At 44.3% G+C, this 114,824-nt stretch overlaps 2 protein-coding genes and 1 long non-coding RNA gene across 6 annotated transcripts; 2 read left to right on the forward strand and 1 right to left on the reverse strand.

The window, feature by feature from the left end:
* Positions 1–4,214: 4,214 nt before the first annotated feature.
* Positions 4,215–20,282, forward strand: RLBP1 (retinaldehyde binding protein 1). 2 transcript variants are annotated; one of them, XR_014213430.1, is made up of 9 exons: positions 4,215–4,511; positions 6,012–6,051; positions 7,844–7,972; positions 9,902–10,106; positions 12,879–13,057; positions 14,502–14,660; positions 17,754–17,864; positions 19,538–20,211; positions 20,242–20,282. XR_014213430.1 is itself a non-coding variant. In XM_082198796.1 (8 exons), exons 2-8 carry the CDS (start codon positions 6,040–6,042, stop codon positions 19,694–19,696), a joined length of 954 nt encoding a protein of 317 aa, XP_082054922.1. In that variant the 5' UTR covers positions 4,215–4,511; positions 6,012–6,039; the 3' UTR covers positions 19,697–20,282. The 2 variants fall into 2 exon arrangements, 1 of the variants encoding a protein (XP_082054922.1); XM_082198796.1 differs by having other exon boundaries at positions 19,538–20,282.
* A 4,252-nt stretch (positions 20,283–24,534) lies between these two features.
* Positions 24,535–29,246, forward strand: LOC309518554. Its single transcript, XR_014213486.1, has 2 exons — positions 24,535–27,285; positions 27,316–29,246. It is a non-coding gene; the product is annotated as an uncharacterized lncRNA (long non-coding RNA).
* Positions 29,247–30,242: 996 nt separating this feature from the next.
* ABHD2 (abhydrolase domain containing 2, acylglycerol lipase) lies at positions 30,243–66,435 on the reverse strand. Of its 3 annotated transcripts, none has more exons than XM_082198666.1 (11): positions 66,107–66,435; positions 55,870–55,951; positions 53,445–53,646; positions 44,302–44,477; positions 42,957–43,124; positions 40,325–40,508; positions 36,900–36,992; positions 35,065–35,175; positions 33,077–33,146; positions 31,309–31,393; positions 30,243–30,450 (listed from the first exon to the last, which is right to left on the reverse strand). In XM_082198666.1, exons 2-11 carry the CDS (start codon positions 55,916–55,918, stop codon positions 30,257–30,259), a joined length of 1,332 nt encoding a protein of 443 aa, XP_082054792.1. In that variant the 5' UTR covers positions 55,919–55,951; positions 66,107–66,435; the 3' UTR covers positions 30,243–30,256. The 3 variants fall into 3 exon arrangements, with proteins under 3 accessions (XP_082054792.1, XP_082054793.1, XP_082054794.1); XM_082198667.1 differs by lacking the exon at positions 66,107–66,435 and adding an exon at positions 57,861–57,923; XM_082198668.1 differs by lacking the exon at positions 55,870–55,951.
* Between the last annotated feature and the right edge of the window lie 48,389 nt (positions 66,436–114,824).

Below are 114,824 nucleotides of genomic sequence, written 5' to 3' on the forward strand. Positions count from 1 at the left end.
CTTTCACTGCACAGCGATCCCTCTTGTTGTTCTGGCTTCTGAGATTCAGAATATTTTTGTTGTTGTTTTCCTCCTCCAAAAACTAGGTGCATCTTGTGGTCTGGTGCATCTTATACAGCGAAAAATACGGTACTTCATACAAGTGCGTCCTATGGGGCGAAAAATACGGTAGATGAATAGGTACCATTCTGGTGGGAAGGTAAACAGTGTTTCCGTGCGCTGCTCTGGTTCACCAGAAGCGGCTTAGTCATGCTGGCCACATGACCCAGAAGCTGTACGCCGGCTCCCTCGGCCAATAAAGCGAGATGAGTGCTGCAACCCCAGAGTCGGTCACGACTAGACCTAGTAGTCAGGGGTCCCTTTACCTTTACTACTAAGGTAAGACGGGGAATATGCGGGAGAAATGGTTTTGAGGAAATATGGGAGGCATTTGTAGAATTTGTACTGTTAAAACAGAAAGGGGTTAAAGCATCGCAAGAGGTGTTGAAATTTTGGGAGGTTAGATAGTTACAATGGAATGGTCTCAGGGGTGGGGTGTTGATATTTATTTTTCTTTATTTATTATTATTACTTCGTTCAAATATGTGACTATATATAAAAATAAAAACCTCAACACAGTTACAAAACATGCCCTGCATAAGCTCCCCATAGCGTTGCACCATCTGTTTTGCCACTGTGCCCCCTGGGAAGCCCCCTTTGGTGTGAAGCTCTCTGGACTGAAAGAGGAAGGCAAAAGTAACCGTTGATAATCACTGCTGTCTTTACTGCCAGTGAAGATATACACTTTGTCCTATTCTCTTCCGTCAGAATTCAGCAGAGTCTTCTGTTCTGGTTACATAGAAAGAGACTCTGTACCAGTGGTGCTGCCAGAATAGGGCAGAAGTCCAGGGATGCATTCAACAAAATAAGCAGGAGCCCCCAGCCACCCACCCAAACACAGCAGAGATGGCTTACCACATTTTGAAGAAATCGTGCACAGTACTATTTATTTATAATATTTCTGTTTATTATGCCCCTTCTCCTTGAGGTCCCACAGCAATCTAAAATGGCAACATGAAATGCCCTTTAAAACAAATGACAATACAAAGAATAACAACAGCAAAGGGCACATATATAACAAAAGGAAAGGAAACACAGAATCAAGTTACGTTTGCATTTTTTTGCGGCTGTTGTTGTTAAACTATTTTTTTTTAAAAGCAAATAAAAAAATAACATCAAGCCAGGCTGCAGCCTATAGTGCATCCCCACAAGACCCTGTATGAGTAGGCTTGCCATATGTTAGGAAAATTCCTGACATGTCCTGGTTTTCAGGTGTAAAAATGGCATTGGGGAGGAATTTTGCAGAATCGGCAAAATGTAAGGGGAAACCCGGACATATGCAATGGAAAAAGCATGAGAAACAGCTCAAAAAGCTTAAAATCACTATTTCTGGGGTTGTCAGGAATTCTACTTATTGAAATATGGCAACCCTACATATGAGGGTTTGTCTTAAGCAGATCCTGCCTACCTGCACTGGCAGAGGAAGGGGTGTGCGGTGGGTGTGGTCTGTCCCAGGTGTCATCCCTGAGGGGGGTGACATCGCCGCCCCCCTGGGACACTCACCCCACCCCGCGGGTGGCTAGGCTCGACCCTGGGTGCAGCTAGCTCCGCCCCTGCCTGCCTGATTCCATTTTCCATCAGTTTTGACAAGAATATGTAATATTTAATACCTTTATTGTCAATGTACAACCTGTGTACAATGAAATTAACCAAGCCTCTGCCCCCCCCAATACACTCAATCTCATTGCACTCTGTGTGCTTGTCGCACAACGCACCAACCCCAAATGTCAGTTGCACTATATTATTTTCCATTCAGCAGCCTAACAGCCCACGGATAGAAACTATTTTTTTAGCCTGTTGCTACGACTGCTTATACTTCTATATAGTGGTGCCTCGCAAGACGAAAAGAATCCGTTTCGCGAGTCTCTTCGTCTTGCGGTTTTTTCGTCTTGCAAAGCAAGCCCATTAGCGGCTTAGCGGATTAGCACTATTAGCGGCTTAGCGGATCAGCTGATAAGCGGTTTAGCGGATCAGCTGATTAGCGGCTTAGCGGATCAGCTGTTAAGCGGCTTAGCGGCTTAGGATCAGCTGATAAGCGGCTTGGGAAAAAGAGGGGGAGAAAAAAACCCCGCAGGAACTCACAATACATTTTCGTCTTGCGAAGCAAGCCCATAGGAAATTCGTTTTGTGAAGCACCTCCAAAACGGAAAACCCTTTCGTCTAGCGGGTTTTCCGTCTTGCGAGGCATTCATCTTGCGGGGCACCAATGTATCTCCTTCCTGAGGGTAGAAGATTAAAGAGGTGCTGGCCAGGGTGTGAATCGTCCCTGAGAATTTTTCTCACTCTCCTAAGACAACGATCCCTTGCGATGTCATCTAGCGGGCTCAGGGGACAGCCCATGATATCATGTGCTGTATTCACCACCCTCTGTAAAGACTTTCTGTCCATGGCTGTCAAGCCAACGTACCACAATGTGATACAATATGAGAGGACACTTTCTATTGTGGACCGGTAGAAGGAGGTCATCAGTTGTTGTTTAACATTGTTCTTTCGCAAGACCCTGAGGAAATGGAGTCTCTGTTGGGCCTTCCTAACCACCTGAGTTATATTGTTTTTCCAAGTGAGGTCTTCACTAAGGTAAACTCCCAGGAATTTCAAGGAAGAGACTAACACCTAACGAGAAACATTTTGTCCTTGACTAAGGGAAAAGCGAAAACCTCCCAATTAAGAGACAAATTGCGGTTGGGATCAAAATTCCTTTCTGGACCAGAAACCAACCAAGTCCAAAGTAATGGGCAAACAACAAGGAAGGGTGGCTGGGATGATCCTACGGTAAAAAGGTGTATATTCTGGGTGGCCAACCGTGTCGCATCTTGCAACAACTCAGGAGCTCCTATAGGGTTTCACGAGAACTAGGGGTGAGCCAAGGCCGCCTCCACCATTGGGGTTCATCACACAAGGCGGTGAAGAACCTGATTTGCACAACCTGAATTTGTCAGTGCGTGACTGAATCCCACCCCAAAATAGCAGCAGCCTGGAAGCACCCTTGAAAGTGAACCTAGGGGCCAAAGTATGGTGACATTAAACGCCTGGTTTGGCATTGACCCATAGAAGAGGGAATTTCAGCATGGCCTGCTGCTACACTAGGGATGAATGAATCCATCAGTTCTGCTTCCTCACAGTAGGGCTGGCACTGGATGCAACCCTTTGTTTAAATGTACATCAGAGAACGGCTTTTTAACTTGCCATAGGACGTTGGGACGCGGGTGGCACTGTGGGTTAAACCACAGAGCCTAGGACTTGCCGATCAGAAGGTCAGCGGTTTGAATCCCCACAACAGGGTGAGTTCCCATTGCTCGGTCCCTGCTCCTGCCAACCTAGCAGTTAGAAAGCACGTCAAAGTGCAAGTAGATAAATAGGTACCGCTCCGGCGGGAAGGTAAACGGCATTTCCGTGCGCTGCTCTGGTTCACCAGAAGCGGCTTAGTCATGCTGGCCACATGACCCGGAAGCTGTACGCCGGCTCCCTCAGCCAATAAAGCGAGATGAGCGCCGCAACCCCAGAGTCGGCCATGACTGGACCTAATGGTCAGGGGTCCCTTTACCTTAAATAAGACCTCATCTGCACTGTACACTTAAAGCAGCGTCATACCAATTTAAAAAGACTCGTCTACCCATGTACTATCTGAAACCAAAGGGGCACATTGGTTGCCAGATGTGATTCCCCCCCCCCCCAGCTGTCCTACTCCACTATACAGCTCCCAGGCTGCTATGGGGGAAGCCATGACTATTTAAAGTGGCATGATCCTACTTTAAACATATTGTGTAGATGGGGCCTATATTTGTCCATCTAGGCTGGTGGACATCCTGGCAGACATTGGCTCTCCAAAGCAGAAGCCTTTCCCACTTTTGCTTAACTAGAGATGCCAGGGATTGAACCTGCGACCTTCTGCATGCAAAACATGTGCTCTGCTCCTGAGCTACAGCCCTTCCCCGCTGAAGTTATGGACCCTCTTCCCTCCTTCCCTCCTTCCCTCCCTCTGCAATGTCCCCCAAAGCCCTTCCTTCCACCCTGCATGTTACACTAATGAGTGTGGCCCAGTTATACAATAAGAAGCTTTTATACTTGGCTAATCGGCCCCAGAATGCTGCCAGCCTCCCTGCCATGAACTTCTGTGAGCCAAGACCACTTGCTCTCTCTCTCCCCCGCCCCCTCCTCGCCGGCCTTTTGTAATTTTTTAATGGGGTCCCTCGCCTGGTTTGTGCTGACCTAATTAGAGAGCTCTTGCGAGCGATGCCTTGTGATGGTCTAATCCCAGCCCGGTGACTCTACAAAGCTTTTGCCTGGGTTTCCTCTTGTTGCACTTCAGCCTTTTCTCAATTCTTTGCTGCCTGTTGCATGTTCAATTTATTCACTACGGTGATTCTGCCTGGATTGCACACTGACCTTCTTGGAACTGTTTCACCTCCCTGGTGAGTATTTCGAGATTCCTTTTTTCAGCTTAGATTCTGCCGCTGCAACCCTTCTTGTTACTGTTGGTTGGGAGAGTATGGGTACTGCAGGTTTAATACTGCTTCAAATCACAGCAAACGCAGCCCAGCCATTAAAAACAACTGGATGTGTTTCAGCAAGGACTAGATGTCTACATGTCAGGGATTCTCTGCTTGGAACCCTATATTGCAGATTCGGCATTGCATGGGGTTGGACTAGACAACCGCTATGTACCCGTTCGAACTCTGTGAGCTGTGTCCAGGGCTGCTGAGCTAGCAGATGGACGGGTTTCAGTGTTGCACAACGGAGGAATCAATACGATACGATACGATATCTTTATTGTCATTGTCCCATACAGAACAATGAAACTGAAAAACTACATAAAACGTTCAAAACCCCCTAAAAACTCTGAAACCCCATTTTAAAATACAATATACTATAGAGATTCCTTATGCTGTGTTTAGAACCAGAATAGCATTTGTGTAGAAACTGTTTCTCAGGCGGCTAGTCCTGGCCTTTATAACCCTATACCTTCTTCCAGAAGGCAGAAGTGAAAGAGATCATTTCCGGGGTGCGTACTATCCTGTCCTGTGCTATCTCTCCAGTGCAACAGTTGCACTAGCAGAAACTCGTGGTGCAAGAGATCACACAATCTTGTGCAACAAGTTACCGGCAGCCTGTTCATGTAGTCTCGTATGTAGCAAACCCATCTATGAACACAGGAACTTAAAAGCTGCATTATACCAGGGCATATCCTTTGTTCATCTGGCCCTTCACTGCCAAGTCTGACAGGCAGGTGCTCTCCAGGGCAGAAATTGATCTCTCCCATCCCTTGCTAACTGGAGATGTCAGGGAGTGGACCCAAGACGTTCTGCATATTGCGCTGGCACTGAAACAAGGCAAAAAAAGCCAGTTCCAATGCATGTTTACTGCCACCAAGTTTAATAGGACTTCCTGTATGTCCCATCATCCCTGACTACTGGTCCTGCTAGCTAGTCTTGTACTCGTATACTCATTATGGCCAAGGATAAACAAAGGCAATCAGGACATTAGCTGACGTGGTGATAGGATAGGGATATTGGCCCCACCCTTATCAGTAGATAAAGACTCAAACAAACAGAAGGAGTGGTAAAAGCCATATAATTGGGAAGTTCCACAACCAACAAAGGCTAGCAGCTGGAAGCCTTTAGCAACCTAAGAGAGAAAGTAAACTTTGGGGACTGTATAAGACATAATTAAAGGAGGCAGCCCAGCAATGTTCTCTGAAAATTAAGTTCCTGGTAATGAGAAGAGGCTGGGACTTCCTGCAGACAGCCTCACTAGGTCTCCTCTAGAACCCTCAAGGCGGGCTTGGGATTCTGAAGGATCCTCAGCTGCGGAAAGTTGCCAGCTCTCTCTGGACCAGAGAGTGAACTGCAACAGGTGTCAGTGTGTTGCCTCCTGGTGATGTTAGCCTGACAATCCTCATTCTCTCTTTTCAGTGGTTGCGTGGATTAGGAAAACGACAACATGACTTCAGTGGTGAGTACAGATCCTGTTTGTTCCATTCCATTTGTTCCCCTTTCCTGATTGTAACCGGGCTTAGATTAAGGAGATCTTGATTCATCTCTGCTCTCAGCAGGGCTAGCATCAGTCTTCTACACCCTCAGGCCGCTACCAATGCTGAGACCAGCGCTGATGACAATGTCACTTTGGCTTTGCCACATGGGACAAATAGTGGCTGCATCCAGGAATCTGCCTACCATGTGAAAATGTTGTTGAATATTTATATGCTGCAGTTTTGGGGGAAAGCCCTTCCAAAGCATCTTAGCCCATCCAAAGCAATGGAAAGATATTCCATGGATAGGGCAAATCTGGAATGGCATTTTTATGCTGATGCCATTGCGTGGGCACACTGCAAAAACCTTACATTTGTGAGCAGCGTTGAGCCCACAATAAACACCTGCTTCTGTCTTGCTTCAGCCCAGATGAAAGGAAAAGGTAGATGAACAGAAACAGGCAACTGGGGAGCTCTGTCTCTAAGATGCATAATGTCAGGAGCAGGTATCAGGAATAAATCACACAGAGTAAGTGATTCAGAAGAAATAAGACCTGCCCAGGAATGCCAGGCCTAATGAGGACAGCGACTCTTCTCAGTGGGTTTTGCCCCTATGAGGCAGTTGCCTAAATCTCCACCTTCCTCAGCTCTTTGCCAAGCAATCTGAGACTCCACCGATGTGCCTGTCTCTGCTCCTCCCTCTTCACACCTCTTCTAATCCTGGGAGACAAGGGGGCAGTGGAGCTTGTCACAGCAGGAGGAGAAGACACCCAGCCTGACTCATCTCTGCCTCTTGGCCTCCCTCCTCTCTGCATCCACCCCTGCTTCCAATTCTGTACTTCTATCTGCCACAGATTTCCCCTGCTCACTAAACCCTGTTACCTCTTCTACTTCTGACACCTCCTCCTCCCAGTCTTCTCCCTCTTCTTCCTCTGACCACTCATCGTCACCCTGCCACCAGTCCCTGGATTGTGCCCAAAACCTTCTAGATGCAAAGTACGCACTTTGCCACTGATCTACAGCCAGTAGTGTAGTGGCAAATTCAGTCACGCAGGGTCATGATAGTTAAACCCATCTCCCCTGTCAGTCACACCCCTTCAAACATTATGCAGCCTTCTAAGTTTATATAGTAATGTTACACAATAATAATAATAATTAAGGATGCATTGCAACGATCAATTCAAATCTCCATGAGTTGCCTTTCAGATAGATCGACAATTTTCTGTGCGGGTACATGGGCAAAAATGATTTGGAATGCTCCACTATCTTCTTTCTGAGTGTCTTACGCTGTGTCTTCCATGAAGTTCGATTGTACTTAACAGAACTTGGGCACCAAACTCTGGAAAGAGAAAACACTATGTTTTCAGTTCCTAAATGTTCTGCTTTGGGTGTACAGTGGTGAAAAAACTCTCCTTTCATGCTGATTGGGTCCACCTTTAGAAGACATCTGAAGGCAGCCCTGTATAGGGAAGTTTTTAACGTTTAATGTTTTGATATGTTTTTGTATATGCTGGAAGCTGGCCAGAATGGCTGGGGAAACCCAGTCAGATGGGCAGGGTACAAATATTTATTATTATTATTATTATTATTATTATGATACAGTACTGTAAGGACCCTGCTGCAAAAATATTCACAGGTCTTCTCCTTTTAGAGTCAATATTTTTTACATAGGGTGCCAAGTATTATGCAAGTTTTGTCAGTTCTTGCATGAGCAGTTGACATGATGGGGATGTTTTAAGTCAGGAGTTCATTTCCCCCTTGTGCTTTCACCCCTAGACTGGCACATTCAGGATCGTTTCTGAGGAGGAGCAAGCCTTGCGTTCCAAACTCGAGAGGCTGACCACCAAGGACCATGGCCGCGTCTTTGGGAAGTGTGAGAAAATCCCTGACTATACCTTGCAAAAGGTGAGCATCGCTGGGCAGGGTGGAGAGGGAAGGCCAAAGACTGAGAGCTGTTAATGATTCCAGAGGGTGGCCTGTTCATGGAGCTCAACGTGGCTAATTAACCTTTCAAAAACTAACTACTTACGTAGCTGTGTGTGAGAGAGAGAACAAGAGGTTTTAGTGATGTCAAGATGAGTGGTGGTCCATTGTGAGACTGTTGCCTTACCTGAGAAAACAGAAACTGAATTTTTATGCCTCGTCTCCCTGCCAACAGGGCTAGCTAAGAATCCTTCAAGGCCTGTATCAGGGACCCTTCTTTGAAGTTTGCCCATGTTTTGCATGGCTGTTCCACTGCAATTTAACCAGTACGCCTCTGTTCATGTCATGTAATATTCAGTGGAGACCAGAGGGTCATAGCAGGGGGGAAGACAAAGAGGAACACACACAGACACACATGCGTCCTGGGTCCACCAGGGCTTCTGCTAGGCTCTGAGCCACAGAGATGAACCACAGCCCCGGTCCATCACTGGCAGTCCCAACAGTTGTTACGGCGGTTACCTTGTTCTCCCTTGAAAAGCACAAAGAGCTAAGGGAGAAGGTTGGAAAAATGGCACTCCAGGTTTGATGCTGCCATTGATGTAGAGGCAGAGACAATGCTACAGGGAGGCCCAGTGTGGTGGCTGCTTTATGCAAGAATCATCAAAGGGCTGCAATGTGTCCATTGTTTAATTTCCTACATACAATTGTATCAAAGGCAGAAGTCGCTAATTAAGAGCATAAGTCCTGTTAGGTCAGACCAAAGCCATGTCTTTCTCAGGGTTTCCTACTGCTGTGCTGAAAATCCCACTCTTGCATTTTTACCATTCTCCATCAATTAATGAGAAAATAAATTGCGTTATGAAAATGATCAAAGGGGAGAGGAAGTGCTCAGGGCGCTCAGTGCATGGTTTTTTTGGTCACACTCACCTTACTTTTGAGGTTGCCAAGGGATTATTTGTGAATGCCAGGGACGTGGGTGGCGCTGTGGTCTAAACAACTGAACCTCTTGGGCTTGCTGATCAGAAAGCATTTTTGGAAGAAATTTTTCCAAGCTCACATTGCTGATTGGAAGGTATTTTTGGAAGATATTTTTCTAAGCTCACATTGATCGTTTGACAATAAATATAATGCACAGGGCCTGAAATGATTGGAATCTGTATACCAACATAATTTATATAGCCTTCACAGGAGTCCTGTAGGCATATCTAAGGGTCAATATACTTATTTGGTGGAAGTGCTATCAATCACATTATAGTCTCCTTCACTGGGGACGCGGGTGGCACTGTGGTCTAAACCACTGAGCCTCTTGCTATTTTACTGCTTGGTATGCCAAAATACATTGGGACAGTTGTCTGCAAAAGTATTTCCTTTGGTGGCTCCTCAGTGAGTTGCCTAGCAATATCAGACAAAAGCCATTTTAGTTCACTGCCACCAATTTTCTTCCAGAATAGTACAACCACAAGTGGAATGCTAGGTGTGTTCTATATATACTCTGGTTTCAGGGAGCAATGGTGATAGTCAACAGACCTGGCCGACACTCCATAGAAATATTAACAACATAGGCCAGAATCCTTTGCTGTGTTCTGGGCTTGTATGGCAGATGTTCTGGTGTTGCTTAGAAGACAAGTTGATATAGAATAGGGCTCAGCGATAGAAGGAATTTTGAAACCTACAGCATTAGGTTTAGGGCAAGAACAAATAACTGGTTGAGCACCGAGGGCCATGCCAGATACGGTATCATGAGACCAATGGCCACAGCTAGCGAACATGTTTCTGTTTAGGAGAACACTTCCATGAATATGAGCACACAAGTGCTATTTTGCGTGGGAGAGATGGGAAAACAGGTATTGTCCCATTCCTGTGACATCTTCTACCATTGAGACACTGTCCGGCTTCTCTTCTCCTCCACAGGCCAAGGACGAACTGAACGAGACCCTGGAGAAGCGCGAGCTGGCTGTGAAAGAGCTGCGGGAACTGGTGCAGGAGAAAGCCAAAGGAGGAGAGGACATCTGCAAGGTGGTGGCTGAGAAAGTGAAAGGAAAAGATGATGCTTTCTTCCTGCGTTTCATCCGAGCCCGTAAATTTGACATCAGCAGGTCTTATGACCTGATTAAAGGTGGGGATTTTTGGCATGCAAACAGACCCAGTCAAATCTTGTTGGTATGCTGTAGTCATCCTTCCTTAGGATAGCATAGGGAGTGGGCAGGTGATATTGGCTTATTTATCTAGCCTATTAAAAAGAAAAAAGGAGGAGTGCGGGGGCAACACCTTTAATTGCCAGCAAAACCCAAAGTTAGGTTGTAGGAAGAGGTTTTTCTCCGTTTGGGTGCTTCCGCTGTGTATTGTTACCTTATAGTGGTACCTCAGGTTACATACGCTTCAGGTTACATACGCTTCAGGTTACAGACTCCGCTAACCCAGAAATAGTGTTTCATGTTAAGAACTTTGCTTCAGGATAAGAACAGAAATCGGGCTCCGGCGGCATGGCAGCAGCAGGAGGTCCCATTAGCTAAAGTGGTGCTTCAGGTTAAGAACAGTTTCAGGTTAAGAATGGACCTCTGGAACGAATTAAGTACTTAACCTGAGGTACCACTGTATTGTGTGTCCCCCCCCCCCTTTCTCTCTCTGAGAGGGATTTTACTGGCAAACTGGAGAGATTATGCTGGAGAAGAAGAAAAATATTTGCTTGGCTCTATTTCAGAGCTCCCTTTGTTTATGCAACAGGGCAGTAATTAACAAAACAAGCGACGGAGATGAGGAACAAGGGGAGGATTTTTGCCCGTTTTTATTTAACCACCCCAAGCTAAGCGTCCCCATTTCACGCCTGATGGCTCTTAACAGGAAACAAGTGAAACAAGTTACTACCCCTGCTATTCCTGCCCCCTGCAGAATGGAAATCTGGGTTGATCATCCACTTGTTGGTAAACAAGCATGAGAAAAATAAGGAGGCAGAATGATTTAGTTTTTACTGAGAAGGAATGTAGATGGGCGGGTGGGGGATGAAAAAATAAATAAACCTAGTTAGGTTCCTGAGTCCTGAAGCAACAAGTTTTAAGTACTGTGGTAAAAGGTAAAGGTAAAGGGACCCCTGACCATTAGGTCCAGTCATGACCGACTCTGGGGTTGCAGTGCTCATCTCGCTTTATTGGCTGAGGGAGCCGGCGTACAGCTTCCGGGTCATGTGGCCAGCATGACTAAGCCGCTTCTGGTGAACCAGAGCAGCGCACGGAAACACCGTTTACCTTCCTGCCAGAGCGGTACCGATTTATATATTTGCACTCTGACGTGCTTTTGAACTGCTAGGTTGGCAGGAGCAGGGACCAAACAACAGGAGCTCACCCCATCATGGGGATTCGAACCACCAACCTTCTGATCAGCAAGCCCTAGGCTCTGTGGTTTAACCCACAGCACCACCCGCATCCCAAGTACTGTCCCAAGTACATTCCAGAGTTTGCACTTCATGGTATTATGGGGGGGGCAGTGGGAGTGGGCTTATCGGAAGCTGCCTTGTATTGAGTGATATGTTTGGTCCATCTAGCTCAGTACTGTCTGTACCAGGAATGGGGAACCTGTCCTCCCCATCCCTCAGTGTTGGATTACAGATCCCTTCATCACTGATCATTGGCCATGTTGGGTTGATGGGAGATGGAGTCCAACAACATCAGAAACGCACTGGTTACTGATGGGTTTTATTAGGTAGGTGAGGGGATGCATTAACTATCTTTGATCCCTCTGCAGGCCCATGTGTGTGGGTTGAGACAAAGAGAAAATGGGGCTACAAGCCTTTTTCCAAAATACAGGGCTTTTGCAGATATTCCCACGAGAGAAAGCCCTCTCAGTGGAGTTTATAACTCCCATCTGAGCAAGTATAATTGGAAGCACAGAAATTAGTCGTTAGGCTGATGTCTCCCTTTTGTTTCCCTGTTTATCAAAGAAACAGGCTCCAAACTGAAAAGCAAGTTTAAAATGTATAGTTTACTCACAGTCAAGCATTTATCCTTACCAGCAACAGAAGTAAAAACTAATGCAGGTAAAATACTTGTATTTACAGCCAAAACAACTTCAGGCATGTGCCTTATACAGGAACAAGTGGAGAGATGGTTGCTCCCATAGCTAGTTGAAGAGAGAGGGGGAGGGGAAAGGAACAGGAAATACTTATTTGCTCCCAGGAGAGGAGGGTTAATGACATCACACAGAGCATTCTCTACCAATTACATTTCTATGGTCTGAGTCTGCTTATCAGCAACACAGCTCTATGGTCTTAACCCCTTCATGTGCCAACTAGCAAAAATATGCATTGTTAGATTTGACTGCAAAACTTCCATAGTTTCCCTCACCCTAGTCTACCCTGACTGGCAGCAGCTCTCCAGGGTTCTTTCTCAGACCTACCAGGAGCTGTCGAGCATTGAACCTGTAACCTTCTGCAGGCAAAGCAGACACATTACCACCAAGCGACTGACCTTCCTTTGAGATCTTTGCCTGGTTTCATTACTTACCTCAATATGTGATGAGACATCACTGCTATGTTAGCTGACCCTCCTCCTTCTGCCAAGTGAGGTCCTGAGCTTCTGACCTGAAATTCTGCCCTGATAGCCCCACCATTTAAGCACACAGCCTCCTTGCAAGGATGGGGAACTAGTGGGCCTTCCATCATCCCTGACCATTGGCCATGCTAGCTGGGGATGATTTTTTATTATGTTTTATTATGTTTTTATATGAGCTGGAAGCCACCCAGAGTGGCTGGCAAAACCCAGCCAGATGGGTGGAGTATAAATAATAAAACATCATCATCAGGAGGGCCACAGCTTCACCCATTCCTAATCTAGCTCAGTGCTTCAGTCTCTCTTCCCACGCTCATCATTTCCATCTTTCTTCCCCCTCACACCAGGTTATGTCAACTTCCGCCAGCAGTATCCAGAGCTCTTTGAAAACCTGACTCCCGAGGCTGTGCGCAGCACCATTGAGGCTGGCTACCCAGGCATCTTGGCCAACAGGGACAAGTATGGACGGGTGGTGCTGCTGTTCAACATTGAGAACTGGGATTACGAGGAGATCACCTTTGATGAGGTGAGCATCTCTGAGCAGAGGTCCTACACTGCAAGCACCTGTGCTCCCCCCCCCACTATTAAACTACCAATGCTTACCACTGGGGGGGGGGTAACTTGTGGCCTCTGTATGTTACTGAGCTACAATAGCGAGTGGGGGACCTTTTCCACCACGAGGGGCACATTCCCTTCTAGCCAACCTTCCAAGGGCCAGTGGTGGGGTGGAAGTGGGGCCAGTGGTGGGTTAGTGATGGGTGTGGCCTTTGCAGAGTTCCATGGGCCAGGAAGAGAAACCCAGAGGGCCACAACTGGCCCCAGGTCTGAGGTTCTCCAGCCCTGGACTGCATCTCCCACCATCCCTGACCACTAGCCATGCTCGTTGGAGCTGATGTGAGTTGGGAGTTCAATGGCACCTGGAGAGTAAAGTGTGGAAGTTTGTACAAGCATACACAGCAACTAAATAAGACACCAGAATGTCTCATTCTTTTCTTGTATATTTGACCCACCTCCTGGTTTGGGATGCTTGGTAGTGAACAATAGCCTGATGTGATCGGTGCTTCATATCTGTGCAGGACTATTTTCTATTTGTGTTCGAATCCGACTCCTGGAGCAATGGAAGGTGGTGGTGGTGGAAGCCCTCTCGCAACTATTTCAGCCCTCTAGCAAGGGCAGTCTTGCCTCTGGTGACTGTCTAGACAAGGAGGGAGCACCTCTCGCTAGTGCAAGGGTGCTCCTGAAAGATTATCCCCAAGGGAAAACAACCATCGATACAAGAACATTTCCATTCCTGCTGCAAGCTACTGTTTCTCATCAAGGTGTTTCAGGGTCTTTAGGGACAGGCGTGGGGAACCTTTGGTCCTCTAGATGTTGCTGAATTCTCAATAGCACCACCAAGCATGGCCAACAGCTGGGGACAATGCAAGTGCTAAATTCAGCAACATCTGGAGGGCTAAAGGTTTCTCACACGTGGCTGGGGCTTGCAGGGGTTGCAAACTCCTAGTGTGATGCTTTTGCATCAGTTGTTGACTGTTTTTTAAGGTTACCGTAGATATCTCAACCACTCAGTCATATGGGCTAGAAACATACTTAGCTTTTTAAATGAAAGCTGAGAATCTCAGATAGCTGAACTCTGCCCCCAGCTGGAGGGGCAAAGTTTCTCCACATCTGCTCTGCATTTTGCAAGGTGGAGCACCATTTGGACTTTGGGGGGTGGGTATTGTTTTTGTTTGTTACTATGTTGTTATTGTTATTGTTAGTTTGTTTGTTTGTTTGTGTTTTTCTATTGTAAACTGCCCTGTGATCCTCGGGTGAAAGGAGGCATAGAAATTTAATTAACAAAATAAATACTGACTTCAGCAGCAACGTACAGAAAGGTGGCCTGTTTCCCAGGGCATGGGAGGAAGGAAATCCATCAACTTGGCCAGAGTTCTGGACATAAGCTCCTGTCTCCATGTGTTTTGATCCAGATTCTTCGCGCCTACTGTGTGATCCTAGAGAAGCTGCTAGAGAACGAGGAGACGCAAATCAATGGCTTCTGCATCATTGAGAACTTTAATGGGTTCACCATGCAGCAGGCCTCTGGCATTAAACCATCCGAACTGAAGAAAATGGTGGACATGCTGCAGGTGAGTCTGCCTCACTGCCCTCCCTAGAAAGCAGTGAAGACAACCTGGACCCCATAGATTACCAGTTATGCAAGAGGCATTCCTAGAACCAGGGGGCAAGCAGCATATCACATGACCATTGTGTGTCATCAATGATGTCAACCAACCCTGGACAGTTCCTTTGTAGAAACATAGGAAGCTGCCTTCTACTGATTTCGACTCTTGTCCAATCTACAGCCTTGCCCCTGTACAGTATATTCCCCCATGCAAAACTCATTCAGGTGGCAGCAATTTCCTTCTCACCAGCTTGCCACTGCAGCCAAAGTCCTTTCGCCTACGAAGTACCATATTTTTCACTCTATAGGACGCACCCAACCATAGGACGCTCCTAGTTCTAGAGGGGGAGAACAAAAAAATAAATAATTCTCTCCCTCTCTGCGCAGCGCTCCTTCAGCGAAGCGGCAGGAGAAATGGAGCCCCTTCCATTTCTCCTCCCGCTTCGCTGAAGGGGCGCTGCGCAGAGAGGGAAAGCTGCGCAGCACCTCTCCAGCAAAGCGAAGCCAGGAGAGCAAGAGGGATCAGTGCGCACCGACCCCTCTCGCTCTCCAGGCTTCAGCGAAAGCAACACAAAGCCTGGGGAGCACGGCGGGAGCGTTCCTGCTGTGCTTCGGAGGCTTCGCGTTGCTTTTGCTGAAGCCACGGAGCCTGCATTCGCTCCATAAGATGCACACACATTTCCACTTAATTTTTGGAGGGGGAAAAGTGTGTCTTATAGAACGAAAAATACGGTACTTTCTCTATGTAGGCATGTAGGCAACTGAGTGATGAAAGTCTGCTGCTTATTGGTGCTCGGAACGGGAACAAAAAGATGATGTAGCCACAACCAGAAACATTCACAGGAACATTTGAGGTGCTGGAGAGAAAGGGTTATGGTCCTTCACGGCCCCATGCAAGTCATCACTTATCAATCTGATGAGCGTGATGGTGAGATTTGGCCCTTTAGCTAAATTTCAGGCGGGAGAAGAGATCTGTAACAGGAAAGCACCCAGATCTGGCTAAAAGAATGAACTAAAAAGCCAGGAACGCGATAGTGAACAGTTCCTGTTAAGGAGAAGGTAGAGGCATCTAAAGCACGGTCAAAGGAACATATCTTCCTATGTCCTATACTTGGTGGTGGTGCTTTTTGAACCCATGCGCTGCATCCTATTATGGGAAACCTCCCAGGGACTGCATGCCAGTGGTAGACAAGGCCAGAGGCACGAGAGCACTAGGTGCCCGGTGCTCCCCAGGTGCCAATACCTGGTTGGAGCCTCACCTGGCCAGTGTCTCTCTGAGCGGCTTGGGGAAGGGCACGATCCTGTGGATGGGCGCCAAGCAGGGAGTTGCAGCTGTGCCGCGTGGCTGCTTCTTGAGCAAAGGAGGGTCAGATAAGGCGAGGCAAGTCATCGCGGAAAGAAGTAAATGATCATCCCACACATGCATTGGTGTTACTCAAGGAGAGGAATCAGGGCTTCAGGCAGAGTTTTGGGAGTGGATGGAGAGGGCAAGGGGAGGCAGATGCCCCTCCTTACCGCCGGATGAACTGTCCTCCCCGCATTTTAACAAAAAGGAAAAGAACATGGACTGGTTTTGTACCTAAACCATAGGTAGGCAAACTAAGGCCTGGGGGCCGGATCCGGCCCAATCGCCCTCCAAATCTGGCCTGCGGACAGTCCGGGAATCAGCATGTTTTTACATGAGTAGATTGTGTCCTTTTATTTAAAATGCATCTCTGGGTTATTTGTGGGGCATAGGAATTCATTCACCCCCCCACACACAAAAAATATAGTCCAGCTCCCCACAAGGTCTGAGGGACAGTGGACCGGCCCCCTGCTGAAAAAGTTTGCTGACCCCTGAACACTTTTGCCCTTTAGCTCAAAAATGTGTGAAGTATTTCCTCTGGTCTTCCAGATTGCTGTTTCTCTCATGGATGCTTTAGCTGAGATTCCTGCATTGCAGGGGGTTGAATTATATGACTCTTGGGGCCTCTTCCAATTCTACAATTCTATGATGGATGAAAACTCTAACTTTTTGCACATTCCAGCCACCCAACAGTTGACACCCTTCCCATTTCCACCCTACATCCCATCAAGCAAGAGATGTTGTGTGTACAGACCAGAGATTAGAAGTACAGTGGTACCTCAGGTTACAGACGCTTCAGGTTACAGACACTTCAGGTTACAGTCTCTGCTAACCCAGAAATAGTACCTTGGGTTAAGAACTTTGCTTCAGGGTGAGAACAGAAATCACACGCCGGCGGCGCAGCAGCAGCAGGAAGCCCCATTAGCTAAAGTGGTACCTTAGGTTAAGAAGAGTTTCGGGTTAAGAACGGATCTCCAGAATGAATTAAGTTCTTAACCTGAGGTACCACTGTACGCCGTCCCCAAGAATCCTGGGAGCTGTAGTTTTACCCCTCACAGAGCTACAGTTGCCGGGATCCATAGCAAAACTAGTTCCCAGGATTTCTTGGCGGGAAAATGTGCTTTAAATTCATGGTGTCTACACAGCCATTATCACAGTTCAGAGACACATTCAAGCCAGGGGAAAAAGTGCTTGAGTGAGGGGTATGACTGTCCAAAGAGTCCAAAACGCTGGATGGAATATTTGGCCCCTGGACACAAAGTGCTTCATCCCTGCCCTTTACATCCATACAAAGAACACAGCCCTTAGTGGTGGTTTACTGGAACTGCTTCGCTTCCTCCACCCATCCAAAAAGGGGAAATCAGGCTTTTGAAGCAATAAAAGTCCCCTCTGCCTAGCTGCTCTGTCTCACCTTTGCACTACAGTCATACCTCATGTTATGTTTGCTTCAGGTTGCGTGTTTTCAGGTTGCGTCCTGCAGTGACCCAGAAGTGCCAGAAAGGGTTACTTCCGGGTTTCGCTGCTCGCGCATGCGCAGACGTGCAAAATGATGTCATGCACATTCGCAGAAGCAGCAAATCGCGGCACATGCAGACACAGGTTGTGTTCTGCTCATGTTGCGAATGGATCCCGTTTGCAACCAGAGGTACCACTGTATTATTCTTTTTTTGCGGCTGGTTGCCTTAACCATGTGCTCTTTTTTGAAATCCCTAGGATTCTTTCCCAGCTCGTTTCAAGGCCGTCCACTTCATCCACCAGCCGTGGTACTTCACCACAACCTACAACGTGGTGAAACCGTTCCTGAAAAACAAACTGCTGGAAAGGGTGAGTTATGCCACAGAAGGGTAAGGAGCAATGAGAAGACGAATACAGCATTGTCAGTCAAGGAATGCAAGCATGCCAGGGCAGAAATAAGATGTTACTGGGATTGGGCATCTTCTGCCAGGAACTGCAGGCGTGGAGACCTTTTGGCCCTGCAGTTGCTGCTGATCTATTATTGATAAAACAATAACTTTCGTATCTCACATGTTTCTCCACAAGCAAAAGGTGGTGTACATGGTTCTTCCCCTCCTCATTTAATCCCCACAACCACCCTGTTATGTAAGGTAGGCCGAGAGGCAGGGACTGATCCAGGTCACCCCTACCCAGGGAGCATCATGGCCCAGTGGGGATTTGAACCCTGGTCTCCCACATTCTAGCCTGACACGCTAACTGCTACGCCACACTGCCTGCAACTCCTATCAGCCCCAGCTAGCACGGTCAATGGTCAGGGATGATGGGAGCTGTAGTACAGCAACATCTGGAGGGCCAAAGGTTTCCCCACACATAGCTGCTGCTTGCAAGGGTAGCAAACGCCTGGTGTTACGATTTTGCATCACTTGTAGATATTATAACCAGCCACTCAGTCATATGGGCTAGAAACATGTTTCGCTTTTGAAATGATAGCTGAGAATCTCTTTTTTATACATACATACATACATACATACATACTTTATTTGGTTTTTCAGATTAAAATTTTAGTCATATATCGAACATAGAACATAAAAGCAAGATTCCAAGGAACCTCCTGGACTTCCCTCCTCCCCTTTGTGGGTCCTATTGTTAATCATTTCCTCCTGCATCTTTTATGATGATCCAAACCTTTACCCCTCTCCATTGTGTCCAAAATTCACCATTAAGCTACAAGTGGTATTCCAATCCTGCTAACGATTTTAGCTGTTTACAATGGTCCTTAAGATAAGTTATGAATTTCCCCCATTCCTTATTAAATTTTTGGTCTTCCTGATTTTTCCGATCATTTTAGCCAATTTGGCATAGTCCATCAACTTCATCTGCCATTCTTCTCTGGTAGAAGACTTTATCTTCTTTCCATCTCTGGGCCAATAACACCTGCTCAGCTGTGGTCGCTTACATAGTCTTTTCTGCTCCCTTGGGATTTCAGCACCTATAATTCCTAAAAGGAAAGCTTCAGGTTGTTGTTTTTAGCCAAGGTTATTTTAAACATATATTTCAAATCATACATATATTATCATACATATATTATCATAAGTAAAGTAAAGGGACCCCTGACCATTAGGTCTAGTTGTGGCCGACTCTGGGGTTGCGGCGCTCATCTCGCTTTATTGGCCGAGGGAGCCGGCGTACAGCTTCCGGGTCATGTGGCCAGCATGACTAAGCCGCTTCTGGCAAACCAGAGCAGTGCACAGAAATGCCATTTACTTTCCTGCTGGAGTGGTACCTATTTATCTACTTGCCCTTTGAGGTGCATTCGAACTGCTATGTTGGCAGGAGCAGGGACCAAGCAATGGGAGCTCACCCAATTGCGGGGATTCGAACTGCCGACCTTCTGATCGGCAAGTCCTAGGCTCTGTGGTATAACCCACAGCGCCACCCGCGTCCCCTGTTATATATCACATAATAGCTCAAATAGCTGAGCTCTGCCCCCAGTTACACAGCATCTCTCAGCTCAACCTTTCTGCCTTCCTTTTCACACTCAGGTGTTTGTGCATGGCGACGAACTCGACACCTTCTACCGAGAGATCGATGCCGATATCCTGCCAGCAGATTTTGGGGGCAATCTGCCCAAATACGATGGCAAAGTCACTGCGGAGCTGCTTTTTGGGACCCGACCTGATGCTGAAGACACAGCTCTTTAAATAGCATAGAAGATAGGGCGCAGAGTTGTCCCCCAGCCATCCTGTTAAACATAGCATTGGTTGAAAGATCTGTCGTGGCCATAAAATCTGGGTGTACATTGCTTTGCCACTCTCTCTCATTCTTTGTCACCAGATGGCAGTAGAGCAATGAAAAGTCCCCTGCCATTTCTCTCAAGAATAGTCCTTTTTCCTTTTATTACCTCACCCCCACCCAGGAAAAACAAGCAAGCGGAATGAAAGAGAGGGGGAAGGAAGGAGAAAGAGAGATGGTCTGTGGTGGGGACATTCTAGATGAGGCAGTACAAGCTTTGTTGACCAAGCACCCAGGTAGTCAAGTAGTTGAGATGTGCCTTCATAGATTTACTGGCTTGCCCTAATATGGTGGGGAGAAAGTGTGCACCCATATATAGCTATGTATTTTAGAGCCCAGGTGTCACTGGATTTGGGGACAAGTGGCTAAGGAAAGAGGAAACAGACAAAGCTGTCACAAAGGCAGTGCAAATGGCACAGCCACAGTCCATTACTGCAGCAGCACACAAGCCAAGGACTGTTTTCAATACAGAATAATAATAATAAAATAACAGCAGCAAGGGTGTTTTTCTTCATTTGTGAGTCACAAAAAGCAACATTCGCAAGTTTCTCTGTGCTTTGGAGAAACCAAAATTCTCTGAGAAGCCCAGTTGTGCGGCCCATGAGAATTACTTACGGTTGAATTTTTTGCAGAATATTTTCAGTAAATTTGTACTATTTTATATGCTTTGTGTTCCCAGCAACCATGCCATGACCTATAGATGGCATTAAGGCCCCATACTCCAACCACTAGAAATCCTAATGTGCAATTCCTCCGGCTTCAAAGATTTCAGAAGGAATTGATCAAAATGTTCAAGTGTATGCTCCTAAAAAGCTGTTGTTGTTTAACAACAGCTTAAATTCTTAGGAAGCTGGATTCTGTGGGTGATCCCACATTCCGACAGTTTTCTGCACTTCCTCGAATCACAGCACGCGCACACACACACACACAGAGAGAGAGATCCCTCTCTATCACTCCTGGGCAAAAGGTGAAAGAGGGGAAATGGCAGCCACTGGGAGAGGAGACATGCCTTCAACATATGTCTTCAACGTTTTGAATGCAACTTCAGCAAAAGACTGAGAAATAGCTAATTGGAATTTGTATCAATCAATGTGCTTTGAGGTTTGTGGAGACAATGAAGTGGCTTCACCATCAGAAAAAGCTCCAGGTTTTGTGGATTCCTAGAAAAGACATCCACAAAGATACCCCCCCCCCCGCAATCACAAGTTTGATTTACTTTAGAGATGGAGGTCCAGAGGCTTGAGGGCCAAAATACAACCTTTCAGGCCTCTGTATCTGGCTCTTAAGACTCTCACCAGCCACAGACCTCAACAGCCCTGCTTTGCATCTTCCCTGAGGGTTTTTGCCTGGCTGGAACATATCCTTGAACTCTGAAAATGCTTCTTGCTTGCCTGGATGCGGCCAAAGCTGAATGTGTTTAGAAACTAGTCTATGGTATAAAAGACATTCATTCATTGCTTTGCCCATTTTTGCCTCTGGGCCTGACCACCAATGGCATGTGGGCCCCAGAAGGTTGCCCAGAAGAAAATGTAATCCTCAGGTTGGAAAAAAGTTCCCCCATCTTGTTTTACTTCTTCATTTCCATAGTCTTTGTTGGTCCTCCATGCTGGTTTCCAAGGCCCCAAGCTGTCTTGCACCCAAGTTGGGGGGGGGGGGGTTGGCGCACATCGTACGCATGTCACAAGCGCCCAGCAACAAATCTGTGGCAAGGTTTACTGTTGCCTCAGCCAGATTTTTCATTTTTACTGCACACTGACCCGCTGTATTCTCTGAATACTAAATCTCAGATGAGGGTATGTAGTGATATGATCAGTTGACCAATTTCATTCATTCTTGCTTCATACATACTCCCCTTTTTGCTCATTAAGGCAAGAGGCACCAGCAGTGCTGGAAAGCAGACATGCTTACCCAAAGAGAAGTAGGTTCTCTTCCTTGTTCTATGAAATTAGATCTACAGCATTCCCCACCTCTCTCCTCTTCCTCTTCCTAGAGATAAATACCAGGACTGTTTGATTTGTAAAGCAAACCAGCAGGGGTCCCTCTGAAACAGAAAAAGCTCCGAAGAAGCCTACAAGAGGTGCATTCATTAGACCACTGGCTCCCACTCAAGCCAAACAGGATATCTACTCTGATGCTGCAGAGAAGACAGGGGTCTTTCAGAGTGGAGGGTGGGGTGGAAGCTGGTTGAGCTACCGACTTCAGCATCACAATCTCACCCTACCCAGAGGCATTAATATGACTTAGAATCATAGAATAGAATCATAGAGTTGGAAGAGACCACAAGGGCCATCAAGTCAAAACCCCTGCCAAGCAGGAAACACCATCAGAGCACTCCTGACATATGGTTGTCAAGCCTCTGCTTAAAGACCTCCAAAGAAGGAGACTCCACCACACTCCTTGGCAGCAAATTCCACTGTCGAACAGCTCTTACTGTCAGGAAGTTCTTCCTAATGTTTAGGTGGAATCTTCTTTCTTGTAGTTTGGATCCATTGCTCCGTGTCCGCTTCTCTGGAGCAGCAGAAAACAACCTTTCTCCCTCCTCTATGTGACATCCTTTTATATATTTGAACATGGCTATCATATCACCCCTTAACCTCCTCTTCTCCAGGCTAAACATGCCCAGCTCTCTTAGCCGTTCCTCATAAGGCATCATTTCCAGGCCTTTGACCATTTTGGTTGCCCTCCTCTGGACACGTTCCAGTTTGTCAGTGTCCTTCTTGAATTGTGCTGCCCAGAACTGGACACAGTACTCCAGGTGAGGTCTGACCAGAGCAGAATACAGTGGCACTATTACTTCCCTTGATCTAGATGCTATACTCCTATTGATGCAGCCCAGAATTGCATTGGCCAGGTGTCACCCATCTTGTATTTGTGCCTCTCATTTTTTTTGCCCAAGTGCAATACTTTACATTTCTCCCTGTTAAAATTCATCTTGTTTGTTTTGGCCCAGTTCTCTAATCTGTCAAGGTCGTTTTGAAGTGTGATCCTGTCCTCTGGGGTGTTAGCCACCCCTCCCAGTTTGGTGTCATCTGCAAATTTGATCAGGATGCCCTTGAGTCCATCATCCAAGTCGTTGATAAAGATGTTGAATAAGACCGGGCCCAAGACAGAACCCTGTGGCACCCCACTAGTCACTGTTCTCCAGGATGAAGAGGAACCATTGATGAGCACCCTTTGGGTTCAGTCAGGTGGAGCAAGGGATGTGGATGGAATCAAGTGTCCCTTTGCCACTCTTTCTGAAGAATTCACCCAGGTTAAGGTTTAGGTTAAGGTTTCCCAAAGAAATAAAAGCAGCACCCATCACTCCACCACCCATATAACTAGTATACGGAATAAGCATTTCCCCCTGGATCACAAAAATCAGCAAGTTATAGACAGGAGTTCCAGCTGCACCACTACCTTTGACTTGATGTTTTCCCAAATGCGGGGAATTTAGAGTAAGCAATGCAGACCTGCAGTCTGATGTGACAGAGCCCAGCAAGAGCAGCACATGATTTTGTGGGTCATATACAGCTTGGTTCCTAGAATTTCTGGGGGTTTTAGGTTGCAGTACAAAAAGCCAGTTTGTTGTGTGTTGTTGACTAGAAGCCATCAGCTCCAAATCTGGATGGTTATTTCAGATCAATTTGTGAACTGCATCATTGTCCATCTCTGCAATGCTGGTACTTCCTCCCCCCAGGTCTCTTTCTCTAGGCCTCTTTTCTCTTAAATAACTAGGTTAATATTAAATGTGTATATAAGCATGTTAGCAGTACAGTTGACTCAGTTCAAAGATTAACTGTAGGGGCAGCGATGCTTCCACTAGATACATTGCAAGTTAAGAGGCTTTTCCATGTAAATGAAGAATCAATGTGATTATTTCTCAAAATATGTATACTTAAATATCTGCTGTGCCATGCACAGACATTTTCATTTTTGTTAGATGGAAACAAACTGTTCTTAGTCTGCCCAGTGACTCCCAGATTTTTCTCTTTTGCTGTGCTTTGGCCAGTTCAATCCTCACAAAAACCAAGTGGCAAATGAAAGGAAAATGCTAATCACAGACACATAGCAGTCATTTTTGTTTGCTGCTGGTTCTGCAAGGGTTGGGCTAGCCAAGGCATAGAAAAACAGAAATGAGCAAGTGTGGAAAGAAGACTTGTCCAGTGCACAGGTTCCTAAATTCTCACACCCAACCTCACAGATGTTATGGAAGCTGCTTGTAGAAAGAGCTTGTATGGGATTTTCATTGCTATCTATTTAAGGAAAGCATGCACAATGTACAGTGGTACCTTGGTTTACAAACTTAATCCGTTTTGCAAGTCCGTTCTTAAACCAAAGCGTTCTTAAACCAAGGTGATCTTTCCCATAGCAGCGGGGGACTCAATTTACAAATGGAACACACTCAACAGGAAGTGAAATATGTTCTTAGTCCAAGGCAAAGTTCACAAACCAAAACACCAACTTCCTGGTTTGCAGCATTCTTAATCCAAGTTGTTCATAAACTAAGGTGTTCTTAAACCACTGTATACTGTGTGACAAAGAGCTTCAAGGCCTGGGTATAGGAATGAAACTAATACTCTACTTTGCTGTAAACTAAACTTGGTTTAGTAGTCAGATTTCCTTGCAGATCAGTTTCCCCGCCCCCTTGCTGGTTTAAAATTATGATTTAAAATCAATCCACCCTGAATAGTTGTCATAATATCACTTCCATTTTGTACCTCCTATGCTAGTTGAAACCAATGACAGACAAAACAACGTGTTCTGAACTCAAATAAGTTCTTTATTTTTTTAAGCAAAGAAATTCCATTGAATCAAATATAACAAAATTACTCTGTTCCGCATGACTCTGTTTATCACACACAGAACAAAAAAAAATTAAGAAAAAAAGATCAAGGACACACTTTTAATAACTTGAAACGTTAGCAGAGTTAGAAAAATTGCATTGCTAGTTGCAAATTTTCATCTCAGCAGCAACTGGTTCCTAAGAGACAAGAAAGGAACCAGCAACCATGAGAGTCACTTACACACATGAAACCTGTTCAGGGCAGCATTTTTGTTTCCAAAGGAATTAGGAATGTGAAAGTGATGTTTTCCAAAATGTCTGTCTGGAAGCAAAAATTACCAAAAATGAAAAAAACGAAAAAAACTGAGGTTCAAGAGACATTTTCTTTAAAAAACCAAAAACCCCTAAAAAACCAAACACTCAACTCACTCCGATAAGGCAGCTGCAGTGACAGAAATCAAAGAGCGCACAGGTACAGGTCTAGCTTCCTGAGGTGTTCGGATATTCCTCTGTGTGTTCAGGAGAAAAATGGGGTATTTATCTTTTAAAGTTGTGCTTTCTTAAATAAGGTGAAAGGCTGTCAGAACAAATCTATGAATTAACTATCAAATGCAATCGAAATAGCTGCGATGAAATAACTTGAACGGACAGACTCACAGATTCTAACACACTACACTGATGAATCTCAATGGCAGATTAAGTTCTTGAGGTTCCCAGTACAAAACAGCCACACAAATTAAGCCGTGATGGCTGCATAGGCTTTTATCAGCCACTGATCTGGAACTGAACCTACTTCAATTCTGGAAAAGGCTGTTTGGTACAAGCAGAGATTCTGCTGCATATAGCAAAATAATAACTCCTGCAAGTTGCAAAAAAAAAAAAAAAAAAAAAAAGCTGAAAAACAGTGAATCCCCATCTCAGGAATTTTGAAACAATGGCTTACTCTACAAGAATTTGAACCAGCAAAAGTGCTGGAAGGTTGGTGGTCCCAGAAACTGAGGAAATGTCTTGCATGGAGGAAATAGGGATGGTTGCTCTGGTTGCAAAATGGAAAAAAGCGGGGGGGGGGGGGAATACCAGTTCTCAGTTCCAGCTTTATAAATGCTGCCCTTTCATGGTTGTGCCCTTTAATGTAACCAGCAAAAAGAACAGAACACCAGATGCTTCAATGAGATACAGTACAGTTTTTGATTAAAAAAGGGGGGGAAAGATCCCACTGCCCCCGCATTCCACCCGGCTGATTTCAACTCATTTTGTCAAGCAACCAAACCAGAGGCGCTTCAAGGCAAAGGAGATTTTAAAAAGAAAACAATTCCAGATAAGGAACATGTGGAGACAGCGAAACAAGATGTTAGAATAGTACGAAGGCCACAAAACTCCAGCAGCGTTGCATGGCTCCCACCACCCCTTTTCAATGGAGACCTTGCTCAGTAGACTACCAGAAGGCTACTTTTCGCCCTCACTGGCAATAAGTGTGCCTGGTGTGCGACTAAGAGGTCTGCATAACATGTAGCTAAGGAGGATTGCTTAGGCAACTGATATATGGGAGGGGGTCGGTGGTGTGTTTCAGATACTTTACAACCATCTTGTTGGCTATTATTACTCTTGTCAAGACTACTCAGTGATACACACCTGGACCTCTCCTTGCAGAGATGCTTTCCTATGATAAGAGTCCCCAGACAGGGAGTTGGAAGTTTCTATTCTGGCAGAAAACTCAAAGGCCAATGACAATACAATTGGAAGAAAACTGCTAACCTCAGTATAACTGAATGTAGGGCATGCCCTTTTAGAAAAGAATATACCAAACACTTTCAGCATGAGTCTGGGACAAAAAAAGAGAGAGTTGTAAACATGGCCTGCTACCTAGTAATATAAGCCTTCACAAAAAGACCGAAGCCAATCTTAAAAAGGTGCCCAACCTTAAGAGTCCATGAATATCTGGAATACAAACATTTCACCCACAACCAGGCCACTTTAGTGCAGGCATCAACAAAACAGCGAAGATATGAATGTTGAAATAGATGCACAGCTTACAGAAAGCTGCAGATGTTATCAGCGAAGAGCTGCTTTATGCTTTCATCTGATGAAATCTGCTTTGAAAATAATTGAACATGGCAGCTCTTACCACGTAGCAAACCAATTGAATGCAACAGATCACCTCAAACAGAAATGTCTGAAGAGGTGTGCTGTTTTTTGGTTTTTTTTAAGTAACAAGATCTGGTGAGCTCCTGTGCACAGTTACAAACAGCAAATTGTAACACAGAAAGCATCACCAAGATCAAATTTACTGGCAAAAATAATGGGATGGAAGAAATGTTAGTGTACTGGATGCTTCCTTATTTTTGTTTGTTTGTTTCCATGTAATATCTTTTTTTGGGGGGGCTGAAGTCTAGCCTACTGATAAGCAGGGAGATGCATTACAGCAGAATCAGAGATTTACTGGAAAATACTAACTGAAAGTCAGAATCACATATATTTTTAAAATGGAATTTGTAAAGCCACTTCCTCCTGTTGGATCAAGTTAACTCGTTCTTTCTCCTACTGGGGTTTTTTTTTGGGGGGGTGGGGAGCATTAAGTGTATCCCCAAGCGTGTCTATCAAGCAGACTGAGAACCTCAATTTTATGGTCTCACTGGCAGTGTTCTGGGGCAAAATAGTTTTCCAAATTTCTATATGGCCATGTTAGTGAGAACTAAAGACTCTGTAACAGCTCCACATTTTGTGTGTGTGTGTGTGTGTGTGTGTGTGTGTGTGTGTGTGTAGGGAAAAGGGATCCCTTCTAACATTTCACAAGAGTGCTAATGATTTTCAAGGGTTTGATGGTTTTAGACAAGAGTGGTTCATGCTCTCCTCCATTTAAAAGAATTTTAACCACTGAAGTGATCTTCTTTGAAAAGGCTGTATTACATAGGTGCATTGCCATGTGATCCCTGAGTACTGAAGCTTAAGAATGCCTAAATATGAACACTGGAGTGCCATCAAAAGCAGGCATCAACTCATCTTGTTCAGGTGCAAAACTAGTTCCATAGCTGAAGGGCCCTTTACAAATAATTGCATCCTCACATCCACCTTCAAGCAGGAGAAGGTAATAAAAGCCTTTCCTTTGTGAAAAATGCAGTTTCCCTTTTAAATGCATCAAAAATGTCTTACTTGGGTAGAAGTCAATGGTAGTGTTAAATTCCGCTATTTAGTACCTATTTGCTAAGAAGTGGGGCAGATGAGATTTATATGATCTAAAGAGAAACCAGAAGTGGGGCAGATGAGAAAGATGGCTCTCAGTGGCAGGTCTAGAGGAGCTTCTATGCTTATGTGCTGCTAGGCAAACTCTTTTTGGCAAAACAGCTGCACACTAAAGAGGAAAAAACTAATATTGTGGAGACTGATGTGAAACAGACACTCTCATAGCTAACTTTCTAAATTTTAAGTGGGGGTAAAGAAACTTCATTCACTTCCAATATATATTTGCAGTAACTAAAAATGATTTCAACATCTACTTCCACTCAAACAGAAAGGAGACTCTAGATAGTGACCTGCACTGCTTATGCACCTATAATTTCATCCGCACACTAGGGTTTACGTCGGATTTGGCAGTTTATGGATATAGAAGAAAAATCCAAAGAATAACATACAAATAGGCTGAAAAAGAATGGAGAGCCAACTCTTTGAGGAAAAGGAAAGAGCCATAAGCACTGGCCAAATCATGCCTTGCTAGGCCTGGTCACTCCCTCAGATTTGAGGGGGTAGAACATGAGTTCTACACAGTTTGCCAGAAATGTCAAGGTTGCTGAACTAAGGCTGAAGGAGTTTTTATTCCTGATGTGAGAACTGCACCTCTGCTACAGTAGCTAATTATTGCTCAATAAATAAAACTAGAAGAGAATAGAATAACCCCCGAAAACTCAACATACACCTTTCTGAATTTCTAAGCTGCTCCAGGATATGTTCTATGAAGCATCCAAGTTCAGAAAGGATTCCTATCCATGTTTTAAAAAAAATCACACTATAATTAAAGTGCCTTGAGAAACAAAATCAAAAAGGTTTAAACAATAAAGTGCTAACTGTTATGGAAAATGGGGTGCATGAGAACTCCTGCAAAAAGAGGTGAAAGGGACCACAAGGAGGCAACAGTGAGCTGACAATTCTGAAGGGAATCAGTGTCTGACTACAATGTTCCACTGTCTTAATAGAAAAGTAATCTAAATATCAGATTTTTAAAAAGTCTTATTAATACATATATGGCTGAATATTTTTCTTCCAGGGTGGAAACTCTGTAGCTCAGTGAAGAAATATGTCTCTCTATTGTGTGGCAGTAAAAAAAAAAAAAACTTTTTACTGTAACTCAGCCTAATGCATCATTCACCAATTTTCTGTTGATGTCTTTGCTCTGAAAGACAAGTCAGAACACTGGACTCATCAGATTGTCCTATATAACCTAGTAACTGTAGATGCATTAGATACAGAACTTTTTTTTCTTCCTTTTAAGCATTTTAGTATTGTAGACACCAAATCCCCATCTCCTCTAAGGCAAGGCATACTGACTGAAAATAGCCAGTTCAACGCTTTAGAAGTCTGGGGATTTAATTTATTTATCTATTATGTTCTTCCCTAGCAGACATGAAATGTGGGCAAGACAAAAAAAAAAAAGCATAGATGGATATTATATTCTCTCTTTCACACACAAAAAGTTCCTAAGAGTATACATACAGATTTGCTAAGAAGTACTCTAGAAAACAAAACACAAAAAAGGGCCACCTACAAACTGATAGCAAGTGGCTTCCATTCAGAGACCGTATTAAAAGGCCTGGGTTAAGAGCACACAAATGTCTTGTGTCAAAATAAAAATTCTTTATACTAGAAAAGGCAAGTATCACAAGGCTACTTGTTTAGTCTCGAGTAGTAACACAACAGGGAATCCACTGGACTGATCAACCCAGAAGCCATCTTTGAGCCAAGTCTCAACAAAAAGCAAAATGTGACTGTACACACCCAGCCATCACTCCAGAATTCTGGAGCAACTGTAGTGCTGATTACACATCAAACACTTTCAAAGCAATCTAAACCCTCGAAGTGCATTAATCAGAAAGGGCAAGCCCCCCCACCCCCCTTCTCAAAGGGATGCAATTCCGGAAACTCAAAATTCTTTCAGCTTTCCCCTTGTTTTGTGGACAGCCTTTCCGATGACTTGCAGAGCGAACTACGACTGATTTCCTCTACTGATAGATATAGATGTCTCCCCCCAGGTGGGGAGGGAAAAAATGCAACCACAAACAGACTGTAACTCCTAACGCACATCACTGACTGCTAGACAAGTTTTGCAAAAACCAGAAATGGGTTTTTTTGTTTCAGTTTCTATCAGTGAAAGTGTGAACAGATGGTCAAGAGCATCAAAACTTCTTGCTAATTTCAAAAATGTTCTTTTGTTGCACTTGTTTCAGAACCTTGAAGCAAGCTATAGATGGCAACCCACCAATACAGTGCATCAGTTCTTCCAATACACAACTGTACTGCAAATGATCAAATATACTCCCAACTTGCTCAGTGCCAGTCATTAGCCTCTCTGGCCGTAGCTCTACTTTGGCATGAAACACTATGGTCAATGCCCAAGTTCAACGTGTTCAGAAGTTAGGTCTGGAAAAGCAGAAGAGATTAAGAGTTCCAGAAGATGGGGATTAAAGGTGAAACAACCTGAAGTCTTTGGAACTGTTTATTCTTGGCCAGATGATTGTTCCGTATCGGAGCATTGTGATTTATTCTTCTCCCACTGACAGATGGCATTGGCATATTGGACCACAAGCTTATCCATCCAGGTGAGGGGTTCAGGAAAGAGTACTGCACCCTCAAAAAAACCCAGGTGACCTCCATGCAATGGCAAAACAAACATGACATTCTCCCGCTTTTCTGCAAGAGTGAAAAAACAAAGTTTAGAACTCAACAGGATCTGCATCTTACCAAAGTACAGTACTCTGTCCAGTAAAACCTCAGGTTTAAGGTATAAAAGGTAAAGGGACCCCTGACCATTAGGTCCAGTCACAGACGACTCTGGGGTTGTGGCGCTCATCTCGCTTTACTGGCCGAGGGAGCCGGCGTACACCTTCCGGGTCATGTGGCCAGCATGACCAAGCCACTTCTGGTGAACCAGAGCAGCACACGGTAAAGCCGTTTACCTTCCTGCCGGAACGGTACTTATTTATCTGCTTGCACTTTGACGTGCTTTCGAACTGCTAGGTTGGCAGGAGCAGGGACCGAGCAACGGGAGATCACCCCATTGCGGGGATTCAAACCACCGACCTTCTGACTGGCAAGCCCTATGCTCTGTGGTTTAGACCACAGCGCCACCAGCGTCCCTTATACTCTACTGTATTATTTTGGCTGGAAAATGTATATACAGCCACCTGTGTTCCAGGTAGGCATGATACTCCAGTTATAAGGCAGTTGCATTAGTCAAGATGCAAGCTACATGAAATCAAGTCTGTGCTGGGTATTTCCCACTGATCCTTCTAGAAAGTAAGATATCCCATTACCCTCATCTACAGCTCCTTTAGTGTCAAATTTTAGGTTGCAAACTCCTTGGGGAAGGGGCCTATCCCTTTGGACTCTGTAAAGAATATGCACATTATGGTGCTATATGAGACACATGCATAGGTTACAAGTTTGTCTGGAAAAACAAACATGCCTTCTGCCCTCCAAGGCTATCTTTAGGTTATCACAACGCTACACTGCCTTGCAGAAATCTATTTACTGAAGCTTTCAGCTCACCTGAGAGGGCTTTTGGTATTGATAAGAGACTATCGTGCACCAGAGGGTCATCAGCAGCATTAACCAGCAAGAGGGGAACAAAGATCTGCAGATTTAAAAAAAAGAATTCTGTGTTGGAACACAATCTTGTTTGTAGTCTAGTTATGCAGTCACAATTGAGTACATCAAGTGCTGTAGGTGCCCTGAACCTGCAGAAACACCACTGTTCAGATAATACACATTTAAAATCGATGGAGGGGCTCCTTAGCACCAGTGTAAGTGGTTTCTGTCACAGAAAGCTTTTATTACTACAAGCAGCAGTCAATAGCATATCTTCTGCAGTGCTGGGTTTGAGAGAAAACCAATTCACTGTTTTGCTATAGGTGGAAAATTTTTTTGAACTAGTATAAAACTCAAGAGTGTAGAATTGGCTACAGTGACTTAAATTTAATATTTCCAGTGACAGACATCTGCTGCTTTCTAAATTTAGGGAAAACGGCAACAGAATTGGGGGGGGGGGGGAGCACTAATGACAGCATATGTAGCCTATTCCATAGAAGTTAATCAGAAATTGCCTTACAGAAAAACAATAGATACAGTGGTGCCTCGCAAGACGAAATTAATTTGTTCCGCAAGTTTTTTCTTCTTGCGAGTTTTTCGTCTTACGAAGCACGATTTCCCATAGGAATGCATTGAAAATCAATTAATGCGTTCCTATGGAAACCGCTTGCCAGGCTGGCGGTGCGGAGAAGGGCTTTTCTCCCCACCGCAAGCCTTCAGGACAGGTACGGGAACAGAGGGGAAGGGGCGCAGCGCTTCTCCTCTGTTCCCGGGGCTTGCGGTGGGAGGAGGGTTTTTCCTCCCCACCGCCAACATTCAGAACAGCATTCTGAATGTTGGCAGTGGGAAGGAAAACCCTCCTCCCACCGCAAGTCTTCAGGACAGCCATCCGAAGGCTGGCGCGGGGAGAAGGGCTTTCCGCCCCACCGCCAGCCTTCGGAGCAGCCTTCCAAAGGCTGGCGGTGGGGCGGAAAGACCTCCTCCCGCCGCCAGCCTTCGGAAGGATGCTCCGAAGGCTGGCGACGGGAGGAGGTCTTTCCGCCCCACCGCCAGCCTTCGGAGAAGCCTTCCAAAGGCTGGCGGTGGGGCGGAAAGACCTCCTCCCGCCGCCAGCCTTCGGAAGGATGCTCCGAAGGCTGGCGGCGAGGTCTTTCCGCCCCACCGCCAGGCTTTGGAGCAGGCTTCCGAAGGCTGGCGGCGGGAGGAGGTCTCTCCGCCCCACCGCCAGCCTTCGGAGGAGGTCCGAGGACAGTGGGGAAGATGTGCTGCGTCTTGCGAAGCAAGCCCATAGGGAAATTTGTTTTGCGAAGCGCCTCCAAAACGGAAAACCCTTTCGTCTAGCGGGTTTTCCGTCTTGCGGGGCGTTCGTCTTGCGGGGTACCACTGTAAATAGATTCTGTAAGAAATGTTGGTCTCCAAGTACCTGATCATAAGATAGAGGAGCTTTAGTCTCTTCAAAAGATAATAAACTGGTTGTAAAAATTTCAGATATGCATATTTCCACTTGCTGAGCATACCACAAATAAGCATACTTTCCAAGGCAAGGAAAATTATTGCTCATTTATGATGACCCCACATAAAGCCTTTTGATTAGAACTACTATTCAGCAACATGTGCTATAAATTTGGCTAGAAGCACATAGGGACGTTCTCCATCTCACCTCAAATCTCACATACTGACATAAATGGTGCATGTCAAAAACTAGAATAACAATATCATATCAACTTACTTTCTGCAAGTAATGCAGGCAGCTCTCCTGTTCATAGTATTCCTTTAAGGTGCTGTAGCCATGGAACTTCCTGAGACACAGTAAAAAGAAAGCTTAAGCATTTAGAGATTTTCTTGTTACTGAATCACACATATTTTCTTCTAATTCTTATACAAAGGATTACAATAGTTCTCCAAATAAGACACTTGAAATGATTACTTCTATACAAGTTAAAGCCAACATTCTGCTTCGGCTTTCAAAAGAACTAACTAGTGAAACATCCAAAGAATATGGAACTATTTATATGTTCCTCTTGTTCTTAGATTTGATATCTAAATTCCATTCCCCAAGACTGACTGTCCTGCAGGAAAAAAGCATCAAAAGAAGAATGTGGCTACTTAGTAAACAATTAGCTAGGGAACAAAATACCAGGCAAGGAAGCAGTAAGACAAATATGTGGAAAGGAGTGTACACACACCGTAGCCATATCAAATAAACTGGAAACATCCTTTCCGATTTAACTGCAGAACCCCTAAGTTAAGGAAGTTAAAACTAATTATATTACTAGCCCCTCTTTAGATGCAACATCAGGCTCCCAAGTTCTTCTAAGAACAGAAGTCAATCCCCTAACTAACTAGTAGAACGTAATGCTGATGTTCATATAACTCCCAGCCACCCTAAATATTATTTGTAGTGGTCATGAGCCATAAACAGGCCATCCTACGAATTATTTGTGTATAATACATTCCAAGACTCCTTGGATGAAGTAACAGAAGCAAGCAAAAACAAGCAAGGAAACACACATAGGAGGTATAGCAACTCCTAGTCCGCCTATTTGGGAATGCAAATTTTACTGAGGAACAAGTGTGCAGCCAAAAAAGACAGGGTGTCCTCTGAGGACAGGGTTGATTTCTTGCCATATCACTATAGGGTGTAGGGGAAACTAAGGCTAACCAACAAAGGCTTTATCTAGTTTCTACGGGAAAACCTACCCTTGAAACTCCATGACAGAAGTTCAGCTATGTAACACAATATGTAGAAAGTGGTAAGCACTGATCACAAGGAATCACAACTTTTTGCTTATGCCAATGGCTACTGGCAAATCAGCATATGAAGAATTTGATACAACTACAAATCTAAAATACACATTTCGTTCAGACCGGCTTCATTTTCCATCTATACCAGGGGTCTGCAACCTTTAAGACAAAAAGAGCCTCTTGGACCAGTTTCCGAAGAAAAAACAACAACCTGGGAGCCGCAAAACCATTGCGACATTTAAAGCATGCGCGCCGCTGCCCTCTGATCTGACAGCGGGCGGGAAGGTGACGTTGGGACGATGCGTGACTAACACACGCACCGCCCCCATGCAACATCACAGCCAGTACAGCGCCCGCCACAGTGGGGAGTGTCGGGGCGCACAATGTGCCTCCTCCCCTCGCTAGTATCTTCCCCGGAGCCGTGGCAAAGGTGTAAAAGAGCCACGTGCGGCTCCGGAGCCGCGGGTTGCAGACCCCTGATCTATACCATAACTGAAAGTGATTCAGCAGTGGTGCTAGCATTTGGGGGCATTGGTGCTTCTAACAAAATAGCTCTATTCTGATGAACTTTTACCAGCACCCCTCAGGTGTTTCTGTAGCACCACCAAGTAACTCAAATTACTGGAATTTGCCAAAGGAATTAGATGACAAGGATCACTGTTTTCTAACCATTCAGAAAATATTTCTAGTACTGGCTGAAGATATGTTTCACAGAAACACTGTAGAACCTCAGCTGCATAGTCTGATTCGTCACCCTGCACCCTAATTTTACTCACTCAACAGCTTTGCTATTTACAGCATGGTAAATTCATTTTTAAAAGTCTAACAAACAAGAGGCAAGACAAACCTGTAAACAATAAGATCTAGAAAGAATTGGGAGTTATATGCACAAAGATGATAACAGCAGCTTGCATTTCAGGAAGGTCTAAATGACAGGGGAGAGTTACAAAATGTGCTTCTTGATGTCCATACCTCATGATACTGTCATCAATCTGCATAAGGGATGTTGCTGTGTGAAGTCTGCTCAAGTCTGACTCTAATAAACTCTGAGGCTTTTTAGGGCTCTCAGCAAACAAGGTGTGTCTGAAACATAGAGAATGAAGTGAGTGACTATGAAACACAGACATACTGTAATAATTAGAGAACATACTCTATTGGGTTTACTGCTGATCTGAAGGTTACTCCATAAATTGCTTTATGTTGACACAGATCTTAAGATCCATGTTACTGTCATCTCCAATACAATTCTGAATCTGTCCCGTGTGAAGAAAAGACAAAAGGCAGTTTTGTTCAGCCCTGAAGACTTGATACTGGCACAGATTTTGACACTGGTGCAGAAACTGGTGCAGATACAAACAGTATACCTGAAGGAGTGTCCCCCATCGTTCAGCCCAGACACTGAGGTCCACCTCCGAGGGCCTTCTGGAGGTTCCCTCACTGTGAGAAGTGAGGTTACAGGGAACCAGGCAGAGGGCCTTCTCGGTAGTGGCACCCGCCCTGTGGAACACTCTCCCATCAGATGTCAAGGAAATAAACAACTATCTAGCTTTTAGAAGACATCTGAAGGCAGCCCTGTTTAGGGAAGTTTTTAATGTTTGATGTTTTATCGTGTTTTTAACACTCTGTTGGGAGCCGCTCAGAGTGGCTGGGGAAACCTAGCCAGATGGGCAGGGTATTAATAAATAAATAAGTAAGTAAGTAAGTAAGTAAGTAAGTAAGTAGTAGTAGTAGTAGTAGTAAAATTGAGCCAAGGTCAGAAGTGCTTAAGAATCAGTGTACTGCAGTAGTCAGGAAGTTGGCCTTAGAGCAGTAGATCCCAGTTCAAAGTCCTGCTCAGCCATGAAGCTTGCTGGTGTTGACTTAACTTGGACCAGACATCTCAGTCTCATTTTTCTCACAGTGTTGCTGAAAAATAAAATGGCAGTGTGTGTGTGCGCGCGCAACCACGTATGCCACCTTGGTCTCCTTGAAAGAAGGAATCTCTCTGCCCATCCCAGTGCTGGAATTTATTTCCACCTTTGTGTTGCTGCAAAAAACCAAGGGGTCTTCAGGGGCTGAAAAATCTGCTTGGGGGACTGAATGAGGCCCCCGGGCCAGAGGTTAGCACTCCCTGCACTAGGTCCTGTGGGCAATTACATTACTAAGCAATAGCCCTGTCAGCATTGGTGAGAACAATGCAAGAGGCTGTGTGCTGTAGACTATGGATCAGATGCATGATCATGTTCTCTGAAAAGCAGAGGTGGAACAGAAAATGTGCAAAATGAAGTTTGGTTTGAGGGTTGGCCTTAGAGCACAAAAGATCCATTATGGAGAAAAACAAGCCGTCCTTCAAACCTGCTAAAGGTTGCTCATGCTTACAACTAAGAGCTCTTTTAACAGGAAGATTAATATATTTAGTTAAGTTGTCATAATATTTAGTTATCTGGGATGAATTAAGGGGGTTCTATATCCTATATATAATTAGAGTCTCTTAAAGCTGTTTTTCCATACTGGCTTAAACAGGAAACAATACAGCAACTACAGTTACAAGCTTTGACTACTGCTAACCTGGAACTGTTCAAACAACCAGTTATTGTAATTTCACACCCTTTCCCCAAGCACAGCCAAAGTGTCACATACTTTCTTAAGTAAGATGTTTCTGAAAGTAAGGTTACTAATGCACATGGTTCTTCAGTAGCTACTGATTCAGAGAATTAATTTTGTTGGTACCCTGCTCACCTTGGCGACACATAAGAACAATTTATGGTACTGCACATTATCAGCTGACACAGAGGCCCATTTAGAATATAAAGAGCATCATTTTGTACCTGTGAGACAATATGATTTTCTTCAAGTTGTCTGCCATGAGGAAGTTGTAAAATCTCCGACACTGATCCCATTGCATGAAGGTTTCCTGTGCCCTAAAGATATGACATGGGGCAAATTAATTAAAAGCTGGAAAAGCAAGCTTCCAGGGTCATAGCAACAAAAAGTACTCTGCAAATACATGGCAGCATTTCCACATAACTAATTTGATTCACTTCAAGGGGCCACCTATAAGCTATCACACCTTCAAAAGGAATCAGCTTTTTCCTTTTTCAAACGCACAGTAATGCATAAGAGAAATGTGTCATTAAAGGATTCAGCCAGCAGGGGGAACAAAAGCATTAGAAACTGGAGCACAAAACAGCCAACAGCTTGCAAAACAGAACTTTCCAGGAAGAGATGGGTTGTTCTATGTTGTCTCAACAGGTAATTTCAAACATGCGTTACAAAAATTGACAGAGCATGGACAGATGAACTCAAAACTGTATTTGAAACTGCTATTTTTAAAAAAACAATGTTAACTAAGTAAGAAAAACACAGACAGAGCAACTAGTACTTATAAGAATGAGAGGTTTTTGCACAATACCCACCTCCCTTTTAATATTGCAGTCTCTGAATGTGTACACATGCCAAAGGTGGCACAGTCTTGTGAAGCAATTTATAAAAGTCTAAAATCTATCTTGCAGTTACATGCAGTATCCTCACATTTTTCTCAGGTTCAAACAAAGTTTGACAAATATTTTAGAGATGGGGAGGAGAGAAGACACGGTGTATTAAGCTTATGTTGTTCCAATTTCTAATCCTCTTGCTTAAAAAATTTAATCCTGCCACAACATTTCTGCAGCTGCACAGTCTTAAATATAAAGGGAGCCTTTGTTGTCCAGTTTGGAACCAGAGCTGAATTGCTATGTGTTCTATTAATATGGAGGTTGCCATTTCCTTAGCCTGCTCGACATTTTCTCCAACCAGAAGGGCCTCCTGTGTAGTATTTACATTCAGATTCAACATCCTTTAGTTAAAGTGCAGTTACAGCTACAGTACTGCAACTAACGGATTTTAATTGCATTTATTTCCTAATAAGCAGAACTTTGCATACTAAATGTCATTCTAGGGAAGGCTTCCAACTCTAAATCCATTTGTGCAAGTGGGTGACGAAATAAATTATTGGTTGTTGTTTTTTTAGAACAGTACCCTCCCCTTGGGTTTTGACCTTAAAATACACCAGAGCTCATCAAGGTTAGGTCAAACGATTTTTAACCTTTCTTTCAGAGTACACTGCCCTCAGCGCACAGGACTATAAAAAGCATGGTTGCTACATACTCTGCCTGAATTAACATTACTGTAAATGTAAAAATATCTAATCAGATCTGAAAGAACACCAAGAAATTCCCTTCCTAAACCTCTACTCATCATTTGGAGACTGGCAAGAATATAAGACTCTGTCTTTCAATATTCCAGTGTAATCTGGCTTTATAATACTTTCGATACCATTGACCATGGTGTCCTTCTGAAGCAACTGTCCGAACTAGGGGTTGGGTGGCACCACTTTGCGGTGGCTCCAGTCCTACTTGGATGGCCATTCCCAGAGGGTGTTGCTTGAGGAATGCTTTTCAGCCCCATGGAACCTTCACATCTACATAAAACCGCTGGGTGGGGTTATCCAGAGGTTTGGAGTACATTGTCAGCAGTATGCTGATGACACTCTGCTTTACATCTGCAGGTGAGGCAGTGGAAGTGCTGGACCAGTGTCTTGCCTTGGTAACGGACTGGATGAGAGCCAAAAAACTGAAACTCAATCCAGATAAGACTGAGGCACTGTTAGTGGGTGGTTCCCTAGACCAGATGGGTAGAGATCGCCTGTTCTTGATGGGGTTACACTTCCTCTGAAGGAGCAGGTTCATTGCTTTGGGGTACTCCTGGATCCTTTGCTGTTGCTCGAGGCTCAGGTGGCCTCAGTGGCCCAGAGTGCTGTCCATCAGCTTCAGCTGGTGGCCCACCTACACTCCTATCTGGACAGGGATAGCCTAACTACTGTTGTCTATGCTGTGGTAACCTCAAGGTTGAATTACTGCAATGCGTTATACGTAGGGCTGCCTCTGAAGACGTTTCAGAAACTTCAGCTGGTGCGGAATTCAGCTGCCAGGTTGCTCACCGGAGCAAGATGGCTTGAGAATACTACACCAATCCTGGTCTGACTTCACTGGCTACCAATTGTTTCCGGGCCCAATTCAAAGTGCTGGTTTTGACCTGTAAAGCCTTGAACGGCTCAGGACCGCAATACCTCAAGGACCATCTCTTCCCATATGAACCTACCCGGACCTTGAGATCATCCCCTGACGCCCTTCTTTGTGTGTCTCCTCCTTGAGAGGTCCAGAGGGTGGCAACATGAGAACGGGCCTTCTCTACGGTGGCTCCCCATCTGTAAAATGCGCTCCCCAGGGAGGTTCACCTGGTGCCTTCATTATATAACTTTAGGTGCCAGGCAAAAACTTACCTTTTTAACCAGGCCTTTGGTTGATTTGACTGACATCCTATGTCCTTTTAAAATGTTTGGGTTTGGGGGCGGGAGGGGGTTATTGGGTTGTTGTTTTCATTTTGATTCTGTATTTTGTGGTTTTATATTTTGATTTTGTTCTGTGAACCACCTTGAGACCTCCGGGTATAGGGCAGAATATAATATAATATAATATAATATAATATAATATAATATAATATAATATAATATAATATAATATAATATAATATAATATAATATAATATAACATAACATAACATAACATAACATAACATAACATAACATAACATAACATAACATAATAGTGTTGTGCTTCTAAGTAGCACAAAGCAAACATCTTTAAGGTCCTTTTTTAAATGTCACTTTTGATCTCTTGGGATATATGTAGCTCCTGTGTGCACACATGGACACTACTATACATCCTGTTTGGAGCCTCAGTTCAACACTGGAAATACACAGAGCCAAAGTAGTTTTGGGAGACTGTGACTCTGAACAAAAGAACAGCAGGAGGGAAGGGTGTGCCTAATATTCTTCCCACTGGCACTAGATCTCAAAAAATCTGGCCATGACAAAGCTTCAAAAGAGACTGCTAATAATGAATAAAAGAGTACAAATCAATAGGCTGGGTATATGTGGAAATGGTTTGCACCCTTTGCTCTCAACTAAATGCGTACAGCAACTGAATATGCCAACAGCAATTTTAATGATGAAATTTGCTGTAAGTTCCCAGTTCCCTTTTTTGTGCAAAAAGTTCAAAACACGGTTTAGTAACAAAACTTCACACAACTAAAGTTTTTATGCCCCTGAACCCCAAAGAAAGCTTTTGGTATCTGTATCATATCTCCATGACCAGCAGATTATTTCCTTAGACATGTACCATAAGTTTCTCCTGTTCTACAAGACCAAGCTTACCTCAGTGCACTGTACCCTTGACATACGCTGACACAGCACAATACACCCTCTTGGTTAGTCTGGTTCTCCCCCAGATATTTGCACACTATGTTTCCACCAAGGCTGAAGCCCACAACAACCAGCTTGGACTGAGGGTAAGTTTTCCTGATGTAGTTCACCATGGCTCCAAATTCCCATGTGCAACCTGTAGAACAGCAAAAAAAATTAAACATGACATATCACAGATGCATCTAAAGACCCAATCTTCCCCTAGAGCTCTCATATGCACTTCAAGAGACAACATTTCTAACATCATTGTTCATTACTGAATCACAATGGGCATTTTTGCACATATACAGTGATATTCCAGAAGATCATACAGAGGGAGAATACACCCACATTAATAGTGAAATCCACACCTGCTCTTCTACAGAACCTTTTTATTCCCTTTTTTACTGCCATATGAACAGAGCCTCTAACTGCCGGCTACAGCAGAAAACTCTCCCCCCCCCCTTTAAAGGATCATAGCAAGTTTTTCAAAATATTTCATTCTCTGTTCAGCAGTCATCAGGTTCCAGCCAAAAGCTGTAACTAAAAATACTACACACACTGTCATTTCTTCCAACTGTGAACTGGGAGAGAAATCTATAAAGTATCCCCCTCCCTGCAAAAAAAAAACAAAAACAAATTGCTGCTCACAGTCCAGATTTCCAGCAGCTATTCAGCGATCAAGTCTAATTTGTGCATTTGACTGTAATTCTTCATGTGCAGGGATTTGTACAAACTTTTGGGAACTGAAGACTGTATTCATACACGTAGCACTCCTGTGCCAACATGGCCTGGCTATTATTTTCTACTGTCAATGGCCACTCCTTCAAAAAACATTTACAGGAACCAAGGAAGCTGCCTTATACTGATCAATGGGGTCCATCTAGCTCTGTATGGTCTACAATGACTTACAGTGGCTCTCCATGGTTTAAGATGGAGTCTCTCCTAACCCTTCTTGGAGATTATAAGGACTGAATCCCAGACATTCTGCATGCAAAGTAGAAGCTCTACCTCTGAGCTACAGCCCTCAGAGAATTATAACCCTTCAGGAATTTTTTAGAGTTAGGGACAGCACCAAGAAGCCTTAATACCAATACCACGCTGATCCCCAGGGCTTGCTTGCAGTGACTGAAACAGGACTATGTTGTGTTCCAGCTAAGCAACGTAACATGGGTTTCTGAGACACTCTGTCAGCCCTTAGGTGGGCACAAACAGTTATTGCCAAGCTTCTCACCTCCATATTCTGGAGGGTCACAGAATGTGGGGAGATGGGGATCTTGGCAAAACATTTCAGACATTGGTTGGACAGTGAGCTTCATATTGGACCCTTGGCTACAGATGCAGTTTCTCTTTGGCTCCCACCCCCTTCTCCCAGGAAAGGGTGCTTAGCTTTGCACTAAAGTAGGGCTGCCACATGTCCAGGAATCAGACTGCATTTTTTTAAAAATCGGACTGCAATTTGGGAATATGGCAACCCTATACTAAGGTTTTGGATGCACTTCATCTCTTTCCTTTCAGAGGATGTCTTCCCAAAAAGAACAAGAGGATAGGGTGGCTAGGTTCGGACCAGATGCAGCTCCGTGGCTGGGCATGCTCAGCCTGTTATATACTGAGTTGATTTCCCAGCCCCTGAGAGGATACATGTGTCACAGCTTGATATTTAATACTTTGGGGAGGAGAGACATTGCACAGCACTTTTTTTGGTAGGGAGGATGCATCTTCATTCTTGAAAATGTTTTTCAAGCCTTGTTTATGAACACCATACCTAAGCCTCAAAGAACATAACTCCCATAGGAAGGAGGGGCGGTGCAGAGCTTTACAACAACATTTTGGGTTGCTCAACAACACTCCAGAATTATCTCCTGAGGGCGGAATAGACTATGGTTATTAAAGAGCAGCCATGCAGTAGACCGCACCCTGGAGGCTTGAAATTCTAATCACAAGCACTGAGATACAAGATGTGACAAGAGCCAACAGGCCTACATCAGCTAAAGAGATCCCCATTCTCCTTTAATAGATATCAGCTTTATGCTCACCTGCTCTCTAAAGCTATCTTGAAAAGTTACACATCAATTACTTTTCTGGCAAAGAGAATCTGCGTAAATAGAGAGCTACTTTTCTCCTAGGTGGATGAATGTACTGGACACACAGACACTGGGAAGCTGGTAATGCTATAGTGGTTGCATCTTCAATTGCTATATCATGGTCATCCCATTTTGAAGCATTATATATGGCAAAACATTGGCAAGGTGATCATGGTACTATCTCACCAAGTCATCTTGTCCCTACTACTTTCTCTTCCCAATACTTCCCAATATAGTGTACTGTAAAGAGAGGGGTTTCAGGAATCAACCTTTGGAAACAAAATTAATGCAGACTTAGCACAAGTAATGGCTGCTACTTCGAATCCTTTTTTTTTTTTTTTTTTTTTTTGAAATTGAGCAAATAAGTCATCCTGCTTGGGAATTAGCAAAAAGGAGGAGGTTTTATCACAGACAACACTTTCAAGCTTCAGAAGGCACCATCTAGTGTGCTTTGACATTAGAGGACTTTGTCCAGTTGCAAAGTAACTCTGAAAGGTTAAGATGAAAGAGCCAATATTTACCATAAGTGAACATGCGTGGTGAAGTCAACTCAATAGTTGGCAGAGCTCCAAGGTGGTTTAGCACAGCACATCGATAGCCATTCTTCTGGGAATAGTCAACAAAGGTGCGGATGTACTGCTTCTCACTGTGATTGGCTATTCCTGGACAAATTACCATTGTGATATCTTCTGCACAATGAAAAAGGTCGGGAGAGGTAAGTTTTAAAGCAAAAGCAAAAGAATACATGCTAGTTACACCAGTTTCATCTCCCACAAAGACAAAACACATTTATTTCACAACAAAGCTATTTTTGCTCCTCATGCATACAGTTTGTTCAATCTGTAGTGATGTTTTATATGCTATGTTTATAACATCAAGGGAAATACACAATATGCCCTGCACAATTTCAGAGTTTGTTCATCTAAGTTCTTTCATCTAACTGAGAGGAGTTTATTTTAACACGTTACGATGTCACTGAGAGAAAGGATTTCTGTCAGTTTTGGTACATTATTTTGAAATGCTTCACGAAGAACCTTGAGGTAATGTATCTGATTAAAACTGAAGGTCTTTGAGCCTAACTAGAAAGAAGAAAGAGAAGGAATGGTTTGCTTTTGCCACATCTGTTGACTAAATAAAGGGTCCAGATTTGTACATCTATCTGAAAAATATCCATTTGGTCAGCAATGCTTCCTTCTTTTGAAGATCAAATCAAAGTTGCCGAGAAAGCAATTGCTGAGAACAGCTCTACAGCTCATTGCATTGCTATCTACATTGGGAAACAATGCTTGGTAGTAAGAATCAACCCTCCAGCATCTGGTACAATTCCACATTTGAGAGTGAAATTCTTGGAATATTTAGCAGCAGCTTCCTATGCACTAGAGCAACATTTCAAAACAAGCAGAATCAACAGCCCCTTGTACCTCACCTTCAGAAAGACATGTCATCACTCACTAAATTTTGATATATTGTTTTTAAACACACACGCACGGACACACACACGTTCCAGATGTGATTAAGCCCATATACACAAGAGAAAAGTCCTAGAGGCCAAACAGCCTGTTTAGAGACCTTAATCCTAAGCATTATGTTATTTATGGGTCAGAGGAATAGCATTTCATGCCCATTAACTCAACGGGAAATCTAGGCCATAAACCTTGTATCTTATCACTTGGTTGTAAAAACTGTTTTTTTGGTACATGATTCATAACAGCACTAGCTGCAGAAGCTTACAACCACCTAAACATGTCCTGGAGTTGTGAAAGCAGTGGCTCCCTAGCCTGCAAATGGTAGCCAAAAATAGTAGTGCATTTCCCCCACATTTACTCAAACTTCTAATAAAAAACCCACAACTGTTGGTTATCTCACCTCTAATGCAGTTTTCAGCCAGCGGTTCAAAGAGGTCAAAAGTTGCTGTTGCACCATCTGACATTGTGAGGTACTTGCGAAGTCCATAAGGATGCGGTGATCTTACTCTCCCCATCTTTCCATAGAGGGCAGTCTGAATGTGCCCACTCTTTCCCCAGATCAGAGGTGGAATGTACCTACAAAGAAAACAAATGCATTTATTTGCTTTAGGACAGCAGATCTGCTATTGAAACAAGGACACTTTCTTCCTAGAGTAGTATTTAGTGAAGTGTAGAGGTAAAAATAAGGAGCAGCTGCTTGGTAAGTGCATTGGCCAACATATATAGAACTGGAGCCCCCAACCTATTGATCTGGTATCAGGTATGATTTAGTGAGCTCTGAAAAACACTAGCTACAGAATGCTTACAAAAGCATTTCCTTTCAAAGGAGAAGAGAACAACTGTACTATGCTTATCAGGAAGGTGGTACTGCCTGGTGCCAAAGCAGATGGCCTTTTATCTCGGATTTATGCTTGCTGGTGTACTGAAGAAGAAACTTGTGGGGGGGGGGAGGGAGATAAAGATATAAAGATGATAACTTTATCTGCTTTAGGAACACCAATCTAAATGGGAAGGAATCAGTAGGTGAGCAATACAAAGCTGCCAGACAGAAGGGACCTTTTCAATGCATATCAGGAAACCTAGTTCATTACTCAAAAGAAGTATGTCCTTGGTACCAATACAGAGGTCATGAGCATATGAAAGTGGTGGAAAGCAAGCTTTCGACTGTACACAGAACAATCATGCCTGACACTGGTGAGCTCATCAGAACCTGAGCTCCCAGCATAAAAGTATAATGAATGTCTAAATTATGTGCTTATACAGTGGTGCCTCGCAAGACGAAATTAATTCGTTCCACAAGTCTCTTCGTCTTGCGAGTTTTTCGTCTTGCGATGCACGGTTTCCCATAGGAATGCATTGAAAATCAATTAATGCGTTCCTAGGGAAACCGCCTTCAGACCAGGTCCGGGGACAGTCTGTCCCCGGACCTCTTCTGAAGGCTGGGGGGGGGGGGACAAGGGCTTTTCTTCCCACCCCCAGCATTTTAAAAAACCCCGGGACAGCGGAGGACTTCTCCGCTGTCCGGGCGATCTTAAAATGCTGGCGGACGGCATTTTAAAATCGCCCCGGGACAGCGGAGGACTTCTCTGCTGTCCGGGGCGATTTAAAAGCCCCTGGGAAGGCAGGCAGGGGGGACAAAGACTTTCGCCCCCCGCCCGCCTTCAGAAGGTGTTCCCGCCCCCCCGCCCAGCTTCGGAGCAGCGTTCCGAAGCCCGGCGGCGGGGGCAGGTGTTCCCGCCCCCCCGCCCGGCTTCGGAGCGTTCCCGGGGAGATTTTAAAATGCTGGGGGTCGGCAGCGAACGCTTCACTCCCGCCCGCCAGCATTTTAAGATCGCCCGGGACAGCAGAGACTTCTCTGCTGTCCCGGGGAGATTTTAAAATGCTGGGGGTCGGCAGCGAACGCTTCGCTCCCGCCCGCCAGCATTTTAAGATCGCCCGGGACAGCAGAGACTTCTCTGCTGTCCCGGGGAGATTTTAAAATGCTGGGGGTCGGCAGCGAACGCTTCGCTCCCGCCCGCCAGCATTTTAAGATCGCCCGGGACAGCGGAGAAGTCTCCGCTGTCCCGGGAAGGCAGGCGGGGGGGAGCAAAGACTTTTGCCCCCCACCGGCCTTCAGAAGAGGTCCAGGACCTCTTCTGAAGGCCGGCTGTGGGCGAAAGTCTTTGCTCCCGACCGCCAGCAATTTAAAACAGGTCCCCGGAGATTTCCCTATGGGCTTTCGTCTTGCGAAGCAAGCCCATAGGGAAATTCGTCTTGTGAAGCGCCTCCAAAACAGAAAACCCTTTCGTCTTGCGGGTTTTCCGTCTTGCAAGGCATTCGTCTTGCGGGGTACCACTGTACTATCATTGGATTTTACCTGCCACCTGTCAGAGAGTCTCTAGGTGACTCACATCAGAATAAAACTTAGTAAAATTTAAAACATAGCAGCTATCACTAATTTGGACCAAAATACAAAACACAGAAAAGCAACAGTATTAGAATGTCACTACACATTGCTCTGGGACACAGGTGGTGCTGTGGGTTAAACCACAGAGCCTAGGACTTGCCGATCAGAACGTCGGTGATTCGAATCCCCGCAATGGGGTGAGCTCCCGTTGCTCGGTCTCTGCTCCTGCCAACCTAGAAGTTCGAAAGCACGTCAAAGTGCAAGTAGATAAATAGGTACCGCTCTGGCGGGAAGGTAAACGGCATTTCCGTGCGCTGCTCTGGTTCGCCAGAAGCGGCTTAGTCATGCTGGCCACATGACCCAGAAGCTGTACGCCGGCTCCCTCGGCCAATAAAGCGAGATGAGCGCCGCAACCTCTGAGTCGGCCACGACTGGACCTAATGGTCAGGGGTCCCTTCACCTTTACACATTGTTCTACAGCAACTGTCTGTCTGTCAGCAACTGATTCTCAGTAATTCCCACACAAGCAATGGACCAAAACAGCACATTCTATCAAATGCCTGGCAAAAACATGAACTTGGTGCTGAAAAGTTACTAACATAAGCACCAGACAGTCATCATAGGGGACAACATTCTTAACCAGGAGCTCATAAGAGAAACAGCCCTCTTCTCTTCTTATGTGGAGAGGTGCTCCATTGGATGGATTTATGTGTCCTATTGGATTTATTGTGTCCTAAGCCCTCCAAGGCCTGGGAACCCATTATGAAGAGAGATCAGGTCAACACATGTGCATGCACCTGCTCCAAAAAATAAATAAATCAGTAACCTGACCAGTCAAATAATAGCCAAATATTGAAGCACAGATTTACTAGAAGAGAGGGGAATATGAAAAGAGATACTGTGGCTCTAGAAAACGTCAGAACCCAATCCCTTCTACATGTCCCCAGAGCAAATGAAATGATCTCAGAGACAGCCCCAAGTCTGGGGCATTTGCAACATGTGCATGCTTGATTTATGCTTTCTCTTGAATCTTACTTCTGATTAGACATGGCTGTACTTATAGCACATTGCCAATGGGAAAAGTTGGCCACATGGCTTAATTTGGAAGAGGGCAGGTAGGCATATTGAAATTATTGCAGAGCTGCAGCTAGGTCACCCTGTACCACATACACACGCTAGTATTGTTGCAAATGCAGGAGCATTAATCAATAACTGATTCCCAATAATGTAAACATTCTTAAGAGGACAGCCAGTCAGTATTGCTTAGGAACATAGAAAAAGTTTGTAGATCAATAAAGGAAAGCATGTTGTCAACCGCCCTGAGATCTACTGATGAAGGGGGGAATACAAATTTAATAAATAAATACAGGAAACACAGAGTTGCAGTGCAGAGGTGCCTGCCCCCTTTTAAAATTAGACAATAGCTTTACTGAGTCTTGTAGGTAAAGCAAAAGGGCCCTCAATGTATTGCTATCAGAGGACAGCATGATACAACGAAAAAGGGGGCTATCAGTCACACAGACTTTGTGATTTTTTGGAATCTTTGACAGTAATCAAATAACAGATAGTCAATTGACTAGCACTGCAATCCTATCCAATTTGTTCAAACACATTCATACATCTTTCATATCCTGTGCGATGTTTGGTGTTGCTAATAGAATTATTCATGAAAGGTCATCAGCATGGTCTAATTAGACATTAAACACCAGCAGTGGAAATACAGATAGTTGGTGGTTTTTTAGCAGACTGGAAAAAAAGAAATTTCCATTATGCAGTTAGCTGTCCTAAACTGGTGTTCTAAATGCTCTTAACAGCCTTGTGGTTAATAATTCCAAAATATATAGACCAGTATTGTGGCAGCTCCTACAACGGTAGTGCAAATGATACATAAGTCATGTTGATTATATGCAAGTAGAACATATGTACACAGCCATTTAGCTTCAGTTTCTACACAAAGTTCCTCTTCTTGCTCTAGTAAACAGGACTGCATTCATGCAATTGTGCTGCTTATAGTCATGCTACTCTCAAAAGAATGCCAGAGATGCTCCTAGTTTCCTGTGGACAACAGTAAGATCTTCACAAGATCTTCAGATTAATGAGCTGCACTAGCATTTAAATTACTTGTTCCCATTATAGGCATATGACAAGACTTCGAAGTTTGGAAACTTTACTAAGAGAGTGTTGTTAAGATGCTGCTTAAGAATATGCCTGAATCTTTAAAAAAAATGTTAAGGTAGAATTATCATTAGCCAAATTTGAGCAACCCAAAGTTTTATCCAAATTTAGTCATAATCAAAGTTGACCCAATGACACTAATGGACATGACTGAATTAAAAGATCTGCTATGAGCAAACTTTAGTTGGGGCACAGCGCTCATTTCCCAAATTAAGAAGACCGCCATCAGCTACAAGATCTTGTTGATACTGTGCTACTTATACTCTACCTTGCTGAAGCTAATTAGGTCTGAGTCAGGTCAGTAATCGCCTTGGAACCATATAGATGCTGCCTCGGGTTCCGCAATGGAAGAAAGGCAGGATTCAGAATAATAAATAAATAAATAAGCAAACAAATGATGGCGCCTAGAATTGTGCTTTTGTCCTGGCCTTCTAGTGCTACAGGCTCTCACATTAAAGTTATTACTGATCCAGAATTATTGCCAAGCTGAAACAGTTTAAGAGGGGGAAAACATATAAATAAATACTAACTATGCTGCACACTGTAGAAACATAGGTTACAGAAGGACACCCTAGGCTGATGGCAACTTTTAGGGGGAAAAAATATTAAATTTAATTGTCCCTGGTTCTAAGTGTTTTGATTAAACCACTGATATCAGTGGGACCACTCTAAAAATGACTTAGTTGTCTTACCACCACTGACTTGCTCCACAGCACTGTTCTCACAAAGTAGTTCTTGCAAAAATTTCACAGCGGGAACTACCTTTTCCTGTTTTTCTCACCAACCACAAACACAATACATTTATATGGCTCAAGAGTTTCACCAAACTCTACACTTCCTTTATGAAGCAAAGCATTTAGCAGCCTAATATACAGCTTCTTCTCCTTCATGACTGTTCTCCTAATAAAGGTGTATTTGCAGTGCAGTTACTCACAGTTCAAACATGCATTATGCTGGTGAGAAACACAGAAACGGTGCATAGCTGCACACAATTACATTTGATAACAGATAACACTGTCACTGGGGAGTGGTTTATCAGTGAGCAGTTTCTATTGTACTCCTGACAGACTTTGGATCAATCCTCTTTTGCCACCATTCCGTGGTATTAATATCTAAGGGCCTTTCAAGAGGCCCCCAACGTGCAATTTACAGTGGTACCTCAGGTTAAGTACTTAATTCGTTCCGGAGATCCGTTCTTAACCTGAAACTGTTCTTAACCTGAAGCACCACTTTAGCTAATGAGGCCTCCTGCTGCTGCCACACCACCGGAGCACGATTTCTGTTCTCATCCTGAAGCAAAGTTCTTAACCCGAGGTACTATTTCTGGGCTAGCGGAGTTTGTAACCTGAAGCGTATGTAATCTAAAGCGTATGTAACCCGAGGTACCACTGTAATTCACATCCAACTACAAGGAGTCTCATAGGAGCGTTGGGAATAATGATGAGTCTGTGCAATGTTTCCCAAGGCCAAGTGCCCATAAACAAAGCACTAGTGATGCAAATGTATGGAATATTCTTTTTGTTTGAGTGTTAGTATTTTGCTTTCCAAATCACATTCCTCTAGCAGTCAACAAGCCTCTCAAGATCATGTACATGGAAATGTTACAAGTTTAATAAAATCTTGCTTTTCAGTATTACACCATCTCAGCACAGGAAACCAACTGTCTAGCCTGCAACATGTATTCCCTATCACCCTGAGAGCTGATCCAAAAGCAAGCAAGCAAAAGCCATTTTTACTTGCTTGTTAAAATTGTGCTTTGCCTTTCTACCCAATTGCACACTTTACCTTAATATAGAATGTAAAAAGCTCAGCTTGGCCCATTATCCATTAAAATATTTTATGCAGGTTGAACACAGAAGTATTGTGCTATGTACTATGGCAAGAGGATTAAAACACTTTATCATGTGCTGCTTGCAGTCCTGCTGACCTTGCCACCCCATGACAAGTGTTCACTACTGCTGAATGATTTGGGGGGAAAGAGAACAAAAACTCAAAAATTACAAATGCTGGTCAGATGGAAAGTGAAGTTAAACCTCATCAACTGTGCTGTGTTGTCATTATTTTACGCTCCTTTCAGGAGTCTAGTTCCTACACAAGCTAACTTGATTAAAACAGAAATTACAGTTTGACCTGTGTGAGTTTTTACTCACTTGTTCCAGCAGTCCTTTAAAATCAGGAGATCAAACTAGAAGAGGCATGCAAAATCCCTTAAGCCTCAGTAAGGTCCTTGGAATATCCCAAGGAACACAGTAATTAAGATTCCATGCATTTTGTACAGGGTTTAACAGCAGTTTTTTACTTGGTTAACTGGAACCCAATCTTGCACGTTTCTCAAGAAGAAAGTTCCTCTGTGTTCAATGCTTACACCCAAGTAGATTTAAAAAAAACCCAAAAAACTAACATGCTCACTAAACTATTAACTAGCCTTCAAATGCAGACATTACCAAGTCTCAGTGATAAAAATAATTGTTTAAATTAAAAAAATAAGATTTTAAAATTTTGAATAGGATTTTAAAATTCAAATCAGACCGTTTAACAATCTGAATCTATGCTCGCCCTACAGTTTGTAGTCTGACTAAAATAAATGTCTCTCCCAAATATATACAATGCTTCCTCTAAATTAGTGTAAATTAAGAACCAATTTGTTCATTCCTCAGATATGAATATTTGCATTCCACCTGATGTAAATAAAACAAACTGCTCAAATCTCTCCAGTAATTATCAAATCTTACTTAGTTATATTAATTGTGGACATTTAATTTTGTTTAATTAACGTTAAACAAAATTTATTAACATTTTGTTTTCTACCTTATTTTTGAGCTGCTTGCCAGCCCCAAACAACCAGTTTGTGGACCAGCTCTGGTCTAGACATTAAAACAAAATCATACTTCTGCTTTACATCAGAACCAAGTCAGAATGAGAGAAGGGGAGGGGCTTTTCTACACAGGTGTATGACAAGTATTTGGCTACACAGTACAGCAAATTCAGATGGTTGAAGGTGGTTTTCCTTCAACCCACTCAGATTATAATGGCAAAAAAACAAAAACAAAACCCCCAAAACAGTTTAGATCAGGTAGCAATGCAGTATGTGAAAAGGCCTCGTTTCTGGAAAGCTCTCCTACCTATGGAGAGGCACCTGACACTTTTTTTCCTGAAATCTGTTTTTACTGCTCTGCTGTTTTAATACATATTCATTTTCCAATCCAACATTTAGTTTCTATTCACATTTAAACAAGACAGACTTGCAATAGTTTACCTGTATAAAAATCTTTCAGATTTTTGTATCATAATGGTAGGAAACTTTCTATAAAGCTATTGCTTCCCACACATATCAAACATAATTTTACATTAATGATTTAACCAATACTTTATTTAGCTACATAATTATATATGTATAATTATATTCAGCTCTGATAATCCACAGGAAGCCATGAAGTATGAAATTCTATACTACTGGATTCAATAATAAGTTTCTCTGAGAGGTTCTTCCTTTGTATTTGCTGCCTTCTTTCAATGAAACTCAACCAGTAAGGAGATGTAACAGTGGACATATCTCTATAATGGAAAAGGGGTTTGCTGTACATTTGCATCAAAGCAGAGTTGTGGCAGATACAGATGCAGAAATTGCTGCTATTACAGTGGTACAGTGGTGCCTCGCAAGACGAAATTAATTCGTTCCGCGAGTCTTTTCGTCTTGCAATGTTTTTCGTCTTGCGAAGCACGGTCCGTCGCAACTGCGCCTCTTCAAGTGGCTTTAAGAAAAAAGCGAACAAACTCGCAAGACGTTTTCTTTCGTCTTGCAAAGCAAGCCCATAGGGAAATTCGTCTAGCGAAGCAACGCAAAAACCGTAAAACCCTTTCGTCTAGCAAGTTTTTCGTCTTGCGAGGCATTCATGTTGCGGGGCACCACTGTACCTCTGGTTACAAACTTCATTCGTTCCAGAGGTCTGTTCTTAAGCTGAAACCATTCTTATCCTGAGGCGCACTTTCACTAATGGGGCCTCCCGCTGCGCACAATTTCATTTAAAAATAATATATATTCACTTTAACACACCAAAAATAAAAGACAAATATCCATCAACACAAAGCAAAAATAAAATTAATACATTGAATAGTGATCTCAAAACCTTAAAATAAAAATGGGCTTTTCCTATAGACCAGACTTTCCATCTACTCCTCAAAGATTCTTTGCCTATCATGGAGGAGTCACAGTAGATTAAAATGTGGATTGTTCATTCACCTTTGTGCAGTATCTGCAGGTACAGATAAATGGCTTAATGCATTACTGCCATGAAATCTCCTGCCTCCCCCAACGAAAGTAGATTTGACGAATTATTGTGGTAGTTTTTGAGGTTTGACAGTAAGTAATATTGTTTTAATACTATTTCTCCAAACCAAAGATCTCACTGCAAATGGGTATTAGTCCAACTCAACAAAATTGCTACAAAACAACTTCAACTAAGGACATATCAATGACCTGGTCATTTCAGCAAATAACACTTCCTGATGCTAGACTGATAGCTCCAAAAAGTACAGGAGCACTATCATTCCCCATACTAGATCTGAAGACTGAATAGGGGGAAGTCATTACCTCAATTGCCCTGCTTATGATCACCAGAGACATGTGGTTGTCTGTAAAAAAATGGAAAACTGGACTAGATGGGCCTTGGAGTTTGATCAAGCAAAATAGGTTCTTTCCACATGTTATATGGCAACAAACCCAGGCTTGTTACCAAGTATGAACTCAACAACAGGATGCAGTCAGCCTCGCTCTCTTAAATCCAACACCTCTATACGATACACAAGTTTCCAAAGATAGAAATGTTTCATTCACATAAGCCTTTATGTTCTTAATATTTGCACAAAAATGTTCCATTCTATTCCCAATAAAAGATCTCTTCCCATTTGTAAATAATTCTCTTCTTATGTATGAATTTTTGCATTTGGACACCTAAACATTCATATATTCACTGGATACTCACTCTTTGGTTAGAAGAGAGCATGACTTGAGTAGAAAGCGGGACAAAGGAGTGTCTTGGTATATGAGATCTGGAGGGGCAGTTGGGCTCTTCAGATTCAAGCAGCGGACAATAATGTAAAGAACAGCAGCAACAGCAGCCAACTTCACCCCATCGAATACTGCCGGCAGCTCAGGGGTTTCCATTAAGGAATTCATCTTGAAATCTATGAAAGAAAAATAAAGCTCAGAAATCTATTTTCAGCAACTGAGACATGCTTACAAAGCGGTGCCATGTAACAGTGTTGTTAGAAATGCTTTCATGTATAAAAAACATTCATAAAAAGCCCAGATCAGGGCAGGCTCACACAGAACAGATTATCCAGTTTAGCTTAAGAGCTATGTGTACATACACAATAAATCTCTAGACTCTACACCAGAACATTTTGACAAAGCAGAGATTTCTGTTCTTGGTTGACAATCCTTATCTTGATTCTTATCTCTATATTACCAATTAAAGATTAGACACTCCAAAGAACAACTGCATGACAGAATTATCAATCAGCTGCTTTGACAGTGTCTAGAATTCTGTAGACAGTGTTTAGAATTAGGATATTTATTCCAAACCCCCCCCCCAAATGCTGTCTAAATGTTGTTTGATGACTCTGCCAGTATTGATAAAGCTCCTATCCAAGCAAATGATACAAAGGAACAATTCTGGTGCCTATTCTAAAAACAAAATCAGCTAACTGAAACAAGATACAAGAATCGCAAGAGAAGTTACACAAAGATGCTGAATCATGGAGGAGTAGGAGCAAATGCATCCATGCAGGAGATGACTTGTGCAGCTGTCAATGGCAAGGAGTGTCTATTGTCAGCACCAGCTGGTTTGCCAGCTACAGCCATTCCTTGACAAACTTGCCACATAAACATGGTTGGATAACCTTGAATTTCTATCCCATTCTACCTACCTTAAGAGCCCAAGGAAGAGTACAGATAAGCAAAGAATACAAACATTACAACCTTAAAAATGCAATACAGAATATCAGTAAAGCAATTAAAAAAACACAAACACAACACAAAATAATATCAATAATACAATTTAAGACACAGAACTCACAAGTACAACAGAAAAGGAATTCATTGGCCCCATTCTCCTTTCCTGGATAAACAAGTGGGGTCCTCAGGAACAATGTAATAATTATGATGTAAGGGACAATCACAACCCTACCATGAAGGAGTTCTGCTTTGAGGCTGCAGCCACAGAGATGTACCTATCCTATATCGCCAGCAAAAAGGCCATGTCCACTGATGGGACCATAAGTGGGGGCTACCCTCTAGATCTAAGGCTTATGTAAGTGCTGAGGTTATGTGGCCAATTACATGGCTTGCTGGACTAGTAAAAATTGCATTGTAATTTTTATCCAACAATCTGATGACATGTTATGGTAATGGTTAACATCACTGCAATAGCCCACTCTGTTTTATGTTGCTTTTTATGTTGTATCCCACCCTGGGATCATTATGATGAATGGTGGGCTTGTAAAATGAATATAATATTAGTGAAAAACACAACCATCTGTTATTACTAAGCTCAATTTGTTACTGCAGTTTCTCTCATTGAAGCTTTTAAGAGTTTCCCCAGAACTAACAAGCTACAAAAGTCCACGTGAACATGGCAATGAGTAAGGCTGCTTGTCCTTGAGCTCTGTGGTCTGTTTTAATTTGTTATTTTGAATAGTTTTAAAGTCAGTTGGCTCAACCACTAATGTTAATTGCATTATACAGGCAAGGAGCATATCTGCTTTTACTTTTACGTGGGCTTAAAAGCAATATATTTTAATTGGAGGACAGGCACTGGGAGTGTAGCATTTAGCATTCAACTGGTAAGGAATGCTTTTTAAAAGCTCACTGCGACGAAGGACTCTGCAGTTTTAACAGTTTTAATACAGTTGCCACAAAAACACAGACCCGTAGTGCTTTAGATAAATTGTTTGGAATTCCTTTGTCAGGTTTAGTCCACAAATCTATGCTTGACTATTGTGAATCAAGGGAGGCAGAAGTAATTGCAAAGCAAGATGAAATTAATTTGTCTTATATGGACTACCTGGTTCTTCATATGGCAAGAGTGCAAGAAATGGGGCTGGAGATGCCTTATCTCAAGTAAGAGGTTTTGCTACACCTCTATTGAAAGCTTAACTAACTGGTTAGCTGATCTGGACTTGTTAGGAGCCGATACATATGCTCCCGGGCAACCTAAGCTTCCTCCATATAATAAAACCTCAACAACAATTTTGGCACGATCGACTCGGCCACAACTGAGACCAGCAGAAAAAGCATTGCTAGATTACATACCAAAATAGCAGCACTCTGTTTAGCAATAATTTGCAGGATGTTGAGAGTAGTCCTTGACAACTCTCAAATAATGCATTCAATCACATAAAACTCACCTTGTGCTGTGTGCCACTTATTCTTAAATGCAGGAAGCTCGGGAATCATCTAAGCAAATATGTTGTTCAAATCAAGGTTAACCTATAAAATAAGAGACAAACTGAATGTTATTTTACTGGCAATAATAACACAGCAAAAGTCACAACAGGCTCAGAGCACAACCCATCTAGAACACAAGAGGATAGCTGTCATAGGTCCACTTCATGCAAGCCAGCTACCCAGGGGCCACCTGAAGTTGAAGAGAGCTAATCATGTGCAGTAGCCCACCATATGAATCTGTGAATATGATTTGCTTCCATGTTTTGGCAAAACCATATTGCAAAGACAACAGCATAGCAGAATATATAATCTATACATAGATTTATATATACATATAATCTATGTAACAGTAGTAGATTCCCATTTTATACAACAAAAAGCCGATAAAAGCTGGCATAATCAGCAATACTGGTGCCACGAGATATAGTCCTGTATAATATTTATGCTACATAGGAGAACAAGGTTGTACATCTGCCTGAGTCAAAATTAAGCTGACAATAAAAACTTTTGTACCTATAAACTATAAAAAGTTGTTCAACCTGAATTTCTCTAACATTAGCAAAACTTGTATTGTTCAATATCAGCTGCCCCAACACATATCTGACAGCAGCAACGTTTTACCTGAAGAAAACTCAAAGAAAGTCTATATTGAAGTTAAGTCAATGCTAATGCAAAACTGTGCAAAATATCTGCTGGATGAAAGATGGTTGAAGTGATGGCTGTTACAATGGATAAAACCTTTGGTGTGCGTAATCACAGGAACTGAGGCAATACTGTAGAACAGGCTTCCTCAAACTCGGCCCTCCAGATGTTTTTGGCCTACAACTCCCATGATCCCTAGCTAGCAGGACCAGTGATCAGGGGTGATGGGAATCGTAGTCTCAAAACATCTGGAGGGCCGAGTCTGAGGAAGCCTGCCGCAGAAGAGTATAAAAGCAGAAACATATAGATATTATAATGCTTTGTAGAATATCCCTATGAAGGAAAGATTGGAGGGTGGGACTGATGAGATAAGATCAAATGCAACACCCTGTGCTAGCAATTAAATACTCTAGAAGAAACTAAACCAGCCTAAAGCAAAGGAAGTTAGTAATAACTCAAACTCCAATCAAGCTCTTGACATTTAAAGGGAATGTTTGCAGAAGTAGAGCATACACCCTTGCCGCACCCAGGGAAAAGGCAGGAAGGAATATGGCTGGAATATGTTCTATATCCTTCAAAGATATAAATGGCAGAGCCTGTTATCAAATGTATTGAGAGTACTTCCAATGGGCACTGATACAGTACTAAAAATAAATTGGAGTCTACTTACCTGACAAAGCAGAGAAGTCCACAAGTATCAAATGCATGCCTTTCATTCCTTATGTTTACTAACTAAACTGGCAAAGAAGGCCAAGTGCTAATAAGGACATTAAGCTCAGAATGGGTGCTGCCTCTCCAAGACAAGTTAACAGTGGTGAATTCACAAGTGTGCATTATTTAGGACTGGGAAGGACAAGCTTCTCAACAGCCACTAGCCATGATGGCTATGTGCTACCTTCAATATTAGAGGTTGCGGGTGAGCACAAGTAAGGAGAGTGCTAATTGTGGGTTTTCCATAGCCATCTGGTTGGCCACTATGGGAACAGAATGCTGAACCAGATGAGCTTTTGGTCTGCTCCACCAAGGCTTTTATGCTCTTAGGAGAGCAGACTCCCAGACATGAGAGCTGGGTGAACATTGAGTCTTTAACAAGGAAGCATTCTAGTAATTAGACAGCAGGAATCCAGGAGCTGTAGCTTCAAGTCTGACTGCTCGGTAGAAATTGGGAAGCAATTTCTACCTGGTGCCCTCTAACTTGAAACTGATTTGAGCTGTTCTAAACATCAGGAGGGCACCAATTTGGAATAGGCTAATGTCCATGAGCATTAATTATCACCAGTTTAGTTGTCTCTAATGTAGCTTAAGTTACCTTTGACAGATTCCTCTTTAGTCTGCTCCTAGGATGTTTAAAAGGAGAGGTGGCTGGGCATAGTGACATCTCATTCACTCTGGGGGTTTCTGTATTCCCCCATTGTGATGCTTTCCAATAGTAATGCATTTTACATTGAGGAGGGTAAGTGAGAAAGGGCTCTTGTGAGTCCTCAAAGGGGAGAACCTTTGTGAAAGGTTTCAGGTGCCAAAGCACCCAAGATCTTTGAAAAAGATTAGAGCCTTTGAGGCTTCACAAGAGCTCTTTCTCTATTATTCTCCATATGACCAATTCATTACCTAATGTCATAGCCAACGCTACTAGGAAGCACCACAATGGGAAAGTCAGAATCCCCCAGTGAGCTGTTGCTACATCCAGACTCTTCTTTAAACATTCTAGAAACAGACAAAGAGAGGAAGCAGTTACCAGTAACAAAGCTGTGTCAGAAGCATGGGAGGGGGAATTTTAGGGCCAGTCTATAATACAGTATACCCAAGTCACAACTGTGCTCATCTACAGAAAAGGTGGAAGGGGACAGGAGAAAGGAAGGAAGAGGAGTGAAAATCAAATAATCTAAAAAAGACCTTTAGCACTCTCTTCTATTTGTTAATCTAGTTCCTCCAAGAAGACAGCAGTACTTACAACCAGCTCAACATTTTCTCCTTACCCAATGCCCTTTTTAAAAGCTAACAAAAGGAAGGGAAAGGCTGTTCAAAGAATTGGAATTTGAGCTCACAGCAGTTCTTTCATCATTTATAAGAGCTACTTCTTACAATTCAGGGTGGAACACTCTTAACTCATATGCCATCCCCACTCGTCTCCGCCAAAGGTACCAGGGTTCAGAAACGCAGTTGCTCGGGGCATAGTCCATGTGTGTTTGCATAAACTGTCAGGTATCAGAAAAGTAAATAATTTTCTCCATCAGGAAAATAGGATATGAAGGGGTTTTTATTCAACATTTTTTCATTATCAAGAGGAAAGAGATTATTAATATATGGACTTTGTATTTTCAAGGATTGTGCAAGTGACCCAGTATGAGGGACAGAGTTTCAGATTTGAAACATCTGAGGTCACTGCTCACTAATATTGCACAAGATCACTATCTAAGTTCAGATCTCCATCTGCATAAATTGGAATTAGCATAGTCTCTACCTGGATTTTTGATAAAGAAGCAATGTGCAAAGTATTTTATTCTCAAGGTGCGATAAAGGTATATCATACAAAGGTATGATAAAGGTCTACTGTTTTGGACTGGATGAAGCATTTAATGTACAGTCAAAAGCAAAAATAGAGATCACCAGTTACTGATGTTAATGAAAGCATTTGCAGTGGTACCTCGCAAGACGAATGCCTTGCAAGACAAAAAACTCGCTAGACGAAAGGTTTTTTCGTTCGCGATTTGCCTCGCAAGACGAATTCCCCTATGGGCTTGCTTCGCAAGACGAAAACTTTTCGTGACTTTTTAAAACCGTTAAAACCGTGCTTCACAAGACGAAAAATTCGCTAGACGGCAAAACTCGCGGAACGAATTAATTTCGTCTTGCGAGGCACCACTGTATATGCCAAAGCACTACAGAAATTCTACAACCTAATATCCAAGGTTTGGAAATCTGCAACCTCTATTTCAAAAAGATGTACATTTCACTTTGAAAGTTACTGAAGATCTGAAAGACATGCAAAGACTAATCCACTACAATTTTGAATTCCACATACATTTCTATCTTTAACTAGTGCTTACATTATTCAGTTCATGATTCTACACCTCAAAGAATACAATGAGGGTCAAATTAAATGCAGTTTGTAGAAGATCTGTTATTAAGATCTCTCACTTCTCATTTTTTTTAAACTCCATATAAGCAATCAGAGGCTTCATAGTCAACATTGGCTCTCAATTTTGGGACTCTTAGGTAATATGTCCTCAGGAAGCCCATCTGCTTGCAGCGTTCACCACTGCCTATTTGCTTGTGCTATGAGTGACCCTATCTAGTAAGTAAAGCATCCTGTTTTGCAGGATGCATTTGACACACCCACAAAGCAGAACACGATGGCAATAGCATTATATTCCCCAGCAACTAGGGACATGCTATCTCTAATCCTGGATGTGTGCCATAATCACTGATAGCCTTATCCTCCATAAATTTGTCTAATACCCTTTTAAAGCCATCTAAGTTGATGGTCATCACCACATCTTGCAAAAGCCAACTCCATAGTTTAATTATGCGCAAGTATGAAGCGGGTGGCACTGTGCTCTAAACCACAGAGCCTAGGGCTTGCCGATCAGAAAGTTGGCAGTTCGAATCCCTGTGACAGGGTGAGCTCCCGTTCCTCGGTCCCAGCTCCTGCCCACTAGCAATTTGAAAGCACGTCAAAGTGCAAGTAGATAAATAGGTGCAGTGGTACCTCGCAAGACGAATGCCTCGCAAGACAAAAAACTCGCTAGACGAAAGGTTTTTTTGTTTTTTTGAGCTGCTTCGCAAGATTTTCGCTATGGGCTTGCTTCGCAAGACGGAAACGTCTTGCAAGTTTGTTTCCTTTTTCTTAACACCGTTAATACAGTTGCGACTTGACTTCGAGGAGCAACTCATGGAACGCGGTGTGGTAGCCTTTTTTGAGGTTTTTAAAGACTTTGGTGATTTTTGAAGCTTTTCCAAAACTTTCCTGACACCGTGCTCCGCAAGACAAAAAAAATCGCAAGACGACAAAACTCGCGGAACGAATTAATTTCGTCTTGCGAGGCACCACTGTACTGCTCCAGCGGGAAGGTAAACGCTGTTTCTGTGTGCTGCTCTGGTTCGCCAGAAGCGGCTTAGTCATGCTGGCCACATGACCTTGAAGCTGTCTGTGGATAAATGCAGGCACCTTCGGCCTATAGAGCAAGATGAGCGGGCAACCCCCGAGTCATCCGTGACTGGACCTAATGGTCAGGGGTACCTTTACCTATGAAGTACTTCCTATTGACTGTTCTGAATCTCAAATCTTTCAACTTTATTAAAATAATCTCTATCCACTGTCGTCACAAATTTTATAAACCATTATCATGTGCTTCTCACCTGCCTTCTCTCTCCAACTAAAACCCCCAAACACTATGACCTACACATTTTTCTAGTGCTGCACATGGAACTAGTATTAGAAGAGATCTTCTGCTTGCCAGAAGATGGACTTATCTACTTCAGCCCCTTCTTCGTTTTCAGTTGCAGTCGCTGGAAACATTTGCTGAACTAAACAAGCTGCTATACAATTTAACTTCCCCATTGCAGTTCTAAATACTGGTTTGACGATGAGCAATATTTCATTCTATATACATTTTCAGGCCTACAGAATGTTCTCAAAAGAAAGTGAACTTTGGAATATAATCATTCATTGCTGAACTGTTACATAATTCTGACAAGTACGTGATCTGCATTTTTTTAGTGCTAAATTACAGGAAGCTCCAAATGTCCTACTGTATAATTAAACTGTAAATATTGTTAGTCACAAGGCCAAACAGGTCACCAACAGTGATGCTAAATAGTTCTCATTTATTTTTTACATGCCAGTTATCAGCATGAGTTTATTTGCAACTAATTTTAAGCCACACAACTAATTTTTTTAAAAAGACAAAAATACCGTGCTTCTCCTATGTAAGAGCTCTGGTAATCTCTACTGCACAACCCAAAGTTTCCACTCCTAGATCTTCAAAATTATTTCTTCTATGAAATGTCATAGTAATTTAAGATTACACAGTATTCAGGATGAGAAGAAAACTTTGAGAGAATGATATAAACCAAGCTGAAAGATAAACATTAATTCATAGCCAGCCAGCACCTTCAAAGTATAATAATAAGCAATATCACATTTAGCGCCTTTCCCAACAAAGGGAAAGCCCTCTCTATTTTAATAATGGAATCTAACTACCAAACAAAGCCTTCATGAATCTATAATTCCACAATAAAAACTTATCTTCCAAAATAGCTCAAAACTTCCTACATGATTACTAGAATGCTTAGATGAATATTTGATTGTTTGTCTCAGCTGCCTTAAGACATGAAAGTATCTGCCCAGGAGAGTGAAGGACTTTATAAAAGCAGACTGATCCAAACTCTGTTATAATGATAATGTTATAATGGCATGACATGACACAGTTTAGAAAGAAAAGAGTAGAACATGAATTTTAAAACAAATGGAGTACTGTAATAGTATAAAATATTAAAATCAGTTAAAGCAATTTGCAATCAGAAGAATTGGGTGGGTCCCTATAAGGGAGGGACAAAGTGATATTGCGGGCAAAATATTCGCTGTGAAGAAGACATGGATCCAGTAATATGTCAGATACGCTTTTTATTATATGAGCAGTTTTGAGTGTCAGAACTCTAAGAGGAAGAGATAAACACCCATGCTGTTTGCTTAAACAGAAGCAACACTGTTGGACTCTGTGCAAGATAACTCTCAGAAGAGGGTTTCTTTTAAGTCCAAGAAAGGTTGACTGCTTGCAGTTGCTGTCTGTAACTGAAAAAGCAGGAATTGTCTAAACATAACTTCTGATTTATGGAGTATGATCCTTTTGACAATGTTATGGGTACTGAATAAAAAAAAATTTCTTCCAGTAGCACCTTAAAGACCAACTAAGTTAGTTATTGGTATGAGCTTTCGTGTGCATGCACACTTCTTCAGATACCAGAAGTGTGCATGCACACGAAAGCTCATACCAAGAACTAACTTAGTTGGTCTTTAAGGTGCTACTGGAAGAAAAAAAAAATTATTTTGACTATGGCAGACCAACATGGCTACCTATCTGTAATGGGTATTGAATGATATACTAATACTAAGAGACCAATTAAAAGGCAAGGAGAATCAATAGGTCTACTCTGAGTAAATCTTAGTTGGACCATCACCTAAATCTTTTAGGTGATGATCCAACTAGTAGTACATTTATCAAAGTAGTAGTACATTTATCACAGTACTACTACAGATACACAGAACATATTTCAGAACAACTCATACAAACCATTATACAGTGGTGCCCCACAAGACGAATGCCTCGCTAGACGAAAGGGTTTTGCGTTTTTTGAGTCGTTCCGCAAGACGAATTTCCCTATGGGCTTGCTTCGCAAGACGAAATGTCTTGCGAGTTTGTTTCCTTTTTCCTAAAGCCGCTAATAGCCGCTAAGCCGCTAATAGCCGTGCTTCGCAAGACGAAAAAGCCGCAAGACGAAGACGGATTAATTTCGTCTTGCAAGGCACCACTGTAGATCTTTCTTGACAGTTTTAAATTGACTCAGATACGCAGAAAAAATATGCAGATTTATACCCCATTTTTCTACCAAAGTCCCAAAACAGTTAACATCATTTATAAAATGTAACAGATAAATCAAGCAAATAGCAAAATGGCAAGGCCCACAGTGAATATAAGCACAATAAAGCATTATCAAGAATCTTAAGACACATATGCAGCAGGAGACATTTGGTCTTTATGGCCGAAGAAGTCTCAGAAGGATCAGAGAAACCAAATTTGTTGCCACTCAAAGCCAGCACCCGCTCTGGCCTTTGTCACTGCATCTCTGCATCTCACTTTTCTGTATGAGACAACTTATGACTGCCTATACAGAACATGTATATACCACTGGGTGACAAGCCCTGCCAGCTATTTGTTTTAACTGCTACATATTACAGAATATGTACAGTTGTATTTAATACCCTTTTAAGGGACACAATACAAGATTTACAGCACTTTTCATTTCTTCATGCAAAGCTGACAAGGTTGTCATTGACAAAAGAGCAATTGGGTGAAATCTAAAGCAGGATACAAAAACAGTCTATGCAGTAATTCCACCACTCACTCCAAACAGAAATAATGGATCTAGAGCATGGTAAATTGGTGAAAGGCTTCAGTATATTTATCAGTTATAATCAGTATCACTGTATAACACAAAAGAGCAAAAGCAAAAGGGAGAGGGAAATGCCCCCTTTTAGTCTTCTTGTGCATGGATTATTTTAGAGTCTTATTCTATCAGTGTAATCTCATCTATTCTATGGCTTATAGCAACATCAATTAATCAAAATAATCCCAGGTGATTGGAGCAACTAACTTTATAAACGGTCTTTAAATTAAGTAACCAACCAACCTATAAAGCCTAGCTATAAGACAAGTGTGGAATAGATAAGATTCAGGAATAGGAAGACATTACCTCATGTTCCACCTGCAAGACAGTGCCCTTCCCGGCTTCTTGCTTCAGAATTTCATTGACATTTGTCATTATTCCCTCCGGCAACATATACTTGTAGAGAGGGGATAGCAACTAATGTCAATGAAATTCTGAAGCACGCCTGGTGGGGCACCATTTTGCTGGCTGGATACGGGCGAACATGTAAGCATTGCACAGAAGATCATAATCACCAGTCAATATATAATAGGAAGTCTGTCTTGGGTACAATTCAGAAACAGCAGGAAGTAGAGAAAGACCCTAAGAGGAACAGTGGGCTAGTTCAGTGAAATCTCCCAAAGCAGAAGCAACACATGGCTCAAAGGATAGGGGTGACTAGCCCACTATGGATAACCATAGTTTGGACCAGAAAGTAATAAACAAAACGACAGGAAGGGAAGCATATTTGAAAGAAAAATTAGGGAGAATAATTTTTACTCCGTGGGGAAAAGATGCTGAACCTAGGCAGTAAATGTTGCTGCCCTTGCACACACAAAAATATTGGGGAATAGGAGAAAAGGAGAGAGATGTGAAAACTCACCTCAACCCCCTTACCCCAGTCCATAATGTAAGAAGAGGATAAACCGAGTCTAGTAATACTTCATGTTATATTAAACCCATGCAGTAATGGGGAAACAACAACAATGGGCATGTTAGGTGGGGCGTAGCCCATGAAACCAAACCCATAAAACAGACAAGAGCCTTTGTAAGAGGTGAAAGAGGAAACAGTTGGTAAAGGACAGAACCTCAGCCATCACTGTTACAGACCATTTAGGATGAAAAAAGCAGACTCTGTTACAATTCTCGAGTTGTAGACCCTATCATTTCTCAAGAGCATTTCCATTGTGACAAAGAATAACCACATAAAATGCTGTTAAGATGAAACCACCTTCTTTTACAACTTAACCTTGGAGTAATCGTTGTACCTCTTCACTACATTTGCTGGGGCGCAGGCAACCCCTGTTATTCAACAGGGGAGGACCCTTGCCTCCAGGCTTTGCTTACTAAATAGACCTTTATTCTGATGGAGCGGGGGGGGGGGCTGTTTTTAAAACACACAGCCCCGATACTAAAAACTCTCCCTCTTTCCCCAGTTTTGAAGTGACGGACCTGCTGATTTTAACGTGCAGAGAGAGGAAAGCTATAGGGACGCCACTGGAGCCAGTATTTTTTTGTTTAGGCTACTTTCTACACCCCATTATTAAAGTAATACTCAAAGAGATGGAACAGTAACAAAATAATTGTGTGTGGCCGGGGGGGGGGGGGTTGGAGAGGAGAGAACCTAAGAACCACCCTGCTGGATCAGGCTCGTGGCCCATCTAGCCTAGCATGCTATCCTCATAGCGACCAACCAAACGCTTGTGGAAAACCGATGAGAGAAAGAGAGCGATTGAGAGGGAGAAGCCCACATAAGATGCTACGGCGCTCTCTCTCTCTGTGTGTGTGTGTATATGAAACATCTAATTAAAAATGTCTTTAAAATTAAATTAAACGAACAGTTTGAGGAGGGAGGTGGAGGAGAAGAAATAGAAGCTGGAAAGGAGAATAGGAGAAATCGGCAGCAGAAATTTAGGTGGTTGTTATTGGGGGGGGGGAGAGAAGGGGCCTGCCTTTCCCTGCAGAGGGTGATGATGATGGATGGGCATGGCTGGGAAAGGAGGGAGGCCTCTGGGCCAAGGTCACAAAGCCAACCCCGCCCCCCCCCCACGTTGTCGCCGCTTTGGGTGGCAAAATGGGGGGGGTGCGAGGGGGGGGAATCGACAGAAGCCCACCAGCCGCGCTCCTCCCCACCCATCACCTGCTCCTTTCCGCCACATTAGGCAGGTGCGAAGGTGCCTAGGCCTCCCGCATCTCCCCCCCCCCGGTCCAAGTGGAAGAAGGGCGAGGGGACTAATAGTGCCACCACATCCTCCCCCCTCCCATTTTTTTGGGGGGAGGGGGTTGTCTATTGGTCGCCGCCCAATTTGGGAGATTGCCTCAGCCCCCCCCCACATAACAGACATCCCTTCCCCCTTCTTCGTGCCCGCCCCCCCCCTTCCCCCAGCGCACCTCACGCCGCAGCCTCACCTGCGTAGGCCCGGTCCGGGCTCTCCCGCTCTCTCCTGTCTTGACTGCGACTCCCATGGAGATACACCGCCACACACCCGCGCCTGGTTCGGGCTCCCAGCTTACCCCTCCCCGCTCCCGCTCCTCAGCCGCCGCCTTTGTCACTCCATTGGCGCCCGCGCCTGCCACTCTCCACCTTCAGCCGGCGCCGGATTGGCTGTCGGAAGCCGGCCTTTCGTCCGAGTGGGAACTGGGAAAGAGAAGGGGGTGGGAAGAGGAGGGCCTGGAGGTTGTCAGGGCGGCGGCAGCGGCGGCGGTAGCAGCAACGACGCCGACGCCGCCCTGCCCTCCCCGCAGCAGTCCGGCGAAGAAGAGGAAGAGGAGGATGCCCATTGGTTCCTTATGACGCAGTTGGGCGGAGACACGAGGCGCCATTGGGCCAGGAGGGGTGTCAGTCAGGGCTGGGTGGAGAAGTGACGCGTGCCTGAGCGTTGCGTCGCGCTGAGGGGAAAGAGGGAATAAGCGGGAAAGGGGCGGGGTGGGTGTTGGGTTTTTGGTTTTTTTAATTTTTACCTCAGGTGGAAGATGCTGCCTCAGTTCTTTTGCCTCAGGCTGTCTCATTCATTCATAATATTTATTTATTCATTGCCTTCCCTTTCCAAGAGAGTAACATACATACAAAAAATAAAAGAGCCAAAAACTTCAAAAGCTCAAAATATTGTATAGAACAGAAAGGAGCCATAGCTCAACTATGGGAGGGGGGGTGCTTTGCATGCAAAGGGGGGCCAGGTTTAGTTTTCAGGTGGGGCCGATGCCGATCAATACTGAGCAACATGGGCCAAGGCAGCTTTCTGTGTGATGTTGAAAACAACGGGGCAGTCTGAAAAATGGGCAAATAGGAAGGCCTTCGCCTGGCTTGGAAAAGCTTGTAATGTTAGGCAAGCCATGTTTCCCCCTCAGAATGTATATCGGCCTGTGCACAACTTGTTTCCTCCCCACAGGGAAAGTTCCCCAGGATAAATGGATTGGGGCAGCTTTACAGTAAAATCAAACAAAATTCAAAAATGTTCCGTTAGTGAAAATAACATAGGAAATGCATAATATCAGCAATGTTGCTTTGTAAAGATTGTTATATTACGCAAAATTGCATACAAAAACGTGCATGCTGTATTAAGAGGAATTTGCACTAAAATGCTGATGAATTTTTTTATGATTGCTTTTTAAAGAATCACAAACTGACGCGGAAATGCGGGGAACTAATTCAAGATTGGGGAAAAATGGCAAACTGAGAGGAACTGAACGTGGCATATTTGCTCATCCCTAAATAGCACTCTGCAAAACTCTAGCCATTTATTGACCTTTTCTCAAGTGGTTGCCTACACTGTCTGGAGAGAGGGTGGAGTTCCACAGATCCTTTTGTGATGCCCTATGATTCATCCTGCGGGTCTCTTTAAGTGCAGTCTTAGCCTCTGCACGTGGCAGCTCATGTGTTTATGAACAGGTCCCTTATCCAATGCCATTCATTCTCCTCCTCTGTGTGCAAAGCCAGCCTGTAGGCTGCGCAGAGAGGCTGGTCCAAACAGAGTGAGCAACAGCCCCTTTCATTATTCATCCAAGTGTGCAGGCCCGTGCTGCATGCAGAAGATATGAAAGGAGGAAGGCAGCTGCTGTGCACAGACTGCCAATGAGATCGGAAAGCTGCCTTTGCAGTTCCTGTTTCAGTACAAACATTTGGCTGCGGGCTACCACAAAGAGCTGGCCCTGCCTATCTCTCCCCCCCCCCCCGTGTCCCAAGTGACATACTCCATGTGACAAGCCATGTCAAAAAATACAAGTGGGCATTAAAACGAAAAGTATTTTGAGAGAGACAAGGGCATGCCATGATTGTGTCCTTGTCCCTGTCCTGTGATTGCCTTGTCCTGTAATACATCTGCACTTACAATTCACTCACTAGGCATGACTTATTCTCATTGCAGCCATAGTGAACATAGTTAAAAAGGATGACCAGGGATGACTTTTTTCTTTTACAAACCCCTCCAAGGAGAGAAATAAAAGCAGGCGTGCAGCTGGTGAGAGATATGTTGGTCTGACTCAGGCTTCTACGCTTTAACCTCTAGATCTTCCTTTCCATCAGCTATTCTTGGATGAAGAAAGAGCTGGTGCCTTTTAAAGAATGCTACAGTCGCATGCATTAGGAATTTCTATCCTAAATATTTGGGCAGCGACTGAAAATTCTTCATACTCAGCTTACCAGAAATTAGTAGTCTTGTCTTCTTTGCAATTACACACATGCGATCCTTTTTGAGCACTAAAGAAAAGTCATGAATAACAACATTGGGGGGGGGATGTTCTCCACAACAAATAGGAATTAGCTACAGATCTGAGTGTTTCCTATTATTGCTATCATTAATAAAGAAGGAAAGAACTGGGGGAAGAGGAGAGAAAAAGACAGCAAATAATTTTATAAAAATCCCAACTGCAGCCATTGAGGCTTTATTTATTCCCCACTAAAATGAGGTCTCTTAGATGCTTTAAAGCTGGTTGATGGTGAGCTTGCACTAATAAAATAATTGTTCATCACATTTGCATCCAGACTTCATTCCAGTGAGCTCTGTGCTAAGCATACTGTGTTCTTTTATTTGATCCTCACAGCAACCCTGCGAGGTACGGGCAGCTGAGAAACTATGATTAGCCAAAGGTCGATGAGCTTCCTCCTAAAGGGCAAAGTACACATTGTGCACAAATTTTATTTTTAGAAAAGGGGGCAATTTAAAGTGGAAAGGTGGCGAAAGAGAAGGCACTATTTTCAAGTGTTTAAAGCATAACTCAGTTTCAGTGATCCACATATCTTCCTTATAAAAATACCAAATGTTACGTCTTTTAAAAATGTATTATTATAAGTGATACCTTCAATGGAACATTGCATGCCGGAGCGCTCCTGCCGGCTAGTCAATGGCTACTGCATTGCATTTCCCCTTCTAGTTAGACTGTTTCACTCCAACCGTCAGTCAGCATTGTATGGACACTTAGCAAACCTAGTCCTCTGAGCTATTTTGGGGTTTCCCTCCCCATTAGGTGTTCTCTGTTTTGGGGGGGGGAGTTGTATGTGCACATCTGCAAACTTGGGCTTTCCATGAGCCTGCTAATATTTCCCTCTTGTGTGTGGATGGTGACATTTTGGCACAAAAGCACTGACACTCACATTTGGACCCTGAATATAGAAAGAATGGTTTGCTTAACATTTGCCTGGCCTTCAAATTATCATGTGCATGCGATTGCTATACTAGACCTTCATAGCGACTGCCAAAGGTGGCACTTGCTGATTCAACGTGACAGCTCCTTTGTGTGTCTTGGATTCTCATGTGCTTACAGAATAATTGAGTCATATGTTCTCATTGCTGCCTCTTGATAGCAGCGGCTGCAGTCCTCCCACTTATTTCAGAATGGTCCTACTGAATTTAGTGGAAGTGCTCCAAAATGGCTTGAGGACCAAGTGTAAACATTTATTCAGTTTGGTAGATTAGTCCAAACTGCAGCTGGTAGCTGTAATAACAGCCACCAGCAAAAGCAAAAATAGACCAAAAATAATACTTATTCTAGTCTGCATATTCCATGGTTAGGGTAGAAGATATGGGGACCCTGTGCCAAGCCAGACATAGGAGTTCCCAACTCTCCTCTATAAATGACTCTCTTTTCTATTAGAATTCATACCCAGAGACAGCCCCTGCAGAGGATCCATGTGACTATTAAGTACATTATTTGGGCATACAAACTATTGCGGAAGCAATATCTTTGGACCTGAGCTCAGGAAATCCTTTTCTGCCAGTTTGCAGCAGAAACTATAGATGGCACTGATTGACTGGCACCTGTGCTGTAATGCACTGTCACAGAAGGTGTAAAAGGAGACAGCAATTGTTGCTTTATATGTGGGGCTGCCGTCAAAGATGACTTGGAAACTTCAACAGGTCCAAAATGCAGCAGTCAGATTACTGGCTGAGGTCAGGGCTGCCATACATCTGGACATTACCGGGATTTCAAAAGGTGGAATTGATGTCTGGGGGTAATTTCTGAAAGGCAGCACTTTGTCCTGAATCTTAGACAAGTCAACTAAAAATATGGCAACCCTAGCTAGGGATCCATTTAGAACTCATAAGTTTTAATTGCATTGGTTGCCAGTTTGTTCCTGAGCCCAATTCTGGGTGCTGACATTAGTCTATAAAGCTCTAATCAACTTATGCTCCAAATGTCTTAAAACCTGCCTTCTTGCCTACAGACTCTCTTGGGTGTTAGGATCAGCAGAGGGGACCCTCTTGGTAGTTTCACCATCCTCAGGAGAGGGCATTCTGTGTTGCAGCCCTTAAGTTGTATAATTCCTTCCCCACAGAGGTGTGTCTGGCACCACTTTGTGCAGAGAATCCTCACAACTTTCAGCACCCTTAACCCTGATACTTTAAACTAGAAATGCCAAGGATTGAATCTAAACCACATGTTATACCACCCTGAGCTACAATCTTTCCCCATAGTCAATGTCTGAGGCAGCCCTGTTGTCCAAGTTTAAAATGGTGACTTGGTCCTAAATTATGTAAGTCTCAACAGTACTATTCTACATTAATTCTGGCTATATTAGTATCCTGGGTGTTTGACATAGTTCTGTAAAAATATCCTTCCTTCACTACTGTGTTGGGGGGTTTTTTGTGTGCATTTGCTGAAAGCGTAATTTAGAAAAACAAGTTTGTAATAATGTAGTCACATTTTCCAAAGGCTAGTACGTCTATCAAGGTGACTAAGTCCCAAAGATTCTGAGTCACCATGGAGGAATGGAACAAAGCCATAAGGAAGAAATGGCTAAATTTAAAACATGTAGCCTGGTCCCATGGTAATTTGGAACATGTAAGCCTGCTTAATGAAGTAATTGAGCATAGATATGCCTGACTCTGCCTAGAGTACTGTCATGGACTGGTTGGACAGAAAGGAATGGTGGGAGGAACCAGCTGGGGAACCATCAAGCAAAGAAGGCTCAGAGCCCAGGGAGTGGTGGTGGGACAATGATGAGTGGTCCAAGGGAGAAGATGAGGTGTTGAAAGCTGAAGAGGTAACAGGCTTTATTGAGCTGGGAAAGCCTGTGACAGAGGGAAGTCCAGAATCAAAAGCAGAATCTGAAGTAGGCGAGTGGGAGGAGGGACGTCAAGAGGCAGAGATGAGTTAGGCTGGTGAAGAGTCATGCGTGCATTCCACTCCTGCTGCAATAAGCTCTCTTCCCCACTGGCCTCCCAGAATGAAGAGAGGCGTGAAAAGAGTGAAGGAGAGGTTTGTTTCACGTAGGCGCAATCTCTGATTGGGAAAAACCCTGGAGAGGAGAGGACTTAGATGGCTGTGGGGAGGCAGGGCCTTTTAGTCTCAGCAACTGATCCATGGGGCAAGAACTATCAGGGGGCAAGACCTACCAGGGAAGAGCTGCTGTGTTCAGTTGGCCCGACACTCCTCCAAGTCTGTGCAGGTCATGTTCATGCTAATAAAGAGTTAACTCCAAATTGCACAGTGTGATTTACTGTCGGCTCACTCCTGACACAGGTACCTTTGCCAACCTAGTGCCCTCATGATGTTTTGGACTATACCTCCCATCCGCCCCAGCAAGCATAGAGGGAGTTATAGTCCAAAACCTCTGGAGACGGGTATCAGCTTGGCAAACATAAGAGCCTGCTGGATCTGGTCCATAGCTGTCAACTTACAGATTTGAAAATAAGGGACCAGCAGCCTCGAAAATAAGGGATCAGCAGCCAAAATAAGGGATTTTAGTCAACCAGCAGCCAAACGAAGCCTCAAGTGGTGGTTCCCATAGCACAGCAACCTGGCAAAGGGGATGCAGCAAGGAAAACCACCGTCACCTCTCCGCTGGGAAGCGCTGAGCAAAGGCAACACGGCCGATTTGATTGGCACAAGGCATGCAAGCTCCACCCCCCAGTCGTTCTTAGACTCCTTATTGGGTGAGCAAGACAGCCAAGTAACACAATTGGAGCCTCCCTCCTCCCTGGCCAGCAGGGAGGGAGGGAGGGAGAGGAGCTGCTTCCTTTGAAACCCGGGAAATTTAAGGGACATCATCAATAAGGGACAGGAGCTGGACACAGCGCTGGGATAAGGGACTTTCCCACCGAATAAGGGACGCTTGACAGCTATGATCTGGTCAATGGCCCATCTAGTCTAGCATCCTGTTCTCATAGTGGCTAATCAGATGCCTGTGGGAAACCAGCAAGCAGGACCCAAACACAAGAGCCCTCTCTCCTCCAGCAACTGGTATTCAGAAGCATTGACTCCAACTGTGGAGGCAGAGCATTGCCATCATGGGCAGTAGTCATCAATAGCCTTTTCCTCCAGACATTTCTCTAATCCCCTTTTACAGCCATCCAAGGTGGCACTCCCTGTTCTACGTACACAAGATAACTGAACTCGTGGCTGAATTTTACTTCAACAGTGGTGACTGGACTAAGGTTACCAGACGTCCCCGTTTCCCGGGGACAGTCCCCGGATTTGCAAATCAGTCCCCTGACAAAATTCATCTATTTAGTAGGAAGTTGAAAAGTGTCCCCAGATTCATTGAAAAAAAATCTGGTAACCTTAGACTAGACAGCATACCCTCCAATACTCCTCAGATGAAAATAGGGACATTCTAGTCTACATCCATATCACTGCCAGGGTAGCATGAGGGGTTACCCCCCCACCACCAATCCAGTAAGCAAGCTCCCGTTTCATTTAAAAAGAAAACCCCTCAATTTGTGTTTGCTTTACAGTTTTAATTCAGTGCTTAATTAAACCCAACAGAGAGGGAGGAAATAGAACAACAACCTTTACATTTTGCTCCGGGCATTCTTTCACTTTTCTCGAAAGAAAATAGGCCCCTTTTCTAAATATATATTTAGATTATGATGAGTGTACTGCATGCTCTTTTCCCTTAGGCAAAGCTTTTTCTCTCTCTACCATGTTCATGCCCTGTACAAACTCAATTCTCCACTGGTGCCACAAGTCGTACAGTGGAGACACGGCCAGCCCCTTTATTTGTTCAGCTACAGGGACTGGACATACAACCTCCAAACCAAAACACCAACCACTGCAGTGGTGCTACAGAAGCTTGAATGATACAGGGGGTTCTGTAAAGGGGGGGAGGGACATTTTCAGGTTCTTAATACGAGAAAATGGAAATGCCTTGCTATGTTATGCTGAACCACAGCTCAGGTCCAAACCACACATGACAGCAACAAATTCCTGGGTGGGATTCAACTAATGGGTCCCATCAGCTGATGGGCTTCCACTTGGGCAAAGGAGCTTTTCCTTCTAACCTTTCTCAGCACCCCGGAAAACTGGATCTGCTGACCCAGGAGAAACCCCAGATCGGTGCACGGGGCAGAGGGGAATGTGGTCATTCCATGTAGCAAGCTGAAATGCTTGCCCTCATGGAACAATGTTGAATTCCTCCCCCTATCTTTGGGCGCGCGTTGGCACCATCATTCAGCCCAGACACTGAGGTCCGGCTCCGAGGGCCTTCTGGCGGTTCCCTCACTGCGAGAAGTGAAGTCACAGGGAACCAGGCAGAGGGCCTTCTCGGTAGTGGCACCCGCCCTGTAGAACGCCCTCTCATCAGATGTCAAGGAAATAAAGAACTAGTGTGGTGTAGTGGTTAAGAGCGGTAGTCTTGTAATCTGGGGAACCGGGTTCGCGTCTCCGCTCCTCCACATGCAGCTGCTGGGTGACCTTGGGCTAGTCACACTTCTTTGAAGTCTCTCAGCCCCACTCACCTCACAGAGTGTTTGTTGTGGGGGAGGAAGGGAAAGGAGAATGTTAGCCGCTTTGAGACTCCTGAAGGGGAGTGGAAGGCGGGATATCAAATCCAAACTCTTCTTCTTCTTCTTCCTTTAGAAAACATCTGAAGGCAGCCCTGTTTAGGGAAGCTTTTAATGTTTGATTTACTTATCGTGTTTTTAATATTCTGTTGGGAGCCGCCCAGAGTGGCATCGGGACATCCAGCCAGATAGGCGGGGTATGTATACATACATACATACATACATACATACATACAGTGGACACTAGGGTTGCGAACGTGATCTGTGTGGGATGCACGTTTGCAACCAGCAGCGGCACAGGTTGTGATTTGGCGCTTCTGCCCATGCGCGACCGCCGAAACCCGGAAGTAACCCATTCCTGTACTTCTGGGTTTCGGCGGTCCATAACCTGAAACAACACAATCTGAAGCGTCTGTAATCTGAGGTATGACTGTAAATAATATATTATTACTACACTGGTACCTCGGGTTAAGAACCTAATTCATTCTGGAGGTCTGTTCTTTAACCTGAAACTGTTCTTAACCTGAAGCACCACTTTAGCCTGTGGGGCCTCCTGCTGCCGCTGCGCTGCCACTGCACGATTTCTGTTCTCATCCTGAAGCAAAGTTCTTAACCTGAGGTAATATTTCTGGGTTAGCGGAGTCTGTAACCTGAAGTGTATTTAACCTGAGGCACCACTGTATTTTTATTACAAAGTGGTGGGGGAAGTGGATTAAAACTTAAAGTGCCACAAGGAGTAAGAACAAATGGAGTCATGAACCGTTCCCCTACCTCAACACACCCACAAAGGCACCCACCTCACCCACACAAAGATTCCCCCCATGACACCCAGGTTTGTTTGTTTTTTAAAAAAAGGGGCTGCTGTGTGGCGAAGGCAAAGGAGCAGCCACATGGGGAGGAGGACCTGATTGCTGCCACCAGACCCACTGCTTCCTCTCTCCCTTGCCCACCTAACTGCTGTCTCAGCCCCTCTCAGGGCAGCCAAGGCCACAGGTGCTCTGCTCAGGCGTGGCTGCTGCTCCCTCATCCACTATCAGGAGCAAGTGCCAGGAGTGGGCCAGCGATAAATCACACAGCATCAGTGAAATTAACTCTTTATTCAACGAAACAAGGTCAACTCCTGGTGCTAGGCCTAGTGGGTACAGCAACACATCCCAGCAGTTGTGAGGACTGACGGTTCCCACCTTCCCACAGTTGTCTCCTCCTGGTTACCATTGTTTGCTTGCTTTGCAGTCGTATTTGCAATACAAAGAAGTATTGTTTGCTTTCAGCCCAACCCTGAGAGGAACACCCAGAACCACTGTTAATTTAACATGTGTTCTGCAAACATGCATTCACAAAGAGCTCAGCCACTGAGAAATGAGGGGTGTGTGTGGGGGGAATCCATGGAAATCAATATAAATTTTAAAACCCTCTTTATGTACGCAACCATAGCGGCTAGGATTTTAATAGCAAAGAATTGGAAAGGCGACAGTATCCTCACCAAAACGGACTGGGAAGTGAAAATGATAGAGTATTTACAACTCACAAAAATGACCGGGAGAATGAGAGGAAATTCAATTCAGAAAGTTAGAAAAGACTGGATAATATTTGAAGAATACAGTGGTACCTCGGGTTACATACGCTTCAGGTTACAGACTCTGCTAACCCAGAAATAGTACCTCGGGTTAAGAACTTTGCTTCAGGATGAGAACAGAAATCGTGCACTGGTGGCGCAGCGGCTGCAGCAGAGGCCCCATTAGCTAAAGTGGTGCTTCAGATTAAGAACAGTTTCAGGTTAAGAACAGACCTCCAGAACGAATTAAGTACTTAACCCAAGGTACCACTGTACCTTTAAAATTATTGTGATAATGCAAATCTCCTGACAGACCTAGATTGAATTTTGAAAGATAGAGAAAGCATATAACAAAATTTTCTTGACAATAATGGGAAAGCTAAATAATAACGAAATGCATATAGATTAACAAAATGTAAAAGGTACGATGAGGTGAATTGGAAGTTAAAAAGGGTGTTTTGTTTGATGAGAAATTGTACGTTAGTGTCTATGGTGTGTCTATGTTGTTGTATGTATTGTATGTACTAAGTTATATGTAAATTGTTGTATAATAAAGGTTATTTTAAAATTAAGAAGAGAGAGAGAAATGAGGGCTGTGATTGACTTGATATCCACAAATCAAATAAACAAAGCCACCTTCTTTAGAGCTGTTGTGTGGCCTAATCAATAAGGCAGCTTTGAAGCAGAAGGTTGAGGGTAGGATGGATTTGAAAGAGGATTAGACAAATTCGTGGTGGATAAGACTTTCAGGAGCTACGAACTCTGACAGGCACGTTCTTTCCCTGCTGTCAGGTGCAGTATGCATCTGGATACCGGGTTCTTTTTATGCTTTAATTTTAATTCAGAAGCAAACTTCTTCCAGCTCTCAGGAAACACCAACATAAATTTACTATAAGTTCCTCAAGCAATATGATCATGTTTTTAATGTACATAGCCTTGAGATGATTGTGTAGATAGAAGGTGATTAGATTAACAATAGTAATAATAATAATAATTATGCTGCAAAACCAACCACATCCTGTATTCCTTTAAGTAGCGATTTCATGCAAGCAAGGTGTGTGGTTCATGCATGCATTTGTGGGTGTAACACACAGCATAATGACACACTGCGGGTTCTATTAAAAAAATGCAGAGGCTTGCTTTTAAAGATGGGTAATGTGCGTGAGCATGATTAATGGCTTGGGTAGTAGGCATGCATGGAGGAGGTGGTGTAAATGCTTCAAAGTAAGGAAAAATAGATTTAGCAAACAGGAGCTGGCTCTAGAGTCTGAATGCTCTGTGGATATCTCCTAGTCTTAAGCATTGTGCCAAATAAGAAGGTGTCTATAGCAATACGGGGCTAACATAGCAGTTTCGTTCTGCCCTTTCCTGGAACTAAACTGTGCGCAGATCCCAAATTAATTCTCTTCTGCTTCCTCAATTTGTGTGTGCCATTTTTTCTCTTAACACGAAGAATATTGGGCAAAGGAGTGTCAGTGTCTGGCAGGGGTTAGGCTCTATATACCGCATTTTTTGCTCCATAAGACGCACCTGACCATAAAATGCACCTAGTTTTTAGAGGGGGAATGCAAGAAAAAAAAAATTCTTTAAAGGGAGCGCTGATCAAAGCCTGTATGAATCCCAGGCTCTGCTCGGCGCTCCCTTTCACAAGCCGCGTGGAGCGTGTGTGCGGTGCTTGCGGGCTTTTCCTCGAGGAGGGAGAAGGGCAGCCCATCACTGACGGGTTGCCCTTCTCCCTCCTCGGGGAAAAGCCCCCAAGTGCCGCACACACGCTTCGCGTGGCTCTTTAAAGGGAGTGTGGCTCTTGGGGGCTTTTCCAGGAGGTGGGGGAAGGGACAGAGCACGGCTAAGCCAGAAGCTAGAACAGCAAGAGGGAGCGCAGCGATCCCTCTTGCTGTTCTGGTTTCTGGGATAGCTGTGCAGCCTGCATTCGCTCCATAAGACGCACACACATTTCCCCTTACTTTTTAGGAGGGAAAAAGTGTGTCTTATAGAGCGAAAAATGCGGTATTTAAGGACCCTGCGAAGACAGCTGCAGCACTGGCTCCAGACGACACCCACAACATTCATTTCCTTAAAAAAGTAAAATCAAATTCTTTTGTCTGATCCAGCAGGGCTCTTAAATTCTAAAGAGCCCCTGTTCAACCTGTTACCGGGGTGGCAGGTAGGTGGGTATTCCCAGATCACAGTGAAAGTATGATGTTGAAGGGAAGGGAAATTAAGATTCTCAGGAGCTCAAATGAAATCAGTGATGAATTGTAATTCTTGCTTACTTGAGTATGTGCACAAAAACTTATGCTTTATAAATGAGGCTGTACGTCATTTTCTTTTCTAGCTCAGGCTACTGCTTACAGTATGTTTGTGAAATAGAATAAGCCAAAGGAGGATGACACTTCATGGGTCTGCGAACTCTAATCCATGAAAGCTTGCACCATAATTGGTAGTTCCACCAACCTCAGAAGCTCAGGGTGGCAGCAGCCCAGGAGAAGGCATTATCTGTGGCACCCCCTAAGTTGTGGAATTCCCTCCCTACAGAGTCACCTTCACTATACAGTTTTTAGCAAATGCTGAAGATTCGCCTCTTTGCCCTGTCCGTTTGACACCCAAGGTGTGTGATTTCAGGACCTGACCTATTTCTGCGGCTGTAATTTGTTTATAAACTCTTTTTAATACTGTGTTTTAAATTATAACGCTGCCTATGGCGAAGGGTGGGCAACAAACATAATAATGATATAATAATGAGGATGATCATTGCTAGTATTTAAAAGTATCACAAGACTCTCTTTTGGCAAATTAGTGCTTTCCTTGAAATTAGTCCACCGTTAGCACTCCTTGTTGGTGTCAGATATCCTAGAACCGCCACTGGGTAACATTTGGCAAATATTTGGAGAGGAAACTGGAAGTCAGGCATGAATACCAAGTCCTACAACCCACGCTCAAAGAACTGCGAGTATCTATAATTAAAATTGGTAAGCCCAGTTAATAATGTACAAAATACCATGCACAAGTGCTAGGGGGCACTGTGGCACAGGAAATGCTGGTGACTCAGTAATTTCCCTTCTATGCAAGACTTCGCTGGTCTTGGGGTTTTTTTTATTTGTAGTGAGATATCAATACGCTGTTTGCATTCTTTGTACTTTGCCACTAGGTCTGGACAGATTCCAGAACAGCCTGCACATTTGAAGCCCAATACGCTACTGCAAATTTGTACAATCTTGCATTTCTACCAGCTCTCTCAATACTAAACTGGCTGCCGGGAGAAATAATTGAAATTAAAATTTCCATCATTATCACTGTCACCATAAATTCATTATTACAGTGGTACCTTGGTAGTTGAACGGCTTGGCTCCCGAACAAATCAGATCCCAAATGCTGCAAACCTGGAAGTGAGTGTTCCGGTTTGCGAACGTTTTTCAGAAGCCGAACGTCCAACGCGGCTTTCGCAGATTCCAATTGAGTGTAGGAAGCTCCTGCAGCCAAACAGAAGCAGTGCCTTGGTTTTCCAACAGTTTCGGGAGTCGAACGGACTCCTGGAACAGATTTAAAGTCACCTGACTGGTTATTAATGCATACTAAGCACACAATTAGCTTTTCAGAAGTCAATTTCAGGAAATTGTGTGAAGCAAACTGGAAAATTAACTGGGTAATTTACAAAAAATAACACACTTGGTTTTCTCTCCACACAAACACCCCACATTCATCTACTGGGGCAAAAGAGGAGGAACCTACATGCAATGACAATGATAAATGAGCATTTTGAAGACAAAGGCTACCTCTTGGGGGGGGGGGACTTTGATCTCAGAGCCGCTCAGTCATTTAAAAAAAATCACAAGAATCACAAAACAGAGAAACCAGTAGGAGAACACTTCAATCTCCCAGGACATTCTATACAAGATCTCAAAGTAGCTGTTTTACTACAAAGGAATTTCAGAAATAGACTGGAAAGAGAAGCTGCTGAATTGCAACTCATTACCAAACTTAAAACCATGGAGAGACCTGGTCTGAACAAAGACATTGGATTCTTATCTCATTATACATGACTAAGCCATTTCTCACCTTCTCACCCCTTGCCTTTTCCTGTAAGACCTATTACAGTCGTTAAGAGTCGTCAACAGGCTCATCTCAGCTATCTGCCAATCTCCCATTCCCACCACCCTTCTGAGTAATACCCCTCCCCACCTTCTCACTATATAGAAGGGTCTGGCAACTTCTGTTTCAGTGTATCTGAAGAAGTGTGCATGCACACGAAAGCTCATACCAAGAACTAACTTAGTTGGTCTTTAAGGTGCTACTGCAAGGAATTTTTTATTTTGACTATGGCAGACCAACACGGCTACCTATCTGTAAAAAAAATGTGTTGCATGTTCATCAACATATCTATCGCAGGAAGGAGCCAAGAGGCAAAGGTTTTGTTAAGGTGATTCCAAATTGAGCTCCTACTGAGGATCATTGTTTGTTAGCCACAAGTAAGGTTGCACTGGAAGCTTTTGCAGAACAGCTTGCTGTGTTCCTTGAAAATCTGAATGGAACAAAACCCCAAGAATATATATTAGGAAAGGCTTTGTAAAACCAATCCAATCTACTCTCTTAAACTTCTGTCCAAAACTGCTGAAAATTATCTGGCAAGATAAAGATTCGTTCATTCATTCTTGCAAAACAGCTGCTCCTGCTGTGCCTGCTGCACCAGAAATTGAAGCCCTTCGCTGATGTGTAATGTCAGCCTTGTATTGTCTACCAGACCTGGTTACTTTTTCCTTCTCACTTGCCATAACACTCTCATGCAAACTCAAGGTCAGTCTCACGCCTGGTAGATTTGTTTTGAAAAGGAATTTTCCAATGGCTTAGTTACTTAGTGGCTTAATTGTTGTTGCAACCAAGTCTCCTCTAGGGGGACACACTTCCAGCTTCACTTTGTAACTCTTTTTAAAAACAAATATAGTCCTTATATGTCCCCCTTATCCCTTAAAAGCCACAGTTTCAGTACCCTTGAAAGTTACTTTATAATCAGGAGCAGTCTTAAAACAGTGTATCTTTCAGAGACTTCTTTACTTTTAACGTACTGACAGTCCTCCCACTGATCAGCTTCCCTGTCAAAGGCAGTCCGTTCCCAGGGTTTTGAGGCAGCGGATATATCTTTACTTTCCCCTTTTCTTGCAGGTAACTAATGCTCAGACTTCTCCCCTCCTCTCCTGCAAACAGGAGGGGAACCACTTTTCTGATGTTGGAGTTTAAATCTTTAAATGACGTCTTTTCAAAGTTACCACTGTACTTCAAATGACTAAACATAAATATAAATAAATATATTATCTCGTGGCAATTTTTCATCCCAATAAGCAATTATGAGTATTATTTTTTTAAAAAAAAACACCTTTGGAAACTACTGCCTTAAAAACTAACAAAGTTGGTGAGAGAACAGAGATTCATAATTCATACTCTTGTCACTTTCATTTTAAGGGAGCGGTGATGGGTATATTTTCTTTTAACAGGGCAAAAAACCCCTGCCAGTTTTGTGGGGCAATTTTCATAGGAAAAACTGCTTTGGAGAAATGGGTTAAACTCCCTCTCCCCCAGTGCCAAAGTCCCAATCCATATCCCTCCTCTTGCATTTCACAACTGCTTTTTATCAAAATTTGGATGAGGTGGGAGATCCAATCATTGATCCCTTTTCTAGTCTAGACTTGAGATACCAGCCCAGCAGTGGGAGATATGATACTTCCTGTTCTATTGTTAGGCAACCAACATAGAATCATAGAATTGCAGGAAAGGATCCTGAGGATCATCTAGTCCAGCCCCTGAAACATGTTCACTGCCAATGAATCTCCACTCAGCCATTAAGCTCACCAGGTGACCCGCCCCTCAGCCCCACCTACCTCACAGGGCTGTTGTGAGCATAAAAAGGGGAGAAGGAGACCTATGTACACCACCTTGAGCTACTTGAGGAAAGGCAAGATATAAATGCAGTGTTTTTTTTGGGGGGGTGCATACCCCTAAATATTTTGTGAACCTTTGTACTTTTGTCCATTAACTGTATTTATTTTCCCCGATGTGAACTATAAAATGGTGATTTTATTGAGTCAAAATGAGAGTACCCCTAAACATTTTTTTAAAGAAAAAGGCACTGTGTAAATGTAATAAATAAATAAAACAAATACATATTTCTAACTTAAAGGTAAAGTGACCCCTGACAAGGAGAACAGGTCATTCGCAGATCAGAGAAAGGCGGTGAAACACTGGCTAACTTACAGTTAGGTAAAGGTAAAGGGACCCCTGACCATTAGGTCCAGTCGTGACCGACTCTGGGGTTGCGGCGCTCATCTCGCTTTATTGGCTGAGGGAGCCGGCGTACAGCTTCCGGGTCATATGGCCAGCATGACTAAGCTGTTCTGGTGAACCAGAGCAGCGCATGGAAACACCGTTTGCCTTCCCGCTGGAGCGGTACCTATTTATCTACTTGCACTACTTACAGTGGTACCTCGGGTTAAGAACTTAATTTGTTCTGGAGGTCCGTTCTTAACCTGAAACTGTTCTTAACCTGAGGTACCACTTTAGCTAATGGGGCCTCCCGCTGCCGCTGCGCTGCCCGAGTACGATTTCTGTTCTCATCCTGAAGCAAAGTTCTTAACCCGAGGTACTATTTCTGGGTTAGCAGAGCCTGTAAGCTGAATTGTCTGTAACCTGAAGCGTCTGTAACCCGAGGTACCACTGTATCTACTTATCTACTTGCACTTTGATATGCTTTCGAACTGCTAGGTTGGCAGGAGCAGGGACCGAGCAATGGGAGTTCACCCTGTCGCGGGGATTTGGGGATTGTGCTGTGCAACCTTTGGAACCACTGTTGCTCCATACATTTCAATTATTATTATTATTATTATTATTATTATTATTATTATTATTATTATTATTTATACCCCACCCATCTGGCTGCGTTTTCCCAGCCACTCTGGGCAGCTCCCAACATAATATTAAAAACACGATGAACCATCAAACATTAAAATTTTCCCTAAAGATGAGCGGCAGACTGAGGTTGACATTCGGGACACGGCTTCTTGTTTCATCCATCGGATGTGTATCAGCCACTCACAAGTTTAAAGGAGAAGGATGTACTGGAGGGCCTGGGAAGGAGCAACCAGGGATGGAAGCAGGAAGCAGGAAAACGAGAAGTAAAAGAAACAAAATGCAAGCAGTAGCAGAGGGGGAAAGAAAAGCAAACAGAAGAAAAAGAGGAGGAGAGGAAGACAAGCAACGATACAGGAAATATGAGAGATGAAAGAAGAGAAAAGAGCGTAGGAAAACAGGGTGAGCATTACGCCCGTGTCTCTTCTAACTAAATGCTCTGCCTTTTCTAAATGCTCTGCCTTTCAGGATTCCTGTCTCGATTCGCACCATCTGGGAAAATACTAAGGATTGATCCCAGCCGACTTGCCTTTGCTGTTGAATTGTAATTGATAGCTCAGTTGGTTAGAGCGTGATACTATTAATGCCAAGGTTGCAAGTCCGATCCCTGTAAGGGACAGCTGCATATTCCTCAGTGGTGTGCGATCAGTGGACTAAGCTAGCCCCCTAAATGTTCCCGGTAAATTAAAGTATTAAAGTGTTAAAGCCTGGCACCTCCTCCCCAAAGCCCAGAAAGCTTCTGCCCGGCTTAGGGAGGGCAAAATGTCAGGATGTCATCCTGTCCAATCACCCTCGCATGCTGCCACCTCTGGCCTTGTTCCCCTACGAAAAATTCCACCACACGCCACTGATACTGCCACGCTGCAGGGGTCTGGACTAGATGATCCTAAGGGTCCCTCTATGATTCTATGAATTCTAGCGCTCCCAATTGTTCCTTTTGCAGCTGCGGCTTTATCTGCCCCACACCAGAGATCTATCCCAGTGACCTGTTTGCAGGTGAAGCCCCTGTCTGGAAGCACCCAAAGAAGCAGGGCGTGGGAGGCAGATGCTTTGCACATTGCCTGGCCCTTCATCCTTTCACAACACCTTACGCTGCAGAAACAACCCGACAATACTTTTCACAGCACAGAGATGCAATGTCTGCGAATTAAAGGCACAGCAAGAGGACCCGGGGCAGGTGAGGGTGGGGAGTCGCCAACCCTGCTATGCCATCTTTACCCTTCTTCGGCTGTGCGCACATTGCAACTTTACTTTGGCTCCAGTGCGCTCCCACCTCTGATGTTTGAAGCCGTGTATACATACGGTGTAGCCACAGTCCATATGTATCCTGCAGCTTTTAAAGAAATGCTGCTGGTTTTCTGCATTTACCCTTAAACCAGCTTCCATCTGATTTGAAAAGGTAAGCTGCGTTTAAGATGTGGCACGTGCTTTCGAGACACCTCTTGCTCATGCGCAGACAGGGCCGGATTTAGGTTTGATGAGGCCCTAAGCTATGGAAGATAATGGGGCCCTTTATATGTCCAGCTGTCCTTTGCCAACAACAAATTGTCGCTGTTTTTTGTGTTGAATATATGCTATAAACGGGACGCGGGTGGTGCTGTGGGTTAAACCACAGAGTCTAGGATTCGCTGATCAGAAGGTTGGCGGTTCGAATCCCGGCAACAGGGTGAGCTCTCGTTGCTCGGTCCCTGCTCCTGCCAACCTAGCAGTTCAAAAGCATACCAGTGCAAGTAGATAAATAGGTACCGCTCTGGTGGGAAGGTAAACGGCATTTCCGTGCGCTTCTCTGGTTTGCCAGAAGCGGCTTAGTCATACTGGCCACATGACCTGGAAGCTGTACGCCAGCTCCCTCGGTCAGTAAAGCGAGATGAGCGCCGCAACCCCAGAGTCGGTCAAGAGTGGACCTAATCATCAGGGGTCCCTTTACCTTTTATATGCTATAAATGGTAATTTATGGACCCATTACGTGCATCATAGGAGCCTACACAACACAAAACACTGTTGCTGTATGTAGGTTTTTGTTTTTGTTTTACCTTATATTTTGGAAATCCATTTTTTTTTCCCTTCGATTTTTGGGGGGGCCTCCAAGAGAGTGGGGCCCTAAGCCAGGGGTCAGCGAGGTTTACCTTGCCTGGGCTGGTTCACTCCAGTGGAGATCCAGCTAGATTGTGCGCACATGTAAGCGCCCGTGATTTCTGGCGTCTGCGCAGATGCAGTTTTTTGGCATCGGCATTTGCGCAGACGCGATTTCCAGCGCCGGGAAAGTGAGTCCCTGTGCTGCACTGGTTTAGCGCAGCGCGTGGGGACTCACCGAGTGGGTGGCTCGGTTTGGGGACGGCTCGTGGCCCAGTTAAACGACCCTCGTGGGCTGCTTGTGGCCCATGGGCCTTAGGTTGCCTATCCCTGCCCTAAGCTATAGCTTCTTTAGCTTATACGTAAATCTGGCACTGTGCGCAACTGGCAATTTCATTGAATAGGAAGGACTTCTGTGCAGGGAAACTGCATTAGACGACGACACCACTGTCTTCTCTCTGGGCAACGAAAAAAGTAAAATAAAAAATGACTTGAAATGCAGCTGGGAAGACAACTGCACTGCATTTTATGTTGCTAATGTGCACATAGCCATATTTCCACAATGGCCCACAATCTCATAGGGAATCTTAATTCCCAGAATTGCTGTTGGTTTTTCTATGATTCACGCTAATCTTTTCACATATGACTATATAGGTACTTGGCTGAGAAGGAATCATCACTGATTTGGAGATGCTACTTTTGTTAGTTGTCATACTATCACACCAGGAACTTCAGATAAGTCAATCTTTGTGCTTAATTATCTAGAACAAATAGTGAGAAAAAGGAAGCCCTGATTTGAGATACAGTGCTGGAGACATTTATTTATTTTAGAACAAGTTTCCAAACTTCTGATATTTGAGAGATGCTCTTTATATGTGAATTTTATTTAGTTATTTATTTTTGTTGTTGCTGCTGCTGCTTCTTCTTCTACTACAATTGGGACTTGTAAAATGTTGCACTGTGGGGGAGTGCTTGTGTTCAGGGTTCCAGTCAGCTGTCTTCCTGCAGGATACTCCATTTCATTTCCTGGTTCCTACCTGGGTCCCACCTGGGAGCCGGTGTGGTGTAGTGGTTAAGAGCGGTAGTCTCATAATCTGGTGAACCAGGTTTGCTTCCCCACTCCTCCACATGCAACTGCTGAGTGACCTTGGGCTAGTCACACTTCTCTAAAGTCTCTCAGCCCCACTCACCTCACGGAGTGTTTGTTGTGGGGGAGGAAGGGAAAGGAGAATGTGAGCCGCTTTGAGACTCCTTAGGGTAGTGATAAAGCGGGATATCAAATCCAAACTCTTCTTCTTCTTATTTTCCCCAAAGGTCAGTCAGCATTTCATGACCTCGGATGCCAGCAATACTGTATGGGCGCTGGGAGGGGGAAATCCTTGCATCCAAGAAGAGCAGCAATAAACACCTGTCCTGAAACACCATCCTTGAAAGGACTATCCATCAAGTAATATGCATGCCCAAACAGAGAGTGAATGCATGGGGGCGGGGGGGCTGTGCAATAAGTAGCCCTAGCAACTCAGGTACGTAAGTCAAGCCTGCACACTCAGGGTACATACACACTAGAGAGAAAGGAAAGGGCATGTAGTTTTTGTAACTACTGCCTTTGCATTTCAGATTTAACCATCATCATTTGGAAGTAAGTTGGAAATAAAAAGGTTTAGGCTGACAGCTTTGGTCTGGTGCTTGTGGGTATGCCTTTGCGGGGGCCCAGCTGTGTAGGCTGTCATTACAAGCCCCTGTGTTTCAAAATTTGCCACTAAACCACTGCTAGGGGGCAATTATGATAAGAAGTGGCCAGGATTACTGGGTTGAAAAGTGGGGGACAAACTGAGCCATTCAGGAGTATGGAGTTATAAACATCCCTTCTGAACTTGAAGTGTAGAAGGGGATTTCTGTTAATTGCTTACATGGCACACTATAGTTTTCCTACCTATGGAAAACATCCTGTACATTTCCTTACACACTGAGACGCACACATACCATCTTCTGAAATGTGTCATAAGCTTTGTCTCTCTCAATTTCTCATTTTCCCCATCTTTAATTCAGTTCTCCACATTCCCTCCTCAGTTTGCGATTCTTTATTTTTTAAAATTCATTTGCGTTTTAGCACAAATGTCTTCCAATATCCACATTTTGATATGCAATTTTGCCTATTCCACACATTTTGGCAACCACTGCTTTCCCCGACGCAATGCATCTTGTATATTATTTTCACTAATACATGAATTCATATATAGACACTGAGTCCTGGCATTTTTATACACATTACATGGTTGGAGAACTGCACTGCAAAATTTAGGGAAGTGTGTACAGTATTTCGGAGGATGACTGCCTTGTAGTTTGCATAAGTGTGGAGCTGGTAGATTCTCCCTTAAATGAAATCTGAACAGAATTCCTCCCCTCTTCTTCCATGCAAGCTTTGTGTAAGCAAATCAGAATGAGTACACAATAAATAGGTTATCTGCAGCAGGATCCCCTCTCTTGGCTTTCCGCAGGCACTGCTCAAACAGCTGCAGCAGCAAGGAAGGCTCGCAGTCCCTGCATCATGTAGACCACAAACCAATGCAGGTGCATGAACCGTTTAGACAGGTAAATAAAAAAAACCACAAGCATTTTAGTGCAAAATTCTCCTCATGGGCACATTTTCATGTCATTTTCTCTGATATACACATTTTTCCAAAGCAGTGTTGCCCAATTGTCATGCTTTGTTTGTGTGCTATTTCCACAAATATGTGAATTTTTGTGCACATGCTACCGTCATGGACTGGCTGGATGCAAAGGAGTGGTTTGAGGCAGCAGACGGGGAAGGTAAAGATAAAGATAAAGGACCCCTTGATGGTTAAGTCCAGTCAAAGGCGACTATGGGGTTGCGGCGCTCATCTCGCTTTCAGGCTGAGAGAGCCGGCATTTGTCCGCAGACAGCTTTCCGGGTCATGTGGCCAGCATGACTAAACCGCTTCTGGAGCAACAAACAGCGTGACGGAAGCCAGAGCACACGGAAATGCCATTTACCTTCCCGCCACAGTGGTGCCTATTTATCTACTTGAATTGGCATGCTTTCGAACTGCTAGGTTGGCAGGAGCTAGGACAGAGCAACAGGAGCTCACTCTGTTGCAGGGATTCGAACCGCCGACCTTCTGATCGGCAAGCCCAGGAGGCTCAGTGGTTTAGACCACAGCGCCACCAGCTGGGGAATCCCCAAGGGAACCCCTAGGGGAAGAAGGCTCAGATCCAGGGGATTGTTGGTGGGATGGCGATGAGTGGTTAGAGGGAGAAAAGGGGGCAGATTGGGAGGAGGTGTCGGAAGCTGAAGAGGTGGCCAGGTTTAGTGAGCAGGAAGAGGCTGTGGCAGAGAGCACTCCAGAACCAGAGGCGGCAGCAGAGGTGGGTCAAGAAGCAGTGTGGATGCAGGCTGCTGAAGAAGCCAGCCTCCTGATGTGACCAGTTCCCCTCCCCCCTGGTCTCCCTGTACACACCGATAAATGAAGAGGGCAGACTGAGCAATGAGATGCAAGGCGACAGAGCCTTAGGCTGCTGGTGAAGGAACCAGGGAAAGAGCCTTGGAGAGCGGTGGGAAGGCAGAGACCTTCAATCCTCTCAGCTGCCTCATTGGGGCAAGACCTACCAGGACGGGTTGCTGTGATCACGGAGCCTGTGCTGTTTTGGTTTATTTGAATAAATAGTTAACTTTAAAGACACTGGGTGTTTTACTGCTGAGTGCTCCTGGCAGCTTCCCCTAGAATATTAAATTTTGGCTGGGGTGTGCGTGTGCGAATTTTTAAGCAAAGCTGTGTTTCAGCTTATGCACTGTTTTGAAAATTAGGTAAATTAGGTAGGCTTGACTGTAAACACAAACTGAATCAAATTTCTCCCCCACCCCTAACCCCTCAGCATAACAAGCGTCTGAGCCTCAGGGGCTTGAGCCCCACTGGGAGACGTCTGCTGGTGACAGTCCACACATGGCTTTCATTTGGGACACATGGCTGGCTCGAGAGGGCTTGATTATTTGAGGGGATTTTCCTTTCCGTTCAAGGAAAGGAGTAGTCATAAAGAAGGAAGAATGAGCCACTGGCAAAGCCTTTCCTGAATATGGGGCTCCGGCAAGCCAGAATCAATTGCGGTTTCAGTGCCCTGCAAAATATGTGATTTTATGAAGCTGCAGATGGGAATCTACCGGGGGGGGGGAGGATTTAGCTTGAAACCAGCTGGGGAATGGCTATTTCAGAGTTTCCACTCGGTCCCTATTGCCTTCTGGGCACAATCTGAGTTGCTGGCTTTGTCATATCCCACTCAATTGCAGGAGGGTTGGGCCGCATACGATTCCAGCTCCCTGTTTGGTTGTGACCTCGAAGAGCCACACCGGATGAGAGATGCTGGTAAACGATGATCAGATCTCTTGTGGGCATTTTTGAAATTTGAAACAGTTGTGGTGCATGAGTTTGGAAGGGCAAGGCGGATAGGACTGGGGGAGTGGTGCTGGGGAAGGAGATGCTTAGCCCCTTTCTTCTCCTATCTACGGCTACCAACTCAAGTTGCTTTATGCTCCATGGTGGGACAAGGGGATGGGGACATACAAGTATCTATATGATTCACACACCTGCGTGGGTTGGTGGTCTTCTGCTTGCTGCTGCTCCTATTTGAAGAGTGCCTGTGGAAATCCAAGGGAGGGGGCCTGCAGATGACCTATTTATTGAGTATTCATCCTAATTTGCTTACACAAAACTTACATGGGGGGGGGAGAAATAAAAAAAAACCCAACACAACAATAAAGATGAGAGTGTAAAATAAGGTCAAGCATTGATGGAAGGAAGTCATATTTTAGTTTAAAATTTGTTATAAGTTAAGGTGGTGGGTGGGAAAGGGGGCGGGATCTTTGGTCCATAGCTGTCAACTTACAGATTTGAAAATAAGGGACCAGCAGCCAAAATAAGGGACCTGCAGCCTCACCTGTTCCAGGCACTCCAATCTTCCTGTCCTCCTGCAGTCTGGTCAAACTCATGCTGGTAGCTTCGAGAACACTGTCCAACCAACTTTGTAACCAGAGGTTCAACTGAATAGAATCTGAATCACATGTACCACAAGGCCTATACAGCCTCAACTTAAGATGGCTCCCCAGCCTGGCTTTGCACTGCAAAGATTGCAGCAGCATGTGCAACAAAATGGCGTCCAGCATTCAAAAACCCCCTCAGCTTGCATTAACTAGCCACACACAAGGCATGCAAGCTCCACCCCCCAGTCGTACTTAGACTTCTTATTGGGTGAGCAACACAGCCAAGCAACACAGTTGGAGCCTCCCTCCTCCCTGGCCAGCAGGGAGGGAGGGAGAGGAGCTGCTTCCTTTGAAATTTAAGGGACATCATTTAAGGGACATTTAAGGGACATCCATCAATAAGGGACAGCAGCGGGACATGGCGCTGGAATAAGGGACTGTCCCTTCAAATAAGGGACACTTGACAGCTATGCGTTGGTTTGGTCTGGTCTGTGGAATTTCTTGATATTTCTGTATTTTTCTTCCCTCCCTCTATTTTCTTCTTTTCTGTATTTTTTGTATTTGGAAAATTAATAAAAATGATTTATTTATTTTTTAAAAAAGAATAACAGGAATTTGAATCAGATTATTGAGCCGTATCGTTTCCTCTGCATTAAATCTGCTCAGAATGTCAAATGAAAGCTTATTACCCAAGCGTTCTTGCCTTTCTTCTCGGAAATATTTCCCCAGTACAGCTGTGCTTGGGTGACTACTTTCTCTAAAGTGCACAGAATACGCCATGTGTTGCGGAGGAAGGAATGTGTGTGGAACTATTGGGGAGCTTCCCATCTCCATCTGGCTTTTCAAACGTTTGCTCGCATTTTCTTCTCCAGTTTTGAGGTTAAGACTGGAGAGAAGGAGAAAGAGGTGCTCTTCCCAGATTCCCCTACCCTCTTTTTTAAACGAAAAGGCTGTGACCGCTGTTTTATGGCATTGTAAAGAAGTCCAGTGCTGGAGTCAAGCTGGGTATCTTCTTAGTTTTGGTCAAGTCACATCTATGATGGAACAGTAGCTGGGAGTCAGTGGAACCTGGTAGGGTGGAAGAAAGGGAGGCCAAACAGTAGATGGCGCTAGCGCCAATCGCAGGCAGAGCCAAAAGGAACACAGGAAGCTGCCTCATCTGCACCATCAATTTAAAGCAGGCTTCCTCAGCCTTGGCCCTACAGATGTTTTTGGCCTACAACTCCCATGATCCCTAGCTAGCCGGACCAATGGTCAGGGATGATGGGAATTGTAGTTTCAAAACATCTGGAGGGCCAAGGTTGAGGAAGCCTGCTTTAAATTGATGGTGCAGATGGTACAATTCACCGTGGTACAATTCCCATAATCCCCTGTGACAAGTGATTGTTAAACCACTCTGAGAAATGTAACTTTGTGAGGGGAATGGGGGATCTCCTAACAATTCTCAGCACCCTTAACAAACTACACTCACCAACATTGTTGGGGGGAAGGCGTGACTGTTTAAAGTGGTATGATACTGCAACACATGGAGATCTGCATTGATCATTGCAGTGCATCCCTAATTATTGTTGTTGTTTAGTCGTTTAGTCGTGTCCGACTCTTCGTGACCCCATGGACCAGAGCACGCCAGGCACTCCTGTCTTCCACTGGTCAAACTCATGCTGGTAGCTTCGAGAACACTGTCCAGCCATCTCGTCCTCTGTCGTCCCCTTCTCCTTGTGCCCTCTATCTTTCCCAACATCAGTGTCTTTTCCAGGGAGTCTTCTCTTCTCATGAGGTGGCCAAAGTATTGGAGCCTCCCTAATTATTATTGTTGCATAATTATAAGATTATTGTACAGTGGTACCTCGGGTTACATATGCTTCAGGTTACATACGCTTCAGGTTGCATACTCCGCTAACGCAGAAATAGTACCTCAGGTTAAGAACTTTGCTTCAGGATGAGAACAGAAATCGTGCTCTGGCGGCACGGCAGCAGCAGGAAGTCCCATTAGCTAAAGTGGTGCTTAAGATTAAGAGCAGTTTCAGGTTAAGAACAGACCTCCAGAACGAATTAAGTACAGTGGTGCCTCGCAAGACGAAAAGAATCCGTTCTGTGATTATCTTCGTCTAGCGGTTTTTTCGTCTTGCGAAGCAAGCCCATTGACGGATTAGCGCTATTAGCGGCCAGTAGCGGCTTTTAGTGGCTTATCTGCTGATCGGATCAGCTGATAAGCGGCTTAGCGGCTTAGAAAAAGGGGGGAAAGGGGAAAAAACCAGCAGGAACTCGCAAGACATTGTCATCTTGCGAAGCAAGCCCAGAGGAAATTCGTTTTGCGAAGCACCTCCAAAACGGAAAACTCTTTCATCTAGCGAGTTTTCCGTCTTGCGAGGCATTTGTCTTGCGGGGCACCACTGTACTTAACCCAAGGTACAGTGGTGCCTCGCAAGACGAAATTAATCCGTTTCACGAGTCTCTTCGTCTAGCGGTTTTTCGTCTTGCGAAGCAACCCTATTAGCGGCTTAGCGGATTAGCGCTACTAGCAGTTTAGCGGCTATTAAAGGCTTAGCAGCTATTAAAGGCTTAGCGGATTAGCGGCTAAAAGGCTATTAGTGGCTTAGCGGCTTAGAAAAAGGGGGGAAAACGGGGGGAAATCGGAACACTTGCAAGACGTTTTCGTCTTGCAAAGCAAGCCCATAGGGAAAATCGTCTTGCGAAGCAGCTCAAAAACAGAAAACCCTTTCGTCTAGTGGGTTTTCCGTCTTGCGAGGCATTCGTCTTGCGGGGCACCACTGTACCACTGTATAATCTTAGGAGGACTCGAGGCTGTGAGGGGCATGGTGTGACTATCTTGAAGCAGGAGTGCCACATTGGCCCCACGACTGTAGGTGCCCAGGGCCATGGATGCCATGCAGTGTGCATTGCCCTGGCACCCAAATTTGTGGGTGCCCGGCCCCTTCATGGGGAATTTTGTGGGTGGTCAGGAACACAAGGCCTCCAGGGAGTTGGCACCTATGTCTGGAACAGACCCTGGACTTCTGAATTTGCCACTACAGTGGTATCTCGGGTTGCATACGCTTCAGGTTAAATATACTTCAGGTTACAGACTCCGCTAACCCAGAAATATTACCTCGGGTTAAGAACTTTGCTTCAGGATGAGAACAGAAATTGGGCTCCGGCGGCCCGGCGGCAGCAGGAGGCCCCATTAGCTAAAGTGGTGCTTCAGGTTAAGAACAGTTTCAGGTTAAGAACGGACCTCCAGAACAAATTAAGTACTTAACCCAAGGTACCACTGTATGCTACTGGCTCCACATCCCATACGATGCCATTGTTAAACTTTTATCCTCCTGGCACTTGTTGCTTGTGGTACCTGGTTATTTTTAGCACTGGCTAGGATGCGTGCTGGTCCCTTGAAAGAGATACCAGCCATTGAGTGCGGGCTTTGATTGTCCCAGCCGAAGGATTAGTAGCAGGCATAGGACTTAATCTTTTTTGAGACTGTTGGGAAATTGCAGCTTCTCCTCCCCCACCATGTCACAAGCACATACATAGCTGCTGGAGGCTTAATTTGAAGGCCTTGGCAAATCTCCTTGGAGCTCAGATAAATGAGTTATAAAATGTAGACCTCGTTGTACTGCGGTGTGACCTAGTCTGCTTAAGCATTGTAGGTCAGATTGGCGGCAACCAAGCGGGGAGGGTGAGGGGAAGATTGCTAGGGAGAGAGATAATGGGGCCACGTGGGCTTTAGAGAATCTGAATGCAGGAGAGGTCAAGCGGCAAGATGATTTAAATGGTAACCAAATGAAGAAAGGCGATGTTGCCTAGTTGAGGCATTATTTATTCATTCAGATCACTTGAATGAGAAAAGCCTGGAAGAAGCACAGCACAAAGGAAATTCTAGAGTGACTGGCCATTCTTATATTTACCATCTGAAAACTTAAATTTGGGGGGCCTTGATGAGCTGTGTATGCACCATATACCATATTTTTCACTCTATAACACGCACCCGACCTAACATGCACGTAGTTTTTAGAGGAGGAAAATCCGTAGGCATGCCACCCGTAAGCATTCCCTCCATAACACGCACAGACATTTCCCCTTACTTTTTAGGAGGAAAAAAGTGAGTGTTATGGTACAAAAAATACGGTATTTAAAGCACATTTGAAGCACATCTTTTGCCACAAATAATTTTGGACGCTGTAGTTCGTTAAGGCTTGCTGGGAAGAACTTGCTTGCTGGGAAGAACTGCCATGCCAAAAATCATTTAAGGGGTAGAATGTGCTTTTTCAGATATAGTGTGTAGCCTCAAGAACCGGCCAGTTAGTGTATTTCTAACCAGTTTTTCATCATAACTGATCTCAGGTGTCAGGGAACTGCCATCAGCTCAGAGGCGAGAGGTGGAAGGGCAGTTGTGTTACAGGGAGCCTCCGAAGATCTTGCGAAATAGTTCTTCCTCTGGCAAGGAGGGAAGCCACACCTCCAGTGGGGAGGGGGTGCAAGGATCAGAAGATGCTAGGGAGAGCCTCAACACCGAGCCTGAGCGAAGCGGAGGGGAGGCGAGTCCCCCTTTGCCAGCGCCCGTTCTGCGCAGTAGTCTTCGGCGCAGAGAGGGGAGCAGAAAGTTGGGGGTTACACGGCTGTCATGCTGGGGAAGGTATAAGGACCGCCCACTCCCAGATTCTGCTAGCGACTGAGCAGACATGGACTTGCGGTGCTCTGCACTGTAAATAGTTTGTACAGATAATAAAGCCTGGAAAAGACAGGTTGGCGTCTTGCCTGTTTGCTCCCGAGCAACCACATCAGCATCTGACATCAGGGTTGGTTCCAACAATTAAACCTCAAATCAAGTTTAAACAATCACCATCAAGAAAACCACCACAGCATGCAAAAGAGATGAAGGATGTAAAAAATGATCCTGCAAACACAGAACAGGCTAAACCCTGCAGCCATTAAACTAACCTGCAACTGCTATCCTACAAATGCCTTACATACCCTCCAACATCCTGCTGATCAAAACTGTGACACTCCTTTTTTGGCCCCAAGTTCTCACAGGAGCTAGTGGACTCATGCAAGAGTGCAAGACCAAAAAAAGAAGCATCTTTTGATCCAGAGTGCCAGACTAAAAAAATGGACATTCCGGGATCCACCCTGGCTTCTGTAGTTCCGGGATGTCCTTTTCAAATCGGGACAGTCGAGAGGTGTGAACAAATAGGTTTGCACTTGGGGCTGAAATGAAAGAAGAGTAGGTACCAACCATATCTTTAAGGGAAGGGTAGGGACCATTTTTCACCCAGTGGGCTACATTTCCTTCTAGCCAACTTTTGGGGGCCCGCTTACTATTGGTGGGTGGGGCCAATCGCAAAAGGGAATGGAACCAAAAGTGAAATTTTTAACTGTCTAGAATAAGATAGTTTCTACACACTTTCTTGCAGCCATCTTTATCCTCCATCCAGGCAAACAGAAGATATTATAAGATTTGAAGGATGAAGGACACATCCCAGTCAGGACAAAAAGGTACCATATTTTTTGCTCTATAAGACTCACTTTGTTCCTCCTAAAAAGTAAGAGGAAATGTGTGTGCGTCTTATGGAGCGAATGCAGGCTGCGCAGCTATACCAGAAGCCAGAACAGCAAGAGGGATCGCTGCTTTCACTGTGCAGCGATCCCTCTTGCTGTTCTGGCTTCTGAGATTCAGAATATTTTTTTTCTTGTTTTCCTCCTCCAAAAAGGAGGTGCGTCTTGTGGTCTGGTGCTTATAGAGCGAAAAATATGGTATGTGAAGCAGGGCTGATGAGGTGCATAGCTTGGGAGAGTGTGCGGGGCTGGGAAGGTCAAGTGCCATGGGGGAAGAGCTCCAGTAGAGATGCTTGAGGAGTATTTGGGCCTCAGATCCTCTACCACAACTGCAGCTCCAGGGCTGCACAGGACCTCTGTTCCCGCGTCGCTATAAGGCAAGCCTTATTTTTGCAGCCTTAACCGCTGCTCAGATTGGAACCTAGAATCAAAACAAAAAGAGGACACGCCAGTCAAATGGCATGGGAACTGGCTGGGCACCTGATGCTGCAGCCTAATAAACCAACTGCAAATTATCTGAGTTTCCTTAAGCACCCACAGAAGTGCCAGATGTTGCAAGCAAATGCAACAAAAGGGAGCAAATCGAACACTTTGGTTAGAGCACCTGGGCTCCAAAGTCTCTTAATAGCCCTAGATCAAAATTGTCTGAAAGTACTTCAAAAAGGGAACATAGAGTTATTGTTCATTGCTTAATCCACCAGGACAAAAATAGATTTCTCCTATGTAGATGTTTTAGCTGGCCTGTGAAAAAATGGTTAGGAGACAAGTAGAAGCAAAAATTTCCACTGGTTCTATATCTATCATACTTGCCAACAAGCCACATTTCTCTCCCAGTCCAATTCCCACCACACACAAAAACAATTTCCTTTTTTCTCCTCCTGGTCACTTAACAGATCTTGCCTCCGTTATTATCCCTGGGAACAGCGGGATTCCTCTGTTTGCTCCACTACAGTCCCATTTTCTTGGAAATTGTTGAACAATGTCCTTATTTGGCATCTGCCTGTCATTAAATACAAAACAAGACTCCATTTGCTCCATGCTTAAAAGTGATTTGTTTATCTCAGTCTAGCATCTGTGCCCCCAAGAGAGAGAAGAGAGGGAAAGGACACTTTTCCAATAATAGATGGTCTGTTTTATTAGAGCTCACCCTGCAATAACTGTTGGAGTGTAAACACCACTCTACAGGGCAGCTGACAAACATTCACCCACATTCTCTGGCTTCCTTTTCTGCACAATCGCTGCTTTATGCTATGCGCCGGGCTAGGGAATCGGCAACTGGAGGCCTCAGGATCAAATCCATACCCTGCTGCAATACTCAGCCTTTTCTGTTGTCTACCCAGAAGCAAGAGAAGAGAGGAGACAGACTGCAGACTATGACAACAGGGCTTGTCTGCTTTCCAGGTAGCTCTGTGAGGGGAATAGGGGTCTCCTACAGAACTCTTAGCGCCCTTAACAAACTACAGGTCCCATAATTCTTTGGGGGAAGCCACAACTGCTTAAAGTGCTACGATGCAGATGGATCCTTTTGTAAAACCCTTTCCTTTAATTTGCAATGGATAGATCTAACTCTAGATTTTTAGGCAGCAGATTATTATTAGGCTCTGCTTGGCATTTCACCTTTAACATCACCCCTTCCCATTTTTTAAAAAAATATTTTTAAAATATTTTTTGCCTTACATGTGCTGAATGGGCATACCTGTCAACTGCCCCAATAAAATTGGGACATCCCAGTTTTGGACTCTGTGAGTATCCAAAAACACCCAATCATAGAGCTCCAGAACTCGTGATTTTAGGCTCTATGATATCACACGGGTCATGTGACTTATGTGTGGGGGCGGGGCCATGTCCCAGATTCTAAGATTGAAATGTTGGAGGGTATGAATGGAGCCCTGGACCTTTGTCCTGTGCTGATGGCAACATTGGCCTGGTAACATTCAGGAAGGAGAGGGTTGAATTTTACACCACGTCTTTGGCTTAGGGAAAACGTTTCAGGGTTTGCGGTTTTATAAAAATGGCACAAAATGGCTTTGTCTCCTTGCCAGTGGTTATTGCAACAATCTGCACTTCTGGTCCCTTCCCTGCTCGACAAAGATGCAGAACTGTCAACAACTGCAGCTCCTTCTAGTCCAGGCATCCCCAACCTTCGGCCCTCCAGATGTTTTGGACTAAAATTCCCATCATCCCTGATCACTGGTCCTGTTAGCTAGGGATCATGGGAGTTGTAGGCCAAAACATCTGGAGGGCCGCAGGTTGGGAATGTCTGTTCTAGGCTGTTCTCCAACACAACAAAGGAAACTGTACACAAACCCCTGACCGAAGACGACTGGCGTGTGCCCTAAAAACCTAGCTCCCAGGTGGAATCAGCCCAGTTTGACCCACAAAGCTGTTATGCCTCAACAACACCGCCCCGACCATATTGATTTGTATGCTGTTGGTGGGTTTTTGTCATTGTCTTGTTGGGCTGTGTATGTGATAAAGGGCGCCATGTGAAGGTGTCTTCTTCTATTTGTCCCCGTGTAAGTTTCAGTTTATCGGTTAATTTTTCTGAACAGCAAAGAACCTGCACAAGCAACGCTGACACCAAACCCTGCATATAGTAAGTAAAATAGAAACATCACCACCCGACCCCAACCCCACCCATCTTCCCCCCTCCACCTTCCCCTCCCCTTTCTTCTTTATGTCTCAACAAATAAAAATGATTTGTAAAAATGTTACACGGGGGGAAAATATGAGAGAGAGAGACATTGCACACACGTTTGTAAATCAAGAAAATCTTTAATAATAATAATAATAATAATAATAATAATAATAATAATAATAGCACCCCGACATAACGAGAGGACTCTTCAAGGCCAAATGCTGATTTCTTATAATTCCTCTGCGCTTGGCAGTCCAAAGCATTGTGGGGAATTTCAAATACTGTAGCAGACAGCTTCCCAGGCCCAGCCACTGTTACCAGATAAGTCCATGGACTGGGGCAGCTGAATCAAAGGAGTCATGAGAATCAGCATCAGTGGGGTCCGGGTGAGGTTCTAGGGCTTAGGCATTTGTCCGAGGGTAATTCTGGCTGCTGACGCCAGCCCTGCATAGATCGTCCCACATCATGCCCTGTTTCCTGTTAGACAACTTTTATATTCAGTGCCAAGAATACCTCTGCCCACAACTCTGAATAGGGCATGGATTCCTGCGGGTTCTTTTCTCTGCCAGCACCCACAAGCTGGATGCTAATTCCGCAACCAGGTAGCTAGTTGCCCTCTGGCCCACAGCTTACTGCAGTAGGGCATACTTCCTCCCCTCCCCACTGTCTCAGTACATCCTGGTTTTTTTCATGAGAGCACGGCGGCCATTTTAGGTGCTGCGATTTTGCGCCACAATCTTGCCCCTCCCCCATTTTGGGGGGCAGTGATTTTGCGTGGTGCCACAAAACGTGCATTTTTTTGACACCATGCCCCACCAAAGTGCTTTTTTCAGGGTCATGATCTCGGTCACATGACCTGCACAGTGTCCCAGGGAACCCCCCCCATCATTCAATTTGTACAAACCCAACACACACACACACACACACACACTCACACACACGACATATGCAACGCCTCTGTTATAAATTTATAGAAAATCAACCATACATCGGATCTGCGCTGTTCCACTTTTATTTTACTCCATGAAGGAAGGACTACAAAATTGTGAAGGTTTGATACAGGGCAGGCATAATCTCTCAATCTTACCAAACCTGCCCAGTTGGCATGCCAACCTTGATGGTCCTAGACAGAAGACCATCACATTCACAAAGGACCTGCATATGGGAGTGGATTCAGCACGGACTGGAACAAAGGACAATGATCACCTCTTCCCTCTAGGGGCAGGAAACTGCAAACTCCCCTTTGTCCTCTGGAAAGTACTCATGGGGAGGGGGAAAGGAGGAACCAGCCAGGTGGCAGAATACTCAGGTTACCTCCACAACTCCTCCCTCAACCCCTCCTTTTTGTGATGTATCCATGAAGTAGTTGTGATGTAGTTTTAGGGGTGTAGTTTGGGGGATTAGTAGCTAATAAAAGTTGGGGTCTTCTTTTGTTCTGGGCTTCCATCTTGTTTCACCTGGTGGCAGGTGGGAGTCCTGTAGCGACAGTCTTCAATAAAGACCAAGCCTATTGGCTGCTGTATTGCTCTGGTATTCCTGGCTGGTGTCCTTGTTTTTTTGTCCAAGGGAGCCCTCAGATTTCTCCGTTAACAGTTTTAACAACAGGAAAATGGTGTCCCGGTTTGGGGCAGTGTGATGTTGGAGGGTATGCTAGGGTGGGGGAAATAATCACTGTACTTCCCCTTTCTTCCCAAGCTGTAATGTTCTCCTTTTCCTTTGTGTTCTTTGCAGGGGAGAGAAATAAGAAAAGGACTTTGTGCTGTACAAAGGTCTCTCTCCTCCATCACCTGCTGAAATTGGCATTGATAGACATAGGCCTATCCAACTGGCACAGCATCGTCTCCGACTTCTTACTTCCCCTTGCAATTGGCAGGAGAGGCTTCTTTAATCTCTTAGATTGTTGGGTCCGGGAGACCCAACTCCTCCCACTGAAGTCCTGGCATTCCTCACACATGACTCAGCTTCAGTAGCACTGGGAGTGAAGAGTGTGAGGATAATGTGCAAGGGAACCGGACTCCGTCAATGAATAAAAGCAGGGGTATCCAGGGTGGGTTGTACTATCTTATCTGTACACACAGACAGAGTCAGAGGCCACATTCACACCATACTATGGTGCCACTTTTAACTGTCATGGCTTCCCCCACAGAATTCTGGGAACTGTGCCTTGTTAAGGGTGCTGGGAGTTGTTCGGAGGCCTCTATTCCCCTCCCAGAGCTCCAATTTCCAGCGTTCCTTGGAAACACGGATCGATTGATGAACCACTCTGAGAATTGTAGTATCATAGTGCTTTAAACGTACAGTGTGAACACTGGCCCAAGTTTGTTCTCCAGGGCTGCTGACAAACTGTCAGCATTCGTTCTCACAAGAAGTAGTGATGGCCACCAACTTTGGGGGCTTTAAAAGAGGACTGGATCAATTTTTGGAAGATGATAAGCCTATCAGTACAGATCCTCCAAGTGTCCCTATTTTCCAGGGATGTCCCTGATTTATAGAAGCCGTCCGGTTTTTTATTTGATCCCAGAACGTCCCACTTTAGGATGTCCCTATTTTCATTGGAGAAATGTTGGAGGGTATGGAGTTTTCCAACCCCATAGCCATTTGAAGGCAATCCTGTATAGGGAAGTTTTTTTAAAAAATGTTTAATGTTTTTTATATACAGTGGTTACCTCGCTGCTGTTTAAAGGCTTCTGTCTCCACTTTCACAGTCATGGAGAATCCTGGCAATCCTGTAGTGTGTTTAGGGTGCTGGGAATGGTAGCTGTCGAGAATAGTAGGTCCTTGACAAACGACAATTCCCAGAATTCCTTGGTGGAAGCCAAGACCATGAAAGTTGTAGAAGAGGCCTTTGAATGTCCAGTGTGGTGGATGCTCTCAAGAGGAAGCCTGCCACTTTCATAGGGGTTATGTTCCAGAGATCGCGCCTCCAACCAGAATCTCATAGGGTCAAAACACATGGAGTTCAGGTCTGGGTGGGATTGCCAAAGTTTCGGACACCTGCCTTTCTGCCCCCCATTTTGATTCTTTAGATTTTTGGGCCAAGAACACAAAGCCAAATGCACACAAATTAGATGTGCCAAAGTTCCAGGCTTTCTGTCATTGTCAAGGAATAATGTACATGTGCAATTGCGAACCAGGTGGAACATTGTAAGGAGAGTAAACAAGCTCGCACTGCCGATCTCTCAAGAGCCACCTCCTTGCAGGAATAAGGAAGCCAAGGAGAATCAGATGCCCCACAAGAGCATCTTGGATGAGGTGGCTTTCAAGGAGGGTGAGACAACTGCATGGTGCAGAGGGTTATGCAAGGCAACTAGCCATGAAGGTTATGCTCATCCTCCCCAGTTGGAGGGAGAAATGCTTCTGAAAAACACTTCCTGGAAGCCACAGGTGAAGAGGGTGTTCCTATGACCCCCCCAAAGGTGTTTCACAAGGTCCCCTTCCTCCCCTCTGCCCCCATACCTGAGGGTCCTCATGTCTCTCCAGGGATTTCGCCAGAACAAAGTAGATGTTGGGGAAAGGCTTCCTTGCGACAAAGAAAACAGAGACATCAGCAGGTGCCTGGCTCCCAGCCGTGCTAGCACCAGTCTGTCGCATGAGGGTGGGGGACATGGGAAGGAAGCATTCCTATAATATGGGGCACTCGATTGGCATTTCCACCTACCTGAACTGTGAGCCTTTCTTCCTTTGTTCTGGCGTGCCTCTCTCCTAAGGAAGAAACAAGCTCAGTTAGTCTGATTGGTTGGAGGACTTCCAGATAAATATATGTATCTATTTTATTCTAAGGTTCATTACGGTAACTGAGACCCCCGGTTGGTGTTGGCTAGAATCTCAGGAAGGACATTTTCATGGGATGCAGAAATTAGAAGAAATATGGACTAAGAAGGCAAAGAAAGAACCTGAAAGGCATTATATTTCTGTCAACTTTTGGGATTTCGTAAGATTTCTCAACCTGGCTCTGGTGTTCATGTTTTGGGAGCAGCATTTCTAAAGAAGAGAAGAAGAAGAAGTTGGCAAGAATAAGTGCAACGTGCCCTTGTTTGAGATCTAGGAGGCCCTGGACAGCTATATGCTTAAATTGAATCCCAAACATGGAAAACTATATTTCCCAAAATATTTAGGTTTGGACTAGTAGGCTGGTATTGATTCCTGCAGGTCTGAAGCCATAGCCATGGAGACAGCTCCTGGGGGGGGGGGCTGTTCCCCAAGGCAATATCCAGGGGGGAAGAGAAGTGGCTGTCCCATTGCTGGCATGAAGAAATGGCAATCCCCATCCGCAGCAATAGGAGAGTCACAGAAGACCACAGCATACCTGCAAATGTTTGGTTTCCACCTGGTACCGCTGGGCTGCTGCTGCTTGGCTGGAGACTTAAGCTGCTCTCCCAAACCATAGCCGTGGGAAAGAAGAAGGACATTGAATTCTCCTGGCATAAGCATCTACTCTAGGGGACGGGTTCCCATGGGCCCTCCCCCAATTATTCCCCCCCCCCAGCCCTGTTTTGCTCAGGTTGGCACCACGACCTCCTGGCACATGTGGGGAATGGATTCTGTTGTATAGTGGGAAAGATGGGTGACAGACACAGCTCTTTTAAGCAACAGCTCTTTATTACAGCAGTTAGCACTACTCTGAGTCTCTCTGAACAACAGTGAAGCTGGCTGCCTTATATAATGCTCAGTAACTTGTAACAGTAACTAGTTCCAACAAACTACCCAATTGATGAAAGCAACTCTCAATCCTTCATTTGCATACTGGTGGCCCAGAGTGAGAACTGCAGCCAGTCTGAATACATAACAGATTCCCCATGGAATTAACATACCACAACTTTGATTGCAGCCTCGCCTTCTTTCGCTATCCACAGCTGCCTATGTGGCCTGCTTGTCCTAGGACAGGGGTCAGCAAACTTTTTCAACAGGGGGCCAGTCCACTGTCCCTCAGACCTTGTGGGGGGCCGGACTATATTTTGGAGAGAAAAAAATGAACGAATTCCTATGCCCCACAAATAACCCAGAGATGCATTTTAAATAAAAGGACACATTCTACTCATGTAAAAACACACAGATTCCCAGACCATCTACGGGCCGGATTTAGAGGGCAAATGGGCCACATCTGGCCCCCAGGCCTTAGTTTGTCTATTTTCTGGGAGGCAGAAAATAAAATAAAAACAGAGGAAGATGTTAGAAATGGGAAATGTCTGGGAAAACAGTTTGTAAAGCTGCTTCTCAGGTGCTTGGAGGGGGTGGTGCGAGGCATCTGGGCATCCGCAGTACAAGCCAAGCCCTGGCTCTGTGGCTCACCTAAATGGAGGGAATTCTGTTCCTGGGACAGCGGGTGGCACTGTGGGTTAAACCACAGAGCTTAGGACTTGCTGATCAGAAGGTCAACAGTTCAAATCCCCATGACGGGGTGAGCTCCCGTTGCCCGGTCCCTGCTCCTGCCAACCTAGCAGTTCGAAAGCACTTCAAAGTGCAAGTAGATAAATACGTACCACTCCGGGGGGAAGGTAAACGGCGTTTCTGTGCACTGCTCTGGTTTGCCAGAAGTGGCTGGGTCATGCTGGCCACATGACCCGGAAGCTGTACGTCGGCACCCTCGGCCAATAAAGTGAGATGAGCGCCGCAACCCCAGAGTCAGCCACGACTGGACCTAATGGTCAGGGGTCCCTTTACCTTTACCTTTACCTTTACCTCTGTTCCCGGGCAACTGGCAGAGCCTCTCTTAGCCACGTGCCCCTAGTGATGTCAGCTGGACTACTGATCCTATGGCCAGCCCAGCTTCAGGTCCCCCATCAAGTGCCCCCCTTCTAGAACCCACCGCTCTCAACTGACTCTCACTTGCCTCCCCCCCCCCCACATTCACACAGAGCCAGTGTGGTGTAGTGGTTAAGAGCGGTAGTCACGTAATCTGGGAAACTGGGTTCGTGTCTCCACTCCTCCACATGCAGCTGCTGGGTGACCTTGGGCCAGTCACACTTCTGTGAAGTCTCTCAGCCCCACTCACCTCACAGAGTGTTTGTTGTGGGGGAGGAAGGGAAAGGAGAATGTTAGCCGCTTTGAGACTCCTGAAGGGGAGTGAAAGGCGGGATATCAAATCCAAACTCTTCTTCTTCTTCTTCTTCCCTTTCCAAGCCTCCTCCAACCTTCCGTCTCCACCAGAATTCCACTCTCTCTCTTCCCCCTCCCTCCCTGCTTGACATTCTCTTAGGAATTCTAATAGCATCACCTTAACTGCCATATTGCAAAAACAGAAGAAGAGGTTACAGATGGGAAATGTCTGGGAATCCCAAAGTCTAAACTCAGAGACCCTGGTTTATTGTGTCTCCCAGGAGGACTCAGGTTCCACCCTGGACCTCAACCCTTCCCTGTTCCCTCCCTGTGTCAAATTATAGATTGTTAGCCCCTCGGGGCAGGAACCTCTTTATTGAGGTCACACGCAGTGGTGGTGCAAACAAATAATACCAAAATAGGTTGACATTTTAAGGGAATGACCCCATGACTTACAGGTGTGGCATGTGCCTTAGAGTTAAGAGCAGGCATAGGCAAAGTCGGCCCTCCAGATGTTTTGGGACTACAACTCCCATCATCCTTAACTAACAGGACCAGTGGTCAGGGATGATGGGAGTTGTAGTCCCAAAACATCTGGATGGCTGAGTTTGCCTATGGCTGGTTAAGAGGCATCAAAAGGCCATATGGTTCAACCTTGTAAGCAACCAGTTCTTCACAACAGAAAATATCATCTGGGGACCACAGCTGAGGACCTGCCAAGCTGTCAACAGCTGTGGATAAGTCAAGTCAAGCCAAGATGGATGAGGCTAATAATAATAATAATAATAATAATTCTATGCCACTCCTCTCCTCTGGGCATCGGAGCTCCTCTTACCTTCACAGTTCTTTCTCATCATGACTTGTCTCGGTAAGTCTCTCACCATCATCTGACAGGCATCCCTCTTGCAGGGCAATATAGGGCTTGCTTGCAAAGCAGCACTTTGTGACATAAGCAGGGAAGCAGGTGCCAGGCTGCTGGGTTGTCAGGCAGCTGAATTAAGAAAAATAACACCAGGGGGGGGTGAAAGTGTGCTGGGATGACGCCACCGTGGGTCAGGCCAGAGGTTGCTGTTGGGGTGTGTGGTTGTACCTCCCCTTCTTCTGCATCTTGCTCCCCTGCCCGTTCCTTTAGCTGCTTGATGGAATCATAGCATGGTAGAGTTGGAAGGGATTCCAAGGGTCATCTAGTCCAACCCCTGGCTCCAAACTCCAACCATCTTCTTACCAACCAGATGCACTGACCCCTTGCAATTCTGTGTAGGGTGGGGAAAGGAGAGAGAGAAACATTTTGCTCTCTGTCTCTCGGGACATTGATAGGAGAGCCACACTATGCAGCCCTGTCAATATCACAAGGGCGCATTCACAGGGAAGAAAGAGGAAGCTGGTTTTCTCCTGCTCCAGAGGCCCTCAGGACCTGAAGCCATGGCTTCAAGCTACAAAAAGGAGATTCTGACTAAAGTTCAGGAAGAACTTTCTGGCAGCAAGAGCTGCTTGACAATGGGAAGGACTCGGAAGGCGCTAGACTCTCGTTTCTGAGAGGTTTTTGATAGTTGAATTCATGTTAGATAGTAAAATTCATGTCAAATTGCTGTTTCAGGCGTTGTTTTTAAAAGTCTGGAACGGATTAATCCCTTTTGCATTACTTTCTATGGGAAAGTGCGCCTTGGTTTTGGAACGCTTTGGTTTTGGAACGGACTTCCGGAATGGATTACGTTTGAGAACCAAGGTACCACTGTATGTTGGAAGCTGCCCAGGGTGAGTGGGGCAACCCAGTAAGATATGTGGGGTATCAATAGTAAATTTATCATTATGGAATGGGACGCCCTTATTTTCATTGGAGAAATGTTGGAGGGTATGTCAATAGTTATTAGCCATAAAGGCTATGTTCTAACTCTGCTTTTGGAGGCAGCATGCCTCTGAATACCAATTGCTGGGAATCCGAAGTAGGGACAGCGCAGTTGTACTCAGATCCTGTTTCAGGGTTTCCCATGGGCATCTTTTTGGCCGCTGTAATAACAGAATACTGAGCCCGCAAGCTCCTTTTCTGTTATAGTATACTCTGAATTATTTTGCACTTAATTCTATGGGAAGTGAGGGTTGGTAAGTTATGCATGCTGGGTTCATTGTTAGTCCTAGGAAAGGCCTGTGAGGGGAATATGGATCTTCTAACAACTCTCAGCACCTTTAGCAAACTATCAGGGATGATTTAGGGCACTGCTTCCCAAACTTGGATCGTCAGCTGCATTTGGACTACAATTCCCATCATCCCTGGCCACTGGTCTCTGGCTAGCTAGTTATGATGGAAGCTGTAGTCCAAAAAACAGCTGGAGACCCAAGGTTGGGGGAACACTGCTTTCGGGAAAGGCATGACTGTTGAAAGTGGTATGATACTGCTTTGAGGGTATAGTGCAGATGGGGCCTGATATATTATATTTAGAAGCAATAAGTGCAGAAATGCCATGCCATGTTATATTTATATACAGTGGTACCTCGGGTTAAGTACTTAATTCGTCCCGGAGGTCCGTACTTAACCTGAAACTGTCCTCAACCTGAAGCACCACTTTAGCTAATGGGGCCTCCTGCTGCTGCCACACCACCGGAGCACAATTTCTGTTCTCAACCTGAAGCAAAGTTCTTAACCTGAAGCACTATTTCTGGGTTAGCGGAGTATGTAACCTGAAGCGTATGTAACCTGAAGTACCACTGTACCGCTCAAAGGTTTCGCAAGCAATGAACACCTTATCCATATAAAGAAAGATGCAACAAAAGCATGATAAATACAACAGACCAATCATCGAAACAATGTCAGATAGCAATATCAAGGAAACGAAAAAACACATGAACTGATAGTGGCCTACTTACACAATGCATCCACCAAGATCTAATAGTTATCAACTGATCAAGGACTGTATCACTTAACCCAGTGTGCAATGTCATGTGTGCTGTTGTGAATTCTGGTTAGTCCTTGGTTTTATCTATAGCCTCCATTTTGGTGGCTGGATGGGCTTTGATAGTGAGGTGCTCAAGAATAAGTGTTGCATTAGCAGCTGATGCCATCGTGGAAGTCATAAGCCGAAAGGGATATTGGGAAAGGAACCATTGTCTTTATCTCTATTTATCATGGCAAACACTAGTCATTCTTTGGGCCTTCCGTCTCTTGCTCGGAAAAGCTGGCTGACAGGGCGGTAGATATCCAGATAAATCCTGGATAACATGAGAAGGTAACCGGAAATGAAACAGGCGGGTTTGTTAGTCTGTTTTTGGTATGATATGCAGCAGGCTAATGAATTGTGTAAAGATCTTAGGCAGGGGCAAAACTAGGCTTTATTTCACCTGGGCCAAAGACCCAGTTTGGCACTCCCCACCACATGCACATTTGTGTACATGCATACACAGTCTAGGAGCCTCTGGAGGTTTCATCTGGGGCAAAAACCCCAGCTAGCCCCCTGTAGCTACGGAACTGTTTCATGTACAATGGTGCCTCAGGTTTACTTAATTCGTTCCGGAGGTCCATTCTTAACCTGAAACTGTTCTTAACCTGAAGCACCACTTTAGCTAATGGGGCCTCCTGCTGCTGCCGCACCGCCGGAGCACAATTTCTGTTCTCATCCTGAAGCAAAGTTCTTAACCCAAGGTACTATTTCTGGGTAAGTGGAGTCTGTAATCTGAAGCATATGTAACCTGAAGCGTATGTAACCCGAGGTACCACTGTATTAGATTTTTTTAGTTTTTCACCTCTGAGAGTGGGTCCCTCATTCTGAGGTTACAGGGAACCAGACAGAGGGTCTTCTTGGTAGTGGCGCCCACCCTGTGGAACACCCTACCTTCAGATGTCAAGGAAATAAGCAGCTATTCTATCTTTAAAAGATATCTGAAAGCAGCTCTGTTTAGGGAAGTTTTTAATATTTAACGCTGTACTGTTTTTAACATTTGATTGGGAGCCACCCAGAGTGGCTGGGGAAACTCAGCCAGATAGGTGGGGTATAAATAATAAATTAATATTATTATTATCAACCTGACAGAATAAGCTAAAACACATAAACATGTTTCAGGCTAAATAAAAAAAATCCTTCCAGTAGCACCTTAAAGACCAACTAAGTTAGTTCTTGGTATGAGCTTTCGTGTGCATGCACACTTCTTCAGATACATGTTTCAGGCTGTGAGAGTAAAATGTGCCAATTTTAATTTTATTTTTAAGAGATGTGGGTCATGGGTTTGGAAATACCCTTGGGGAAATATAAAAGCAGAGTGAAAGTCATTGAGCCATACATGATCAAAGGGCAAAAAAAGGCATGCCAAGAACTGTGTGCACTGTAAACCACCAGTAGCCAGGGACTTTTTCCAGATGTTGGCAAGCTTTTCTAATTTAATTTCCTCAAATATATGATTGTGATGCGTTTGTCTCCTGACAAAGCTGAAAAAAGCAGCCAAGTCACCAGTCCAGGGATGGACAGCTTATTGTATTTTTCACTCTATAAGACACACCAGACCATAGGACGCACCTAGTTTTTGGAGCAGGAAAACAAGGGAAAAAATATTCTGAATCCCAGAAGCCAGAACAGCAAGAGGGATCATTGCACAGCGCAAAGCCTCTTCAGGGCAGGGGGAAGAAGAGTTTGGATTTGCTATCCTGCTTTATCACTACCCAAAGGAGTCTCAAAGTGGCTAACATTCTCCTTTCCCTTCCTCCCTCACAACACACACTCAGTGAAGTGAGTGAGGCTGAGAGACTTCAAAGAAGTGTGACTAGCCCAAGGTCACCCAGCAGCTGCATGTGGAGGAGCGGAGATGCGAACCTGGTTCCCCAGATTACGAGTCTATCACTCTTAACCATTACACCACATTGCCCTGAGGAGGCTTCGTGAAGCTATCCCAGAAGCCAGAACAACAAGGGGGATCACTGTGCAGCGAAAACAACGATCCCTCTTGCTGTTCTGGCTTCTGGGATGCTGTGCAGCCTGTATTTGCTCCATAAGACGTACACACGTTTCCCCTTACTTTTTAGGAGGGAAAAAGTGTGTCTTATAGAGCAAAAAATACAGTATTTTTTCTCCTGATGAGGGTCGCATTTTCTTGGGGGCAATATTTTTGGGGCAGGACACCAAAGACGAAAGGAGGACAGGGTAGAGCTCAATGTGGATGGGGACAGAACCAAAGACCGTTGTGTGTGGCCAGGCCACCCCCTTTTCTCTCACCTTGCCACTCCTTTCTCTCTCTGGTCACTTCCAGACCACTGGTTCATTGAGCATTCATTCCAATTTGTTTGCACAAAGCTTGTAGGGAGGTTATATACATCCTCGGCTGTTTATCGAGCATCCATTCCCAATTATTTGCAGGGAGGGTATGCAACGTTGTGCCTAGTTGTTACCCTCAACTGCCCTGTTCAACAAACAGTGAGTGATTGTGATCAAAAACTAGTTTGCAGGTTTTTTTATCACCCTATGACAAGGCTAAAATACAGTTTGCACACCAACATTTTGAAACAGGCTATGTGCATAATCGAAAAATGGAATTCAAAAGACGCATGTATGGAAGGGAAACTCCCAAGGTACACTTTTCAGCTCGAGTCTCTTTAACCGGCCTTGTGAGTGTTGGGAGATCAGGTCCTTGGGATGAAAATAAGAACGTAAAATGAACCTAAAATGCTTCACTAGACCGAAGCCACTTCTAATCCAGTATCCTGGTATCCTGTTCTCACAGTGGCCAGCCAGCCAGATGCCTGTGGAAAACCCGAAGACGGACGTGAACACAAAAGCACACTCCTCCCTTGTATTCAGGGGCAGGCTTCCTTTGAATGTGGAAGCAGTACACTATCATGGCTGATAACAATTCCAGCCTGATCTTCCAACTACAGTGGTACCTCGGGTTACATACGCTTCGGGTTACAGACTCCGCTAACCCAGAAATAGTGCTTCAGGTTAAGAACTTTGCTTCAGGATAAGAACAGAAATTGTGCTCCGGCGGCGCAGCGGCAGCAGGAGGAGGCCCCATTAGCTAAAGTGGTGCTTCAGGTTAAGAACAGTTTCAGGTTAGACTTCCGGGTTGGCGCGATCTGGAAATGGCGGATTCCCTCCGAGCTCCGGAGGGAATCGGCTCAGCGGTGGATGGGTCTTTGCCGTGCCGGCGACACGGGGACCCTTAAAAACCGCAGGCGCGGAAGCCTGCGGACTGAAGACTCGGCGGGTGCCTTAAGCGCCCCTCCTGATTCGCGAAGAGCCTTTTTAAAGGCTACGGAGGGGATACGGGGGACGGCGCGGCACTGAGAGTCGATCGCTACCGCCGCTGAGCGAAGCCGCGAGCCATAACTGGAGAGCGCTGACTTCCTTCCTTGAAATTTGGACTGAAAAAAAAGAACCCGTGAGTAATCTGGAACTGAACTTTAAAAATTTTACCTTCTGAATTTGAGACGACCGGGGGGTGTGCTAAAAGGAAGTCCCCCCCCCCTTGCAGACGATCCAGAGCAACGATATAAGAGCTAAGCTGGAGTGCCTACCCTGTAAAGGGTGAGTTTCAAAAAGACAGTAACTTCCAAGATTTGGAAAGGCAAATTTGAGCAGGAGAGTGGAGTGTTGGAAGAGACTTTGTTTTGTTGTAAACAACCCTCCCTCCCGGGCCCGGGAGCGACCTGCTTTGGAGCCTGTATAGAGGAGTAGAATTTGACAGCTGTCAAAGCTGTCAAATGGACTGTTAACAGTGGAAAAATTGCTATCTAAGATCTCTCCGGATTAAAAGGAGTTACAATTGAATCAAAATTGTTGGAAACAAAGAAACAATAACAGGACAGAGGATTGTTGGAGAAAAGAACATTAAGTAACCAGATTCCCTCTAGGGGGAATTCTGTGGAATTACAATGGCTGTGGGTGGAAAGATACTGAGAGAAATCGAAAGGATGTTTTCACTGGTGGGAACCTTACAGGAGCAGACTACAGCTATGAGTAAACAACTGATGACCTTGAATTCTGAAACAAGTAGCTCTGCTGAATGTAATGAGGACTTGAGTGAGAAAGAACCCACAGCTGAATTCGAAATAATAAACAAAGAAGAGGAGAAGACAAAACAAGAAAGAGAACAAGTTAAGTGGGAAAATACTAACCAGAAGCCGACATCTGGAGAACACAAGCAAGGAGACTATTGGATTAAATCCATTTTAAGCCTACGAAAGATACAGAAGACGAAAGTGGAGGCCCCGGGAGTTTATGGAATTCGGAACTTGAAATAAAGAAGTACAATTGGGGCCTTCACATAGACTTTGATTTTGATTATCATCAAGACTCAGGCCTTGTGGAAATTCTTCAGCAGTTGTTTCTAAATATGGGAAGAGACTATGGACTGATTGGATTGATTGTGAAGGAACTCCTTCGAGACTCGATGACCGACAAAAAGGACTACCAACAAAACCGGCGGAGAGGGACTGAAAGAGATTTGAGAGCCTCGGACGTGCGGAACCCAGGCTAAAAACTGTTATTTTGGACATGTCTTGGGAAAGGACGCAAACCGGGGATGGGAGGGAGGGAAGCATTTAAATTCGAACAACACTCAAGACCAGGGGGTTTAGTTAATAAGAAAATTATTCAAGAAAAAATGAGAAATCGAGGGAAGAGAATCGGGGTCCAACTTAGGGAAAAATTATTTTTGTTTTTCTTTATAAAAGGATTAATATTAAGATGGAAAAGGAAATGCCAACTTGCTGACATAAATTTGGGAATAGGGAGGCAAGGGTGGGGGTGGGGGGAAGTCAAGGACTAGGGTTAGAAAATAAGATGTTAGGAAATTGTACATGTTTGTCGTCTTTTATGTTTGTTTTGGTGTTCTGTGTTTTGTTTTTGTCTATATAAAATGTGAAAACCCAATAAAAATACTTAAAAAAAAAAAGAACAGTTTCAGGTTAAGTACGGACCTCCGGAACGAATTAAGTACTTAACCCAAGGTACCACTGTATGTGACTCATCCCCTTTTAAAGCCATCCAAGTCAGCGCCCATCACTGCATATTGTGGGAGCAAATTAAACAGAATTTTTTCCTTTTGTCTCTCCTGAATCTTCCACCATTCAGCTTGATCCAATGACCCTGGAGGCCCCACCTTATTTTTTTATTTGTTTTTTTTAAATAATTATATTGTTTATTTAACGTAATTGTTACAAAATATAAGCAAAATATTACAAATACATACATACGTATATATTTCTACTAAAGCACATATATATATGAAAAAGAAACAAAAGAGAAGAAAAGAAGAAATAAAGAGGAAAAAAGAAGAAAAGTTGGAAGAATTCCTTCCAAGTTTATTCTACAAATATCTCAATATGAAAATAGTAATAAAATTTCATTGATTGACTTTCATCGCTTACACTGCACTTCCTATATACATTTTCCATTTTATTTATTTGCTATTGAATTTCTATCTTCCCCTTTCCTCCTGTTATAGGAAAATCCCTGGGCTCACTTGGATTACCAAACAAAGACACCAGCCAGGAATAGAGGAGCAAAACAGCAGCCAGTAGGCCTGGTCTTTATTCAAAACACCATTGCAACAGGCCTTCCACCCACCACATGGGAAAAGCAGAAAGAAGCCCAGAACAAAGGATGGCTCCCACTTTTATCAGTTTTACAAAGATACCCACACCATCACAAATACATCACAGCTTGGGAGGGTCTGGTGACAGAAACCTGAGCATCAGGTTTGTCCCCATCCTTCCCTTGACCTCCACCTCACACCCATCAAGTAAGACAAAAGAAGTTCCTGGTTTCCGAGGCCAAGTTAATCACATCTCTTTGTCCTAACCAAGAACCTAATCCATTCCTGGATGGTTTGCCATTGTCCGTGGGATGACTGCCTGTCTGACACCCATTTGCCAGGATGCCAGTGATTATCTCTTGTGCAAGAGGCTGCTGTGCACGTGATCCCAGGTTTCAGGGATTATGGCTGCCTACACCCCAGCCTCCTTCCTTCGCAAGCCATTCCATTCCTGAACAGAACAAAGTCAGAATGGTGCAAATCCATACTGGAGAGATTTTATATGACTTTCTAAAGTTTTCCCAGTGAGCCAGGATGTAGATACATTTATCAGTGAATTGTTACATTTGGTTTTTTAAAAAACAAATTAATTTATTTAACATAATTATTACAAAATATAAGCAAAATATTGCAAATACATAGATAGATAATACTTTATTCGGCTATAAGCCCACAAGGGCCCTAAATACAAATACATACATACATACATACATATATATTTCAGATAAGCACACATACATATATATAAAGAACAAAAGAGGAAAAAAGAGGAAGAGAAAAAAGAAAAAAAGGAAAAAATAGAGAGAGAAAAGAAGAAAAGTTGGAAGAATTTCTTCCAAATTTATTCTGCAAATATCTCAATATGAAAATATTAATAAAATTTCATTGATTAACTTCCATCGCTTACACTGCACTTCCTATATACATTTTAAGCAAGACTGTATCTGTTATTCCGAATTGTTATGTTTGCTAATGTGCAGCAGAGGTGCTTTGAATAGAGAAAGGAAAAACTGTGACAAATGTTTTGTGGGGACATTTGCTGAAGTGATTGTGTTGATTTTGGTAGTCAGGATGTGTGTGTATGATATCTGCTGGAGGGGCAACCCCCCCCCCTTTACATAAATTCCTGCAACACTCCAAAAAGCTGGCTTGGGTGTTCCTCTCCCCCCTCCTCATTTAATCCCAAGTACAACCTTGTCAGTTGGGTGAGCAACTGGCTTTAGGTCACCCAGTGAACTTTGTGGCCAAGTGGAGATTTGAACCCTGGTCTCCTAGGTCCTAGTCTGACACTCTAAACACTACAGCATAGTGGTATTATAGGTAAAGGGTAAAGGGACCCCTGACCGTTAGGTCCAGTCGTGGATGACTCTGGTTGCGGCGCTCATCTCGCTTTATTGGCCGAGGGATCCGACGTACAGCTACTGGGTCATGTGGCCAGCATGACTAAGCTGCTTCTGGCAAACCAGAGCAGCGCACGGAAACGCTGTTTACCTTCCTGCCAGAGCGGTACCTATTTATCTACTTGCACTTTGACGTGCTTTTGAACTGCTAGGTTGGCAGGAGCAGGGACCGAGCAACAGGAGCTCACCCCGTCGTGGGGATTCGAACCACCAAACTTCTGCAGCGCCATCCGCGTCCCAGTACTATTATAACGTATTATAATTACAGTGGTGCCCTGCAAGACGAATGCCTCGCAAGACAGAAAACTCGCTAGACAAAAGAGTTTTCCGTTTTGGAGGTGCTTCACAAAACGAATTTCCTATGGGCTTGCTTCGCAAGACGACAATGTCTTGCGAGTTCCTGCTGGTTTTTCCCCCTCCCCCCTTTTTCTAAGCCGCTAAGCTGCTTATCAGCTGATCCAATCAGCAGATAAGCTGCTAAAAGCCGCTAATAGCGCTAATCCGCTAATCCTTCAATGGGCTTGCTTCGCAAGACGAAAAAAACCGCTAGACGAAGAGAATCACAGAATGGATTCTTTTCGTCTTGTGAGGCACCACTGTACAGTATTGTCCCATATTTTGATGTAAAATGCTGCATCCTGTATTGATGCACCTTTGTCCTGTATTTCAAGTCTCCTCTCTCTCTCTCTCTCTCTCTCTCTCTCCCTGCCAAGTTAGGGATCCTCTCCAAATGCATGTGTTTGAAAGAGTGTATTTAAGTTCTGGGTAACCAAGCATAGACAGATCTACAAATTCATGTGTGTGCCTGTACGTGTGTGACAAATTCCGGAGGGGCCGTCCTGTTAGGCTGCAATAGATCATAATGCCTTTCTATTGCAGTTGGAAAGACAATAAGGTCCCTACCAGAGCAGAATGGCAGACCAAGTTGTTGGACTATGCAAAGATGGCAAAAATGACCGGGAAAATCAGAAACTTCAACAAAGGTTCAAAACTTCAACAAAGAATGGGGAAAATTTATACAGTGGTACCTCAGGTTAAGTACTTAATTTGTCCTGGAGGTCCGTTCTTAACCTGAAACTGTTCTTAACCTGAAGCACCACTTTAGCTAATGGGGCCTCCCGCTGCCGGAGGATGATTTTTGTTCTCATCCTGAAGCAAAGTTCTTAACCTGAAGCACTATTTCTGGGTTAGCGGAGTCTGTAACCTGAAGAGTCTGTAACCTGAATCGTATGTAACCCGAGGTACCACTGT

This window comes from Podarcis vaucheri (genome assembly GCF_965113315.1).
Source record: "Podarcis vaucheri genome assembly, chromosome: 14".
Taxonomy (NCBI): Eukaryota; Metazoa; Chordata; class Lepidosauria; order Squamata; family Lacertidae; genus Podarcis; species Podarcis vaucheri.

What these genes read in the sequence shown, in the direction of transcription:
- RLBP1 (XM_082198796.1), top strand. An exon ending in CTGACTATACCTTGCAAAAG is followed by an intron (nt 7,973 to 9,901) that starts GTGAGCATCGCT and finishes TCTCCTCCACAG; the next exon opens with GCCAAGGACGAACTGAACGA. An exon ending in GTCTTATGACCTGATTAAAG is followed by an intron (nt 10,107 to 12,878) that starts GTGGGGATTTTT and finishes CCCTCACACCAG; the next exon opens with GTTATGTCAACTTCCGCCAG.
- ABHD2 (XM_082198666.1), bottom strand. Translation starts at nt 55,918, where the DNA reads ATGATTCCCGAGCTTCCTGCATTTAAGAATAAGTGGCACACAGCACAA. An exon ending in TAAGTGGCACACAGCACAAG is followed by an intron (nt 53,647 to 55,869) that starts GTGAGTTTTATG and finishes TTTCTTTCATAG; the next exon opens with ATTTCAAGATGAATTCCTTA. An exon ending in ATTGATGACAGTATCATGAG is followed by an intron (nt 33,147 to 35,064) that starts GTATGGACATCA and finishes ACTGTGTCTCAG; the next exon opens with GAAGTTCCATGGCTACAGCA.